Below are 127,411 nucleotides of genomic sequence, written 5' to 3'. Positions count from 1 at the left end.
GGGGGGGGGGGGGGGGGGGGGGGGGGCGCCGCGGTTGGGGTTGGGTCTTTGGCTAGAGTGAGCGAGCAGGGGATGGGCGGACTTGGGTTGGGCTGCCTTAGGGTAGGGTTAGAGCCAGGCCTTAAGGGGTCAACAAAGCAAAGCTTGAGTTTTTACTTGATTTGCTCACTTAAAAACTCTGGAGTTCAAAGTCCTTTTTCCAGAATCTTGTTTGCGTTGTGATCAGAGAAAAACTCCCTAAAGGCCCGATATACACGCGAAACCATATCAGATTTCTTTTTAGACATAGAAATCAGGGTTTGGTTCAAACCAAAAAGCTGATCTGTGGCCCATCGTGCCTGGATTGAACACCTGCTTTGTACACGAACAGCTTGAAGGAAAATCATTTTGTCTTTGAGACACCGACTAGTGCCCCTATCCCTGCACTCCTTGACAACGGAAGTCCTGATTCCCAACGGTGTGCTCATCTATAGTCTTCCGAGCTTTTACAAGATGCTAAAAGTACAGCCTGGTAAAACTTCATTCTCCAGAGCCCTTTCTTCCCTATGCAGGCACATTTCCTGGCAGATGTCCTAACCTGGGCTCAAATAAAACCCCCTTTCTTCTAAAGATTCTAAAGGTTTGTTCATTTTCCTCCCTCTCTCTCTCTCTCTCTCTCTCTCTCCCCCCCCCCCCCCCCCCACACACTCACGCACAGTTTTTTGGTCCACGCTCTCTCACCTGCTCCCCCCTCACCTGGAGCACCCCACCTTGGCTCTCACCTCCCCAGCTGCCCTCTTGCACACCCACCCACTGCTCCCTACACAGCTCCAACCATGCCTGCCTGTCCACTTGGATTTCCTCCAGCACATACTTGCTGAGCACACCCCTGCCAGGCCCTGGGCTGCTCGGGTCAGCCTCCTTCTCTAGTCAGTGGGAGTGAAGCTGCCATCAGGGTGGGGCAGTCACACTACAGGGTTGCAGCAGCTACACTGTCTGGTAGCCAGAGGCACGGTCTGAGTGAGAGGCCATACCTCCTCTGGGGCCCTGCTTGCTGAGCGTGCAATGACTCAGGTCGCAGGCTGTCCTGAAGGTGGTCCTCATGCAGACTCTAGCTCCTCACACGCCCTGCAGTGCCTGGGCCCTGAGGGCTGGGTCTCACCATGGTCAGTCCACTGACCCTGCAGGCACCTAACAGGCATTGTCGTACTTGACTTCCAGCAGCATGGGGCAGAATTCTTCATTTTGAAGTGTTTTAATAAAGCATTAGACCCAAGTGTCCAGCCAGGTACACACTCACAAATTAAAGAGTGGAATCTCCAATGATCTTTGGGAGCCCCTGCATCTTGCCCAGATCCCGATACCCTCTCATAGCACCTCTCCACCCCCCACCTCTAGCTCCGGAGCCACTGCCTTTCTCCATCCAGTCAGTCATCAGTAAGTTACATCTGCATACTGTAAACCCAGTAGCAACCACTGAAAAAAGAGTTATAATAAATAAGCCAAGAGAGGAGATAAATGGAATATGAAACAAGACATTCAGTCCAAAAGAGGGAGAAAAAAAGATACAAAGAAAAGATGAGATCAATAAATAGAAGACAAATGTAATTGGTCTAATGCTCCAATTAAAAGGCAAAGATTTTCAAACGGGGTTAAAAAAGCAAAAAGTGGGGGCACCTGGGGGGCTCAGTGGTTTAAGCCTTCAGCTCAGGTTATGATCCCAGGGTCCTGGAATCAAGCCCTGCATGGGGCTCCCTGCTCAGCAGGGAGCCTGCTTCTCCCTCTCCAGCCTGCTTCTCCCCCTGCTTGTGCTCTCTCTCTCTGTCAAAGAAATAAATCAGATCTTAAAAAAAAAAAAAAAGCAAAAAGTGATAATGTATCTAACTGACACATACTTTAAACATAAAGGTAGGTTAAAAGTAAACAAAATGAAAGAATGGAAAAAGATAGAAAATGCAAACACTAATTTCAAGAAAGTTGGAATGGGTAAATTAATATCAAAGTTAACTTCAATACAGGGAATATTACCAGGGATAAAAACGGACAATTCTTCGATAAAAGGATCAACTTGTCAAGAATGTCTAACAGTTCTGAATGTGTGTTACCTAATAAAAGAGTCAAAATATGTGATGTAAATTAATAGAACTAGCAAATAAAGAGAGAAATCTACAATGTTGGGTTATTTTGACCTATCTCTCAGTAACTGAGAGAAAACTGATAAGTGTATAGCTGACTTGGACAACATCTGTCAGCTTATCCAAGCTGGTACTTAGAGAATGGTATGCCCAACAACAGCAGATTATGTATTCTTTTCAAGTGCACATGTGAACATTCTCCAAAATAGGCCATATGCTAGGCCACAAAAAAGTCTCAATACAATTAAAAGGAATTAAATCATATAGAGTATATTCTCTAAATAAAACACAACTAAATTAGAAATAAATAACAAAAAGATACATAAGATATCTAAAGAGTTCCCAAATATTTGGAACTTAAACACATAATTATAACTAACTCAAAGGTCAAACAAGTAATCAAAGGAAAACAGAATTATTTTGAACTAAATGATAATGAAAACACAACTTATCAATATTTGCAAGATAAAGCTAATGAATGCAATGTTTTGAGGAAAATTTGTAGCTTTGAGTGCTTGTTTTAGAAGAGAAAAGTGTGTAAAGCCATTGATCTAAGATTCCACTTTGGGAATCTAAGAGAAATATAACAACAAATTAAACCCAAATAAGTAGAAGAAAGAAAATAAGAGAAAGTAGAAATTTAATATAGTACAAAAATAACCTATATAAAACCAATAAAATGAAAGTTGTTTTTTTTTTTTTAAAGATTAGTTACACTGATAAGCCTCTGGCTAGACTGACCAAGGTAAAAAACACCCCACAAATTACTAATATCAGAAATGAGAGAGAAGGCATCAAGATCATAGAGACATTAGAAGAACAATTAACATTAGTAACTTCATGCAAATATATTTGACAACTCAGTTGAAATGCACAAATTTCTTAAAAGTCACAACTTGCCAGAATTTATAGAAGAAATATAAAATGTCAATAGTCTTTATTTATTTTTGTAGTCCATATCTATTAAAGTTGTTGAATTCATAATGTAAAACCTTTCCACAAAGAGAACTCATGACCCAGATGTTGTCACTGGTGAATTCTATCAAACATTTAAGAATAAAATAATATCAACCCAAATACTTTCAGAAAATAAAGAAAACACTTATCAACTAATTTTCAAAGGCAAGCTTTAACCTCATTCCAAAACTGGACAAAGACATTACAAGAAAGGAAGAATAAAGATCAGATCATGCATGAACATGGATACAAAAAATCCTTAATAAAATATTAACCAACAGAATCCAGCAATATAAAAAATAAATAATACATCCCTAACAAGTATCCCAGGAATGTCAAGGTTTAACATTTCAATGTCAGCCAATATAATTGACATTAATTAATCAATCAAGTAATAAAATATTTATATAATCCTCTCAATAGATGCAAAAAAATCATTTGATAAAATTCAACATCTATTTATGATAGAAACTCTCAGCAAACTAGGAATAGAAGGAAATTGTCTGACAACTTGCCAGTGGTCTAACAAAGGGCATCTACAGAAAAAAAAAAAAAATCACACCTAATGGTAAAAGACTGAATGCTTTCCCACTGTGATCAGAAACAAGGAAAGGAACTCTTGCCAGTTTTATTCAAAATGGTATTAGAGGTCTTAACCAGCAGAAGAAATAAGGCAAGAAAAAAGGCATTCAGATAAGAAAGCAGCAGAACTTTCTGTTTTCACATATGACATAATTGTGTATGTAGAAGTTCCTAAGGAATTTACAAAAAAAAAAAAAAAAAAAAAAGCCCTAAAACCTCAAAACCAAAACTATGAATAAGTGAATTAGCAAAGTTATAGGACACAAAATTAACATACAAAAATGTATTCCTATATACTAGCAGCAAACAACTGGAAAAGTGAAACCCCAAATACAGTATCTTTTGCAAGTGTCAAAAAAACAAAAGTAGTTAAGAGAAAGTGTAAGGGGCACCTGGGTGGCTCAGTGGTTTAAAGTCTCTGCCTTCAGCTCAGGTCATGATCTCAGGGTCCTGGGATCAAGCCCCGAGTCAGGCTCTCTGCTCAGCGGGGAGAGCCTGCTTCCCTCTCTCTCTGCCTGCCTCTCTGCTTATTTGTGATCTTTCTGTCAAATAAAATAAAATAAAATAAAATAAGTGTAAAATGTATATGCTCAAAGCTACAAAATATTGCTGGGAGAAGTTAAAGAAGACCTCAAAAAATGGAGTGGTATACCATGCTCATGGATTGGAAGGGATCAGTTCTCCTCCTGTAGATCTATGTGATCGACTAATTAATGACACATCAAGCATCATTTCTACTGCTTTTGCCTCCTAACTATACCTCAACACTGACCTCTTCTCTCTGCCTCTACCACCTCTCATCTGTCCAGGACACCATCATCTCTCCCTTGATGTCTGCAACAGCCTTCTGCTTAGTCCCCTCCCTATCCAGAGACTTCAACCAGAGAGAAAGATGTCAAATATACACAAATCAGGCCCTGCTTAAAACTGTGCAGTGGCTCCCTACCACCCAAGACATAAGACCCAAGCTCCTTAAGTGGACCTCAAGACCCTTACCTACCTTTCCAGCCTCAGCTCCTGCCACATTTGCTGAGCCTACTCCCCACACTGTAGGCACAGAGAGCTTCTTTCCATTCCCTGAGGGAGCCCAGCTCCTCTGCCAGCCCTAGCCCTCCACTGCTGGCCCCAGACTGGTCAAAGATCACCCCCATGTGTCATCCCTCCCTCACCACCAGGATTATCTGCATGACTTGTGTGCAGTCCTCCTGAATGGATCGTGCATGCCTCAAGGGCAGGGGTGCTGGGCCTCTTGGCCACATCCCTAGCCCCCCACACATGCTCACAGAGGGGCTTCAAAATGAAGGCACGGGGGAGCAGGGTAGAGAGAGATATGTTGATGCCGATGGGTCTTCTCATTGGGGCTTGGCGGATGAGGGATGAGAGCACATCAATCAGATACAGACACATACACACATACGTACCAGTGCCCTGACATCACAGTTGTCCAGGCCCCAGGAACACACAGGGGGCCAGGATTGACATGACAGAGTCAGCCCAGCCCCAGCCAGGGCTGTCTCCACGTATATTTGCTTTTTCTCCTGGGTGATTTGCGAAGGGACAGGCAGCTGAGGGTGGGCACAGGCTGAGCCCTGGCCCTGTGTGTGGGGATAGGAGGGCGGGTGCTTTAGGCAACTGTGCACAAGCCTGGTGACTAACCCTCCATGCCCCGTGCTCCCCAGGACCCGAGTGAGCAGGCTCCCAAACCAGCTGTGCTGGTACAGCTGGCACCCACTGGGAATCAGAGGACTAGCCAGAGGGTCCTAACCAGAGGGTCCTAGCCAGAGCCCCGCAGCTCAGGTCTCCTGGCAGGGGCTGGGCCCGAACTGCAGAGCTGAGTACTCCAGGGGGCTAGAGGGCCCAGTCTGCCCCCTAAAGCCCCTAAAGCTCATCCTCAAGACCGGCGAAGGATATCTCCTGGATAGAGCAGCCATGTCTGAGGCCTTGTGCTCGGGTCCAAGCCCCAAAGTGTCCCCAGGAAAAAAGTGACTCTTGCGTTCATTTCAAAGGGCAGCAAATCTAGCTTCCATCTGTTAAATATTAGAGGAGAAAAAAAAATCTAGGAAGACCAAATGACGCAGACATGGGACTCTAAGCAAGAAAGAAATGATGACTAATGGAGAGAGAGACAGAGAGACAGAGAGGAAGGGGCCTGGAGCATCTGAGAACTTTGCCCCAGCCTGGCTGGCCCAGGGCCCACTCACCCAGCTCCATCCCGCCTCTCACCCGGGAAGCCCTGCCTAGCCAGGCACCCCTCTGTGACTACTTCGCTCAGGGAAGTGGCATCTTGATACTCACCTCAGAATGTCTGCCACCCCTAAGGCTGACCCAGGCCTGGGGGTGGGGGGTGGCAGGCGAGGCCGATGAGAGTAAGACCCAGGACTGGGCAGGACACGGCTCCCATGGGGAGGGCACAGCTCACCTGCCTGAAGCAGGAAGTGATAAGAAGGGAGCCTGAACAGGTGGTGTGGGGCAAAGTCTGCCAGGAGGGCTGAAAGGGTATTGTTCGGCTGCACACACCCAGACCTGCCCGTCTGTGTTGGTGGGGGCCACCAGATGCAGCTACACAGCCCCCACGGGCAGGCGCACAGGACCGGGACTCCACTGGGGCCTGGCTGCTGGACTCTCTTGGCATGGCTGACGACTGCTTCTGGGGTCCCTGGAGCTGCAGGCCAGGGCCACGGCGGGGCTCCAGTCCATACCGGTCAGCAGGGCCAAGTGGTGAGGCAGCCGTGGACCCACCCACATAGGGCTCTGTGGTCTGCAGCCTCAGCGCGGCCCGGTGCATCCTGTATGGGGCTTGGGAGTGGGGGGCAACGCCAGATTGCCAGATGTGAGAAGAGAGGCGGAGGCTGGAGGTTTCTGATGCATGGGAGGTCCCACCGTGCGGTGGAGGGGGCATGGGTCCAGATTTTGTTGCTCCCTTTCTCAGAAGGATGAGCTGAGCTGGTACCCATCCTGCAGGCCAAGGACTCAAGGGCAAAGCAGAGAGCCAGAGCCTGGACATGGGACACCCTGAGCATGGTCAGAGCCCAGGCTCAGCTTCCACAAAGACACTGAAGCCCAGAGAAAGCAAGCTACTTCCGGAGGTCATTGGGCCAGAAGGGGGCGCCAATGCAGGGAACCAGACAGCCACTGAGGATGCCCTGGGGGTCAAGATCAGGGGATGGAGCCACATGAAGGAGTAGGGCGCAGATTGGGGCTGCTGGGCAAGAGGGCACTCGTGCTGAGGCACTGTCTCCGCTGGCATCCTGCTGCCAGGGCCGGTCCCTAAGCCCAGCATAGCTGAGGGCTGGCTGCCTCCTCCAGGCTGCCTTTCCACCGGTGGATGCCCTCTGTCCTCACTTGACCCCAGAGAATGGGTCACAGCGCCACAGCAAGGGCCAGTTCCAATCCTGCCCCTATGCCACAGAGAGGCCAGCCCCCGCCTTCTGGAGGCATCCTGCCCATCTGTGGAGTGGGGTGGGGCAGTGAGCAGCACTTCTCTCTCAGGCCCTGTGCCCCGGCACCCTACCCTCCTTGGGAAGGGTGGCACATTAGCTGGCTGCCCAGGGTGATGGTGACCCCACAGTGCTGGGGAGTCAAAGAGATGGGAGGTGAGGGAGAGAGGTCTGGCTGAGATCATGGCCTGCTGCGACCAACTGGGTAGGGGCCTGGGGGCCTGCAGGGCCTCCTCCTCCCACAAAAGGCAGCTCCTCAGGGTCTCGCCAGGCAGCTGGGGATGGGACAGGGGAAGGGGGTAAGCCCAGCATGAACGGGGAGGAGGATGTGAGCCGTAAGCTGTGCCAATTCTCTTTCCCAGCCACCACCTCCTGCTCCTGTACCAGGGCACGTGCCCACCCCTACCAGCCCTCCAAACCTCTCAGCACCGCGGTCTGCCCCCCAAATCACCCATGCCAGCCTCACAGGCCAGCTAGGCCTGTCCCAGACGCGTGGTCACCGGCAGCACACAAGTGGCTGGGCGGAGGGCCCCCAGGGGACACAGCATCTAGTCTTCCCCTCCTCTGCAGGAAGAAGACGAGACTTGTCTGTAAACCACTCAGTACTCATGTTTATTTATAAAGTTATTTCCTAAAAAGGTTGCACATAAATAGTTATCAACAAGATCATCATACTCTGCTCTGGTCTGCTGTAAGGCCTCTCTCCAGAGCCAGGTGCAGGTACCATGAAGGGACATCGTGGAGGGTCAACGGCAAGCTCTGCGGCCTAAGCCATGAGGAACAGAGACGCCGTGTGTGTGGCTTCCCCTGCCCTCCCTGCGGCACCTGCTGCACCTCTGGCCCTGGGCCCCACAGGATGGGCTCTTCGCCTGGACCCGTTAGCACGTGCAGTCATCCAGCTCAGGCCTGGCCACTGCAGCATCAAGGCTGGGGCATCATGGGAGGGAGCCCCTTGGATACCCCAGTCGCTATAGCCGACACAGCGGGGGGAGAGGGGTGTCACTTGGTTAGGTTTTCATAACTGCCATGAAGGAGGCCTGCAGGAGGAAAGATGGCAAGGGCTGGGCAGCGGCTGCCCTGGATGGCAGCTGGGGCCTGCCCCCCTTGTGCACCGCCACAGCTACACTGCCACAGCTGTTACTGCAGCTCCCGCCCCTTGGCCCTCCTGCCAAGAGACAAGTGTGCCCGTGTCCCCAGCCCCACACCTACCTCCTGGAGGAGCTGCCCCAGCCTCTCCTGGCTGTGGATGGAGCGCCTGCGGGATAGAAGACACAGTAGCCTGGCTGGCCCCCAGCCCGAGGAGCAGCTGCGCTCACCTCCTGCCGCCCCCGCCTCCTGCCACCCCCTGCACGCTGACATGCCCTGCCTGCTGCTGCTCTGCTGGAACAGGTCGGAGCTGGGGTGGGTGGGCTAGAGGGGACGAAAGGGAGGGGCACACACACGCTGAGGAATCCCCCCCAGCCCTAGAGCCCCACCTGTCTATCCTGGTGGCAATGGTCACCGTGAAGGCCCCTTCCGTGTCTGGCAGGTAGGTGGAGGGCACGATCCTGTAGGTCCCTGCCGACAGGTGGCAGAGCCGGCTTACTTCCTGGGTGTAGCGATGCGGCACACAGCTCAGCAGAGGCTCCTGAAGTAGCAGGCCGGGTGAACTGCGGCTCCCCCCGTCCACCGGAACCTGGGGGACACACGGGCTCAGACAGGGGAGGCCTATCCACTGGGCCGCCGTGGCCAACAGGAACGGCTCTCCTTCCTCAGTTTGGCCTGTCTGAGGCTGGGCTGTGCGGGGTCAGGCAAGACAGGGGCACTCTGACTGGATCTGGATCTCCCACATCACACACCTGCCCTTTCCCAGTGGGGACACCCGCCCAGCCTGCCAAGCTGGGCCCACCGCTCACCAAGGCCCCATAACCCTTGTTAGGTGTGCAGCCCTGCCTGGGGGACTACCACCATCACACGGCCCAGGGCTCTGTCCCAAGACTCATCTGACCGGCTCCTGGTATTGGCACTTTTATCAAAGCTCCAGTTTTTATCGAAGCTCCCCCACAGATGCCCCAGGGGACAGCCTGGGGCAAGCAAGACTCCACAATGAGCCCCCCCCTGCTCTTGGGGAGCACAGTGGCTCTGTCCTCCCAAAGGTACACAAGCTTCTCAGAGACCTGCCCTATATCCACAGCCCAGGCTACGTGTGCCTCCCCCCACCACACCAGCCATCGTCCCAGCCTATGCCCTCCTCGGGCACCCGCTGGCTCATCAAGCCCATCTTGAGGGTTGTGAGCCACTTCATTGCCATGGCATCTGGGCCTGCAACCTTGGACCCTGACACTGTATCTGTCTCCCTTCCTCCAACCACAGGTCTGCTCAGCACAGCACAGCCAGAGCTGAGGTGCAGAAAGGAGATCTGGGGTAGCGTTTAAGATGTACAGGCCTGCCTGGGCCTCAACACCCGCTCCTCTTCACCGCATGACAGCTTTCTGACCCAAGAATTATCTAAGCCTTGCACTGGGTGGCATCTGTCCGCATGGGCCCCCCACTGTCTTTTGTGGCCCCCTCCCTCCCTTTCCTGCTCCACTAGGCGAGCCTGTGCTAGGGTCCCCTCCTGGTCCCCAGAGGACGCCCTCTCCCTGGAAGAGTGGCCCCAGAAGGTTGGGGCACAGGGAAGAGTGAGGCTACGTGGCTTTGGGGCAGCTCCTGGTGGGGCACACCCTTGGGTCTCCTGGGCAGGAGGCACAGCTCAGGGGAGCAGAACTGACCTCCTGACACTGCTGCTCTGAACTGGGGGAACAGACGGGGGGCTGTCTGAGCTGACCCAGGGCCCCAGTGAATTACAGACTTCAGGAAACTAGACATGGATCTTGCATGGGACCGGCCACCCGGCTGTGCCCACACAACCAAGTCCAGGCCACCTTCATGCCTGGCCACCCGTGGGGACACAGTCCCTCTGAGAGCCTCCCTGCCCCCCGGATCAGGAGGAGCTTGCCTGGAAGACGTGGAAGCCAATGGGATGGCACTGGGCGTCCTGGCAGTGCTGGCGCAGAGTGATGCGGATGCAGCGGGGGCCTGGGCCCTCGGGGACGGACAGGGGGAAGCAGGGGTTGCTAGGGTAGGAGGCAAAGTTCCTGCTGCCCCCTGCTGTCTGGCCGCTTCTCCAGGAGCCCCGCAGCTGTACTGTCTCCCACTCGCCCTCAGGCAGGGCCTCCCCAGGGGCAGGGCTCCCAGCCGATGGCTTGATGGCACTGCCCGGGAAAGACACACGGGAGGGCGGCTGGCAGCGAGCTCCGGACCGTGGACACACACACCCCTCCCATGAAGCTGCCCAGGCCATGCTGCCCTTTTCTCCTAGAGCTCCTCCATGACCCTCACCTGAGGGAGATTCTCCCGCTAGAGAAGACCCGCAGCAGAAACTGCCCTGGCACGTCCTTCAGGAAGGTGCTGGGCACAGCCAGGTAGTAGCCCGGTGTGAGTTCGCAGCGGAGGTGGACCTCCCGGTCGTAGGCATGGCACAAGGTGCCAGCCACGGGGGGTGTGGACAGGACCCTGGGCAGGCTGACCCGCCGCTTCTCCACCTGCACAGAGGAGGGCTGTGGGCCACCATCCTGAGACAGGCCCCGCCACCTTCGCCCACTGGAAGGGCCTCTCAAATGACTTCACGAAAGAGCACCTGGACCTGTGGGTCCTTCCCAGCATGGCGGGGGTGGGCCCAGAGTGCTCCCCAGGCCAGGTCTCTCACTCAACCCAGGGGTCAGAGTCCCCCTGCTCTGGGAGACCGCAGACCAATCTAGATGGGGCTGGGCCCCGTTCCCTCCTGCCAGTCAGCCAACAGCTGCTTCTGCTTCATCTCCCTTTGTCCGACAGACACGGGCCGGGCTGGGCAGAGCTGGGTCTGTGGGAGCCCCAGCAGATAGGCGACCCGGGAGGATGAGGCAGGTAAGGCTCCCGGCGCTCGCTCATGTCCCAGCACTCTCAGGCCCTGAGCAGGGAGCCAGGCCCAGGAGGAGTTACCTTCCAGATATGCAGGCCCACGGCCTGGTAGTCCTCGCTCAGGAAGCTGGCCGGGCTCCTCACGGCACACTCGCCCCTCGCCGGTGCCCGAGCCCGGCCTGCCCGGCCCGTGGCACGCACCCTGGGTCTCTGCAGGACGGCAACAAACACCTCGCTCGGTTCTGAGACCCGCAGCCAGTATTTGGGGTTGCTGGGAAAGCCGCTGTTGTTCCGACAGCCTCCTGCCGACTGCCCCTTGACCCACGCCCCAGGCAGTTCCTGAGTGTGGCACAGCGCCTTTTCTAGGGAAGAACCAGCAGGCAGCAGCCTCAGGAAAGGGCTCCCACTCGGGCTTCCCTGCCACTCTCACCAGCACCAGCTACAGCACCCTGGAGGCAGGAGCCCTGCAGTCTCCCACCACCTTAAGCCGCCTGGAATGGGAGGGGATGGAGCGCTCACTCCGCACACAGGGTGAGCAGAATAGGGCCCGGGGGCGAGGGCTGGGCTGGTGCTGCTCAGCCCTGACATCCGGAGGCAGGGAGGCTCAGAGAGCCTGTGCAGGTTGGCGTAGCCCTACAAGGGCCTGTCCCAGGTTAGGCCTCCCCTTTACCTGAGTAGAGGCTCTGCAGGTAGCCGGTCTCCGTGATCGGGAAGCCAACGGTGACTTCATCAAACTCCCGGAGGAACTCCTCCTCCTCCACCCAGAACTCTCCTTCCTGCAGCTGGGACAGCAACTCGGACTCATCGGCTGGGTCTACCTGGCTCCACCCTTCGCCCCTGGAAGGCAGCTTCTTTCAGCGGCGGCCCGTCACCCCTGAGCTGACAGCACTGACGGGAGCTCCGTGACCTGCCAGTTTCTTGCCGGCCCAGCTCAGATTGGCTCTGCCCTGGCCATACCCCCCTCCCTCTCTGAGGCTCCTACCTCTGGACCTGTCTGTCCAGAGCTGATCCCCTAAGCAGGCTTGTTAAGGCTGTGCCTGAGCTGCTGCTAGCCTCAAAACAGCTCTTCACTGCCGCTCGGGGCCCCAGACCCCTGCCTTCCCTGACAGCAGCACAGTCCCGGCCCTCAGCCACACTCACCCCTCTCTCCAGGGCCCCTGCCAGCACCGCCGGCCCCAGGGATTCTGAATACGCAGCAGCAGGAGGCTCTGGCCGGCCCGGCCCTGGAGCTCTCGCAGATCCGACACAATGAAGGCATGAAACTCCCCCAGCTCCCTGGCACCTGGGTGAGGAATGGCTGGGTTGTAGGCCGGAAGTCCCCAAACTGGGCACATGCACCGGTCTGTCTCCCTTCCCATGGGATACATTAGCCCACCCGACCGTGGCCATGGCAGCGCCTAGCTCCCAATGGACAGCTGGGGCTCCTTTCCTGACCACTGTGGACAAGTGAGCTTAGGAGTGGCCTGAGCCAGTGCAGAGCCCCAGCTGAGGACCTGGGTGTAGACTGTGGCTCGGCTGCCAAGGGCCCAGCTGGCCATTCCCTTCTTGGGGCCTCGGTCCCCGCTGGGATGGAGGAGCAAGGCTGGCCAGCTGACAAGGCAGTGCAAGGCGGGATCTCAAAGGTGCGGCTACAAGGGTTGTCAGCAACAGGTCTGGGACCTCCAAGAAGAGCAATCTCCTGGCCAGGCCAGCTAGCTGAGTGGGCAGGGGGGCACTGCGTGGCCAGAGATTGTGGGACCAAACACTGCTGGGGGGCAGACTGGAGACCCAGAAAGGAAACAACCCTATTTGCCCAGAGTCCCTTGGGTCATACCATATGGAAGTGTAGGAGCCAAATGGTGACTAGAGCCCCACCTGTGGAAGAGGGGTGGCAGTCCAGAAAGAAAAAGAAATTTCTAGAATGTCCTTAAAAAGCTTTCTTTAGGGGCACCTGGGTGGCTCCCTGGATTAAAGTCTCTGCCTTCGGCTCAGGTCATGATTGAGTCCTGGGATTGAGCCCTGCATCAGGTTCTTTGCTCAGCAGGGAGCATGCTTCCCCCTCTCTCTGTCTCTGCCTGCCTCTCTGCCTACTTGTGATCTGTCAAATAAATAAATAAAATCTTAAAAAAGAAAAGAAAAAGAAAAACCTTTCTTTAGAATGGTGCTGTAGGGGCGCCTGGGTGGCTCAGTGGATTAAGCCTCTGCCTTCGGCTCAGGTCATGATCTCAGTGTCCTGGGATCGAGCCCCGCATCGGGCTCTTTGCTCAGTGGGAGCCTGCTTCTCTCTCTCTCTGCCTGACTCTCCGCCTACTTGTGATTTCTCTCTCTGTCAAATAAATAAATAAAATCTTTAAAAAAAAAAAAGAAAGAATGGCGCTGTAGCCACCACTCTGAGTGTCTGCCCAAATCCCCAGCGCCGAGACACCTCTGCGGGATCCAGCTGAGCAACGGCAGCACCCCCTGCTTTGTCTGGAGGTTTCTGCAAAGCCTGGGGTGCTAAGAATGAGCCCTGCCCCAGCTTGGGGGCGGCTGATGCCAAGCCTCAGGGAGAGTTCTGACGCTGCACCCTGCACAGTCAGCATGGCACCTGTGGGCCTCCCCCTACCCCCTCACAGAGTGGTGGCAGCCTGACCTGTGCCCAGCCCAGTGGCATTCACTGTCCACACACACTGTTTATTTCAACGTCTGTGTCCTTGGGCCAAAAAACCCATTATGAGAATCATCCTAAACATGCAGGCTGTTAAATATGGAAACATTCAGTAATTCTGTCCCTAATGTGAGAGACTGGAAAGCCCTGAAACGGGTGATGTTAAGGGGCAGAGTAAGAGGACACAGCAGCCCGGCTGACAGAATGAGACACCTGCAGTCCACACAGCGCCAGAGAAAGCAGAAGGGAGCACGAGGTACAACACACAAGACTGTTTGTGGAAAAGCCCCGAGGGTCATGGAAAAGTCAAAACAGTTCTGTGTGCACGGTTTCTTCATTTTGAGAAACTTCCTTTAATGAGCACGGAAACCACTCAAACGAAAACCTGAGTCTGATTCTGCCAGGGTGCCATGGGCCAGAAATGCCGCCACCCCAGGTTCTGGAGTTTCTGGTGGCGGCCGCCCTGGCAGAGGTTCCATCCTCAACCTACTCCCGAAGTTGGGGAGAAAGAAAAAAATCAAGGGAAAAGGGGACCCTCCCTCTGGAGAAGGACAGGTGGCAGGGGAAGGTCACACACCAGACACCGGGTTTGAAAGACAAATGTCTTGTTTTCCACTCAGTCCTGACGGGGGCCCTGAGAACCAGCCCGTGTGCGGCTGTGGGGCACAGGGGCACAGGCCCATCCCACGGGCACCTGCCTGCTGCCTCACCTGCTCTGGGGCTGAGCACCGAGCAGCTTATCAGACACCGGTCCTTGAGGTTGAGCAACTGCCGACAAGTCCTGTGCTCTGAGCCGCCAGGCCTGTCCTGTTGGCCACTGGTTCTGACCAAGTCCTTCAGGCTCCACCTTTCTGCCAGGCCCCCAGTGAGGTCCACCAGGGCATCAGCCACCTGCCCTGCCCACAGGTGCTCGTAGGACCCGTAGACCCTGGGGAGACATAATCACAGGAAGTGAGCCTCTGGCACAGGGACACAGTGGCCTGCCTCTCTTCCATCTGCAACACCCTCAAATCACCTGACCCTCCACTTCAGTAGCTTCTCTTTACTCCTGCCTCATCCTCACCAAGCACAGACATCACTGGACTCTCAAAGGCCACACTGCACAGTGGGCCCAGCCCCACCCTATGGCCTCCAGCATGGACACAAGCGGGAGGCAGCATGAGGCGTGAGGCTGTGAACACGCACTGCTCCACTTCTCCAGATCGAACCCCACCGTGGTCCTGGGATGGAGGCACTCGCACCCACATCACTGCAGGCCTGCCTTACTCCCTTTGTGCAAAGGTCTGCTTATCACAGCAGCCTCTTCTGGCAGGCTGAGCAGTATATTCTAAGACGGCCATTTTCCCATTCAGACCTGGGGTGAGGGGCACGGCCTCAGGCAGGATCTCGATAAGCAAGCACAGAGACCTGGGTGGCTTTACTCCTCCCTGACTTTGAAGCGAGGACAGGGAAAGAGGGAGTGGGTAGCAGGGGTGGGGTTGTGGGGGGGGGCACAGAGATGGGCACTACAGGCCCTGTCTCAGAGTTTCTGTCTCTGGACAGGTCGGTCCCACCGCAGGCCTGGCTGCCAGGTTCTCGGGACTGAGGAGGGCACTCAGCCCAGGGAGAGCAGAAACGTGCTGCCTGGGAATGGCCTAAGGCAGCTGTGGCTCCCCAGCCCACCCCAGTCTGGCCCCTTCAGCCTTCGGCACGCGTACTTGGCATAGACCTTCTCCAATAGGGGAAGCCAGAACACATCCTCTCTCTGGCACCGGGAGAAGCAGAGTCTCCCTGCAAGACAAGGCAGACGGTCATCTATGGTCACCTCCAGCCAGTGTCCAAACTGCCAGATTCGACAAGTAAAGGAGCCACGGTACGTGTGGTCACGCCAGCTTGGCTGTCCTGGAGGGAAGACCTACCACGCACAGGGAAAGGCAAAAGGAGAGCATGAGAGACAAACCATGCACTGTTTCCCACGCACTGTCACAAGAGCTGCTCCACACTCCCCTGCTGCTCTGCCTGGGTCCTGACTTCGCTCCACAGCTGGATGTCCGTGTGGATGCAAAACCCAGTAGCCACATAGAAAACTAACAGACTTTCCAGTAAAACATCTTAGGACCACACTGCCGAGTGTCTCTAAAACCTTAAGGCCAACAATGATGTCTTACTGTCCCAAATAAGCTCTTGACCTAAATCCAAAACAAACATGACTTTTACAGGCAATTCTCAGCAGAGCTGGCTGCGGATGGCAGTCACAGTGACCCCCCAGCTGCAGGTGGGGCAGGGGTGGGGGTCTCAGCAATTCTGCCAGGGCCTGGACCCAGTGCGTTCACTGCAGGCTTTGGAGTTCTGATCCAGAATAAGACACAGGTGGGCTCTGCACCTACACAAGCTTGTCCGGTCCTGCTCTGTCACTTACTGACTATGAACATGTTATCAACGGTTTTAGCGTTGTTTGCAAATGAGGGTCAAAGCCAGACAGGCCCTAAGCACAAAGGCCAGCAACTATGGTGTGATTAGCAGGGCCTTGGGACATGAGAGTAGCTCCAAAGGGGTCACTACTGTCAGTGTTGCTGCTTTAATCAATAACGTCCAGGCAGGAGCCAAACAAAGCTGTGAGGCTCCTGAGAAGCACACTGAGCAGGCCTTTTATACCTGTGCTATCAGCCTAGCCTCTGTTTTAACCACCTTTTGCCAATTTATGTTCAAAACTGTTAAAAACAAAAAAATCAACTAGCTAGGGAAACATACTCCAAACCAAGGGCATAGGACCTGCCAGCCGAACCTTCCCTACTCTGGGTAGCTGTGCTCATCTTTGCATCCCAAGCGCACAGCCTGCATGAGAGCCGAGGGCTCAGAAGGGCAGAACAGAGGGGAAAGCCCACCCTGGGGACACCTCAGAGCCCCTGTGGCCTGAGCGCAGAGCTGTCTCTTCCATCAGCTACACCAGACAGCCACAGCAGAGCCCACAGAGCAGGAGCTTCAGCTGCCCTGCCTCCGCCTTCCTTCCTGCGCACAGCGGACAGGAAGACAGCGGAAGAGCAGCCCTGCCCGCCCCAGATACCTGGTTCAGGAGCTGCTGGCTCTTCTGCAGAGCGGCACAGGCACACAGGAGCCAGCAGTCTCCCAGCAGCCCTTGCTTCACCTGTCCGTCCAGTGGGTTATCTGCAAACAGCCGGGGCGTGGCACAAATTTCCTGAAATAAAGAATATCACCCAGTTACATCATGCCGGGAAGACTAGTCTCTAAAACTAAGAAGACAGGATCGAGGTGACAGGCCTGGGGAGGAGCTCTTCTGGTCACCCATATTGCGTAAGAGGGAAGGGGAAGCAGCTGGCCTCCCATAGCCCCTCCTGGCTTTAGATCACCCCATCCGGCTTAAGTCCTAGGGTCCTGTCTCTGTCTACCTTCCTAAAATGGCAAAACTGCAACTCTAGATGAGTCCTACCATCTCCCTTCTCGAAACAGCTAACTTGCCCTAGAAAGTGGTTTCACTTTAAGTTCGTAATGGCAAATCTCAGACAGATCCTCCATACTGCTAGAATCCTGCTTGATTTCCCCAAACCCAGACTACTTTATACCTTCCCCTTTCCCCTCCTAACACTTCCATGCCCTCACCCTTTCCCACGGCCCTCTGAGCTGATGACCTTGCCAGAAGCTTCCTCAGAAGCAACCCCCGCCTGATCCCCTCTCCTGCCTTCTTTAGAGCCAGTGTTCCTCCCATGACCCCCTCCCTCCTCCACCCCTGCAGGGAGAATTCCACCAGCATAAGGCAGAGAGAACCCCCATCTTCTGTAAGATACTGCCCCCCTCTGCATTATCTCCCCTTGGGTCTTCCCTTCTCTGACAGACTTCTTGTGAAAGAGCTGCCTTCCTTACTTCCTCCATCCTGCTCCCTAAGCATGGGCTCCTCCAGCCTCTAGGCTAGTCACCTCTGTGTTGTCAAATCCAAAGGGCTCACTCTGTTCTCGTCTTTCCTGACACTTGGCAGCATCACAGAACAGTGGCTGTCCCCTTGCACTCCCCCACAGTCCCCTCTTGGCTCCCATGGTTCCATGTTTTCCTGGCTGTCCTTTCACCTCACCGCCTGCTGGCTCTCCAAGCTACCTGTCAGGACTCCTGCTTGAACCCTCTAGGGAATGTTACGGGCCCTCAAGGCTCAGTTCCAAGCCCTCTCTTCTTCTTCAGACCCACTTTCTCCTGAAGTACTGTTTGGGGCCCTCAGCCCTGTTATGGGCCCCATTCCCAGATGTCTGGGTCCTCTAGCCCAGAACTTCCTGAGCACCTAACTCTCAAGCCCACCTGCCTGTGGACAGCTCTGCTCACACCTGTGCGAGCAAAATGGAACGCCAAAGTTCCATTCCTAGCTATTCCCCACATCCCAGTGTCTCCAGCACATCAAACAGGAGCACCATCTACCCAGGTGCCCAGGCTACAAATCTGGAAGTCGTTCTTGATCCTTGCTTCATCCTCACCCTCTACTTCCAATTGGTCACTAAGACTCATTAACCCCCTCCAAATTATTTCTCAAATCCATCCACTTCAAAGCCCCTGTCCTACAGGGTGCCATGCTACCCTGAGCCCCTGCACCTCTCTCTAGGACCACTGCATTCCTGCCCTGTCAGTCCACTTCCCAGCCAGCAGTAAAAGTGAGCTTCTTCAAACATAAACTCACTCAAATCCCTCCTCCACTAAAACCCTCTAAAGGCCTCCCTCTGTGCCTAAAATGCATTTTTAATCCCAATTCCACTGGCACTTTCGTGCTTCCTGAGCACCTCTGTGACCTGAGCCACGCTGCTGCGAGGGCTGGTGACAGACCATGCAGCGGTACTTGCCGGCAAGGGAGGGCTCTCCCCAGGTCTTACTTATCCCATGAACCATTTGTAAAGATGGTCTGCACTAGCGCACGCAGCACTAGGCAGGAGCGTCCCTCTCCATGGACAGCGTCAAGAGTTCCCATGCGGAAATGCCGGTGCGAACAGCCCTGCCTTCCAGAAGAGCAAGAGCACGGTCCATCCCGGCAAACGCGGGAAACAGAGCCGGGCGCCTGTGGCCGGGAGAGCCGTGCGGCCCAGAGGCTCGGCCGGCCGGACGCCCGTCAGAGAAGAGGGCCGGGCTGGCGTCTGCTGCACCGGACTTCTCGCCCTGCCCGAACGCCTTCGGAACCAAGATTCGCGCTGGCTCCCTCGCGGGGCACCCTCCCCCCACCCCGCTCCTAAGGGCCGCAGCGGCACCCCGCCTGAGGCAGCGCGCGGGGCCTGACCCAAGGTTCAAGGCTCGGCCCGAGGTTCGGGACCCAGCCCGAGGTTCGGGGCCCTGCGCGAGGTTTGAGACCCAGGTCGAGGTTCGGGGCGCGACTCGAGGTTCGGGGCCCGCGCCAGCCGCCCCACCTGCGGCCGCCTCCATGTGATGTCCTCGCGGAACTGGGCCAGCGGCGTGGAGAAGTTAGAGAAAAGCGAGGAGTCCGAAGCCGGGAAGTCGGCGTCCCGAAAGAGCTCCCTGGCTGGCGCCCGCATCCTGGGCGCCCCGAGTTCCCGGGGGCTGCCCGCGCCCCCGGCGCCGAGCGCGGCCCCGGAAGTAAAGCCAGTCCGCCGCACGCCCCGCGCGCTCCCGCTCAGTCGCCGCGGTTACCGCCGGACCACGTGACACCGCGGCCCAATCGCACTCAAACGGCGAAAGGGCCCTCCCCCCGGAGAGGCGTGGCTCCCGAGCTCTGCAGTCGCGGGTCGGTGTAGTAGCCCCGGCTGCAGTTCTCTTTCCGGGGTGGATTCTGGGGGGTTGACTCGGCCGCTACTGATCCCCCGCGGGCCGACGGGCACCGTGTGGTCGAGCCGGTGCAGCTCGTTCCGGGGCGTTGGGGCCGGTTGGGGTCGCGGGCTCTTGGGGCTGAAGGAACCTGAGAGACCTGTCTGCCGAGGTCGGGCCGCGGACTACAGGTCCCAGCATGCAGCACCGCCTCCCGGAATGCTCCTCTCCTGGCGGCGGCGGCGGCGGCTACGGGTCGGGCCGCCTGGTCAGGGAGGACTCCGTGAGAGGCTCACGGGGGAAGGCGGTGGCGAGCCGCTGCGGTGGCCAAGGGCTGGGCTCTCGGCTGCAGCTGGCCGGGGGGAGGGCCTGTCGGGCTTGGGACGCTGTCTTCTTAGCGGGGCAGACGACGAGGCGGCCGCAGATGGCAGGATATATGGCCCTATGGGCGGGACAGTGAGGGACCTGGACGTGCGGTTACGGCTGCGGGCAGGCAAGGACAGGGATCCCGGGCCCTGCCTCAGTATTTACACTCGCCGCGGGAACCGGCATTTCCCCATTCCTGGGAAGGATGGAAGGCAGGCCTCCGGAGGCTTGTCCGCCGGCCCCGCGAAGCCTGCTTCAGTGGCACCTGAGCCTTCCCAGAGGGCTGGGCAGGGGAGGAGGAAGCAACCTCAGCTCTTGTCGTGGCAGCTCTCCGCTGCTACTGGGGTTACTCAGATCTTGCGTTCCAGGCTGCCTTTACCCAACCTCCAGATAGGAAGGGTAGTCTAGTCTGAGGGGTTCTGCTGTGGAGCGGATAAGTCCCTGCTGCCAGGAGAGAGGCAACCAGGTTCCCGTGACAGTGGCAGCTCCTCCCTACGACTGTGTCACACTGTGGGAGCCCCACCCACCAGGCTATTTCAGAGGCCTGGAGGGCTCTGTTGAGGTTCTGGAAAACAACTAGGTATCTCAACTCCTGTCTCTGGAATGCTAGGACTTCATGACTGTCAACATTCCTATAGCAGTATCTCCTGCAGAAGATGCCGGTGACTCCTTGGGAGGCTGGTGGCTGCACTGGAGCCGAAGGGAATCTGGAAAGGCCTGGACTCGGCTTCATATTATGGTTCTGACGAAGTAAGTGACGTTTCCTACGTCACTGGTTGCTGGGTTGCTGGACTGTTCTCCCCTGGTAGCACACTGGGGAGAGTCCTAGAGGCCAGTCCGCCATCTGGAGAGCAGGCAGCTTCCTGCGGACATGTGCCACACACGTGACCATTTCCTTTCCCGAGCCTGTGGGTGTTAACAGGTTCTATGGAATCTGAGCCCTGCCTCCGCCCCTCCAGCCCCCCAGGTTATCACTACTCTGGAGTTTTTGTGTTCCGTGACTTTGCTCACACTTATGCCCAGATGACTCCCTGTTGTTTTTCAAGGGATAGTCTCTGACTTCACCACTTGGGGCTGGGGGTTGTCTCTTCTGAACCCCCACATCTCTTCCTTGTTCAGTGAGCAGTAACCAGGCCCTGTATTCTCATGGGGACACAGAGAGTAGAAACCTGATTTAGCTGCTGCAGCTGAAGTCGTCTGGGGAGTCCAGACCCCTCCCTAGCTCAGGGTCAGAAGTTTGAGAGAGGAGCATGTGCCCCAGCTCAGAGCAACAGGGCACAGGGAACAGTCCGGGGGGGGGTTCCCCCACAATCTGCCCAGGGCACTCAATGGCGCCTTCTTTTGTAGCCAGCTTTAGCTGCTGGCGTGTGGAGGGCTGGTGACAGAGACTGCTGCAGTCAGCTCGTGACCACAGGGGGACAACCCGGAAGACAAAGGCCTGACACGGAGACTCCAGAGCAGAAAGAGCCCGGTGATGTCCCCGAGCCCCTGATCTTGTTGGTTCTAGGATCGTCCACCTTGGGATTATGATTTCATAGATAATAAATACAGTTTTACAGTTTGAGTAAATTTTGAGTTGAGTCTTTTGTTTCAGCCCTGTATACCTTGTCCAGAGGCCTGTATGCATTGACTACCACTGTGAGTCAAGTTGCCCCAAAACTTAGAAACTTAGACATTTATTAGGTCAAAGTTTCTGTGGGTTAGGAAATGTGGCGGCAGGTGGCTGGTTCTGGCTGAGGGTCTCCGGGGATGGCAGTCACAGTGTCGGCCAGAAATGAGCCAGCTGGACTGGCTGGGGCCGGAGACCTCCACTCCTTGTCATGTGGACCTTTGTGAAGCTGCTTGAGTATTCTCACCACTCGGGGTTTCTCCCAGAGCAAGCGATCCCAGGGGAATGGAAAGCGGACGCTGCGGGGTGGTTTTAATTTTTTAAAGGTTTTGTGTATTTATGTGAGAGACAGTGCACAAGTGAGAGCTCACAGGCAGGGGGAGCAACAGAGGGAGAGAGAAGCAGGCTCCCCAGTAAGCAGGGAGCCTGATGTAGGACTCGATCCCAGGACCCTGGGATCATGACTGGGAGTGGAAGGCAGACACTTAACCGACTGAGCCACCAGGCGCCCCTCCAGGGTGTTTTATGACCCATCTCGGACGTCCTCCATTGTTTCCACCATGTTCCACCACGTTGAGTGCAGTCCACACTCAAGAGAGGGAGCATGAGAAGCTGTGCACATGCGTTAAGGCCCCTGTAGGCCCTAAGGGGTGGGCTGGGAGCGTGGTTTGTGCAGGAACCAGATGAGCTGTGTGGGAGCCTGGGAAGGGTGGGGGTGGCTGCCCAGGGCTTTTACTTCAAGGGATCACGTGTTGTGAGGTGGGCTCGGAAGGAGGTCTTTGAGGCCAGGATGGAAGAGTGAGCCCAGGGGCCCAGGTTTTGAACCAGCGAAGGAGAAAGAGATTTAGTTTCTTTGAAGGTGCTTGGTGACTAGTCACATGAGTCAGAGAGAGGGCGGGTGCTGCAGGATGGTGGTGCCAAGTGAGGCAGCCCTGGAGGCCCCGTGGACTTGGAAGAACGACTGGCTTTGTGCCCTGTCAGTTTAGGAAGCTCATGGGACTCCTCTTGAAAGAATGGTCTTTGTTCAGGGACATGCCTTGACGTGGATCAGGGCAGGCATGCTTTCTGTCACATGGCCAGGCCAGGTCTGAATCACAGGGCAGTTTCTGGCCCACAAAACCATATGGGCCCTGGGTCCCCCCCCTGCCCCTGCCTCCCAGCAGCCAGAGAGGGGCCCAGTGTCCTGGTCCTGTGGGCAACAGGGTACACTCCAGGCAAGGCCTTCTCTCTGGGAATCTCCAAATGAGGGAAGGGTACAGGTGTGAGGCCCCCCGGGCTTAGCCAGGCCCACAGCCCCTACCATGCCAACTCTGCTGTCAGACCACTGGGATGACCCTCCCAAGGGCGGAGCCAGGGCCACAGAGAGCCTGGGACCCAGCCCCTACTGGCAGGACTGGGTCCCTTGAAGGGTGCTGGATTGCTATGTGTGTGTTGGGGGGGTGCTGCTGGGCGCCTCTCATGTTCTCCCTTCTGCACTAGCGCAGGTCTGAATCACCTGCAGGACAGGTGACTGGCCCAGTTCACAAGTTTCTGGGTTGAGTGGGCCCCACTTAGCCTTGATGCACAGCCCTACATTCACGGAGACCACCGAGATGCCAGCTGTGGGCTGCACCATGACAGCAGGGAGACGGGGCTGTCTCCTTGGGGAGAGGGGGGAGGAGGGTCTAGAGTGCAGAAGAATCGATGGGATATTGGTGACCCGGCGGCTGGGTGTAGTGGTGCTGGGGTTCCTGGCCCACCATCTCCAGTCCTCCCATGTCCCAAAGCAGGGCTCTGGGCCTGGGCCTGGCCAGTGGCGCTACCCTATCAGGCTGAGCCCATGCGCTATCGTAAGCAGAGCCTGGGCTCAGCCTGTGGTCTCAGTGGCTGCCTTGCTCCCACAGCCCACTGCTTAGTCAGTCACCTGTTCTGGCAGACGCCTGAGTGGAGTCCCCGCCTTGTTCCCCCTCCTGGGCTGCATTTGTACCCGTACCTTCTGCTGCACCTGTGCAAGATGTCTGCGGCCCCTCGCACCTGGCCATCCAAGACCAAATTCACCCCCCGCCACGCACCTCTGCTTTCACTCCAGGTTGAAACCCTAGGCTACAGGGCAGGATCTGGGGCCCCTGAAGGCAGACTGAGGGGCGGTGGAGCACAAGGAAGACCTTTTGGTCCCCTCAGTCTTCCCCTGTCAGAAGACAGGCCATGCAAAGCCCCTGGCCCCGACTCCAGGGGAACCCAGTGCCCGCAGAAGATGAATCGGGTGAACAGGCTGGGAAGTTGTTTGCAGAGTGGAGGTTTAATGGGACAGTCATGGTGACCCTGTTGCAGAGGTCCCCCAGTAAGCCCAGCTTGGACTGCCAGGGCCCCCAGGCCTCTCCCAGCATGGTGGGCCTAAAGAAAGCACCAGCCCCACCTGCCCTCTTCCCTGTGGGGTGTTACAGCCACAAGACAGACTGTCCTGTCCCACTTCCCCTGGGGCCCAGGACCCCGTGTTCCCTGAGGGGCTAAGGCTTTCTGGGGACCCCTCCCCAGGGAGGTCCACCCTCTCCTCAGTGTCCCCTGACCCTATGCTAAGGGCATGTCTGTGTCCTTGTCCTCTACCAGGGGCCAACTGAGACTGCCGACCCTGGGGTGGGGTGCAGGGCTCCGCGGTGTGGAGGCCCACTATGGGGACAGGGCAGCCTGGACGTCGCGGCAGATGTAAGGCACAGTGTGGCAGTAGCCGTGGGGACTGTGGGGCTATCACCCCAAGGGCAGTGCCCGGCGGTCAGTGTCAAGACAGGGAGGCATGGTGTGTGCTGGCTGCTGCAGGCCTGCAGTGCAAGAGAGCTGGGGGGACCAGGTCCACGGGCAGTGCCAGCCATGAGGAGGTCCCTGGGAGAGTCCGCAGGAGGTGGCATGGGCCCCAGGGAGCTCCCAGCCAGAGCCGAGGCACAGTCACGGCATGCCCGGGCCACGGAAGGCACAATCGTGGTGTCTGGGAGGTCAGGGCTAGGCAGACACGTTGACGTCCCTGAGAGAAATGGCACTGCTGGGGGCCTCGTCGCCAAGCAGCAGGGCTGGCGTGTCTGCGTCCACCTCCGAGTCCGCTCCGGCACTGGCCTGCTCCACGCTAGGCTCGGCACTGGGGCCTAGGCCCTGGGACAGGATCTGCTGGATGGTCCTGCGCAGGTTGGGGTGCAGCCGGCCCTGTGTCTGGTAGAACACCTCCAGGGCAAAGGACTTGAGTGCGCCCGTGCAGAGGTCCTCATACAGCGGGATGGTGTACATGCGGGACATCTGGGGAGGTGGGCACACTGTCACCCTGGCCCTGCCCCAGCCCCGCCCCGCCCCCCACAGCCAGCCTGACAGCCAGCTCCTAGCCCCAGCCGCACCCCCAATACCAGCCAGGTTCCTGTCCCCCCCCACAGCCCCGCCCCACCGCCTGCCCAGACCTGCACTGCCCTCACTCATGCTGCCAAGGCGTCTCACCTCATACACCACTATGGGCCTTCTGCAGAGGCCTCACTTCCAGAGAGCTTGGACTCAGGGGCACTGATGGGGGACAACCCGTGTGGAACGGGGGTGGGGGTGTCTAGAGCCCCTGGAGGCCTGGGATCCTCAGACAGCCCTGGGACCAGGTCAAACATGGGACTGCCTACAGGCCTAGGGCCACGGAGGCCTAGATTTCCAGATTATTCTCCCAGCTCTCCCTCTAGAGGACTGATGGGGTCCAAGCTCCTCCCACCTGGTGTGCCACCGCCCCCCCATGGCAGCCCAGACACTGCATGTCCCCCACCCGGTTGTCCTGGATGCCCAGGCTGTGGTGGCAGTGTGTGGGGGGTGCTTGTGCAGGGGGCCCGCACCTGGCTCTCCAGGAACCGCCGGACCCGGTGCAGGTCGGGGTAGTAGTCGTTGCGGACCACGATCTGCAGCCAGCGGATGCGGATCTCAGCGTTCATCGAGTCCAGCAGGGACGAGTAGCACTTGGACAGGCTCATCACCACCTCTGCAGGGCCACAGGCAGGTCAGGGCTGGGCAGGCACACCCCACCCCACCCACCCTGGCAGCTGCAGGACCCACCCTGGGGCAGTGGGGACCCATCCAGGAGCCGGTCTAGGAATAGCGCTGTCTGGAAGGTCTTCCACTTGGAGATGTCGATGGCACTAGCTGAGGCGGCTGCCTGGTCCAGAGGCTCCGCGGTCCACAGCTGGAAGAGGGCCTCCACGGGCCGGGTCAGGCTGGATCCCTGAGACAGGTCCGGCTCGGCCAGTGGGGGGCCCGTGGCGTTGAGCCAGCGCTCGAACTCCAGCCCTACAGGGGAGAGAGCGTCCGGGGGTCCCCCTGGGTGTGAATGTCCCAAGGCCTGGGAGATAACATCCTGGGGTCCCCACCCATGCCAGGAGACCCCAGACGCCGAGGGTGTCCCTGGGTGTGGCTGTCCCAGGGCCTGGGAGCCCCAGGGAGAGGCAGCTAGGGCAGGCTGGGGTTAGCTCTGGCACCTGCCACATTGAGCCACAGGAGTGGCCTCTGTGAAGGAGCATGAGGGCGTGGTGCAGAAGAATCAGGTTGGTGAATATGGTACCCCTGTCCCTCCATGCCTCTCATGGATACCAAACAGTGAGGCACTTTAAACCCAACTTTGGCACCGGGGGTGTGGTGGGAGCAGTGATGGTAGGAGTCGGTGGGTATGGGGGGTGGTCTGCACCATACGGCGGGCTGGCCAGCAGCCAGCTGATAAACTGACAGTCTGCTCTAAAGCCCTGGGCCACTCTGGGGGCAGATGCGGTCCATCCCTCCCACCCCCAAAACTCTTGGTGTACTTATTAACCTTCCAGAGCAGAGCCACCTTGTCCAGACCACCAGCCACACCTCGTTGCTCTCCAGCAAATCTTGGCCTCTCCCTAGATGTCAGACCCCAGTCTCTGCTTTGGCCCCCAGCCCTTGGAGCCCCAGAGACATCTTTATGGGCATCACACAGGTGGGCCAGGCCTCAGACAGCTCCAACGCAAACCTCCCTCTACCCAAGCAACCGTATACCAAGCCCTTTGCACATACTGCCTAATTCAGTTTGCTTGACCTAAGAGGTGCCTCCTCAGGGAAGCCTCCTGGGCCCCAACAGGATAGGAAGCACAGGCTCCTCCATACCCATGGTGTCCCAGTGTGAGGCTCATACACCATCTGGCTGAAGGAGGGACAGCTGAACTGAAGGGGCCTTTCCCTAGGCAGAAGCGGCAGCCTGTGCAGTAAATCTCTCTGCCATCCTCTCTGCTCCCCCGGTGGGCTAAGGGCCAGCTGGCCACAGACAGAGGGCAGGCAGTGGGCCTCACCTGCCCGGCAGTCCACGCTTTGCTCCTTCAGCTCTGGAAAGAAGCTCAGGAAAGAGTCCAGCAGGTCCTGAGCTACCACGCTGGTGAACTTATACTTCTCCACGTAGGCCTACACAGGTGGAGCAGGGCTCAGCAGGCCTGGGGGCTGGGCACACCATCCCCCACTAGAGCAGGGTGGGCACAGAGGCACTGTGTGGCCGTATGGGCCTGGCCAAGTGGCTGAAATGGAGAGGGAGCTAGAGGGAGGAGGTGGTGTCCTGCCCTGCTGCACCCAGGACAGGAGGCAGGCCCGGGAGGTGGGGAGGGGCTTGGGGTGGGCGGAGGGCAGGACTGCTTACCCGGAGAAAGTCGTCGAAGCGCTGGGGGTCTCCACAAAGCTGGGACAAGTAGTACACGAAGCAGTAGCCCTTCTCATAAGTAAACAGGTTCATCAGGTGGCTGGGGTTCACCCCTGCAAGGGGAACACCCATGGGTCTGGGCAGTGTCCCTACCCCAAACAGGTCTCCCAGGATGGTGAGGGGGCCCTGGGGGGGGTCACATGCTGTGGAGCAGGAAGGGCTGAAGGCCCTCATGTACCTGGATGCCCAGGAGTGCAGTAAGGGGGCCTGCCCTGCCCTGCCCGGGAAGCCTTGGCAGAACCCGAGGGCCTACATGACATGATGGTCAGTGCTCAGAGCCCAGGAGAGAGGGTGGCAGGCTGAGGGAGCCTAAGGGAGGCCTTCCTAGGGCTGGGGACACCTGGCCTGGCCTTGGCAGGGATTCAGCCAGAGACACTCTGGCCAGAGGAAGCAAGGGGTGGCAGGGTAAAGCCCTACAGGGTGATGTCTGCAGGGCCTGAGGCGAGGCCTGGTGGGAGTGGGTACCTGGCTCCAGCTTGACCTGCAGCTTGCTCACTGGACTGTCCTCCCCAAGGAGTTTCATCTGCCTGTGCAGGGCATCCAGGCGGAAGGCCGTCTCCAGACAGGTGAAGGCAGCCCCTGGACGGGGGCAGGGCGACAGTGCAGGCAGCCTGAGCACCTGGGCAAGTCTGAGGCTACTTACCCCAGTGGCTCCCCACCCTGAGCCCCATGGAGCAGACCCAAGGCCACCCTGCTGGACACACACATGCTGGGGTACAGGCTGGACTCTCAGCCCCTTGGTGGCACCAGCCTCCTGCTACCGGCCCTCCCTGCCCCCCACCCCACTACTGAGGGCTGGTCACAGGCAGTACCGTAGGTCTCGGTGGTGATTCGGCGCTGGGCGTAGGTGGCCAAGCCCTCGCTCAACCACATCTCCTCCCACGTGGCATTGGTGACGGCATTGCCGAACCAGCTGTGGGCCACCTCGTGGATGACATCGATGACCAGGAACTCGTCACTCTCCAGGATGGAGGAGATGATGAATGTGAGGCAGGGGTTCTCCATAGCCACGATGGGGAAGGAGGGGGGCAGGAAGACAATGTCGTACCTGCTCGGGGTGGGAGGGTGGGCAGATGACCCAAGGCCGCTGTGGGCCTGGGTGGTGCGTGGCTCTTCCTCCCCAGTAGGCCCCCGTTCACCCCTTGGGAGGGCGGGACTTGCCCTCTGCCTCCCCGGGACATACCTGCCCCACAGGTACGGCCCGTACAGCCGCTCAGCTGCGCTCAGCCACTGCTCCACTGCACCCGACAGCTTGCTGGTGGCCGTGGGCAGGAGGCACGGCTCGGCCCATACCCGGCTCCTATCACAGGGCGGAGAGGGCAGGCAGAGGCTGACCGGCCCCCCAAACCAGCTCCCCGACCAGGTCTCCTCTCTCCTATGGGCCCAAATGCCCTGCCTCACTTGAGGGCTACCCGCCCCTCACAACCCTCCCCTCCCCCGCCCCCCGCAGGCCCTTCCCATGGCAATGGCCAAGACACATGCTGACTTGGGGGCTGGGATTCACCCATCACTGACTTGAAAAAACCCGCCTAGGCTGGAGGGTGCGTGGGGCTGTGGTGCGGCTCCAGCAGGGGGATAGGCCTGAGGGGGGCCCTGAGGAGGCTAAGAGCCCCCAGCTTCTGGATTGGGGATGGGCAGGTGCGAGGGGCCTGGCAGGGATGGGCTCTGGCTGAGGCAAGACAGGGTGGGGGGTGGGGCTGGTCCCCATGCTGCGGGTTCCCCCCAGGGCAGCCACAGATGCAGGCCCCGTGCCCCGCCCATGGCAGGACTTCCCCAGAGCCTGGGCTCCCCCGGCGGCAGCCACTGCAGGAAGCGAGCAGCAATGGCCCTACCTGGGCCCGATGTCTGCCGGCTGGAGGTCCCCGGCCACAAGGGCCACGAGGTAGGCGGGCACGGGGTGCTCCATGTGGAAGCGGTAGACGCCCTCCTCCTCCACGTAGGTGCTCTGCGTGGCGCTCATCAGCACCTGCACCCCCGACGGGGCCTGCGTGCGAGGAGCCCCCACCCATCAGGGCACCCTGCGTCCTGGATGGGGAACCCCACGCTCTGGTGGAAAGCCCTACAACCCAGGCCAGGGAACCCCAGGTCACGACTAGAAACCCCACATCCTCCAACAGGGCATGCCCTATCCAGGATGGGCAATCCCATGCACCCTGTCAGGGTGACCTATGGCAACTCCACACCCCAGGTCAGGAAACCCCATATTCATTGCAGGGAGCCCCACATCCCCAACAGCAAGCCCCGCGATCTGGGCTGGACAGCCACATCCCCGTCAGGGCATCTCTCATCACAAAGAGTCCCCACATTCTGCTGGCAACCCCTCTCTGACTGCCCCCTCCCACACTGGGCTCCTTCCTAGAGGGTGGTGAGGAGGCAGGCCAGGCCAGGGGATGCTGACCTTGACAACAGCCGAGTAGGTGCACTTGACTGCGGGTGTGTCGAAGCAGGGGAAGAAGGAGCGGTTGCACACAGAGTGGCCCTGGGTGAAGACGAAGGGCTTGGCGTTGCCATAGGTCAGCTCAGGGTCCAGCCACCAGATCTGCAGGCAGGCGGTGGGCAGGCCATCAGCCGGGGCCACCCTTCCCACCACAGTGAGGCACCAGGGCCCCTGTCTCACGGAAAGGGGATGGGGATGCCCCCCCTACCAACCATGCCTCACTCCAGGAAGCTGGGCAAGTTTCCAGGAAAGGGCAGGGCCTTATGAGTGGCCCCAAACCTGTGGTCCTGCTCAGGCTTCTTGGCCCAGAGCCTCTGGGGGCAGCAGATGGAGAGGAAGACAGCGAGGGCCCGGGAAGAGATGGCCTGCTTGGGCTCCTCCAGGGCCAACAGCCGCTCCTGGTCACCGTCACCTACCCAGCCCTTAGTGGACCTATAACGTGGCCAGCAGGAGGCTGGGCACCCAGGAGCCAGCCCAGGGGGTCTCCTGGCCCCAGCCCCTCGTCCAAGCTTCTGAAGGGAAACTGAAGCAGTGTCAAAGACACAAGTCCAAGTTCTTACAGGCCGGCAGCAAGGAAAGGGAGCCGAGAATGTGAACATGAGAGAAACTGGTGCTTCCTGATGACCCCACATACCGGAAGGGAGCTCCTGAGCCCAGGGCCACCCCCGAGCATGGGATCAGGCACTTGGAAAGGATGGGCTGGGCAGGCCAGGAGTGGCCACGGGAGGACTGCTGGGGCCTATGTGTGGCCCCCTGAACTCTGTTCTCCCCACATTCCCCTGTGCTGGCATGTGATCACTGGAGCAAACTAGATTGTTCCTTGTCTGCTCCAGTGACCAAGTACACAAGTCTCCACCCAGGAAGCACCCCCCACCCACCCTCTGCAAGTGATGAGCCCGTGGAATCCATGGCTGTGGGCCCCCCAACAGTGGTTCATGCTGAGATCGCAGAAGCGGTGGACCACCAGACCCAGGAGGGGCCGCTACCCCCTCCCCCGCACCACCACCACAGACCACGGCCCCAGGTGGATTTCCAGACGGGGCAAGGCTGCCTATTTGGTTCCGGCCAGACTCCTGGCCAATGTTCACCAGTTTCTTTTGGAAACTTCCTTTCGGCTGCTTCATCTCTGTCCCCTCACTTCGGGAAGCCGGCAGTTGTATGTTCTTTTCTGCTGATCCCTCATCTCCCACCTCAGGCTGCCCCATTTGTGCAGAAGGCCCGTCCGGGGAGCCTGTTCAAAACTGCAGAGTCCTGGCCCCTGCCCCAGAACTGCCAGGGGCCCGCACCTAGGAATCTGCGTTAAGGAGACTCTGCAGCAGATCCTGCTTCAGGTGGTCCTTGGCTCATGCTGGGGATAGGCGCCCACAGTCCCTCAGACCCCTCTCCCACCACAGCCTCCCCTCCCACTAACCCCTCCCTTCCTTGGGCTATCTGCAGGCTGCGCCCAGCTCAGGCTCTCTGTTCCCACCACCAGCATCCACTTCTCAGCCCAGCCAGAGGGCCCAGCTAGCACTGCTCTCTCCTTAGCCTAGCTGAGACCAACGGGGGCCACAGTCCTCCCTGGGAGTGGGGGGCTGGCACAGACCCCCAGGTAGGCAAGGCCCGGCCCCAGAGGTGAGCCGCCAAATTCTTTCAGGGTGCAGGGTCCAAGGGGCTGGTAAAGGGGGAGGCTGCTGACTCTGGACGCCGCAGGGCAGGAAGAAAGCTGTTCTTGCTGGGGTGGGGGCAGGGTATGGTGTTCAGGAATGGGATACAAGAGACAAACTGCCTCTGGAGGGGTGGGTCCCCACTCCCAGGAAGCTGCAGCCTCACCTGGCACTGGGACAGGTTTAGGGATCTAGGCCTGAGTCCTAGAACAAGCTAGGGAGAGGAAGAGCCTGAGCCCTGAGGTGTTCCTGCAGGATGGTGGGGGCCCGGGGTCAGAGGCCAGAGCCTCTGTCCTCTGCAAGTGACCCAGCTGGTGGGCCACACCCCTAGTCCCCATGCCCACAGCTGCACTATCTGTGGGGACCATGATGCCCCTCTCTGGTCCAGTCACCCAGGGATGACGGCTGCTCTCACTGGCCTGCCCCGATCTCCAGCGGCCTGGCATGAGTCCCAGCCCCACCGTTCTGCTGGTCATGGTCTTGAATGGACCAGATGCAAAGGCTGCAAGCTCCCAGATTTAGGTCAGGGAGAAGTATGTCTCTGTGTTCTCATTGCCATGCGGGAGACACATCTGCCACCCGTCAGAGCCCCAGATTACCTGCGCAGGCGGCAGGGGCCAACAAAGCAGACCAGCAAGCTGGCACACTCGGGGGAGCTCAGGGCAGGCACTGTGGTGGTGGGGCCTGCTGAGGGTTCCAGGGAATCACACAGGAAGCCCACAGGTGTGCATCTGGTCCAAGCTCTTCCCATCCGGATGTCACCTTGGTGGCTCCTGGCCAGATGCCACCACCCCACCTGTCCCTTTGCATGCTACAGGCAGTGACAGATGGAACCCCCAGGGCCTCCCAGAGCTGCGTGCACGCTGTATCCGTGGGGGGAGAGTGATGTCGCATGTGTGCTGTCCACATGGGAACCCAGGCAGACTCCATGCTGCAGGAGTGAAAGGGCCTGCTCTGTCTTAAGGGTCTCATTGCGGCAGACCCGAGCCACCCGGGCTTTCTGGCAGAGCCTCTGGGGTGGTGGGTGGTGGGCGCCCAAAGCCCTGCAGAGCCCCCGTGCCTATCTGCAGGGACACCCGGCTGCAGCCCCTGCCAGTCCTCACCCACAAGGCCCAAGGCACAGAGCCAAGCCGGACTCTGTGTGGCTCTGGCAGCTCAGTCTCTCACGCCACCTCCAGAGAGCAGATCAGCTGCCCCTGGGTGCTCTGAAGACCTATGTAACACGGAGGCCCTTGTACGTCTGACACCACCCACCGGCTGGCCCCTGGTGCCAGGCTCCAGCAGAGGTCTGGACTGGCTCGTACCCACTGGAAGCTGTCCTCATCCCAGGGCAGGGACAACCCCAGCACTAATGAAAGGAGAGGTCTCCCTGGGTGGCATGCTGTCCCTTGCCCCCCTCCATTAGGCCAGCACCAGGACTCTCACTGTTTCTAAGGTTCCTAAAAACTCCCCAGGCATCCGCTGGAAATCACTGTGGGCACCTGAACAGGACTCCAGGGCCAGGTGGAGGGTGCCAGGCCAGAGGCCGCAGGCTCCCTGGGGCCGGGCTGGCTCCGCCCTCTCTGCAGGTGCCCCAGGGGCAGACCGCCGGTTAGGGCCCCCTTGGCAGGCAGCGCGGGGAGAGGCCGCCTGGAGACCACCCTGAGCCCCGGCCCCGCGGACTCACGGCCGGGGCGTCGGTCGAGGTGTAGCGCAGGATGACCTGGAAGGGCTGGTGCGCTTGCAGCTCGGGCGGCAACGTGACAGTGAGCGAGGAGCCGTAGTCGGTGAACGGGTCCACCCTGAAGGCCAGCGGACAGCAGGCGGGCTCAGCGCCGGGCGCCCCGGGGAAGGCGGGCAGTGGCGGCGGCGGCGCGGGCCCGGGCCGGGCGGCCGCGAACGCGAAGGCGCAGGGGGGCTCGGCGGCGGCGGCGGCGGGGGCGCGGCGGAAGGCGGCCGAGTGCAGGCGCAAGGCCGGGTGCGCGTCGAGCACGAGCGCGCGGGGCGCGGGCCGCAGCGCGCACAGCTCGAGCACCAGGCAGCCGGCCAGCTCGCGCGCCTCGGGCCGCAGCTCCAGGCCCAGCTGCAGGTGGCGGAGGCGGAAGAGCTGCGCGCTGGAGGCCGAGGCCACGTCCAGGGCGGGCGGTGGCTCCGGCGGCGGGCGAGCGGGCGCGGCCTCGGCGCCGGGCGCCTTGCAGCAGCAGCACTGCGCCGCCATAGCCGACCGCGCTAGGTGAAATCCATGGGCAGCGGCCGCGCCGGGCCGCGGACAGCGGGCAAGGGGCGCCGGGCGGTGGCGGTGGCGGCGGCGGGGCGCGGGCACAACAGGAAGTCGCGCCGGGAGCCGCCCGGCCCTGCCCCGTTTCGTGCGCCGCCCCGCTCGGGCTCCGCTCGCCCGCCGCCGGGGGCGCTGTGCGCCGGGCCGGGCCGGGGGAGCCGGGGACGCCGAGCGCACGGGAGCGGGGCGGGGGCGGGGGCGGGGGCGGGGGCGGGCGGGGGAGTCGTGCTCGGGGGACCCGAAGTCAGGGGCGCTCTGCTTGGGGGCAGGCGGGGGAGTGGGGAGCGGGAGGCGCCGTGCGTGGGAAACCTGGGAGCGGGGGATGGCATGTGCCGGTGCGCGGGCCATGTTGGGGGGTTCGCTGGGCTGGGAGCCGGGGGAGCTGTGTGCGGGGCACCAGGGGCAAAGTGCGAGGGGTGGGCCAGCAGACCGGGGGTCCTGGGCGCGGGTTCCGGTGTGTTGTGTTCTGGAGGACCAGGGCGCACGGGGGCCTGGGGGCACCAGCTGCCCAAGCGGCCTCCCAAGCCCTGTGCTCTTCTGCTGGGACTCCTCAGGGTTGCTGTGGGTGGGTTCCTGGGGGCAAGGGCTGCCTAGTGCAGTCTTTGCTTCTTCAAAGCCAGGAGGTGCATACACGCCCCCCCCACCCCCCCATGAGACCAGTGGTCTGTGTTGTGGCCCATGCTGGAGCTTGGGGGCCTTAGGGCTGTGCTGTCTGATAAGGTGGTTCTAGCCACGTGTGGCTGTTTAGATTGAAATGAAATACAATTATTTTAGTTCCTCCCTGGCATAGCTGTGTTTCAAGGTCTCTATGCGTGTGTAGGGTACTGGCCAGTGGCAACTGTGTTGGTCCCAGTGGATAGTCCATCTTCACAGAAAATGCTGCAGGGCCCTGGAGGCCTCCCCCTGTGGAGCAGGTGAGTGCTGGGGCCTTAGCGGGATCCACCCTGCTCCCCACTCCATGTTGCAGGGTCCTGTCCAGAGACCAGGGCCCAAAGGAGAGGGCTACACACTAGGGAGGCCTCCACCAGAAGCCATGGAACGAGAGGGGCCACCAAGATGGTGCTGTTACCATGATGAAAGAATTCAGATTTTCGGGGAAAAGGGGCTCTGGGCCCTGGAAGGGCATCCAGGAGCCTCACACACCGCTCTCCTCTGCTCATCCCAGAGTAGCATTTAATCCTTCTGGACTCTGTCTCTGCCTATAACCCATGCAGTGGCGCCTGCCTTCCTCCCTGGGAGCAGGGGAGCGGTGGGAGCCATGGTTGGTGGGATGCAGGACCATGTCCACCGGTGTGGAGTACTTGCACTGAAGCATTGCTTTAATTTTCCCATGCATACTCTTAGCTGGGTAACACAACCCCAAAACCCCCCAGGATCCCCAGGGCTCCTGTAGTCACCTGGAAGAGGAAATCAATTCTATGTCTAAGACTCAAAAGAGGAGAGAGCAGGGGTCTGATTGGTCCTAAGTTCACATGGCCAGCGCCTGCCCACATGGCATGGTCCTGAGGTGCTGGGCAGAGTTTTAGATTGTACTCCCAGATTTAGGAGCTTCTCTGAGCCCCTTCCCCAGGCCAGTTGGCTGGGGCTGGAGGAGCATCAGGACTACATCAGGACCACAGGTAGGTACCCAGATGAGCCTGCCCGCGTCCTCTCAGTCAGGTTGACCAACAACCGGTGCCCTCAGAAGCCATTAGGGGCTTCCTGTCTTCCCAGTTCCCTGAACTTGGAGAAGCAGGGGTTACCTCTCATCCCTTCTCTGCTGGAGGGCCCTGCCTATCTCCCTAAGGTCAACTCTGCACACAGGACGGGTGGAGTGGGGCAGCCTAGCTGGTCCACAGCTGTTACGCCCCCCTTCTCCTGGGGGGGGGTGCCTGCTACCCATTTATGAAAGGAACCAAAACAAGCCAGTTTTAGAGCAAACAAAGCTGTTTTGTGGGACCAAAGTCAGCCCACTGAGGCACCTTGTGAACTGTGAGGCCCACAGGTGGAGGGGTGTGGTTGTCCTCAGTCTCCACCCTGTCTCCGTCCTGCAGGGGACAGTGTCTTCAACACAGCCCTTTCCCTGTAGCCAGTCTGTTCCCCTGCAGCAGGAGGCAGCATTGCACTCCAGCCTTCTGGAAAGCCACTGTCTAAGGGAGGGAGGTTGGGAGCAGCTGCAATGCACTTCTCCCCTCTCCCCACCCCGACCTGACCCAGGGAGACGAAGGCGGAATCAGGGCTATCAGACGATGGGGCTTCTCCCATGGAAACTGTCTGCTGATGATCAAATCCTGGCTGGCTTGGGTGGGCTGAAGCAGTAGACACTGCCTATGCCCAGCCTTCCCCTAATGCTCATGGAGTGGCACCCCCCTCCAGGGGCACGTGCCTGGGAGGGGACAGGTCCCTGGCCTTACCTGCTGGGAGGCGGACGTGGAGGCAGGCAGAGGTCCTTGGGAGAATGGGGCCTCTGGTGAGAGCGTCTCAAACAGAAACAGTGGGTAAAACACTGATGCAGCCCACAGATGTCTTTCAACCCGGCCCAGCACTGTTGCCCTAGCACCTTCGTCACCCAGAGCCACATCAGCCAGCCAGCAGTGGGAGGGTGTCCCAGCAAAGATGCTGTGAACGTGCTGGGTTAAAAACTTGGACTCAGGTCCTGGAAACTGCTCGGCTCACCTCTAAGCCACTGTAGCCTTGCCTGCCGAGTGGAGACAGTGATGGCAGCTTCCTTATGGAAGGGGTTGGCGGCAACGTGATGTGAGCACTGAGGGGCCTGGAGAGAGGCAGCTGGCAAGTCCTGTAGAAGGTGGTAGAAGGTGGCTGGGCTGAGGTGAGCTGCAAAGGGGTCATGACAGGAGTAGCATTCGGGGGCGGGAGCTGGTGACTGGTGACACTGCAAGGGGCTGGATGTTGGCCTACAATGTGTGGTATATGCTTGCAGCCAGGGACCGTCAGAGGGTGTCATTCCTGCCAGTCAGGACCCAGGTGCAGGTCTAACAGTGGGGAGAAGGGGCCCCTTTCACAGCCATCCCAGTGTCTTACGAGCTGTGAGCCTCCCATCCCCATGACTCCGGGCTCTGCTGGGTCTGAGGTTTTGTTCCCAGCTACGATGCTTCTCCCCAGTGACACAGATGTCCCCCAAGATGGCAGGCTGAGACACCACCTGACCATTCCAGGCTCTTCAGGCCACGGAGGCAACATGCACATCAGGGGCTGCTGGACTGGGTGCAGTGACTGGTCCTGATTTGAAGGAGCAAGAGGGCTGGGGCCAGGAGGAGTGTGCGGAGCTTGGGATGTTCTCCCGATGCCTCCCGTCCTCCTGGCTGAGGACATGAGGGAAGCCACAGCCCCAGGCAGGGCCACCCAGGGCCCTTTGGAATGGAGCCTCAAGTCACCTCACCAGGAAAGACCAGGACCAGGTGCAGGCTGAGAAGAACATGAGTAGTGGGGATGGGAAACAATAAACACTAATTACGATATTTTATTAATTACCTTGATGTGTATAGGGAGGCATATATTAACCAGGGGTTGTATTATCTGTAATTCATATTGTAACCCGGTTTCCGTCCCCCCCCAATCTTATTTAATTAAGGGTGTCGATGGTGATTACTTCTCTAGGACAGCCTGTAGATCCCAGGATGCAGGTGAGATGTGTCTGAAGCCACAGGCTCAGATGCACAGGTGGTGAGTGCAACTGTGACATGAGGCCAGGGCTTGGTGCTGTTATGGAAGCTGTGAGGTCAGTACCGCTGGAGGCAGGCATAGGTGCTGGGTTGTCGCCATGCAGCCTCACATCCTGGCCTCTGTTGCAGCATTTCCAGGCCTGGGTCCAATGCTGGATTCTGATGGGACCAGGTGAGATTTGGGGCAAGCCCTATGGCTCCAACAGGTGGCAAGCACAGGCTTTGCCAGCAGAGCTGGTGTCCTCCTCCACATCAGAGTGACAGGCAACCAGGACTGGGGAGAGGAAAGGGGTCTCCCTGACTCCTGTACTTTCCTACCTTCTGACCTTGGCTCCCTGGCCTTGCTCTGTGTATTAAATACCTTTCTGCCTAAAATTCCTCACATGGTTTTGATTTTCTTGACCGAAGCCCTGTCTGGTAAAACTGCTGACTGAGGAAGGGACGCTTCCAGTCCCCTCTTCAGAGGACACAATCCCACAGTACTGTCAAACGGGCTTGAGCGGCATTTCAGGAAGAAGCAGAAAATGAAAATTCTGTGCCACAGGAAGGAGGACAAAGACCCCCTCTGGTCGGCGCTTCAACTACCTCCAATTCCATGCGCCCCGCACTCGGGGCTGGCTCCTCTCCAGGGACTGAAGGGCTAGGGCTCATTCTGGAGCTCATCTCCCGTTCCAGAGCACGGTCCCGCGGGCTCCATAGACAGGCGGGGCAAGGACTGCAGAGCCTCCTCGTACTTCTGCAGCTGAGTCCAGAAACCCGGATTGGGCTCGGCCACTGGGCGGGCGCTCTTCACCGTCTGGGTACGAGAGGCAGAGGTTGAACGCAGCGCCCCAAGGTCGTCTGCGCCCCTCCCCCCCCCCCCCCAACCTGGGAGGCCAGCCCCATATGGGAGGCCGGTTCCACCTGGACGGCCGGCCCCACCTGGGAGGCCAGCCCCACCTGGAAGGCCCGTCCCACCTGGACCGCCCGCCCCACCTGGAAGGCCCCCGCCAGGCTGAGGCCGCGGTGCCGCATGAGGTAAGCGGTGCAGACTGCGGCCGAGCGGCTGCGGCCGTTCTTGCAGTAGACCAGGCAGGCGCCGCCGGCGCGCACCGCGGCCTCCATGGCGGCGCAGGTGGGCTCCAGGTGAGCCAGCAGGTCCTCGGCCGGATCGTCGAACACGGGCACGCGCAGCTCGGCCACGCCGGGCGCGCACGGGCCGGGCTGCTGGCGCGAAACATTGACGCACAGGGTGACTCCCGCGCGTGCCAGCAGCTCCGGCGCGGCCGCGGCGCGTGCAGTCCCGAGGAACAGCGAGGGGGCGACGCGCACGAACGGCGGCGGCGCGGGCGAGGCCACCTCGGGGACCTCGCGGCGGTCGGCTGGTCGCGGGTCCATGACCCGCGCCCGGGTCGCGGCACGAGTTTAGGCGTTCGGGCGGCCCGTGGGGCACCCCCGGGGTCCTAAAGGTCTCTGAGGGTTCCACCCGCAGGGCCCTGGCCGCCTCCGCATTGGCCGGGCAGGGCGGGCTCGTCTTCTGATTGGATGCGGGTGGGGGTGGTGGCCATTGGCTGGGCTCGTGGGCGGGTGGGCGAGTGGGATTGGCTGCAGCGTGGCGGGCGGGGCCGGAACGTGGGGATGAATGGACGGTTCCTGGGGGACGCGGAGGCCCGGGAGCTGTAGTCCCGCGTGGGAGCGCGGCGTTCTCTCCGGCTTGCTGGGCTGGGCAGTCCGCGACCTGGGCGGACCTGCGGGGCTGGGCTTCTAGAGCTGCAGTGCCTGACCCTGCTCCCGTGGTTGGGCGTTGGTCGTTGGGGGTAGGGGGTGGCTCACAGACGTGGGCACCTGTCCCGGAGCGGTCCGGCCGTGGAGGGGGCGGGCAGCAGGGCCCCGGCGGGGCTCGGGGAGGTGGGCTTCTCCTCCAGCTACCGTGCGGAGCACAGGGGGTTCTGTCTGGTATCTTCCGTATCGTTTGGTTGGTAGGCTGCCTGGCTTCGCTTCCTCTTAGGAACTAATAATTGTAATGCCGGCCGAGGTGCCTTTTAGTACAGCTTTGTTTGTTCCCTTTTCTCTGCTTCCTAATTGCCCTTTGTAATTTCTGCATTTTATTTTCCCTTTTACTGTAAAACACGGTTCATATGAAATGAAACTGTTTGCTGTTAAATTTTCATCATTTCTTCAAATACCAGGGTTTTTATTTTTCTTAATTTTTAGTTCATCACTCTTTTAAAAACTAACATCATTTAGGGGCTCCTGGGTGGCTCAGTGGTTTGTCGTCTGCCTTCAGCTCAGGTCAGGATCTTCCTGGAGTAGAGCACCGAATTGGTTTCCTGTTCTACCAGGAGTCTCCTTCCTCTCCCTCTGCCAGACACCACCGCCCCCTGCTGCTTGTGCGTGGTCTCTCAAATTAAAAGAAAAGAAAAGAAAAGAAAACACATCATTTAGGGGCGCCTGGCTGGCTCAGTGGGTTAAGGCCTCTGCCTTCGGCTCAGGTTGTGATCTCAAGGTGCTGGGATCGAGCCCTGCATCGGGCTCCCTGCTGGGTGGGGAGCCTGCTTCCTCCTCTCTCTGCCTGCCTCTCTGCCTACTTGTGATCTGTCTGTCAAATAAATAAATAAAATCTTTTAAAAATATATATTAAAAAAAAACCCACATCATTTAATGTTGACATGAGTAAGAAGACTTATTCAGGTTTTTCTGATGGCCGGTGTCATTCAGGGATGTCTTTCCTGGATTGGTTTCAGTGAAAATAGCTGTCTTGCAACCCTGTATACAATGATACTGCACTTTGTTTTATTCTAATAGTAAACTTTTTTTGTATTCATTTGTAACAGAGCATCACAAACTCAGTAGCTTAAAACAACAGAAGTTTATTTTTCCCTTTTTGTTTGGGTTTTCCAAATCTCCCTCTTCTTATCAGGACACTTAGTCATTTACTTCAAGACACATCCTAATCCAGTATGACCTCCTGGATTATTTTCAAATACTGTTTCCATATATGGTCATTCACAGGTACCAGGGTTTAGGATTTAAGCTTAATGTTTTGGGGGATGCCATTCAACCTGCAACAGGTGGTATGGTTTACCAAGTTTGTAGGACTTTACCATCTCTCTTTCTTGCTTAGATTTTGTTTATTTGACAGAGACAGCGAGAGAGGGAAAACAAGCTGGGGGAGTGGGAGAGGGAGAAACAGGCTTCCCACTGAGCAGGGAGCCTGAAGTGGGGCTTGATTCCAGGACCGCTTAACAGACTGCGCCGCACAGGTGTCCCTCTTTCTCTTTTCATAGCAAGGGAATTTTATTTTTAAAGATTTTATTTATTTTAGAGAGAAAGAGCAGGAATGGGGAGAGGAGTAGAGGAAGAAGCAGGCTCTGGGCTGAACAGAGCCCCATGTGGGGGACTCTCGATTCTACCATCCTGAGATCCTGACCTGAGCAGAAATCAAGAATCAAAGTCACCTAACCCACTGAGCCATCTAGGCACCCCCCACAAAGGAATTTTAAAGACAGTCTTTGTGCTTTAAATTCCCAAACCCGCATTTGGAGGGAGTGTGGCAGGGAGATGGGACCTCAGGGGGAAAGATAAGAGATAGAGAGGGGATCCAGGAACCAAGGTGGGTATGAAAGAAGAGGTAAATTGGGAGGTAGAGGGCTGGAGGAAGCACCCCAGAACCCTAGACAGAATCTAGCCACTGGGAAAGGACTGGGCATGGGCTTTGAGTATCCCTTTCCCCTTGCAGCCTGGGGCGAGGATTCCAGGCCCCGCGCCTGAAGAGAGCCCCACCCCTCTCAAAGCCTCCAGTGGCTTCAGTGGCAGAAAGCCCTTGAGCTGTTTCCCCCTGCTGCGCCTCCGCTTCCTAACCCGATTCCCTGCACTACCCTCTCTCTGGAGAGCTCCCGCGCCGCCTCTGAGACCCTATCCAGGACTCGTCCCTCCGCAGTCTTCCCCAGTGACGCTTCGGTCCACACAGCGAATCCTTGTCTCCGTGACCTGGAGCCCCTCGGTCGCCCTGTCGCAGCAGCGGACAGCTCCCGCTCCGTGTCTGCTACAGACTTGCACGGAACCGACGAAAATCGGCTTTGGAGTCCGGCAGAGCTCCATCAGAACTTGGCTCTGCGGCGTGCGGGCACGCGGCGCTGGGCGAGCGAATCTCCTTGTGCCTCGGTTTCCTCCGGTGTCCCACACGCACAGTCCCCGTGCTCCGTTCCCGGAGGCGTTGGAGCTTTTAGCGCTAAGCCCCGGGGAGGCCCTGTCCCACAGCTTGCTCCCCGTGCTCTGCTGGAAGTGGATGTTGGGGTTCGCGGTGGAGACTTGGCCGGCAGGTTCGCCGCGCCTCTTGCGGGGCTTAGAAGGAAGCCCAGCACGCGCGGGAGCTTGGGGGGGCTCGGCGGGGGAGGGCGCTCGGGGCCCGGTGAGGTCACAGAGGGACGCCCCTGGGCGGGGCCTGGGCGGGCCGGGCGCGGGGATTGGCGGAGGCCGAGAAGCGGTCTCCAGGGAAACCCGACGCTCTGGGCTGCGGGGCGTAGCGCGGGGCTGCTCTGAGCTGGCGGTTCTGGGCGGACCGGAACGCTGGGTGCCAGCTCTCCGAGCCTCGGTGCGGCCCCGCGGCAGGGGTGCGGTCGGGATCCCGGCGGGAGCGCGGGGAGCTCCGTGTCCTGGAGCTCGTGGGGGGCGGCGGCGGAGGCCCGTGCCTGGCACCCGACGTCCCCTGGGACTGGCCCTCTGACTCCCGGCCCGGGGCCGGCAGGCTATTTGGGACCCGGCAGGCTTGAGAGGCTGTGAGTGTGAGGTCCGGCGAGGGCCGCGTCCCTGCACTTGTCGGCCCATCCTCGCGGGCTGGCTCCAGAGGCCTGTGGGAGAGGGGGCGCCCGCTGTTTGTGGCCCCTCTGGGGCCATTAGCAGGCATAATACTGAGCCCAACACAGGACCCTAAGAGGTCGTGGGAGGGTGGCTCCAACCGTCCTTAATGTGGTTCCCACCGCCCGGGAGGGACCAGGAGCCCCTAGGGGCGCTGGCGAAGGTTTCTCCCGGAGTTTCCAATAGGATGGGGCATCTAGGTTAGGGGGAGGGGGCTTTGTTTCTCTGAGGTGGATGGGGGCTGTGGGCCAGTCCCTGGACGTCGCCAGGAGCCCCGAGGGCAAATGTGGGTCCGTGGCTTTGCTTCCAGGTTCGAAGACGAGAGGCATGGAGAATAGTTATTCCTCAGCCTTCTATTTCGAAATCCCAGATGTTAACATCTATGAAAATCAGCTGGTGGGGAGGGGCATCATGCCTGCTGCCACCAAGGACCAGGGAACCCTGGAGAGGTCCAGGACAATGGAGATGCTCTTTACCAAAAGGTGAGGGGTGGGGTGGGGGCTCCCACAGGGTGGTTTCTGCCTGACCCTGGGGGCCACTTAGCTGGGATCCAGCATTGGGGAAGGTGTTAAAAACCACTAAAAGTTATTTTGCTCCTCAAAACTCCTCTCTGGAGAGATAGGAAAACCTTAACGTTGTATCAGCAACCCCTGAGGAAAATTACAACAGTTGATAAGGAGCCCCCTGCCTGATGTCCGCATACTCCTCCTAGCTCTCCCACTCTGCCTTTCTGTGTCACTTCCTCATGGCCTTAGGAACATCGGCTTTATACTGTGGCCTTCCCAAGTTGGCACAGCTTCTTCACAGTACGGTAACTGTGAGAAGGTCTACTTTGGGCCAGACACCACCCTCAGAGCCTTATCTTGGCCTTCTGTGAAACCCACCCTGTAATCCTATTGTATTTGTCCCCGGTACAGACTGTGTCTCCCTGGCTCTTCCCGGCACCAGAATCCATGTTAAAGGCCTCATCCCCAATGTCATGGTGACTTGCATTTGTGAACAGAAGCCCAGCACACCCTCCCATGGATCAGCTGTCCTCCATGCCCCCCACCCAGCCCTGGAGATGGAGGGAGTAGATTTAGATGAGGTCGTGGGGCCCCATGGTACGATTACTACCCTCATAAGAAAAGGAAGAAGCTAAAGCTTTCCCTCTTGGCCTCACCAGGACACAGTGAGCAGGTGCCGTCTGTGAGCTAGGAAGCTGGCCTTCACCGGGAATGGAGTCTGCAGGCACCCCCAGCCTCAGGGCCCCTTCCAGACTGAGAAACAAATGTGTGTGGTCCAAGGCCCCCAGTCTGTGGGGCTTTGCAATAGTCTGAGCGGACTGACAAGAGCCCCCCTTTTGCAGAGGAGGCAAATTGCTGAGTCACAAGAGGGGAAGGGACCAGTCTGGTGGCAGAACTGGGGGGCCAAGCCCTTGTGCTTGCCAGCTGGCCGTCTCTGGGGACCCTGCTCCAGGCCTTGGAGCTGACTGGTTGTGTTAATGATGTTCCTGATTGATCTTAAAATCATCTCCATTTGTTTTTTAAAAGAACATTTCCCTTGGTTCCTATTTGTTGAATTAAGCAACTAGGGTATCCAAGTGGGAGGAGAAGTGGTGTAGGAGTTTGCTGGGGCTGCGACAGGCTGCCACAGGCTGGGCATCCTGAATACAGGAGACTTATTGTCTTTCAGTGTGGAAGCTGCAAGTCCAGGGTCAAGGTGCAGGCAGGGTTGTTTCTGTTGAGAGTGAGAGGGAGACTGTGCTCCAGGCCACTCTCCTTGGCTTGTAAGTGGCTGTCTTCTTCGTGTGTCTACATATCACCCTCTCTCTCTTCATGTGCTTCTTTATGTCCACACTTCCCCTTGGCTGAAGGACAGTAGTCACACTGGCCCAGGCCCATCCTAGACTGTCCACCTGACAGTGGCAGAGGTCCATAGACCAGAGACACCAAGATGCAGCATCTCCAGAGAGCCCTTTCGACTTGAGAGGGAGGCAGAGAGGGAGGCCATGTGTGTGTGATGGTGGGTAGGAGTAGGTCCTCTTTTAAGTCAGGATTTGTACTTTTAGATAGCAAGAGCAAAAAAGAAGCAACCTCACCTTGGTGCCCATTCTCGGCCCCATCCCTGTTGCCATCCATCTGTCTGTCCTACCGGTCAGCTTGCTGCTCCTCTCCTTTGTTAGGCCATTCACGGGCCCATGCAAGTCTGCCAAGCATCCACCTCCTGCCCACTGTGCACCAGCTGCCGGCTCCTGAGAGAAGCCCCTGCCGGGAGCACTCTGGGCTGGTGGAGGGCACAAGGCTTGCCCTGAAAACAGGTGGAGCAGGGCGACTGTCAGCCTCCAGGTAGCAGAGCTGGGTGTGCCTCCAGGAAACTGGCAGCCATTTAGGCATGTGGAACAGACACAGGGTTGTGCACTTCCCGTGTGACCTGGGGTCATCACTGTACCCCCCCCGTACCTCAGTTTCCCTTTCCGCAGAATGAGGGTAGCAATAGCATCTGCCCTGGGGGGGTGGTTGGGAGGAAGAACTGAGATGGCCTGGGGTTCTCGGCACCGTCATTCATCAGGCCTGTGTCATTGTGTCCCTCCCCTGCTCTTCACCTCCCTAGAGACATCCCAGAGGCCCCGGAGGAGGAGGAGGAGGAGGAGTCTGAGGGTCCCTCTGGGAAGCAGGACCTGAAGGAGACCTACATCCAGCTGGTCCAAGGCGTGCAGGAGTGGCAGGACGGCTGTGTGTACAGAGGGGACTTCGGGCTGGACATGAAGCTGGGGCATGGTGAATTCTCTTGGCCCACGGGTGAGGTAACCGGCTCCCACTGCTGCTTCCCTCCTGGCCAGGCTCAGCCAGCCACTGCTGTCTCGCTTCTCCTTTCTTTCTCTTTCTTTCTTTCTTTTTTTAAGAGAGGGAGAGAGGGAGCAGGGTGGAGGGGCAAAGGGAGAGAGAGAATCTTAAGTAGACTCCATGCTTAGTGCAGAGCCAGACATGGGGTTGATCTCACAACCCTGAGAGCATGACCTGAGCTGAGAACAAGAGTCAGATGCTCAACTGACCAAGCCACGCAGGTGCCCCTGGTCTCTTCTCTTCTAAGAGGAACGTGAGGTGAACTTGCAGACCACTGGCAGGAAGGGTGCTAGGCTAACCTCTTTCTCACTGGAAAAGTGTCTAGAGAGAAACCTTATAGACTTTCAGGGTCCCTCTGGGGCTTTCTCCCAGGGAGTGGACAGAAATCCCACCCTGTGCACACACACCCAAGTGACCAGAGGGCTAAATGCCTGCCCCTTGCAGTTCTACACAAAGAGTATGCAAGTTAAGATTTTTTTTTTTTAAAGTTGGGTGGACTCTGATTTCCTCTTACAGAACCATGCAAATTAGATGGGTGCTGGTGGGAGAGGGACTGCCCCAGTCCTGTGCCTCTCTACACGGCAAGTGTCCTTGGGCTGGACGGGCTCCCCAGGAACCATTACTGAGCTCACATTCAACCCCCGGGGAGACTAAAAAGGGCCTCTGTTGGATATTGGAACTGAAAAGTCCATCCCTGGGGGTCATGTTGCCCTAGGCTTGGCTGGATCCACGGATTCCAATGACCCTGTTGGGCCACCTCTCCCCATCTTCATGTGGGAGGGTCCAGAGTGACCCTCCACCATCTGGTAAGCCCACAGGAGCTGCATCACACACTCCTGGGAGAGAGGAAAGGCCCACTCAAGGCACTGATCTGGCTGGGGTGTGGGTCCTGTGGCCAAAACCAAGTAAGGGCTCGGGTCAAAGGCTGGAGTCCTCAGGCTGGCCAGGCTTGGTACCATGTGCCTGGGGGCTGGGGTCAGTCCACCACCAACCGCATGGGTAGTCCTCTCCATGACCAGAGGAAAGAGAAGGGACAGCAAGCTGGCAACAGTTGCCACCGCGTTCCTCCAGAGTGGTCTGTGAGCACTGTTGGACCCAGCCCACTCCTGCTGCGGACAGAGGCTGTCAGCCATGCACCAGCAGCAGTCTGGGGGTTGGAAAGGGCTCAGAATGGGCATCACATTCTTTTTTTCCTCCCAAGACCCCTGTAAAGGGGTCTTGGCTCAGACAGACCCGCCCCTGACATCTGTGGGGCTCGGCACAGAACAGATAGAGGCCTGCACCCATGGCTCAGGATGGAGGCCTTTAAAAGCAAAGCCACTCCAGGGTTCCCAGCCAGGGTTCATAGCCTGCCCCTGGGGCCACACAGGGGAGCCCGAGGCTGGTGGCCTCCCCACTGCCTGGGCCAGCCTGCTGCCTGGGAGCCCAGGAGGATGGAGCTGAGTCTGGGTCAGAGCTCCTGCGTGCAGCCGGCTCCCACCCAAACCCTGTCCTGGCTACAGCCACACCTGTGCACATTCCCTGGCCTGGGCCAGGGTGGGAGGGAGGGAGCAATCGTGGCCACCAGGGCACCCACCCCCGAGCACCTGCTCTACACAGGTAAGGGACCACCTATAATGGACACTGTGCTCCCCGACTTGGAGGGAGCCTGTGGCTGGCGTGGCTAGCACCACCCCTGGGGGCCACTCTGCCGCCAGCCTGGAGGGCTTCCTGAAGGGTCCTGGGGGGTAGCAAGGAGTGGCCTCTCAGGCCTGCCAGTTCAGGGGCTCTCCACAGACTTACCGCGGGCAGTGTTATCGTGACCACCGCCATGGGCTGGGCACCTACCTGTGGCCCGACGGCTCCAGTTTCACCGGCATGTTTTACCTGAGCTACCGAGAAGGCTATGGCACCATGTTCCAGAAGACCAGGCTCTTCCAGGTGAGGGGCGGGCTGCCCTTTGTGCAGGGGAGGGTCGGGATGCCCTGTATTGGAGGAGGTGGCGAGGCTGCTCCATGTGCAGGGGAGGGGCAGGGTTACCCTTTGTGTGGGGGAGGGTTGGGGTCCTCCAGGCCCCTGGATCAAGGAATATTTAGGTTCTGGGGAATTTTATTTGTTTACCAAGTGGTAGCTTTGTTATTTGTGAAGATTAAAACAGTGCCAGGTGGGGGCGCCTGGGTGGCTCAGTGGGTTAAAGCCTCTGCCTTTGGCTCAGGTCATGATCCCAGAGTTCTGGGATGGAGCCCCACGTCAGGCTCTCTGCTCGGCAGGGAGCCTGCTTCCTCCTCTCTCTCTGCCTGCCTCTCTCCCTACCTGTGATCTCTGTCTGTCAAATAAATAAATAAATAAATAAACCAAAAAAACAGTACCAGGAATAAGATACAATAATAGGGCTCATGAGAAGAAGACGAACCCAGCAAGAAGACAGGCCTCTCCCGGGTCCCGTTTTCCAGAGCAGGGCTGGATATCAGTCTCTGTGTGTCCTTTAGAGTCAACTGTAAATGCACCGTAAATGTTTAGTTTTTATACATAAACCAGATCATCTCACATACGGTGTCTTGAAACTTGTCAATGACATAACTTTCCTCCTCTTGCGTTCTCCCAGGAAAACCCATCCACGTTGGTTTACCCCTTCTCAGGTGTAGAGCCCTGTGACTAGGACTGCCGTCAACACACAGGAAACTTCCATCCCCTGACATGACCCGTGCCCCTTTGGGACAGTCCCTCCTCCCGCCCGGCCCTCAGCCAGTCCTCTTGCTTCTGAAAGAATGTCCTGTTAACAAAATACAATATGTAGACCTTTCACTTAGCAAAGGGCATCAGAGATCCATCTGCGTGGCCGTGAGTCCAAAACTCGGTCCCCAGCGCTGAGTGCTCTGGCAGCGCCTGGCTCGGCCACCGTTGTTCCCCCAGCTGATGGGTGCTGGGCTGGTTTCCAGCTCTGAGCAGTTGTGAATCAACCTTCTACACACATTTATGTACGGTGTCTTGTGGTTGTGTGTAGCCCCGCCCTCTAGTCCCCCATGACCCTGAGATTCAGACATATTTGCATATGTCACAATTCCTTTCTTTTACTAGGAAGCAGTATTCCATGGTGTGCATATGACATAGTCTTCATTGCTTCATGGAGAGCCGCATGTTTGAGTTCTTTCCAGTCTTTGGTTCTTATGAATGAAGCTGCTAAGAACTGGATTACAAGTCCTCCTGTGCCTGTCTTTTTTTGCATTTGCATAAATACCTGGGCGGGGATTGCTAGCCACTTGTTAGGTGTGTGGCGCATTTTACAGGACACCCCCCAGTGGTTTTCCAACGTGGCTGTGCCACATTCTGTTTCAGCCCATCAGATGCTAATGTTGTCCTTGCTCCACGTTCTGTCAACCCTCGGTGTCATCTGCTGGTTTCATTTCAGCCACTCGTAGGCTTATCAAATTTTCTTTCCTAGTTCTTGCTTTTTTTTATATCCTAGTTATAGAATCTTAGCTTAACCCAAGGTGACCAAGACTTTTTGTCCGTGTTCTCGCCTCCATGTTATGGTCTGGGTGCTGACATTCAGGTCTGTGATCCATTTTGAGGTAACTTTTGCATTTCACGTGATACGGGGATTGGTTCTCCTCCCCTCCCCTGCCCCCATGTGCTGGTGTCCAGTTGTTCCTGGGCCGTCGGTTGAGAAGACTGTCCTTTTTCCACTGCTGGCCTTCGTGTCTTTGTCAGAAACCCGATGCGGGACACAGGTCTGGTTGTCTTTCTTCATGCAGTGTCAGGATTGGCCGGTGGGGGATGGGGTCTGCAGTCCCATCGCCTCCCTTTGTGTGATTTTGGAGAATATCAATGACCATTATTTCATGAGAGGCTGCATGACAGCGACATTCTAAATCTACAATTCCTCCTCCTTTTATTAACCAGAATTCCTTGATTTATGATACCTTTCATCAGCTGTTTGGTTACTTGGAAGTAGTTTAATGGGAAAAGCAAAATGACCCCTGACCCTTTCCCTTTCTTTGCTGGTTGTCAGAGTTGTAAGGTGATTGCTCTCTAACATTCTTCAGTGGTGATCCGTGGAGCTTAGGGAATGGGTTTCGTGTCTTTATAAACTCATGGATTTTAACAGATCTGGTTTCTCTCCATACATCGCAGTCGCTAAGCTCTTGGAGACCCGGTTGGTGCTCTTCGGCTCACGGGAGCCCCTGGAGTTTGGCTCTTGCACTTGACACAACTCCAGCTGGCTTTGGTGGTTTTTTTGCATTTTGCTATGAGGAGTCCCCGGCTTTTTCCTCTGGTTTTTTACTCAACAGCCACGGTATTGTATTTGCATATCTTTCCTCTCGGTCTTAAAAATCTTCATTTCTAACCATTATCATTTCTTACCTGTTTTACATCATAAAATACATATGACAGTTTCAGAATAATAACATAGCATTGTGACCCCCACTATGACTCCTGAAAGCAACTCAATGCTCGTTTGCCTTCCTTTTGTCCCCACAGCTGACCCCTCAGCAATGTGGAACACAGTCATGGAACAGAATTCCTCTCTGCTCAGTTAATCCAACACCTGGATGTAGAGCTGCACTCACTTGTTTTGCTTTCATTTTTTAGGATCTGATTTTTAAAACCTTGCTTTAATCTTGTTTTGTACTTATGTTAAAAAACCTGATTTTTTTTTTCTGAAGGCAAACCCAGCAAGTGTGGCCCACCCAGAGGAGCTGGGCATCCATCCCTTCTCTTCTCTCTGGTGTCCGCTCTTGTCATTGGTGATTGTTTCTACTGCTTTATTTTTGCATGTGCACACACGGGCCCGGGCGAGGTCCTCCCACTTAGGCGGTGGGACATGTGCTCTGCGAGCTTTCCACGGTTGCCTGCCGTTTCCCGTCATCCGGGCATCTTGTGTCCTTATAGCTGGTTGGGAAGGATTGACCAAAATGGGAGCTTTTCTCCCGTCTTTGTTGTGCCAAAGGGCCCAGCGGTGAAGGTCTCACTCATTAATCATTCTGTGCTTTTGTTGGTGATCTTTTGGATACATTCATTCCTAGAAGGGCATTTTTTGATTGCAAATAAATGTGTATCAAAGACAGATTTTTAAGCCTGTGTTGTGTTGCATCCTGTAGACATGACTATTATTAGGATTATATTTTGTTAGCATTGTAGCTGTTAGTATTATTATGGTCTGCTGCTCTACAACCGTCGTGAATGTATGTGACCATAGCTTAGAGGACATTGGGATTATTTCCTTTTGATAGATTCCTAGAAGGGGAGCTCTTGGGTCAGCTCTTGGGGTATGAGCCTCTGGACTCCTCATAGATCTGCAGCAGCTGCTTTTCCAACTGTCTGCCTCCCTGAGCCTCTTGCCTTGCCCTGTCCCCAGTCTTAACCTGCCCATCCCATCTTGTGGCTCATGCCTCTTCAGTGACCCGGAGCTTCTAGGTTGCATGTGCACTGCCCCCACCCAAGCCACTTTCACAGACTGTGGTGACACTTCCTGCCCTCTGGCTGCCCCGCAGATTCTTCCAGAAGTCCTCTGCCTTCCTCCTCCCCTGTGTTGAAGTCATCCTCAACACATTTTGCTCATTCTTTTCTCATTTCTTTGGCCTGTTCTAGACTGCAAGCTCTTGTGGGCAGGGCCTTGTGTCACAGAGCGTTATATGCCACGTGCCCAGCCCTGGGGCTTGCAGTCGGAGAGCTCTGACACAGGTTTCACAGATGAGCGCACAGATCCTGGGAGGGACACAGATGCCCCGACTGGGTCAGGCCCCTGCAGCTTTGCCCAGGCTATTTCCTTGGTCCTCCCAGTGACCTCCACTGTCCTTCAGTGTCAGCACAGGGGGCACACAGCTCTCTGGGAAGGGGGGCTTCTCTCTGAGCTCCCTGTGCTGGAGCGCTTCTCCCAGTTTCCTTCTTGGGGGGGGGTGGTTGGCATTGTCTTTCATTCAAGACCCTCCTGGCCGTTCCCACTCCATATATCCCCCGCGCAGCACAGACAACATCCCGCCCAGTGGGAGCACCCAGGGAGGTCCAGGAATCACTGTGCTCCGCTGGGTTTGCTGAAAGGGAGGGTTAGCTTTCCCCTCCTCCCCTTCCTGCCCCCTTCTTCCTCTCCCTCCTCCCCCTCCTCCTCCTGCCTTCTCAGTTCATGCCCTCTGATGTCTCTCTGACCCAGTGCCCAGCAGCTCTGCCCCCCATGCTGCTGGGGTGCCTGGGCTGGGCCCCCCGGTGCAGCAAGGGGTTCCCTGAGATGAGCCCACACGTGATATTCCCCACATGTTTCTGTGTGGAGACCCCCGGGGGGTATCCCCACTTTCCCAGTGAGGCTGCCCCTGACCACCCCTGGCCCACAGCACCTTTCTCCACCAACATGTTCTGTGTTTACACATTTGCTTTTGGCCCCTGGGCCTGGTGCCTGCTAAGCCTCCACAAATATTTGTTGAATGAAAGCATACAATTCTTAGGATGGTTGAGTTTTTTGATTTGAAGAAGGCAGTTGCAGAGCAGACAGCCCCGCTGAGCTGTCTCTTTGGCGCCGGTGAACCCGGCTTGCAGGGGCTGTACAAAGCAGACCAGCGGTTCGGGCCGGGCATTGAGACCTATCCCGACGGCAGCCAGGACGTCGGGCTATGGTTTCGGGGGCAGCTCATCAAGCTCTGCACGGAGGTCCCCGGCAGCTTCTCCATACACAACTACCCCGAGTACTCGGGCTTCCTCACGCACGCTCCTGCTAGAATCAGCCTTTCAGGCGAGGAGAAGACGGAGTGGGGCCTGCTTGAGGAGCACGACCCCTTTTTCTATGACTATAAGCGACTTCTTCTGAATGACAACCTAACCCTGCCTCCAGAAATGTACATCTACTCGACTGACAATAGCCACCTGCCTATGACCACCTCTTTCCGCAAAGAATTAGATGCCCAGATCTTCCTTAACGATATCCCTCCGTTTGTTGAGGATGGAGAGCCCTGGTTTATAAAAAATGAGACCCCCTTGATGGTCAAAATCCAGAAGCAAGCTTACAAGTACAGGTAAGTCCTCACACCGATCCTCCTCACTAGGCGCCCAGAAGACCAGCTCCTCCCCTCCTCTGACAGGCCTGTGCTCGGCACCGGGACCCCTGGGGGGGGGGGGTCCCTGGGGCCTGGCTGAGTAATTTGCAGGGCCATCTGTCCGGTTAAAGCAAATGTGCTTCTTCTGTTTGATGCAAGCAACCCAGTGATGGAGGGGGAGGGAACGCCACGCTGGGCCTGAGTGCTGGGACATGCTGGGTTTCGAGGAGAGGGCTGGGGCAGGCAGGTGCTGGGGCCATCAATGGTGGCACAGCAGACTGGTACTCGGGCTCCTGCTCACCAGCAATTGGCGGAAGGAGCTGTCAGGAAGTTGCTTGATGAGCACGGAGCCAGGGCGGGCCCTAGAATGTAGAGCCTGGCAAGGCGCCGTGGAAGAGGGTCAGCTCCTGAGCTTGTGGGGCTGAGTTCAAATCTGGGTTCTGGGACCCTATACATGTTTCCTCTGTGCCTGTTGGAACCAGCACACCAGCCTCTGCAGGTTGTGTGTGTGACCAGGTGTCCCATACTTTGGAATCTGCATGAAGTCCACGCAAAGAGAGGGGACTGCTGTCACCCTGAAGGATGAGTATGGCTCTGACCCGAGAGCCAAGGTCGGGGACCAGGGCAGCAGTAGTCGGGGGGCTGGCCGAGCCTCGGGCTTCTTCAGAATGGCCGAGAAGGATGGCGCTGCTCTGTGTTGATCCCCAAAGATCCTCTTCCTCTCCTTCCCGGCCCTGGAAGTTAGCAGCTACCTGATGGAAACTGACCTTTCTAAGTTAAAATTGTCAAGAGTATTTTCATTTGTTTACTTAACTTTGTCCTCTGATGTCACTAAACCATTTTAAAACTCATGTTTTGTGAGCACAAGTGGCTGGCTACTTCGGGATTCACGCACCCCCCCATCCCTTCCGCCGTCCTCCCTCCCCCATCCATCTCTTCGCCCACCCACCGCTCCATCCACCTGTCCATCCGTCCCTCCATCATGCAGACATCAGCTGAGCCAGTAATTGTTGGTAACTGGGCACAGAAGCTGCCATAAACCCATAGATTCTTGACTGTGGAGGAGGTTCTGTGCACACAGGAGGCTTCAGTGTGTGCCGGTGAACAGGCCATGGGACTTGCATGTTACCTACTCAAACAGAAAAGCAATTGAGGGGCGCCTGGGCAGCTCAGAGGTCAAGTATCTGCCTTCAGCTCAGGTCATGATCCCAGGGCCCTGGGATCAAGCTCCGCGTTTGGCTCCCTGCTCGGCGGGAAGCCTACTTTTCCCTCTCCCTCACTCCCCTGCCCGTGTTCCTTCTCTCACTGTCTCTCTCTCTGTCAAGTAAATAAATTTTCTTTTTAAAAAAGAAAAGAAAAGAAAAGAGAATGAGCAGAGGTGGGATGTGAGGGCTTGGTGCTGGGCGCCAGACCCATGTGTGTGCCCAGCCTCCTTCCCGCCTGGGGCTGATCCTGGGAGAGCCCCCTTCACACACACATGAAGTGGCCGATGACTCGGGGATGTACAGGGCCCATGATAAGCTTGAGCATCGCATCTGGGGGCCGCGGGTCACACTGCAGTGCCGCGTCTGCACTAACTGTGACTGCCCAGTGGGGTAACCCCCAAGGTGCATGGGGCCTGAGGAGTGGCCTGGAAGGGGAAGAAGAGGGCTTGGGGTTGAGCAGGGTGAGGAAGGAAGAGGAGGGGTATGGAAGGGAGGGCCCAGAGTGGGCGTCCAGAGCTGGGCCCTCACCACTGAAGCCCGTTGTTTTGCCAGGAACAAGAAGGCTCACACCAGCTGGAACATGGGTGCCATCTTGGAGGGGGACCGGAGAAGCTTTGCGCGTCGTGGGCCCAGGGAGAGGCTTGCCGAGGGCATGATCCTTAGGGCCAGGGAAGGGAACTATGACTGGATCTACGGGATCCTCAGGGATGGCCTTGCCAGCGCTGACGTGGCCGATGCCAAGGGCTACACCGTCCTCGCCGCAGCCGCCGTGAGTCTCCATGCGGGGTGTCCCCGGGACTGTGGACCAGTGGCAATCTGAGATCCTCTCCCTTCTGCGGGGCTACTGTCCTTCCAGCCCATAAGTGGGATGTACAGGGTCAGAGGACAGAAGGCTAGGGACCTTGTTAGTGCGGGCCTCACTCACCTGCTGTCCTCGTGAGGCTGGCTTCCTCCCTCTAGGTTCACTGTCACAACAACATCGTCAGCCTTCTGCTGGACAACGGGGCCGACGTGAACAAGTACACAGACGAGGGCCTCACGGCACTCAGCATGTGCTTCCTTCTCTACTACCCATCCCAGTGCTTCAAGCCCAACATTGCTGAGAGGACAGAGCCCAAGCCCCAGGTCAGCTCCTCGGCCTGGCCCCAGGTCTGCAGCACCCATCCCCCAATCTCTGTCCCCCATCCTCCATCCACTTGTCCTACTTTCCTGGCAGTGGTCCCCAGCCTCCCCATCTTTGTGCAGATCGGCTTCAGGTGGGGTGAAGGGACACTAAGGCCCAAGGGCAGGGAGCAGGAGGCAGGGACGGAGCCAGCACACCTGCTCGGGTGTCCCGAGCTCTTGTTGCAACACCAAGGGATCTGTGTCCCATCCCGGCCACATGCACAGTGGTCAGCTGGAGACCCTCCTGTAGGCCCAGGGAAGGGAGGGAAGGCTGGTAATTTGAGAGGGAAGTCCCCCTTTGCTGGGTGTGAAGAGTGCTGCCCAGAAGTCCCCCGTCAAGTGTTGGCGTGAACTCCTGCTTCATATTGTTTGGGAAGCACCCCCAGCCATGGGACCATGGGGTTCCATGGTGGTCCTGCGTTTCATCTGTCCGGGAGCCCCACCATTGCCACAGGGGCGCTCTGTACGCCTCTGTTCCAGCACGGGTTCCCAGCAGGGTGGTGTCCGAGGGCCTGCTCTCCGCAAGGCAGGGCAACCCCCAGGGCCGGTCTCCTGAGTGCTGGCTATGGGACCGCATCTCCACACCCCTCAGGAAGCCCTGGACCCTGAGGGTCAGCCCTGTGAGGCCAGCAGGCCTGGGACTGACCTCTGCCCAGCAAGCCTTCCGTGGGGGCTGTAGCTTTCTCTCCTTGTGGTCAGGGCCCCTTCTGGGTGGGTGAGGGAACGGCACTAGAAAAGGTCCCTGGGTGGGGACCCTTCTCTCACCTCATCCCTGTCTCCTGAATTTCTTCCTTGAGAAGAGGCTTCTACTGAGCAGTAGCCTATGCCCTGCGGTAGGCAGAGTGTCTCAGTTACCAGACCATGGCCCCTGCCCCTGCTTCTACTGGACAGGCCTTGGCTCCTGCCTTTAGTTCTCTGGGGGGGACCACACCAGGTCCTGAGGATTTTAGGGTGCGGGGTAGGTGGGGGGAGCAGGTGCATGTGCGAGGCCAGAGCCCTCGGGTCCCGCTGCTCTGGGTGGGGAGGGGGAGCAGGTGTGGTGGAGGTGAGGAGGCCAGGTCCCACAGGGTCTTGTTGGCCTGGGTGAGGAGGAGGAGCAGGTTGCATGGGGTTGGTTGGGGAGAGAAGGGAAGACCCCACAGGGTCCCGCTGGCCTGGGTGGGTCCTCTGTGCAGGCAGCCAGGAGAGGTCTCCCAGGGAGGTGGGAGCTGAGGAGCCCGCAGGAAGTCGAAGGTGGAGGGTTTGAGAACGAGCTGTAGGGTCCCTTTGCTTTTATGACACCATTCACTTGTATCTGGTTTGTGAGTACTCTCTCCTTCTTGGCCAGAGGTGGTTAATGTACAGGAATGACAACTTTGAAGTTTCAAGGTGACCGTGTGAACGGGGGTGGAGATCACTTTGGCCCCTGTGCGGTCACCCCTTCATTGGGAGTACTGTCCCCACAGCGTCTCAGGGGGACGCTGGCTGTGGGGAAGCCTCATCCATTATTGGGGAGGCAGCAAGAGCCTCAGAAAGCATTTATTCATGCACTTAAAATACTCGTAAAAATCACTCCTCTACTTTTTTTTTGAATTTCTTACTCTGAAACACATGACATGTACACAACATAAGAGAAGGAATACATGTGCGAGCGTGTGGGGACGTCCCCGACTAGGCAGCTGCCAGCAGGTGGCCCCCCCACTGCGTCCCCAGCCTGCCACGCCCCCCCTTCCCTGCTGCGCGCAGTTCAGAGAGAATTCCATCCACATCAGCGGATTTCAGCTGTCCCCTAAAGACACATTCTTAGCCCACCACAGAACCCCTCATCTCACCTGAAAAGTTAAACAGCAAGTTTTGAGTCCTCTGGGATTCCCTGGCACTCCCCCGCCCCCAGCGTTTCTGCCTCAGGGGTCTGGGGTTAGACCAAGAATCTGCATTCTTGGCTGTGCTGATGGGCCCTGGGACCATGCTTAGAGAGCAGAGACTGTGAACTGGGCATGCAGGAGAGCATCTGCGGGCAGGAAGGTCACACAATCCCCATTGCCAGTCCTGTCATCTAAATGTCTCTAGGACTGGGGCGCCTGGGTGGCTCAGTCCCTTGAGTTTCTGCCTTAGGCTCAGGTCATGATCTTGGTATCCTGGGATCGAGCCCTGAATTGGACTCCCTTGCTCAGCCAGGGGCCTGCTTCTCCCTCTGCCCCTCTCCTTGTTCATGTTCTCTCTCTCTCTCTCAAATGAATAAAATCTTAAAAAAAAAAATGTCACTAGGAGTGACATTAAAAAGAGGTAAAACAGGTGGAATTAATTTTAGTCATCTATTTTATTTAACCATGTGTATCCACAATTGATTCTCTCTGTGTGTAAAATCAGTATCAGGACAGGGCGACGTTCTGCTTTGTCTGCTCATGCGCACCCCGGATCTGGACGGGCTCCAGGTTGAGAGCTCCATTGCCACATGTGGCTGGTAGCTGCTGTATAGCTTGGGTCTCTTTGTGATGCCCCCAGATGTTTGCATCTATCCTTGGGTTTCTGCAAAGCATTTTAGTGTTGTCGGCCGAGACGCCTGGAAGAACGCCGTCCGCCGTGAGCGTCGGTCCTTGCTCAAGAAGTTGGCTTGCTGGGATGGGCCCTCCGACTTCATTCTGCACTTGATTTTTTTTTTTCTCTTTTTGTACTTTCCAAAGGAAGCTTCAAATATGCCAGGAACTCCCAACCATGTCTTCCCATTCCCTGAAGTGGCCAAGGAATCCATATATTTAGAGGAATTGGTGCCCAGCCTGGGCAGCCAGGAGCAGAAGTCCACTGTGTCGGGCAGTGAGGAGGACCGCCTGTCTGCGGGCACCCAGCTCTCTCAGGAATCCCCTGAGCTGGGGAGCAACCCTCAGAAGTGGGACCCTCTGTCACCACGGGACAGCATCAGCGACCTGGAGAAGGAGGTGGACGGTGTGGTCAGGAGTCTGGACGGGCACACGCAGGGCAGCCAGGAGACGAACTTCGAGTCCAGCATCTGTGTGCGCAACTACTCCATCATGCTGTCCCAGGACCTCCTGCAGAAGAGTGCCCGGGCCCACAGCATGCTGAAGACCTCCTCCTTCAGTGCCCCTGGCTCCACAAATGGTACCATGAGGAAGATGGCACAGGTCATGACCGAGTAGGTTTCTGGAGTACGGGCATCAGGGCCAAGGGTCCCTTTCAGGGGTGGGTCACAGGCTCGTGGGCCAGCATCACTTCCCCAGCTCATACCCGATCCTGCAGGGATGCCGTGGGGCCTGTTCTGCGCACGGCCTCCAAGGTGTCTGTGTGGTTCCGGGCAGGGGGCCTGGCTAGGAACTCGGGGACAGTGGCAGTGAGAATCCAGGGAGTGTGCTCTGGCTGCGGCGGGGCGGGGAGCACCGTGTAGGGCCCACACACATGCACTGGTGCACACCCACAGACATGCTCACATATTTTTGCCTGCACACACTCACTCCCCCCTACACTGTGTGACACATTCACGTGTGCACTCACACACCCGCTTACACAACTCATCACACACTTGACCCCATCACACACTTGTCCCCATACACACACGCTCGAATGCCCTTGCCCTGCCCTTTCAAAGTGTGTCCCCAGGTGTCCCAGACCCTGTCAGAGAGTCTGTGGGTGGAGGTGATGTCCTGATGTCCCAGACTCACACAGGGTTGGGAGCCCTCCAAGTGCCGGATTCTGATGCAGCCAGCACACATTTTTCATAAAAACAGATTGTTTTGTTAATATGCAATGGGTTTATTGTTACTTTTAAAATGTATTAGTATTTAAATTTTTTTCTCAATTATACTACCGTAGATGTGGGCAGATAGAACCTGCATAAACAGAGCTCTCTGGGGTCCTCCGAAGGTGTTAGGGGTAGAGAGGGGTCCCACAAGCAGCACATTTGCGAGCGACTGCTCTAGACTCACCCTGCCTCTCCACTGCCTTCTTGTTTGCCCCAGCTGTGCCGTGCGGGAGGTGGGGTCAGCAGGATGGGCCAGACCCTCCATCTGCCTGCTCACTTGGCCATTCTTAATGCCTATGTGGCTCCTCATCACCTTGACCTTCCTGCCCAGTGGGGCTGCCGTCCTGGCCGGCGAGGTCCCGGCCAGGCTTCCCCACTGATGCTGGCTCTTTGCCCCTCGTCAGAGCTGTGTGTGTGTCAGTGTGTATCTGCACACCTATGGACATGTGTGGGGTGTGTTTGTAGTGTGGCCATGTGTGTGCATGCGTGCATGTCTGGGTACGATGTCATGCCCTATGTGTACAAGGTGCTCTATGTTGTCCGCTCCTGGCCACCCGGGAGAGAGGGCTGGTCCCCACCACACGCCCTGGCTCACAGATGACCCCAGCAAGGCTGGGCGGGCACCCAAGGCTGGAGCAGGGCAGGGCTACAGCTGGACTGGAGCTGGGCTGGCCAGCTCAGGGGGCGTTGGCAGTGGGGGGCTGTCCTGGCACCAGGCAGGGGCTGGAGGTCTTGGAAAGAACATTGAGGGGCTGTGAATGCTGGGGCTCCTGAGCTGCCTCTTCCAGGAAGTGCCGCTGCTGCCCCGGGGTGCCGTCCTGTGCCTGTCCCCTGGCCTTGACCCTCACACTAATCCTTGCAGACACAGGAACAGATGGCAGACCATCAAGCTTCTGCTGCACCGGGGCGCGGACCCCAACCTGTGCTGCGTGCCCATGCAGGCCCTGTTCTTTGCTGTCAAGGCAGGGGATGTGCCCGGGGTGAAGCTGCTGCTGGAGAACAGGGCCAGGACAGACATCCAGCTCCCTGTTGAGGTAGGACCGCCCCCCCCCCCCCCCGCCCACCGCGGGGGTTGGAGGGGTTCTGCGAGGCCGAGGGGATGGGCTGACGGGAGCTTATTAGTGGCAAGAAGTTAGAGCACTTGGTTTCGAAATGTCCTCACGGTACCGTTTCTTCTCTGGTGATGAGAACACAGAGGTGCTGGGGGGCGGGCCCTGGGGCAGAGTGGAACAGGGGGTGGGGGAGTTGTGGTGGGGTCCTGCAGGGTGGTGTGCCTGGGGGCAGGGGGTGTGCATGGGGCTGGTCGCAGTGGGCAGTGAGGCTGACAGATTTGTCTGGCTTCAGCTGCTGCTTGGTGTCCTGGCTCGGCCGCAGGTGGGTCTCTCCTCACCAGCCCCACTCCCCCGGCCCCCGGACAGGCTGTGCACCCCTTCTCTTCTCTGTATGGAGGTGTCCTGAGTGCAGGACAGTAGCATGTCTGCGGGAGACCAGGGATAATTTCAGGATAGCCCTCTAGGCTTATGGATGGGTCCCCACCGGTGAAGCTAAGGTTGCAGCCTATGAACGCCAGACAGATGTCGTTCGTGTGCTCATCCATCCCACTTCCTGCTCAGGCATCTGACACTCCCGCGGTCCTCTCTGCAGGCACGGTTCCATGCTATTCTAAGCTTCGGGTGGACACTGAGCAGGCCAGAGAACACCTGTGTGCGGTGGGCTGCTGTCCTCCCAACCTTTTTCCACGGGCACCAGCTGTTACCCTGAGACCCTGCTTTGGGGGTTCTGCCTGTGGGGAGCAGACAGCCCTCCACTTCGCCCCTGGTCTGTTGCGCGCTCCTGGCGGGATGCTCACACCTCCACGGGGCCGGCCCAGAATGAGCAGAACCCGGAGATGGAGATGGTCCTCCCGCCAGTGTCTTAGCACGTGGCCAGGGGCTCTGTAGGTGGAGAAGGGGCAGGCCTGGGCAGGGTCTGGAGTCAGGAGCTGCTTGGCTATCCATGCCGAGGGCCCGGCAGGAAGGGCAGTGACTCTTCTCAGAGGAAGGTAGGGACAGTTGGTCTAAAGTGAAGATGGGGCTGCTGGCTGGCTGCAGGCCCGGCAAACAGGAACACCTTGTCACATTCCCACATATCACCACGAGGCAGTGCTGTGGGGCCCTGGGGGTGCCGCTCACCTGGGAGCCGGCCCTCACCCTACCCATGTTGCCTCTGCAGCTGAGGGCCCTCACCCCCCTGCACATCGCAGTTGCCCTTCCTGGGGAGGAGGGTGTCAAGATAACGGAGCTGCTGCTCCACGCTGTCACAGATGTGGACGCCATGGCTGCCGACCAGGACGACACGTACAAGCCTGGCAAGGTGTGCATCCTGTCCCACGGGGTGAGGGGGTGATGTGGGCCCCAGGGCCTCTCCCCATGCCCAATGCTGACTGCTCTATTCAGAACGTCACTTCTGTGTCACGGTCCCTGAGGAGGGCGATTACTGCTCTGTGGGCCCCTAGCCCACCCAGTCTGCCTCTCTGTTAGCATTCATGTGCTCACTGTGTGCAGAACCACAGTGGGGCGGGGGCCCTGCTCTTACCCTCCCTGGGGCCCGTGGGTGCTGGTGGGCTGGCCAGAGGGTTCCACGGGACAGTGCTCAGACCCGCTGTCGGTGAGCAGGGTCGCTGGCTTGTGCTCCTCTGTGAGAACCTGTCTGCGTGGGAGGTCGCACCTGCAGGTCTCCAGGCTCAGCCTAGCGCTTGTGGGAGAGGCTTAGGGGCCAGCACATGCCCCCCCTCTGTTTGTACACAGCTAGATCTGTTGCCTTCAAGCCTGAAGCTCAGCAACGAACCAGGCCCGGCCAGCATCTACCACAGCAAGCCCGTGGCCCCGCCAGTCGAGGCGGGCAGGACGGCTCTGCACGTAGCCTGTGAGCGTGAAGACAACGACAAGGTGAGCTGGGCAGAGAGCATGTGTGCACGTGCCTCTGTACACGTGTGCAAGTGACTTGGGTATGCCCAGGCAAGTGCATGCACACGAATGTGTATGTGTGTGTTCTGTGTGTGTGTACCTGTGTGCATGCACACGTGTCTCTGCAAATTATACTTGCAGGCCAGAGCACACCTGTCTGTGGGTACATATGTGTACAAGCTCTGTGTGTGTGCATGGGGATATGTGTGCACCTGTGTGTCTGTGTGTGAGGGGAGCGCTGCCAGTCCCCATCTTGGCCTCGGGACCCTGGGGTGGCCTTGTTCCATAGAGCCCTGGGCCATGCCTCCTGTCCACCTTGGGGATTAACCGTCAACAAGGTGGGTGCAGGAACGTGTCACAGGAGGCCGAGTGGCTGTGGAGGGTGTGGATGCAGCTGGGAACTAAGCCTTGGCTTTGTGTTATAGGCCAGTGCAGCCTGGGTCAATAAGCCTCGGAGCACATAGTAAACTGGGCCTCAGTTCACCCACCCACAGAGTGAAAATCATAGCTGGCCTCTCGGGCCTGTGGCATGGGTGGTCTGCTGCCACACAGGGTTGCAATCGGGCACACCTGTCCTGTTGTGAGGGTGTGACGACCTGCATTAGGGTGGATGTGGGGTGGTGCTGCGGGGGCAGGTGGAGGCATCAACATGCCTCCCTTCCCCACAGTAGCCCTGGTCAAAGCCTTGTTGAACTCAGACCACCACTCTGAGCCATCATGTGTGTGTTCTGGCAGGGAGGAAAGCAGGGGGACACTTTCCCAGAAGCCCCTCAGCAGACTTGGCCTGGCTGGGGGTGGGCCCAAACCCGCTCACTGGGTCTGCACAACTGCAGGGGGAACTGGAGCCTGGAAGAGTCCTTGTGGGGGGAATCAAAGCTGCAAGGGCTTCCAGAGCATGGATGGATCATTCACTCAAATGCCATAAAACCAAGTTTGTCTTCTGGGAGAAAAGGCAGGAGAGAAGGGGAAGCTGCGGGGTCCCTAGGGAGAAGGACAGGGAGAGCAAGGATGGGCCCTTCCAGCTTGGAATGCACCCCTGTTGCCGAGGCCGGGCTTCTCCTGTGCTCTGGTGTCCTATATGGTCCCTGGGCCCTGGGGAAGGGCATGCTCCTCCGGCCATAGCTACCATGGGCCAGCCTGGCTCCGGGAGTCACACAGTCCCGACGCTCCCCTCCACTTTGCAAACAAGCCTTCAAGCAATTTGTGCATCCTGTGTCCTTCCTGTTTTGTGTTGGAAATGATGTATGTTGAGCAAACATTTTCCTGTTCAAGGATCTACCCAATCCCCCACCTGTCTGTGCATCCATCCAAAATTTAGAACTGTCTCCGTGTGCCATGCCAGGAGCCGGTGTGTGGGAAATACCAATTCAGCGACGAACTTGGTTTTATGGCATTTGAGTTAGTGATCCATCCCAGGTGCTCTTGGGAGTCAGGGCACCTCTTTAACCTGTGGCCCCGCCTTTCTCCCCCCACAGTGTGCCAGAGACATAGTCCGGCTACTCCTCTCCCACAAGGCAAACCCCAACGTGCTGTGGAGTGGCCACTCCCCGCTCTCCCTGTCCATTGCCAGCGGAAATGACCTGGTGAGGTGTCCTACACCCACGGCTGGGGCCCCTGCAGGGTTCCTGCCTCAACGTGACCGCCTCCCTAGTCAGGCTTTTGCATTTGCTGTTGGTGGGGGTAGCATGAAGACAGCACAGGGTAAGGGGCGTGGTGGTTCCCCTCCCTGGTGGATGGAGCACCTCAGAGAGAGAGGAGAATAGAAGGGAAGGTGGGTGGTGGGGATGACGGTTCAGCTGGGTGGACGCTCCCTCAGGGTAGGCGGATGACAACTGCTGCTTATCCCGGGCACTGACCCCTCAGGACACTGGGAGAGTAACCTTGGCCAGTTCCCGTCTTCTGCTGCCGCCAAGGATTATGTGTTCACCATCCGTGCATCCGCTTGTCCATCCATCCATTCCCTTGCCCGCCCCTCCCCATCTATCCATACATCTATCCATTTGCCTACCTACCCACCCACCCATCCATCCGTTCACCTACCTACCCACACCTACCAATCAATACATTCTTCTAGCCTTCCACCCAGCCATCCAAACACACATCCACCCAACCCACCGTTCCATCCATCCATCCACCCAACCAGCCAATGACACATCCATCCACCCATCCAACCACACAGCCATCCACTCACCACATCCACCCACCCATCCATCCTTCCAACCACACGTCCATGCAGTCCATCTTTCCATCCATCCATACAGTCAACAACACATCCATCTAAACCATCCATCCATCCTTCTATCCATCCTCCCATCCAATCCATCTAATCTGTCCATATGTCCATCCATACATCCATCCTTCCTTCCATCTGTTCTCCCATCCGTCCATCCATCCTTTCACCATCCGTCCATCCATTTGTCTTTCCATCCTTCCATTCATCCATCCATCCATCCATTCTTCCACCATTCCTTCTTCATCCATCATCCTTCCTTCTTTCCTTCCTCCTTCCAGCAATCTATAATACACACACCCATTCATCCTTTCCTTTAACTGTTGTTTTTTTGAGTATCCACTTGGGCCAGGCAGACACCATTCTAGGCATTAAGTGTTAAATAAAATAAGGTCTGTGCGCTCAAGGATCCTACATTCTTCTGTGGGAGACAGACCATAATCCAGAGTGCCACACAATTTTAGGTAGTGATAAGTGCTCTGAAGATAGTAATAGCTGGATAAAGAGTAGAGAATGATGGAGGGTGCACCATTGTAGCAGGTGACCAGGGGCCGCTCTGGCCTGTGGTGAGGTGACATATCAGCACTGATGAAAAGGGAGGCACTGTGAGGAGGGTTGTGGGGGCTTCTGTGGTCCTTCTCTCCATCCTCCCTTCACGTGTACCTTGAGTCATATACTGAGCAAGTTAAGAGGGGCACCTGCTCTGTGTCTGGTCATGTAGGTGGGTGAGGCAGGGTAGGGAGCTGCCTTCTGGGGGACAGAAGCTCTTGAGGGAGCCTCACACCTGTGTGTCTCCTGCCCAGCCAAGATGCTGTCACTCCTGGCTTCCTGCTGGTACTTGGGCTAGTGGCTGGGGACACAGCAGGGAGCAAGTGAGATGTGTCCCACTCTGCATCTGGTCAGGTGACCACAGTGACTCAGGTGCCTGGGAGCAAAGGCAGACTGGTCCCAGGGAGGAGGGACTGATGGGACACACACCAGGCAGTGTGCTGGCCCCTGGGGCTGGAAAACAAGATGTGAGCCGGGAGCAATTTAGAGCAAACGGACAGTGTGCAGAGAAAGTGCGAGCCCCATCCATCTGGGGTGGGTGTCGCAGCCATCTGTGGGGAGCCACCGTGTGCCCTCTCCCTGCCCCAGCCTCGTCCCCTGAGCTGGGACAGCAATGGTACCTGCGGTGGGAGGGGATAGGAAGTGACCAGATATGGCTGCCACTGTGCTCAGGACGGCAAAAACCTCTGGCTACTTCCTCCACGTACAAGGAGAGGGGGGTGGAAGGGGTGCTGACGGGCTTCTCTGTGTCCAGATTGTGAAGGAGCTTCTGTCCCATGGAGCTGACCCCAACCTGCTGCTGACCAAAGGCTTAGGCAGTGCCCTGTGTGTTGCCTGTGACGTCACCTACGAGCACCAGAGGAGCATGGATAGCAAGCTGGCCCTGGTGAGGAGCGAGGCTGGGGTAGGGGGTGGTGTGCAGGGCAGGGGGCCCTAGCATGTAGGGGTCTGGGCATGTATATAGGAACTCTTAGGCTTCATTCCTGGCAGGTAGGGTTTCAAGTAATCTTGCTCGGTACTTAAGAAAGAACACAGAATTTCTGCCTTTTATGTTATAAGGGCCTGAACATGTGACGTACAAACCCACTCAACAGGCCAAAGTCCTCTGGTTCATCTTAAGGAAGACGTAGGCCATCACTTTGGTTGGGTGGCAGGACCATGGATTTTCTGAGTAGAGTGGGCATTGGCGAGGGATCCCGGTCAAGGACGTGCTGGAACGGCATTGGTTCTGCCCTGCGTAGGGGCCTGGAGGGGTGCCGGGCCCCGGGGCACCATGTCCTGGCTGTGGACACGGCTTGCTGGTAGCCTTGCTGTTTCTTCCGGGTGGGCTCAGTGTGACCAGGAGGGCACTCTGCTTTGTAGGTTCTGCATGCTGTGCTGTTGCCTCAGAGTCTCCGTCTGTCCTCACAGTTGCTCTGGCCCCGCCAGGCCCCCAACATGGCCCCTTGTGCGTCTTCCCCCTCCTCACTCCCATGCTGGGGCCTGGGGTCTCCCACGGCAGTGCGGTGTGGGCAGACCCTCCCTGTGCTGTGCACTCGCCCCTTCCCGCACCCATCGGGGGGCAGCTTTATGTGGGCTGCTCGCTATCCCGGCTCCTTGAGGGCCATGGTCTGGTTCCCCGAGAGCTGGAGGCACCAGACGGGGGTTGAGAGCCTGGATTTCTGGAGGCTGTCACACTTGACAGTTCCACTTTAGGGAAAAAGAAGTAACCCTTTTCCTTGAGATCATGTTTCTGGATCTCATTTTAAGGATCCTCCCTTGATCCTGGTCTCCTGTCCTCTAAGCACCCAGAAGTGCCCCCACATGTGCTTCTGGGGCCTCTCAGTGGTTCTGGATCTGTGGGTGGGTAGGTCAGCTTTGCCCCAACCATGCCATCTGCCTCCATAATTATCTGCGAAGTGGAAGGACTCTCTTGACCGTTAAATCATCTTGTCTTTGACCTTAGGAGCCTTTCCCTGGGTCCCCTCAGCCTCTGATGCCTGCCTTGCTTTCTGGTTCATCAAGGGGACCCTCACACACCTGTGGGTTCCTGCCCCTGCCCCTGAATCACCCACCAGTTGGCTTTTCAGTGATTTAATTACATACAACTTACTCATTTACTACTATTTATCACGACAAAGGCATAAAAGTTCGGCAAACAGCATAGGAATGCCATATCTCCCCTCTCTTAGATGCACAGGTTCTTCACACCTTAGCCGCCCACCTCTCTACCTTCTGGGCTCCCTGACACTCCCCTGTGTCTGCCACCCAGCACTGTGCCAGCCCCAGCTGGGGTTGGCCTTCGTGCTGTCATACCAAGGAAGTCCACATTTATTGGACGTGCAATAGGGATGTGGGACACCGGGTCTCCCCTGCCATTGGCAGCCCCCCACTCTCCTGACGTGGCTCATGGTCCGATAGCGTCCTTCAACCCCTCCAACTCTGACGTGAGCCTGGAGCTTGTCCTGCCAGCTGGCCTCTTGCTCTTGGGATGGTGGTTGTGTCTCTGAGGCCCAGATGATGACAGAGACTGTGCAAGAGATGACTTCCTGTCTGTGCTTCCCCCAGGAAAATGCACCCCACCCCCAGGCCCAGCAACCACAGCTAAATGCCCTGCCCGCGTGGGCTGTGGGGTACCCAGAGGTCTCCAACAAGAGAGGCATTTAGCCCCTCCGTTCTGGCTGCAAGCAGAGTCCACACATCTGGGGACAGGCTTGGGACTGCCCACTCATGGGCACTGTGCTCCGCCGGCTGTTGGGGGACTGCTGAGCACCCCCCAGTGACAGCCCACTGGCACGTGGCCGGGAGGTAGGCCACATGCGGTGCGGGCGGCCTTGGCGGGTGACAGCCTGGTTTTTGTCTGCTCGGACGAAAGCACTGAGCCCCGTGGTTCTGAAGTTGGGCTAAGATTCAAGCTGAGACTGTAAGACCCTGGAGCCTCTTACGGACCCTGCCCCCTCCCTCCTCAGGGTGGAGGTGGGTCCCTCTCTCGGGTGCTGTTTGCTGTGAATGAGCTCAGTGGGAAGAAGCCCGAAGTTGCTTGTGCTCGCCGACCAACGCACTTTGTCCCCGCGTGCGCGCACAGGCACCCGCAGTCCCTGAGCTCCCCGGACGTTGGGGGGTGGTCGGAAGTGCTTGGTGGTTGCTGTCCTCTCGATTTTGGTCTGGGGACTGGGACGATAACCAGCCTCAAGTTACAGACCCACGGCAAGTCCCTGGTGTGGTGGGGGGTGGAAGGGGACTCCCTGAGGAGTGGCCCAGCCTCGACCTACATTATGCTCCACCCTAACTTGTCATCTGTGGGGTCAGCACATCTATCCTGTCGTCCGTCTGTCTGTCTGCCGACTCTCCTTACACCTGAGAGGGTGGCTTCCCTGCCTTCCCAGTGAGGGCAATGACAGCGCTTGCTGGCTGCACCTGCTCTCTGGCGGGGGGTCCTATCATCGGGCTGTCCCCTGCCACCGCTGCGGTGCAAAGATTGGGAAGACACAGGTGATGTGGGCCACAATGTTGGGCACCCTGGTTCTGAATCCTGCCTTCTGGTGGCCCAGGCGTCTGCACACATGTGACTCAGGCTCTGCTCTAACACAGATTGATCGGCTCATTCATCATGGGGCTGACATCCTGAACCCCGTGACGCTCACACAGGGGGACAGGGTGGCTGTGGGCACGGCTGTTGACTACGGGTATTTCAAATTCTACCAGGTATGGCTCTGAGTGTCCCACTGGCGATGGGCGGAGAGGGGTGGGGCCCTGAGAGTCCCTTGAGCAAGGCTGGGCCACGGGCCCTTCCTGCCTCGGAGCGAAACCCAGCCTGGGCAGTACCCCCAGCACACCCTGCCACCGGGGCACCTGTTTCCAGCTTTCCGAGCACCGCTCCGTACTGTACTCACCCTGGGGAGGTGGGCTTCCCCTGTGCTGGTCCGGATCTGTGTCCCTCCCGTGCTGGGTGGCCAGGTGGTGGGCTGGAGCCGTGCGGTCCCTGGTGGTGACGGGATGCTCTGCCACAGGACCGGAAGATCGCCCACTGCCCCTTCCACATGCTGATGCCCGCCGAAAGGGAGCTGTTCCTGGCCCGCAAGAGGCTCCTGGAATATATGGGCTTCCAGCTGCGCCGCGCTGTATTTGCCAAGGAGAGTCAGTGGGATCCGAAGCTGCTGACCCTGAGCAAGAAAGGTAGGGGTCACAGACTGTGACATCTGTCCTCATAGGCCATGGCACAGGCCTGACGTCCGAGACACAGAGAGTTTCTGGCTGAGCTGGTTAAGACTGCCACACCACCCTCCAGTGGGAAGCAGCAGGGACTTTGCTCCATGACAGCCCAGTGGCTCCAGGACCCTGCTTTGCTCTCTTGTGGGTGGGGTCATGGGGGCAGGCCCCACTGCTCCATGCGATGCCAGCAGTTGAGGGTAACCTCAGGACACACTCGGCCTGGGGCAGCAGGCTCCCGATATGGGCTGATCAGCTCTGGAGCAGGAAGAAGAGGGACCCTCTATGCCCTCTGCTTGGAGAGCCACCTTCCGGGGGCTGAAATGGGGACCGTGCCCCTGCCTGGTGTTGCCTGGTTTGGGGGGGTGCGGCCCTGAGTCCAGAGGCCCCAAGTGGGCTGGCCAAGGGGCAACACACAGCAGAGCCAGCCCGAGGCAGTGGAGTTTCGAGTGAGAGAGTGGAAGGAGGGGCTGCAAAGTCATTAGACTTGGAAGGCAGGCTTATTTTTTTTTTTAAAGATTTTATTTATTTATTTGACAGAGATCACAAGTAGGCAGAGAGGCAGGCAGAGAGAGAGGGGGATGCAGGCTCCCTGCTGAGCAGAGAGCCCGATGTGGGGCTCGATCCCATGACCTGAGCTGAAGGCAGAGGCTTTAACCCACTGAGCCACCCAGGTGCCCTGGAAGACAGGTTTATGGATCCCCAGAATGATCTGGAAAAAAGTTAAGTGCATGCAGGGAATTTGCTTCTTAGATGTAGTAATGACAATTCTAACAAGAGCCGGACTCCTGGTACAAAGCCATCTGCTGAGAGCTGATCACACTTCCTTGGAGAGCAGGACATTATGCGAGACCAGCCCCTTAGCATGCTGGTCAGCCATCTGTGTCCCCTCTCTACAGTGGGGTATCCCCAGGAAGTATAGAGTCACATACCCAGTACAGTGGTTTTTGCACTGACGTCACCAAGGGGGCTGGGGTTGTGTCTGCCAGGAATCACACTGGTCACTGCTCTGGCCATGGTTGCATAGGACAGGCTCTCCCTCTGGATGGTGGCTGCTGCTTCTACCTAGCTCTGCCTCAGCTGCCAGACCCCTGTACCCCAACACAGCTTGACTCCTGCACCCTGGCTGTTCCACCTCTGAGCTCTGTCCCCTCTGCTCCCTGGTTGCTTGCAGCCAGACCTTGGAATTCAAGAATGGTTTAACAAGAGCAAAATCAGTGTAATACACCACATTTTTAGACTGAAGAAGAAAACCACATGATCATTTCAACTGATGTAGAAAAAGCATTTGACAAAATCCAACACCCTTTCATGATAACATACAACAAACAAGGAAGAGAGGGGCACTCGCTTAACCTGATTAGGGGTCCTACACTGCTGTGATGTACCCACAGCATACATCAGACCCCACAGTGGGGGACAGGATGCTTTGCCCTACGATCAGGAAGAAGACTGGAATGTGTCCTCTCACCATTTCTGTTTGATGTTGTGCTGGAGTTGTTAGCCTTCGTAACTAGGCAAGAAAAAGAAAGTCATTCAGATTGGAAAGGAAAGACTTAGTGTCTCTCTTTGCAGAAATTATCCTGAAGATTGAAAATCCTGGGAATCCACTTTTTAAACTGCAACTAATATTCAACTAAACATATAAATATTAAAATACAAAATATAAAATGATTACACTATTAAAACTAACAAATGCATTAAGCTAAGGTTGCAGGATATGAGATCAATATGCAAGCAAATAAAAAATGAGATGTAAAAAACTTTCATTTACAATAGCATCAATAAAAATAGAATACTTGGAAATACATTTAACAAAAGCCATGTGAAACTTGCACTCTTAAAACTAAAATATGTTGCTGAAGTTAAAGGAGGCCTCAGTAAATGGGAAGACATCTCCTTATCCGAATCCCACTGTCTCCTTTGTACAAATGGAGAAGCTGATTTTCACATTCATATGGAATCACAAAGGTCCCAGAATAACTGTAGCGATCTTGAAAGAAAAGAGCGAAGTGGAAAGACTCACACTTCCTAAATCGAGACTTACTGCGAAATGACAATAAAAAGAGTGTGGCACTGGCAAGAAGGCAGACATATGGACTGATGGACTGGAATGCAGGTCCCAGAAATAAATACATGTGCATGTCAGCTGATTTTCAACAAGGATGCCCACACTTTGAAACGAGGGCAAGAACAGACTTTTCAACAGATGGGACTGGGACAGTGGTTATCCAGACACCATAGAATGAAGTTTGACCCTACCTCACACCACATACAAAACTGAATTCAATTTGCATTGAAGACCTAACTGCAAGAGCTTCAACTATAGGTCTCTTCAGAGAGAATATAGGGACAAATCTTCAAATCCTCTGAGTTGGCAATGAATTCCTAGCTATGGCACTGAGCACGAGTGATGAAAGAAAAAAAATGGATAAATTGGATTTCATCAAAATTTAAAAACTTTCAGGCTTCAGAGGACCCTATCGAGAAAATGAAAAGGTAATCCATGGTGTGGGAAGATATATCGAAAATCATATATCTCATAAGGGACTTGTATGTATGATAAATTTAAAAACTTTACAACTCCATAATAAAGACAAACAACTGAATTTAAAAATAGACAAGGACTATGGATAGAAATTTCTCTGAAGAAATATCTACAAATGGTGAACAGCTCATGAGAGGATGCTATCATCAGTTTCCAGTCCCGTACACACCAAACTGCCCTGAGCTGTAACTCCACATCCACGAAGATGGCAATAATTGGGAAGTCAGTAACGGGTGCTGGCGAGGATGTGGGGAAAGCAGAGCGCTCCCACCCGCAGGTGGGAGCAGAAAATGGTGCAGCCTCTTTGGAAAGCAGTCTGGCCATTCCTTAAATGTTCATCATAGAGTTATGATATGACCCAGCAATTCCGCTCCTAGGTATATGCTCTAGAGAAATGGGAACATATGTCCACATAAAACTCATGCTCACACGTTTGTAGCAACATTGAGAAAAGGCAAAGAATGGAAACAACACAAGTATTTATCAAAGGATTATGGATAAGCAAATTGTGGCATATCCCTGCAATGGGATATGATTCATCCAGAAAAAGGAATGGACTGCCAGTGCATGCTAGGATATGGATAAACCTAAAAAAACATTGTTTTAAGCAAAAGAATCTAGTCACCAAAGACCCCACACATACCATTCCATTCACAGGAATTGTCCAGAATAGGCCGATCCGTAGAGACAAAGTTGGTCAGTGGTTGCCTAGGACCACGGGGACGGCAGTTGTCAGGGGCCAGGCTCCCATCGGACGGATGGGCAGGCACCTTGTAAAGTTGAGGACGGTGATGTCTGCACACTGCAAATGTGCGACCCGCTGATCTGTGCACTTCACGTGTGTGGACGGGATGGAATGCGAGTGCTAGGTCATCAGAGCTGCAAGAGTCCCACTGCCTTAACACAAGGAGGTGCTTTCCTTTCACCCTGCCCATGTCCTTCAAAAGAACTGACTGCAGAGCTGCCGCCCCTTCAGCCCCACTTCCGGTTCTGCGTGACCATCACCTCTCCTGGTAGCTTAGCTCTGGGGCCACGGGGTCCTCACAACAAGGGCTTTGACTCGGGGTGCAGTGTTGCAGAGCAGGCCCCTGGGCCCATGCTTGAGCCCCTGGGAGCAGCTGCAGTGTGGCCCCAGGTGCTGGTGGGCACAGGGAGGATGGGGGAGGAAGGAGCAGCTCCCGCCATCTCTCTTCTTGGGGCCAGCAGGTTTTTGGGAGGTTTCTGCCACATTAGAGGTTAGGTGGCCTTCCTGGGGGGGCTGACATGCTGTTTGAGGAGAGGAAGGTGGCGGATGGAGCAGAACCCATGACTGTCATTGCGGGGGCCTCATTGGCCTTTGGTCCCCAGCCCATGTGTTTCCTGCTGCCAACTGCCTGACAGCCAGCCAGGAGTCATCACTCTGGAGAGCATTGTGAGCTAGTCAAGGCCAAAGCCTGGCCTCTTAACTGAGCCGGCCGATGGCAGAGACAGATGCAGAAGCAGAGGGAAGCCCCCTCCCCAGAGGAGGACGCCCCAGTGCCCCAGCCCCTGTTCTGTGTCTTCCGACTTGCTTTGGGCTGTAGAAGGCGTGGGGTCCCCCCTGGTTCTCTGCAGTGCTGGGAGTGAACCCACCACAGGAGAGAGGTTGAGGCGGGAGGCTCGGGGTTCCTACTGCCCGCGGGCATTTAGGCATGGCTAGGGAGACCCACGGAGCCCCCCGTGGTTCTCTGTCGCTGCAGTGGAGCTGACCCCCTACCAGAAGCTGAAGCGGAAAAGCACCAGCCCATCCAAGTCACTGCGTGCTGAGGAGCAGGAGCTGTAAGTGGCTAGTGGGGCTGTGGGATGGGCTGCGTGGCCTAGCTGGACCGCCCCTGCCCAGGACAGCTGTGGGCGCGGGCCAAGATGAGGGTGGCAGATGGGGTCGCAGGGCCCTTGTGGAATGGCCCAGGGGGGTTTGAGCACTGGCTCTGCTTCTTGAAGGCACTTCTGCTGTCACAGCAGCTGGGCTGCCCTGGGGCCCTGCAGCTCTCCCAGCCCCTTCCCCACTGGCCCCTCCCTGGGATCACAGCTCTGTTATTCAGTCTGCTATTCCAGAACAGTCTTTCTAAATAAATGGGCACCTCACTATCCCCGTGAGCATCATGGAAGTTGCCTGCGCAGGAAACCCTGGTGGGTGAGGTGGGGGTGCTGAGCGGGGACAGGCCAGGGGGTGGTGTCCACACTGGGGGCTCACCTTCCTCCTGATGCAGAGCATGTGGGAGGGCCTGTAGGGTCAGCTCCACCTGCACTGTGGCCCAAAAGGGTCCCCAACACTGCGGCATTGTGTTGTTCTGACCACGGTGTTGTTTCCGGTTTGAAAGAGCTGGACATCCCTGGACAGGGATTTCAGGTCCCCGTCCGCATGCGAGTGGCCACCCAGCGAGTAGGATGGTGGGCCTGGCATCAGCACCCATCTGTGGGGGACGGCAGGGCCCAGAGGGCGGGCCCCCCCCCACCGACTGCCCCTGTGGCTTCTGTGGCTCCCATGCAGGATTCCTTTCTTCAAGTTCTGCTCCCAGTGCGGCCGCTCCGTGGGCGTGCGCCTGGTTCCTTGCACCCGCTGCTACGGGATCCTGACCTGCAGCAAGTCCTGCAAGACCAGGGCCTGGGGTAACTTCCACAAGCGGGACTGCGGCTCCCTGTCGGTCATCGGTGAGTCTGCACGCCCAGCCATGGGGGCTCCCGTGGGGGCTGCTGTGTCCCATGGGCCTGTGGAGTGGGGAGGGGGGGTGAGGTCTGTATTATTCCCCAAAACCTCTTGGATTCCAGCTGCTTTCCAGAACTTTCAGGTGGGCCCGCTGTGCAGAGAGGGAAGGGCTGAGCACCCTCTCCCCTCCCGACCTCTAGGGGTCATGAGCCCCTGGCTCCCTGGACATGGACGTGGCCAACGCCTTGCAGAACCGTGGCACCATCCCCAGGGCTCCTCTGTACACGTGGGGGCCCTGGTGGGCACCAGTTTCCTTGGGACAGCGCCCTTGGCATTGGTACTGGTTCTGGAAGCTTCTTCCTAGCCCACCCTCCCAGTGTACCCTCCTTTGGACGATCTGGGGAGGAGCTGTGGGCACATGCATGGTGACTCAGGACCAGGGCTCCACTGCTCTGAAGGCAGCTGATGGGGAGCAAAGCTGTGTGCACAGCTGCCCCCTGGGACTTGACCAGGTAGGGAGAGGGGCAGGTGTTGCTTCACTCTTTCTCCGAGCCTGTCCTTGGTATGGACGAACAGAAAGGCTGGGCTGACTGCTGCCCTTGGGCCTGTGCCACTGGAACCCTTCCTCTCTGAGCTCTGACACTCCGTCGTCTCCAGGCCCATTCTGTGAATTGGGGCTTCTGTGGGGTGCACGTGAGCCTGGACAAGGCTCCCTTGGTCTGGAGAGCCTAATCTGGGAGTCCCCCTGCTTTGAAGAGACTGAGTCATCACCATGCATGCCACACAAGTGCAAGCACAATGCCAAGCAGGGCTCGGGCGGGGCTCTTGTCTCTCTGAATGTAGTGGGGAGCCCGGGACTCGCAGAGCTGGGGGGACGCCCCAAAATGTGGCAAGCTGGCAGGGCCCCCAGGGGGCGTGAGGCTCCTCTGCACTCCTGCAGGGGCCTCTGCCTCCCCAGGGACAGCCCAGGCCCCTCACCTTCCTCCTCCTTGCCAGTTCCTCCTCCAGGGCCCCACCTGGAGGACTTGCACCAGAGGGAGGAAGAAACTCAATAATGGAGCGAGCAGCCCTGGATGCCTGAGGCCAGGGAGGGCCCAGCACAGGCCAGGTGGCCCTGATCCCCACCTGTGGGCACCCACAACCCAGGGTCGCCTCCAGGCTGCTGGCCCTGGGTTCTTCTGGCCTCATGCAGGCTGTCTGCACCTGCATGGCGAGGACCCCTCCTGATCTCAGAATAAAATGGTCCCTTGGGGTGTGTTTTTAACCCTCTGTGCCTTGCTCTGCCCGTCCCTGCCACGCCAAGCCCGGAGTTTCCGAGGGTCTTCCTGACTAATTGGTGCCTGGCATCTGTCAGTTGACGGGAAGCCTGGGTGGATGAGGTTCCAGACTGGAGCTCTAGAGATGACTATCAGAAGGTCACTCCTGCATCCTTGAGGAATGTTTGGGGACTTCCCAGGGGGTGTCCCTCTGTATTCCTGCTGGAAGGCTCCAGGCCCCCTGCTGGTGCCTAGAAGAGTTGCGGGGGGCGGGAACGCGTCCATTTCTTCTGGGTACATTTATGGAGTGTCTGTGTGTGTCAGGCAGGCTGGGGCTGAGACGGTGGGTAGGAGAAGTGATTGGGACTGAGGGGGTGTGGGTGTGACTGTGAGGAGCGCGCTGCACATCGGTGGTGGTGGTGGTGGGTCTGCTTTCACAGAAAGGGTGGCAGGGAGGACTGAAGACTGGGGTGCCAGGCCGCAGAGCAAGAAGGTGGTGGGCATGGCCAGGGAGGAGGAGGGGGGCGGGGTGGGGCAAGTGGGAGAGGAAGTTGGGAAAGGGAAGGGGCTGAGCTGGGGCAGGGACCCCAACTAGGCCAGCTTTTTGCCGGTCAAGGCAGTCCCACCGGCAGCCATGGATTTGCTTGATTTCCTGGTACTCTCATGAAAGATGGGGCTCCTTTTGTGGGAAGCTTCCTGGGGGGCTCCCAGGCAAAGGGCTAAGGAGGGCACCTGAGCACAAGGAGAAAGGAGCCTGGGTATAGCTCTGCAGGTGTGTGTTGGCCAGTCCTGGCCCAGGCTGTGGCTGTTGGGGGGCCTTCCCAGGGAGGGGCCGGGGCCTGGGTGGGGGGAAGCCCATGGAGAGGTGTGGGGGGCTCCCACCTCCAGAGCGCTCCTAATGAGCACCTCCTAATTTTGAACTTCTTGTTAATTATGACATTTAGAGATATGTATCCACACAAAAGCAAGAAAAAATTGGATGCCAATTATCCCCAAACCCGGAAGTTTCCATTGCCAATACTTTGGTGTGTGTGCTGCCAATCCCATCTGTGTCTGTGTATACACACCACATACATCACACACGCTGTCCGTCACACCCTCCCACACCACCCGCCACACCACAGACACGCGCCACACAGCACATACCACGCGCGCGATGTGGGAGTGTGATTGTTCTATTCTAAACTCAACCACCCATCTTTCTATGCTAGGATATATTTTTCTGCAACGTAATTTTCCCCAAATGAAAATAGTATTTTTATTCTGATGATGCATGCAATCTACACCCATTGTTTAAAAAAAAAAAAAAAAAGACACAATAAAATAAATGAAAACTGAAAATCCTCATCATACTGCTCAGGAATGGATCCCCTGACCAGATTAAATTGTAATCTGTGCTCAGGTGCACACCAAGTACATCACATGCCCCCATTCACATGCACACATGTGTTTTCATGTGTCCATTTGTTTTTAATTAAACGGCTCCTCCTGTGACTTCAACCTGCCTTCCTGGGGCACTGTGTGTGTCTTACCATTTTCCTGGAGGAATGGAGGCACCGGCCCACCACCTGCCTCACTGGACATCTACTGTCTCAGGGCTCACTCGTGGATGGGGGCCGCATGCATACACACACACACACACACAACCTCCCACCTAGTTTTCCTTTGGGCAGAATTCAGAGAGGTTGCATTTTCAGGTTTTAGGAACGTTCCCATAATCATCTTAGCCTGCTTGCTGGTGAGGCCAGTGATCGTGGCACCCCCGGGACACCCAGTACGTAGGGAGCATTGCCAGGAGCTTCCACTTTCCGTCTTCTGGGGACTCACACAGGAGCTGAAGGTCCTCTCCACACGCGGATGCAGGAATGTGGCATTGAGGTATTTCCTCGGGTCCCTTACTGGAGACGCCTGCTCTTCCAGCCTCCGGAGAGCTCTCTCCAGACCTTGCGGCCCTCCCTGCAGCCTGTTGCGGGGAGGACCTTCTCTCCCTCTGAACTAGGCTACGTGGAGTTGTTCACACTGTTGTCAAATCCGTCTGTCCTGTCCGTCAGGGTCTGGTTTGATGGCAGATTTAGGAACCAGTCCCCAGACTAAGATTATACAAGGTTCGATCAGATTTTAATCTTTATGCATTATTGTTTTACTTATAATTTTATAGTCAGCCCGGAATTACTGTGTAAGATCTGAGAGCCAGCTGGCAAGAACTCCCCACGGGGCTAATGGTGACTGAATCCCACTGCGGGGCAAGTCTCCTAGGGATGCTCCAGGCTGTGGCTCCTGCAGCCTCTAAATGCCCTGTCCCCACCATGGGACAGTCTCGCCAGGGCTCTGTGTCCCTGAGGAAGATGCTAGCTGTTACTCTGTGCTTCTTCAGATGACTTGATTTGGCCTGTTGGGTTCAGAAATGTCTTGTTGACACTTTGTAACTATTCTAATTGTTTAGTGTGATTGGGAGACATGTGGCATCTTCAGTGGCTTGAGGCTTCCAGGCAAGTCTGTGCTGTCCCTGTCCGGTCCAGTCTGACAGTTTCCTAAGCAGAGGTGTCCCCACTGGCTGCTCTCCCTGTCTCTCTTCATACCATCCCTGGGGGAAGTCTGCTCAGCTCTCCCCAACTGGGCCACTTCCAGAACCTCCTGTCCCTACCACCATGGCCCTCGTCTCTGTCCCTGGAGCCAGCAGAGGCCAGGCCATGCTGCTCCTGCACTCATTTGTGTCCCATCCAAGTCCTCTGCATGGCTGCTCCCCTGTACCCATAGCTCACTGTCCCCCTTAGGACTGCTCCAGCCCCCCCTCAGCCCCCAACTGGCCCTTGCCCCCCATCCCTGTGGCCCCTCCCCTCCTGTTCCCAGAAGGCCACTGCGGAGTCCTCTCCAGCTTCTGGGTCACAGGAGCATTGGGTTGTTACCTCTGACTGCCATGCTCTCAGCTCCTGAATATCATAGACAAGATAACTGGATCCCTACCATGCGGGAGTCTGCATTCTAGAAGGGAGAGCCATCCTGTGGGACAAATGCCTCCTTGCCAGACTCCAGCAGGACAGGAATGGTGCTTCCAGCAGTCTCTCCTGGGCTGCGAGGATGCCAGCTTGTGCAGGGCCCCTTGGGGCCAGAGAGGAGTGGCCCCACCAGGAGGGCACAGGCCCACCTCCCTGCAGGCATGCAGGTGGCAGGTGGGGAAGGGCACAGGCCCCACCTCCCCTGTGCCCCTGGGGGTACACAGGCCCCATCTTCCCTCCTCCCTGTGGGCCTGGGGTTTCCCTGGCGTCCACGGCACCAAACCTGGTCCCGATTCTCTGGGTTGGAGCCTGTGGCTCTTTCTTCAGCAGGAAGAAGCCTGTGGCAGGCTTGTGTCTACGCAGGATGCTTCTAGCCGGTTTCTTGAAAGGATACAGGCGCTACATTTTCGGGATTGTACACCAAAGTTAATCATCCCGGCTTAAATCTTTTCCTTTGGACTTCCCTTAACTTACTGGTCTGGGTGCCTTTGTGTGTTTTCCCTTCCGTGTGAAGTGCCCCCACCTGCCCACCCACACCCATGGCCCCTCTGTCATCCAGAATATTCTGTTCCTCAGGAATCCCACCGCTTGTATCTTGGGAATGCCCAGACTCAGGCGCCTCTCCCCTGGGCCTTACAGGGTGCTGGGGCATTGGGGCAGGAGGGGGGGTGGTGTGCGCCTCATCACCCTGCTCTGTGCCAAGCTCTGTCAGGGGTGGGGGGAGGGCTGTAGGGAGGCTGGCCCAACAGGACAGTTGTGTCCTGCCTGAGGTCCGACTCCCCCATGGTGGTCCACGGAGACCCCAGCCAGAGCAGGGCGCAGCCAGCCTTTCGCAAGAGCAGTGGGCGCCTGGTCTGGTCTTCAGAATCTCCGTGACCACATTGTCTTTACTCCTCTTGGAGCCAAGGCCCAGTCCTGCCAGTGTGTGGACCAAGGGGTGCCTGTCTGGCCACCCGTCCTGGAGAAAGCTGCAGCACACAGCACTCTCCTAGAAGGTTCTGTGATGCTGAGCCCCTCTCTCCCTGCTTCTGCTCTACGAGCATGAGGTGTCCCTGAGGCTCTGGGGGGACCCGTCTTCCTTCTCCTCTGACCATAGTATGTGCAGCCTGTTGGCTCCCTGCGAACTTGGAGTTGAGGTCACTTGGGCCCTGTTGCAGAGTTGGGGTCCCACCGTGCCCAGGTCAGGCCCCATGCCAAGCCACCCCCTGTCCCCATGCCTCTGCTATGTGGCTCCACTGTCATGGGAGCTGGCCTCCCTGGGACTTGCGGGTGTGGGAGAACAGCAGTGGGGGTATGCACTCAAAGGGGATAGGGCACAGGGCCTGGTGACTTGTGAGGGCCTAGTCACCTTGGATTGGGAACGCCTCAGCAGGCCTGGCACAGAGGTCCATCTGGGTGCTCCCCTGAGCCTCGGGACCGTGAGGGTAGGAGTGTAGGCCAGCCAGGCAGTGGTGTGGGAAGGATGGGTGCTCCAGGAAGAGCCTGCTGGGGCAGGAGCAGAGCGCAGCATGGAAACACCCAGCATGGGGGGGATACCTGTGGAGGATGGGCTGCAGAGAATGTGCCCTGTGTCTCCGGAGCTGTGGGAGAGCCCTCAGGGTGGTCGTGGTCAGTGATGGAAGTTGTATTGGGGGTGGGGTGTGATCTCACAGCTGGTCCTGCTCTGGGGAATGCTTGTGGGAGGAGGGGGTGGCCTACAGAACAGGGAGCGGAGTGAGAAACTTCCTCCTGCTCTGCTGGACTGTGGAGGGGATGTGTGTGCGTATGCATGTGTGTGCATGTGTCTGTGTGCATGTGTGTGCACACGTACACGTGTCTCTGTGTGCATGTGCCTGTGCAAGTATGTGGGCGTATGTCTGAGTGTGGATGTGTCTGTGTGTGCGTGTGTGACCGCACGTATGTCTGTGTGTGCATGTGCGTGTTCATGTGTGTCTCTGTGTGCATGTTTGTGTGTGCAGGTATATCTTTGTGTCTGTACATGTGTCTGTGTGTATGTGCGCAGGTACCTGCATATGTGTCTCTGTGTGTGTATGTCTGTGCATGTGTGTGCATATGTCTGTGTGTCTGCGTATGTGCCTCTGTGTGCTTGTCTCTGTGTGCATGTGTGTGTCTCTGTGTGTGCATGTGTATGTGCATGTGTGTCTCTGTGTGTGCATGTGTGTCTAGAGGGTAGTGCTGAGCAGGTGGAGTGCTGGGTTAACAGGGGGCTCACCCAGGCAGCTCCTGAGGCTAGGTTTGTTGAGGCTGGTCTGGGACTAGCCCACCCACCTCCTCTCTCCCTGCCACTCCCCCCTTCCTCTGGCTTGGGAGTGTGCCCAGACAACCCCGTTGCTCACCCATCCCCTGACCCTTGCTCCTGACTTCCTGAACCTCTGGGCTCTACTTGGCCACTCACCTGAGCTCTTGGCACCCTCTCTCTGGTGGGGAAAGGCATGCTCTGCTCCCTTCCCCGGTGCTAGGAGGCCACTGCCGGGTGCAGGTGAGCTGGGGCAGGTGGGGAGCAGGACGGCAGATGTGTGTGGGGTGCCCTCGGTGACCAGATGTGTGGCTTCACAGCTTGGAAGTGCCCACGGCTCCAGGGGACCTGGCCTACAATAGAGCCCAGCTCAGTGGGGGAACAGTGGGTCAGGAGGGCACTGGAGAGAGAGGGCCTGTCAGTGGGTGGGTGAGGGATGCTCTGGCTGGGGAGCCAGCGTGCAGGGCCATGGCCACGCGGCATCTGTGGTGGTGTGCTCCGGAGAGGGTGAGGCCCAGGAGGGGGAGCGAGGGCTTGATGGGCTCCACTTGGATCAGGGGAGCCCACAGGGCCGGGCAAGGATGAGGCATTTGAGAGGAAGCCCCATCCTCGGGGTGTGAGCGGAGGGCCAGGGCTGGGAGATGGAGGGGCTGGGCTGGTTGCTATGACCTCTCCCTGGGCCCTTGGGAGAGTGGGCGGCACCCTGAGGGGTGGCCAGGTGAGGTCAAGGAAGCCTTGGGAGGAGATGCCCAGGTAGCCAGGAACAGAAGTGATCCAGGGCGTCTAAGAGAGGAGCAGCCCGAGATGAGCTCAGGATGGAGAGGAACGGTCCATCTGGAATGTTAGTGATGGACTCCAAGGGATTGGAACCCACAGTTGTCAGGGTTCCACCCAGAATCCAGTATTCTGTGACCATCGGAGAGACAGACAGTGGGGTGGCCTGGTGGGTCACAGGAAGGACACAGACAACACAGGGCCAGGAGCTGTGGGTTCCCTTCCTGCCACGGACTGGAGGCACCCCCCACCCTGTCGTTGGGAGGCAGGCACTGCCCTGTCCCCTTCCTTGGGCCCCGGCTGCAGACTGACCACAAGCCAGTGTGTCTGGCTTAGTTTTGTTTGTGGTTTGGGTTCTTTTATTTTGAAGAACCCACCTCTCCTCACACTTGAAAAGCTTCACAGCCCCACAAAACCTGTATCTGAGCTGGTTTCACCTTGAACATCTTAAAAAATCCACAAAACAATACAAGGATCCCTGACCTACCACCACTTGGGTGGGACACCTGTCCACCCTGAGCTGTGCTCATCCCATGCCTGGTTTTTAAAGAACCGGAATGAGAGGCAGCCAGCCCTCCACTCCTGTCCCTTTAGATGGTTTCACTTTTCCTTCCTGTGTCCCTAAAAGGCACGTGGACTGCTTTCTATTGTAAGATTTTACACTGCATAGTGCTTTGGAAAATCTCTTTCTGCATTCTGGTGACAAGGAAAATTGAGCACTTTTTCATATGTAACTAATGATTATTTATCCTATTTATTATTTAAAGATTTATTTGAGAGAGAGAGAGCATGGAAGTGCGCACACACAAGCGGGAGGAGGGACAGAAGGAGAGAGAGAATCCCTGACTCGGGGCTCCTTCTCGATTGCATGATCCTGAGACCACGCCCTGAGCCGAAGTCAAGAGTCAGATGCTCAACTGACTGGGCTTCCGTGGCCGCCCCGCCATCCTCTTTATTATTTCTCCGGCATTTGGAGTCCCACATCAGGGATTGGGCTCCATGGGAGTGGGATTGCGGTGCATGTTCTCGCCGGGATGGCTCTGTTCTCGACGGTGGGAGCCTCTCATGTGTGCCATGGCCGGTGCTTTCATGTCTGGTCCGTCTTGTGCAGGACAGAACATTGGAGTGGCCACGGATGCCCATGGCGTCCTTGCGGCTAGCGCCTCTTTGTCTCCGGGGACGCTTGCTGTGCCCTCGGGTCATAATGTCCCCTTGTCTTCTCTGTGCTTGAAGCGTGGCTTTCCACAGTTTGCTTCTTAGTCTGTCCCCAGTTCACATGTTGCTGGGGTGAGGTAGGGGACTGCTTGAGCTTCGCCATGTAGCTAGTTGAGGGTCCCCCACGGGTTATTTTATGTGCCCTTCTCGCCTACCCTCTGGCAAGCCCTTCATCTGCTCCCCTCCTCAGACTTGCCTTTTCCAGTATTTCCTCCAGAGGGACTCAGATAGGCCTGGTCTCTGTAGCCTGGGGGCTTCACTCAGGCTGCCAGCCTGTGCGTGAGGTGCAGGGGGTGTTTCAGAGGTGTTTCTCTGAAACAACCAGCTCACTGGGCCCCTGACCTGCCTCCCCGCCACAGCTAGCCAAAGGCATGGAGCTCCTGCCAACCTGCCTCTTGTGCGGGCCCCACCTCCTGTGGGGTCCTCATTTTCTGTGGGAAGGGCCCTTGCTTTCTGTGGGGGGTCTCTACCTCTTGTGTGGTTCCTGCCTCCTGTGGGGTCCCCATGTCTGTGGGGTCCCTGTCTCCTTTGGGGGGGTCCCCATCTCAGCTCTGGCTGATGCTTTTCCCAGTCTGCTGTTTTCTTTTAAACAATGGGCTTGTTCTAACCTGAGGGCATCCGTCTCTCTGACACCACACAAACTTCTGTAGACCGTTTGCCCGCCAACCTGATGCTCTCCAGCTCTGGCTCTCAGTGGTGGGTGTCTTTGGGGCATGCTGTAATTTTTAATTTAAGTTCCCATCGCGGGTGATACGGGACTCCCTCTCCCAAGGGCTTACTCTGCCTGGGTCGGGGAGTCTTGCCTGATACCGGCTGAGGACCCGCGGGACTCCCGCTCTGGGGAGATGGTTTTTGGGCAGAGCCCCTCCCGACAGCAGCACGACCCCATACTCCGGAGCCCTGTGATGGCTACTGGCTTTGCGGTGTTCCTTGCCTTGTGCAGTGTGCAGCGCGCAGAGCTGTCTGCTGAGCGGGCTCATCGCTGTGAGCATCAAAACCAGACATTTCCTGGTGTATCCTCCCAGGGCTCATGCTTGATTGGGACAGTCTGTCTGGTTCCCACTGCTGCTGCTGTGTGGTTTGAGGCTCCTGAGAGGTTCCTGGCTGCCTTGCTTCTTTGCCTTCCGGGGTCGGGCCCGGAAATGGGTTTCTGCTAGAAACCCTGCAGAGTCCTGCTCGAAATTTCAGGCCCCGCAAAGGAAGGAGGGAAGCATTTCCTTTCACCAAGGTTGCCCGTCACTGGGTCCTGTCCATCCGTGCCCCGTCACCAGCCCTACACCCACCCCCACCTTTGACAGATTGGACCTATGACTTGCCACCTATCTTGTTTCCCGCAGGAGCACGGGCCCCCAGTTCCAATCCTTCCTCATTCACTAGGAGATCTGTTGTCTACCCTGAACTAGAGCTAGCCCTTTGATTATACGTGCAATTTCTGGCCGGAGGGCTTGTCTCCAGGTAAAGGAGCGCTGGTCTCCTGGAGGGAAGGAGGACATGGCTTCCCACGTGTGTGTGCATGTGGAGCCCCGCGCCGAATGCCCACTGGAGAGGCTGGCTGCTCTCGGCCGCCAGCAGAGGCTGGTCCTCGTGTCTGCGGCTTCCTGGCTGTCTCCAGGGGAATGAATTGGGACCCAGAGCCAGGGATAGGCCTCTCCCTGACCTGGTCCCCACCTGCCCCTGGCTGGTGCTGGAAGCCCTTCTCATTTTGTCCTTCCCCCACAGGGAAAACAGAATTAGCTGTGTTCGCAAAGAACTTTCAGAAGTCCTCAAAACACCTGGGCAAGAAGGCAAGCCAGAAGCCTGAGCCCCCAAAGCCACCAGGCCGGCCGAAAAACTACTCCACATACAACCAGGAATGAGTGTCTGGTGATCCATGTGCTCTGTGAACTCTGGAGGCTGTGTCCCAGCCCGCCCAGGGAGGGAGGCTGTCCCCCCACCCCCACCCACTGGGAGGAGTTGGACCACCCTGCCATCCCCTGGCTCTAGGGTGGGCAGGCTGGTGAGCCCCTGGTCGCTGCTGGGCCACAAGGAGCCGCAAGCCCTGGAAAAGCCTCAGTTTTCCCTCCCAGGGCACGCCACCCCCAACCCCTGCACAGGCGAGCGGGGTCCTGGCCATAGACTCCTCGGCACATAGGCCCAGGGAGGAGAGGCTGTGCAGGGCGTTTCCAGGCAGACTAGCATGGCCGCAGTTCCCAAATAAAGTGACCTTGCGGCAGCTCTTGCTTCTGGGCAGAGGGGCACCCTAGGGGGTAGGGTGGGGCTGGCAGCTTTGCCCTGGGTGCGGGCCCTGGGGACAGACTGGACCATCAGGATGTCCAGACAGGCCTGGCATCAGAACCAAGCGGTCCCCACGCTCTGGCCTCCTGGGTGTCTCGGAGGCTACTTGGAGGAACTGGAAGCTTCCCAGGGCCGGTGAAAGGATGGGAGTCCAGAGCAGAGAAGTAGACAGCAGGTGGGCTCTGGCCTCCTCCTTCTCCCAGACACCGTGTGGGCCCAGGGTGGGACGGGGAGACCCAGACCAGGGGTGCTGTCTGGGCGCAAGAACCCCTTCCACATGTCCTTAGTCATGTCCTGCTGTGTGAGGCCCGGGGGCACGCACCCGCCCAAGCTGTGCAGGAGGGGTCCGCAGCAGCCACACAAGCTCTCCAACCTTTTATTCGTACAAGGACTCAAGAGCATAGGACGCCAGTTGACACCGTGCAGCAGGACACAGCAGGCCTGGCTACCGCCTGGCTGGGGACTGTGCTGGGCCGCCCCAGCAGGGCGACATACAGTGTAGGCCCCCGACGGGACGGCCATGTGCAGCCACATGCTGCCATCCAGGCACGCAGGCAGCTACCACCCCAGAGACCCTGAGAGTCCAGCTGGCCCTCACCTACAGGGAAGGAGACCCCAGGCCCTGCCCCCCAGCCTGGCATGAGCAGGGTTACTGTGGGGTGGAAGTTCCTGTGGGAGTGTGCTGCCCGGTGGGGCACAGGCTGGGGGCCCTGGCCAGCGTGGGAGGTGAGGCAAAGCAGCGCTAAGTGGCCTTGTCGGGCCCTGGTGCTGGTTAGGACTGCTGTCCCTGGCCACAGTGGCTCAGCATCCCACAGACCCTCGAGGGTCCTCTTGCCTGAGCCCTTATCTGGCGGGGTCCAGCCCCCTCCCCAGGGCCCAGGGCAGCTAGGGCCAGGAAGGGAGGGGGGTCGGTCCTGAGCCTGGGGAGGGCCTGGACAGCCCGAGTGAGCAGGGGTGGCCCCCAGGTCCGGGAACCCCCAGCCCTTCCAAGCTCCGGGAGGAGGAGCTGAAAAGCAGCTCTGAGTGAACAGATGGAAAGCGTCTGTGAATGTCTGTACGTTTGGAAAAGCCCTTAACTATCAAAGCCCCCCAGGGCCCTACAGCTGGCGGATCAGGAGGGACCCAGGTGGCCCACTGGCTCGCAGGGTCAGACCCCCTGGCCGAGCTGAAGTTTCACCGGCCACCCAGATCCTCTGGCCAGGTGTAGCCTCCAGCACTGCCTGCATCACCCCAAGCATGGGGCCCTGGGTTGGTGGTGATGAGGCAGAAGCAAGGGCAGGCAGGCCCTCTGCACAGTCATGGGGCCCTGTGTTCAAGGGGGTGCCCATGTCTGCGGAGGGCCTAGCCTGCTCTCCTGGGGAGGCCAGGATCAGCACCCCCAGCCCTGCACGCAGGTCTCCCAATGCCCAGAGTGGGTGAGGCTGTGCCCATGGCGGCCCCTGTGCACCCCAGGCCTTTGCAGCTAGTCCTTGGAGAGAATGAGGTCCGCATGGACAGTCAGCAAGGGTTCCAGCCCAGGTAGAACTCTCCTGGAGGCTGAGGGGCTCGGCAGATGTGTGTGTGTGTATGTGAGATCACGGGGGCCTGGCAGAGTCGGAAGGTTCATGCATAATCTCAGAGGTCCGCTTGCCCCTAAATGGCAGACACCCTGCTGCCCTCCCGGGGATCCTGAGGCGCCCAGGGCTGGACCTCGGTTTCTGACACCTGGAGCCCAAAGTTCTCCGTGGGAAGAGGCAGGAGAGGAAGGCACAGGCTCGCTCTCTCCAGCGGGATGCTGCTCAGGGAGCTGGGGGGAGAGGCGCAGGTGGGCAGGCGGGAGGTGGCCACCGGCATCCCCCAGGTCCCTGAAATACATGGCTTTTGGGGACATTGTTCCTGGCTGACCTGAGGGCCTCCTACAAAACTAAAAGCCAGGGTGGCCAGTGGAGCCAGGAGGGAGGGCCAGCGCCCTTGCCCCCCACCCCCCCTCCAGTGCAGTCACAGAGCCGGGGTCCCTCACTTTCCCTCCCTGTCCTGCCCTGGGGCCTCTAGGCCGTGGAGAATTAAATATCATCTGTTCTGCGTTTTGGCAAAGTCAGTTCTTGGCCTCGGTCCCTGGGGCCTGGGGCAGTTACCGCCACGTGGGGCTGGCAGCTGAGAGGACCAGGGTGAGGAGCAGCAGCAGCAGGGACACGCAGGGCTGGGGGCAGCTTGCAGCCGCCGTCTTCTGGCCCTCCCGTTCTGACAGGCCGGGGAGGGCATGAGTCAGGGTCGTCCGTGAGTTGGAGCTCTTCTTGCTGACCCTCCGGTCACAGAGGTCGTCTGGGCAGCTATCACCACTGCCCGAGCCACTGCTGTCGTCACCTGGGGAGGAGAGGATGCTCCAGTAGGCCCGCCCTGCCATGGACCCTGAGCACCGGGGACCCAGAGCCCAGCCTCCCGACATGGGGGCCTCCCGTGTTCCACCTGGACCTGTCAAGGCCAGATGGACATCCTGGCCAGGCAGCTGTGCTTGGGGATATGGGTGTCTGTGTGTGTGTGTGGGGTGCCTGGTGTCCATGCCCAGGGAGCAGCAGCAACCAGAGCCACCATGTGGGCCCAGGGGCTGGGAGGGTCCCTGCTCTGTGCCCTTCCCACACACCACCCTGTGGCTCCCAGTTCCTGGGGCCCTGCCCTCACTGGCGTCCTGGAAGTCCACGTCGTTGCCACTGTAGGCGCCGCGAAGCCGATTGGTCATGACCTTCAGCTGCATGATCTGTTGGCGGACGGTCATGTCGGGTTTGGTGATGTCCACCTCCACCTCGGGGTTGTTGATCTGATTGGCCAGGCCATCGCCCATCACTTCTGGGAGGTACCTGGAACGGCCGAGGACAGGCCCTGGGTCACTGCCTGCTCCCTGCAATGGGGTGCTACTCCAGCATGCCCTCCCACTTCCTCTCCTCCTGTCCAGGTGCTGGCAAGCTTGAGACCCCCCACAGCCTGTCAGGGGCTGCCAGGAGCCCACAGAGTGTGGTGTGGATGCACCGAGTGGGGCGCACACCACCGGGGGCTGGCCCAGGCCCTTGTCTAGGCTTCCCGTGTCCCACTGCGTGCCCGGCATCAGGCATGGCCCTGTGCACATAGCACTTGGTGACATAGGCCAGATGAGGGGCCTGGGTGAGGCTTCTGAGGCCAGCTGGCCTATGGGCAGCTGGGCAGCACCCACCTGCCTTTGGCCATGCCGTTCCAGCAGCGGTCATCACTGGCACTGCTCATGGCCAACTTCTCGCTGCACAACACACCAGGGAGGCTGATCCAGAAGTCTTGGGCATCCCGGAGCTGCACCTTGGCCTCCGAGACCTGCAGGGCAGCGGCCAGGCCATGGGGCACCCTGCTCAGCCTGCCCTCCCGTCCCCTGCCCACCCCAGGCCTGACCGGCTGAGGGCTGCTCACCAGCTTCTCCAGTGCACCAGTGGGAGGCTTCTCCTGTAATACCAGCTTGCCCGGGTGCCGCTTCTCCTCAGGCCCAGAGCCCTGGGGGTTCACCTTGGGGTTCCCACAGCCCTGGATGACCTGGGGGAAGACCATGGGGGTCCTGGAGGGGCACAAGGCCAACTCTGGGCTGCCCCGCCATGCCCGCTACACCTGCCTGCTCACACCTTGGCCGTGAGTATGTCCTTGTTGTCCTGGAGGGCGTTGATGGCTTCTGCCAGCCACAAATGCACGTTGCCGATGACACTCTCTGCTCCCGAGGGGCCCCAGAACTTGTCGGTGATGAGCACCATGGAATCTGGCCCAAGTGTGAACACACGCACAGAGAGCGTTTTGTAAATATGCACGCTAGCTACCTCACGTCAACATGCTAGCTCATGCACGTGCTGACACACACGCATGCTGGCCCACAGGTGTCCGCTCACGAACATGTTAGCTCTTATGTGTGCTGGCAGGTGCACACAACATGTATATGGAACCTCACATGTGTGCTGGCACGAACTGCACTGGCCCACCATGTGCCCATGCCAGCTGATATGTGCTCAGACCACATCCTAACACGCACATGTGAGCATACGTCAGCACACATGTGTGGGTTAGCCACGCCAGCACACGTTAGGGCGTACACCGGCTGGCATCTGGGTCTGCTGGTGCACCTCCCGTCAGCCATGTCTGCGCACACATGTAAATGTGCACGAGTGTCAGCCCACTAGGTGTGCCACACGTGCATGTTAGTTCAGGCATGGGTGCCCTGCCCTAGGTCACAGGTGTGTTGTATGTGTGCACAGCGGGGCACTTGCTCCGGGGGGGGGGGGGGGGCGGATGGGGAGCCATGACCCCAGAGGGCTGCATGCCAGGTAGCAGTTGGAGTCATGCTCTGTTCCGAATGGCCTCCCTATCCCATGACTCTGGGCCCCTCCCCCTCCCAGGGCCATGGCCCACGCTCCAGAGGGCGGGCTGGCTGTGTCCCTGCACCTGCAGACCCCTTCTCTGGCGCGTGGCGGTGGGGACGGCTCACCCAGAAGGTTCCTCCATTCGGCATCGAGGTCGGCCTGGTTGGCCAGGCAACCCTTGAGCACGTTGCGGCAGTAGTCAGGGCAGGGCCGGGCGCCAGGGACCCCCAGACAAGGTGCGCAGTATGCCAGCTTCATGACGGCCCTCGTGCACTCCGGGCCCAGAGGCACCTGGGGAGGCAAGGCCGTCTGAGCCCCGCCTGACAGCTGGCCATGTCCAGCCCTCCAAGGAGCCCCAGGGTGGAGGGCTCGGGACAGAAGTCAGGAGGCTGCAGCTCAGCCCCAACCTGTCTTGGAAACGCTGTCTCATCTCAGAGGGTCAAGCAGGCTCCCAGGGGTCGGGCCATCCTCCTCACTGCAGCCATCCCAGCGTGCGAGTCCCTGGAACAGCGCTGTTCCCGAGCCTCCCCTCCATGCTGATGAGGGGACAGGGGCTCGGCTGGGAAGGGGACTCGCTAAGGACTCCAGCTTGAGAGGGAGGTGGCTCACGCCCGGGGCTTTGTGGGTCTGACTCGGGCTGCCTCTTGGTCCTGGCCCTCAAGGCCTCAGGCCCAGCCTGTTCTGGTGTCCCGACGTTGCCCAGCCCACTTCCCCGCTCCCATCCACCCGACCCCTGCGGTTGGCTCAGCATCCAGCTCCCTGTTTTTCTCCCCGCCACCCCATCCTGCTTGGGACCCAGCCCAACAGAGGGACTGCTGCCTACATCAGAGCTCTGTGCCCGGATGGCATGCGGGATGGAACTACTGCCTGCAAGCCTAGGGCAGAGGGATTGGGGGTGGGGCTGGGAGGCGGGGCCGCTGTGCGCACCTGGGCCACCTTCCGTACCACGTCACCGGCCACGCCCAGGCCCTGCACGAAGGCTCGAGCAGCCACGAAGGCTCGGGTGGCGCGCAGGCGCAGTTCGCGAGGGGCTTCCCCGAAGGGCCGCAGCGCGTCGGCCTGCTTGCCCAGGCAGTCCAGGTAGTCGTCGGGGAGGAGCAGCTGTGGGTGCAGCTGCCGGAAGAGGCGCTCCAGCAGGCGGGCCCAGAACTCTGCCAGCGTGTCCTCCAGGTGCAGGTTGGCGCCGCGGTAGTAGAGGCGCAACTCGGCGTACAGGTCCCGGAAGGCCCTGGAGCTCTGCGCGTACAGCTCGCCCAAGGTGCCAGGGAAGGCATCCTGCAGCGCCCGCTCCGACTCGTTCAGCAGGTGCTGGAAGTGATCTGGGCCCGGGGAAGTGGGTGTGAGGCCTCCCAGGGTCTCCTGGCCCCCTGCCCACTCCCCAAGACTTGGCGGAGCCGGATTCCTGGGGGCGGGGGGGGGGGGGGGCTCTGCCCAGCATCCCCAATACTCTGGGAGAATCAGAGCCCAGGCTGTGGAGGCCGGAAGGGCCCTGGGTGCCCCAGGACTCTCAGACCTCCCCCCTCCTCAATGGCCTGGGGTGCAAAAGCCTGCCTGGGGGTCCCTCCTGGGCCTCAGGGCCTCCAAGTGGGACTCCAGTTGACATTTTGAGGCTGGACACAGACACCGGGTGCTTCAGTGACCTACTGGGATCACCTGTAAGGTGGGTCCTGAGCTGGGAGTGGTATCCACCTCCATTCTGCCGGCTGCCCCCTGCACTGCCTCCAACCCCCATGTGTCTGGCTGTCCTCCTCTTTCTCTTAGATGCTCTCCCTTGGGTTCTATAAACCTCAGCTCTTGTCCTGCCCCCAGAAGCTGGCCTGCCTGATGGCCCAGGGAGGGTCTCCTGCCACCTTTGGGATTTGCTCAGGACCTGGAAAGGTGTGCTGAAGCCCTCTGGGGGAGAGCAAGGCATAAGCCTGTGCAGCAGACCTCCATGGTTTTGGGGAAATGCCCCTGCACCCTAAGTGTCCCGAATGGGACCCCCAAGAGCTCCCACCTCTGGCAGGGATAAGCAGAGTCTGTAACCACACAGACCCTCCACTCAGACTTGTCTCTGAGAGTTATGGCCACCCTCCCCGCACAGGCCCTGGGACCCTGGGCAGGCTCCCCTACATCTACCCCCGTCCTCCAAGGCCTTGGGCTGTTGGGCTAGCTGGGGCAAGAGATCCTCCATAGCACCACAGGTGGGAGTGGGCGGCTCCTGGCCAGGCTGTGGAAGGGTGAGCAGGGGTTCAGGGACTGAGATCATGGACCTCAATGCCTCTTGGGACTGCCTGGTGACTACAGACACAAACTCTCTCTCTTCTGTCCGCTCAGGCTCTGCCAGAGCACCTTCCCACTCCAGTTAGACTTTAGATTACTTCCTGGGGGCCCCACCCCAGCTCCCACCTCGTTCCCCTGAGGTGACCACTGTGAGCATTGTCATACCAGCCAGCTCCATGTTGTCTCGGGCACTTGCTCTCTGCCTGGACCTGGTGTGAGACCTGGTGAGAGTCTCTCAACCACCCAGCCGCTGCCCTGGAGACAGGAAGGCCACACCCAGCGCCCCAACCACCTCTTGCTCCCATAGCAGGGCAGCCCCAGCCTCAGTCCCCTGTCCCGGCTCTGCACCACCAGTGGCCGGGGCAAGGCCTGTCCCTGTCTGCTGGTGACAAGGAAGCACTTCTAGAGCAAGAAGGTCCCCACTGAGGGGCTGGGCCTGGTCTCCCCAAATGGATACGTGTACTGCTGTGCATACCACAGGATGCACGAGGAGGCTTGCACACAGCCTTCTGCTCCTGCCTCGCCCGGAAAGCTGCCCTCGTGCCCAGGTCCCCCCAAGCCCAGGGGCCTGCTCACCATCGAAGCTCTGCAGCTGGGTGGCAAACGTGGTCTGCAGGGCGCGTCCGCTGTCCAGGAGGGCGGCCTCTAGCTCAGCACGGCTGCGGTTGGCCAGCTTCTCCTCCATCTCGCTGGTACAGCAGGTGTAGCCCTGGGGGCAGACCCTCAGGTGCTCTCCTGTGGGGAGGGGCTGCTGTGAGGGAGAGGAGGGACCCCAGAGGCTGGGCAGACCCTGGAATGGGACATAGCTCCAGCGGGGGCCTGGGTTGATCATGCAGTCCGCAGCACAGGACACAGGAGTGGGGCTACCCTCTGTGTATGGCCTCCAGGCCCTTGGGGGCAAAGCCAGCAGGGGTGGCATAAAGCAGGGGTGCAGGAGGCTGAGCCCTAGGGCTGGAATGTCCACTGTCCTCCCAGCCCCTGAATGCCCCCCGCTGCCACACACAGGTGAGGCAGACCATCCCGGGGGGCCTGGCACAGCTCAGGACATGTGTGCCCTAGCACAGAACGGCCTCTGGGCCCTGGGTCTGTGCAGAGGGGTGGACTGCCAGACTGCGGGCTCCCCAGGGCAAGCTTCCAGGCCTGCAGGGTGCCCTTGGCCTGGGCTGAGGATGGGGGGGAAGGGCTCCCCCCACCACGAAGGGCAGGGCAGGACCATGAGAGCCTCCTCCTACCCCCAGTCCAGAGGTGCACAGTCCCAGTGAGGGCTGCAGGCCTGAGTGGGGCTACTGACTGGGGGGGGGTGGGGTACCTGGTGAGGAGTGGTCCTGCACGTGAGGGGCCTGGACATACCTGGGTCCCCATCATGTGTGCGCCTCTTCCTCTGTCACCAAAGCCCTCCTCAACCCTTAATCTCCCAGCAGTGCACCACCCACGCTCTTTCCTGGGGGCAGGGCCAGAGGCTCAGTGCACACAGCCCTGCGGACACACCCACTGTGGAGCTGTGCAGAGAGGTGTGTGGGCCACACAGCAGGAGCCTTTGAAAATGTGGCAGGGCCAGTGTTAACAACCACGGTGATCCTGAGGCGGGTGCTGGGACCCCATCTTACAGACCAGGAAACAGGCTGGTGGAGACTCGGGTTTCCTGTCCAGTCCATGCTATGCCGTGAGGAGCCAAGTAGCTCCGTCAGGCTGCCTGCTGTCAGGCCCCCAGACCCCTCCACTCCCCTCCCCACCTTATTGGCGTGGTTCTGGCCCCAAGGCTGTGGAGGAGGCTGGGCCCCGAGTGGAGGCAGCAGTTTAACCTGAACAGGGTCTGTGGAAGGCTCACCCTGTGCACTGTTGTGGGGGGCTGGATCAGCCTGGGCAGAGCCCTGGGGGTCCCAAGGCTGACCCGAGGGCTGGGGGGCTCCCAGGTGACCCCTGGAGGAGGGTGAGCAGCCCCAGCAGGAGGCCTGGAGGGCACAGGCAGCTTCCAGCAGAAGCTTGGCGGGGGGGGGGGGGGGGTAGACAAAGGTAATTATCCTGAGGCTGATATATCCTAAAGAGTCAGTGGGAACCACCAGGTCAGACTGGGCAGGAGTGTCTTGGTCTCCCACGCTCACTCACACAAGCCTGGGCTGGGTAAGCAGCGAACAAAACAGAGCGGCCGTGTACACGCCCTGTGCCGACCGTGTGCCCTGTGATGCTGCGCGGGCTGAAGGCCCCTGCACACTGGGTGGAACTGGAGGGAGGATGTCAGAGGTGCCTGGAGGAGACCACTCAGATACAGCGGGGGAGGGGAGGTTTGGGGGTGTGGAGGTGGAGGAAGAAGGCCAGTCTCTCCTTCTTCCCCTTCCCACATGGGCCCTGAGCAGTCCCACTCCCCAGGCCCCAGGTGCCCTCAGCTCTCAAACACCTGCACCCTGCAGTGGCTGCCCGTCTGGGGAACCACCACCCTTGCTCCCAGGGCCTGGAAGTGATGCTAGCGTGTGTATCTGAGGGGGGCTCTGGCCCCCACCTTGGGATAGGGCTGAGGGGGTGTGACAGTTGGGGGTCTGAGACCTGACCCCCGGGGTGAATTAGGGCTTTCAGGGCCACCTGGGGTCAAGGGTCGGAGCCTGGCTCCCCAGGGCCTGAGAGCAAGGAGGCACCCACCCACATTCCTGCACCCCTTATGAGGGCTGGGTGGGCAGATGCCTCCAGGCAGGAAGGGCTGGATCCAAGAACGCCTCCCATCCCTCTGTCTTGGGGCCTTTGCTGACTCGTGGTGTGGCCCTGGACCCTTGTCAGCAGGTGGCAGGACGCTGGGCAGGATGAGGGTCCTCTTTATGGGGCTCCCCGTGCACGAAATGGCAGAAAGCTGAGCTCCTGTCACAGCATCCTCTCTCAGGATCCTCTGCATACCAAGGTCTAGGCGGGCTGGGGGGTGAACTGGGGGCGTGCCCTGGGACGGGGGCAGGTGCCAGCCTGGGCTCTGCTGCACTGGGCACTCGGGCTGGCTGGGTGGGCACAGGCTGCCAAAGCGAGAAAGCACTGGAAGGCCATAGGGATGGACAACATCCATGACTGGCTGCTCTCCAGTACCCTGGGGCAACCGACCAGCTCCCTGAACCTGTTAGCATATGTGGACAGCAGAGAGACGGGGCTGCAGAGGAAACCTGGGGAGACACAGGGATCACCCCCCCACACCCTGTGGGCAGACTCTGAGTGGGCCCCTGGGCACTGCCAGCATAGCTACCACTCTCACCCCAGCAACCTCAACTGAGCCTCCCCAGCCCTGCCTGGCCACCTCGTCCAGCCGCCCGGTGGCCCGCGCCGTTCCGGCTGCCCCAGCACAGCCCCCGTCCCTCCCTCCCTCCTCGGACACACGGGAGTGAAGACACGGAGCCAGAGCCCGGGCGCCGGCCTGAGGCCCCGGGCGGGCTGGGCCGAGGCGGCCCCCAAGCCGGCTGCAGGGCGGATGCAGAGGCTGGTGCAACAGTGACAGTCAGGATGCAGAGTTCTGTGCTTCCCTCCTGCCCACTCTCGCCCAGCTCGGCCTAGTGTGCATATCACTGATAACCCTGGACGTCAGCCAGATGGACGTGGGTTCTGCAGGGCACCCCCTGCACCCCCCCCCCCCCCCCCCAGAAAAAGCAAGCCTGCGCCTCCTGGTCTCCTGGTCAGAGCCAACTTTTGCCGGGGTGGTGGGCCGCCAGGAGCGAAAATGAGCTCCCTGCCCCTGGCAGTGTGCAAATCCCACTGGTGGCATTCTGTACTCTGTCATTCCAGACCCTCTGCTCCCAAACCCCCACCTCTCCTCTCTGCTCAATACCTGCAGAGGAAGGAAGGCTTGCCCAGGAGGGAGGGAATGCTCCCCCCCGCCCTGGGAGGCATCGGCGGGTCCACTCTTCCCACTGACCCCTCCCCCAGCTGGCCAGCGGCCATCCCTCCTTTCTCCCTCAGTTGCTTTGCTGTTTTTGCAAAAGCTAGCCACAGCCTTCCCTAGTTTGTGGGACATTTCCTCCCATGGGTGATCTAATTTTGGGGGGAGAAAGGGGGGAGGGCGGTTCATTCCTCACGTGATTCCCTGTGGCACTGCTCCTCCAGGCCCTGCCCCTGAATTCCAAGATGCCCTCTGATCCTGCTCCTCAGGGTTAAGATCTTACACCTACTTCCCTAACCCCATCAGCAATGGCTTCTCTTCCTCAGCAGCAGACCACCCATGTCCATCTTCTCCCCTCCAGACCCAGACTTGCTTGGGTCACCCCAGATCCTTGACTTCTCTTCACTAAGCCCCTACCAGTCTGGGGCTCCAAACATCTTTAGGGCCCACACCCTCCTGCCACCTGCTGAGCCCCACTGTCCTGTCTTAGCAGCCTCCCAAGAGCATCCCCACCCAGCAGCCACCCTTGCCAGCACTGTCACCCCAACGCTTTAGCCCAAGACCCTCACCCCAACAGTGCACATTCTGTCCAGTGCTGGACACAGACCTCATGTGTCCAGGCCACGCCTGGCAGCCACCTGTGGCTGGTGGCACTAGAGCCCTCCCAAGGAGACTGCAGAGGGAAGGTGGCGCCATGCCAAGCCCATCTCTCCAGAAGCTTCTAAGGCTCACACAAGAGTATGCAGCCTGCTGCTCAACCTGTCTTTAAAGCGACATCCCAAAGACTGCACCAACCGACCCAGCCATCACTAGAACACTGATTCCCTGTCGACAGTTTGCCTGCACTGGCCGCACTGGGGCTGAGACACGGTTGTATGGACAGCCCCAGGTACCAGGACACACCATGTGAGAGGCCCAGGTCTGGAAGAGCAGGAAGGGCACTGCTTCCCCACCCCTCCTCTTTCCTTAGTTCTGGACCCTCCATCGGGCCTTGCTGGCAGGCCAGGGGTAGCCAGGTAGAGAAGGCTTTCCCAAGCAGTACTCTTTTTGGACCACTGCCCCCTGCCCACTCCTGTTCCCGGCTGCCATCCAGCCCCGGTGGCCACGGGGTCCCCCTGGCATGGCCACCAGCCTGCTGGGGGTGGAAGGCACTGAGCACACAGAGGAAGGTTCCTTGGTCATTGTCCACACAGGAGCTCCAGGCCTTCCTCTCTCACCCTTCCGTCCAGAAGCTTCTGCCCCTGACTGGTTCCTGAAAGAGGGCCACACTTATCATCCGGGAAGGGTGGCCTCGGACCCCCCTTGCAGAGGACATTTCAACCTCAACCTCCCTCCCTCCTAACACATCAACAGCAGCTGTAACCCCTCCTGCCTTCTCTGACCCAGCCTGCTTCTCTACCCCTCACCCACCACCCAAAGCCCCCCCCCCCCAGGCAAACGACAGCGTCACCAAGGAGCCCTCTGTCACTTCCACCACGCACTAGGACCCAAAGCCGAGGGGGCATCGCTGCCAACACTTCCTCCCTTGGTGGGTGGGAGGGGTCTGCCCCCAGGCCTGCAAGGGGCTGCTTCGCAGGTGGTGGAACAAAGGCTGGGCGCCTGGGTGCCCTGGACAGTTGCCGCTGGCCCCTGCAGAGTCCTGCGCCGTGGGGCAAGAGCCACAGCTAGCGGGCAGTGTGGAGATGCGCAGGCACCCGGCAGCACCACGGGGACTGGGCGCTGGTGCAGTGGGCGCCGCGGGCCCAGGGGGTGCGGGGGCTGCAGCAGGCAGGCAGGGAGACAGAGAGCAGTAGGGGGGCCACGCGGGGGAGGGGAGGGCTGCGGCAGGCGGGGCAGGGTGGGGGTGGGGGAGGAGGGCAAGCGATTGGCGGGGAAGGGGCTTGCCGCAGAGGGCGCGGCAGCAGAGGGGACTCCTGGGGGCTGAGGCAAGGGAAGGGGAGGGGGATGGGTTTGACAGAAGAGGAAGGGGGGCTTGCTGCAGGAAGGGGGCTGCGGCAGGCGCTGGGAAGCACAGGAAGGGATGGGGGTGGGGAGGGGTGTTAGGATGCTGCAGGGCAACGGGCTGAGAGGGACCTGGGGAAGGGGAGGTGGGGAACTGGAGGGGAGAAGAGGTGGGGTGGTGCTGGGTGCGGTGGTGGTGATGGGGTGGGCATGGAGACTGGCAATGGGGCTCCTGATGGGAAGAGGTGGAGAAGGGGATGGGACGTGGAGAAGGGCCCCCATGCGCTTGCGGTGGGGATGAGGGTAGGCGCAGGATGGACAGAAAATGCGGCCAAGGCGGTGGTGATGGGGGACAGGGGTGGGGATGAGGATGTCGAGGTGGAGGGAGGGAAGGGAAGGGTGGCAAGCCTGAGGAGGGGGCAGCGGGGGGGGGGGGGGGGAGATGGAGATGGCTTGGGGCAGACGGCTGGCTGGAGACCCAGCCTGGATCCCAGCCCCGCAGACGCCACCCGCGCTGTGGCCCGAGAGCCCTGCGTGGCGGTGGCGGCGGCTCCAGCGGCGGCGTCCCAGGCTGCGGTGGCGGTGACGCTCCGGGCGGTGCGCGACTCCGGGTGCGGGCGCGTGGGGGCCTGGGGACCCGGCCGGGGGAAGGAGCAGGAGCAGACCGGGCCGGAGGGTTCGGAGGAGGCGCGGGCGGACGGGAGCCGGGGAGGAGCTGCGGCCACCGCGGCCCCGGCAGCCCCGCCACCGCACTGGCGCGCACGGCGAGGGCGGTGGCTCCAGGCGCGGGGACGCGCCTCCTCCCGCAGCCCCCGCCCCGCCGCACTGGGCACCGCCCCGTCTCCCAGGAACCCGCGGGCCGCCTGCCCGCGCCCCCTGCGTCCCGCAGCCCCCTCGCTCCCTGCGGCGCGGCCCCTCCCGGAGAGGGATCCCCAGCTCCAGCCGGGAAGACGGAATCGGCCCTTGCAGCACAGCCAGCGCAGGCCTGGGGCTCGTGGCTCAGGGGCCAGCGCCCACACCAGGAGGCTGACGGGGGTCTTGTTGGGGCGGGGTGTCAGGTTTTTCCCTGGGGATGGAGAATGACAGCTGACCACCTGGGAACCCCTCTCCTGCCGACAGTGGCCAGATCCCCAATGCTGCCTGGGTACTCAAAGCCACCATCAGTTACCCCACATCCCCTTACCTAACCCTCTCCAGTCCCCCAGTCTCTCACCTGGGTGACCTCAGCCACCATCCCCACTGCTGATGTCCTTCCCCTAGGAAACAGTAAACCCGGCCTGGGTACACAGTCCACCGGCCCAGCCCCTACCTTCTCCCTGGGTGCTGTCCCACACTGGTGCCTCTCCCTTCCTCCCAGAACACCAGGATACCTCTCACCAGTATCCTCTACTCCCTGGAGCCCTGCCCTGGTCCTGCTTGCCCCTGGCCACCACTCCCCCAGGAGAACACCACCCTTGCACCCACCCATGCCGGGCTCCTCTCAGCAGCGTGGCTGTGCCCCTGTCAGCCAGCCAGCCCGTGGGGACATGTGCCTGGCAAGCAACTCTTGATCCAAGTCCTCTCTCTAAGGCCTCGGCATCTCCGAGCCCCAGAAGCAGGGGGGGTTCAGAGGTAACTCGCAAGCCTGCTCTCTGTGCTGCCTGCTTCCTGCTCGAGGACCTCCTGGGCAGGCCACCCTGCCAGTGGCCACCAGGCCTGGGGGTACCTTGGCAAGGCAGTGGGCCTCAATCACGTAGTCACAGCTCTGGGTGAGAGGACGGGCCCCCTCCAAGTAGCCTCCCCAGAATTTAGCTTCAAGGTTCCCAGCTCATGCTATGGCCTCAGAACAAATCAGGATGAAGGTGACCCTGGCTTTGTGCTACCTAGGACCCTAGGTCTTGGCTGCAGGGCAGGGGATGCTTAGGGCCCAGGGTTGAGTGTCCCCGGAACCTCTCCCTTCAGGCCAAAGTTAGCCCTGCTTTCTCATCCTGGGCCCAAGTTGGGCTGCAGAGAGCATTCTGGTGGGTATGTGCACATGCCAGTCCCTGCTGGGGCTGGGCAGTGGTGGGACTCTGCCTACCCTCCCTTGGGGCCTGGGCCAGCCGAGGGGCCCCTATGACAAGTCCATAGGGAACAACCTGGAACAGCAGGAGGGAACAGAGCAGCTCAGAGACCCTCTCAGCTGTGCTCCTTGCGAAGACACAGCACAGGCCCATCCATCCACTCAGTGAGTAGCCCAACATTCAGAGGTGGCAGACTCTCAGCTGCGCCAGAACCCTGAGCACACCCTCCAACTGAGGGAGCTGGTGGGGGCACACTGTGACCTGGGTCCGCTCTCAGCTCAGGCCCCATAAATACTGGGGGCTAGAAAGACAGCTGGGAAGGGACAGAAGGCTCCGCTGGTCCCCTCTGACCCAACCACTTTCCACAAAGCTTGGTAGCCATGTCCAAAATCACAGCCAAGCTCGGCCTGGCATCCCAGCCCGTTGCCCCTACCTAGCTCATGACCTGCCACTTCCACTAACTCCAGTTCTCGGTGCCCTTCCCTCTGGCTCAGCCCTTTTCCCATGCCCACTCAGCTTGGCCTCCGGGAAGCCTTCCCCACTCCCTCGGGGCCACTGCACCTGCTCAGGCCGGCAGCCACCCTGGAGCCTTCCTTGGGTCCCAGCTGGCTGCCCTCCCAGGCAGCCGGAGTGCCACACTGCTTGCTGCTGGGAGCCTCCACTTCCCTTCTCTTGTCTCCCCGCCCAGCAACCAGGCAAGACCTGGGTCAATAAACAACTGGGCACGAGAGCCGTACAGAAGGACTCTTTGTCCAGTGCTGCCATTCAAGGCTTAACCCCAGCCAGGCCCCAGAGTGGCAGTCTCAGACTTCCCTGACCCGACCCCTCCCCAGGGGCCGCGGGACAGCCAGCGGGGTGTTTGCTCCCCACAAGGGCTCCCTTGTTCTGACGGAGACCCGGCCACCTTGGCGGGAGATGGAGGATGGGCCTCCCTTGCCCCCATGCGCTGTAAGACCGCCCCTGATTCCAGTCCCAGGGGGATCCCGGAGCGGGAGGGTAGAGGTGGACGTGGGAGCAGGCATGCTCCACCAGCCCGGCCCGCCTTTCCCTGGGGACCCCAGGCCCGTCCCTTGGCTGCTGGGTGGCTTCCTACAGCCTGGGAAGCACCTCTGCCGGCCCTACCCTGGCTGCCCCAGCGAGGGGCTGGAGACAGAGACCAGGACACAGATAAACAGCAATTTTAGATAACCTGCATTATTTTTTAGTATAAAAGAATCTGGCCCCGAAGAACTGAGAGCAAGGACGGGAAGGGAATCTTGCACACCCTGTTCAGAGTTGCCTTACTCCTAACAGTCAAAAGGTGGAAACAAGCTGAGTATCCACGGAGGGAGGGAGGGATACGTAAAAAAGTGTGGCCGGTCCACACAACGGGATATTCCAGGACCAAGTAGGACACCTGCTATGATGTGGATGAACCTCGACCCCGAAAACGTGCTGAGGGAGAGAAGCCAGACTCGAAACAACAAATCCGGTCTGACTCCACTGAGTCCCCTGCAGTGGTCAGACCCACAGTGACACAGAGCAGAAGCATGGGCGCCAGGGGTCGGGGCGGCGGGGAGTCCGTACTTCATGGGGACAGAGTTCTAGATGGGGAAGATGAGAACATTCTGGAGACAGAGGCTGGTGACGGGGCCAGGACAGTGCGAATGCAAGTAATGACCCTCAACTGTACACAAAATCAGCGAAAATGCAAGTAATGACCCTCAACTGTACACAAAATCAGCGAAAATGATATATTTTTTATGCACATTTTATCATCAAAAAAGCAAGCCCCCCCCATATGTGTAACACATTTACACTAAATATGTGGGGCACACTCACTAAAATCTTATTTGTTGTTTACTTCAAATTAAAATATTCAGGACAAACCTCCGCTGTAGGGTTACTCACTATCCCAAACACCAATTTAACTGGATAGTCGGTAGCTCTACCTGCTAAATCTGTCAGCCCTGGGGCACCTGGGTGGCTCAGTGGGTTAAGCCACTGCCTTCGGCTTGGATCATGATCTCGGGGTCCTGGGATTGAGCCCCACATCAGGCTCTCCGCTCAGCAGGGAGCCTGTTTCTCCCTGTCTCTCTGCCTACTTGTGATCTCTGTCAAATAAATAAATAAAATCTTAAAAAAAAAAATAATCTGTCAGCCCTTCCGGGGATGTGGGGAGAGGCCTCACAGAAGCCACACTGATTCCCTCCCTGCAACGATGGGTCACATGTCCCCCACTGGGGTCCTCAGACCCATAGCCCCAGCCTCCTCAGAGAATACTGGACCTATCCCAATGAACAAGATACCATTCTATCCATCTTACAGATGGGAAAACTGAGGCTGGGAGAGGTTTTGTGACTTGCTCAATGTTTCAGACCTGCTGCCTAATGCCACTGGCCCATAGGCCTCCCTGCCTTCATCGAGGTGGGGAAAACAGGAGCCCTGGTGCCCACCGGTGGCCTGAGAGTCCCAGGTATGGACATGAGGCCTCTCCTGGAACATGAGGGCCCAAGGGGCCTTGCTGAAGCAGGCCTGCCCATTTCTGTTGGGGGAGGGACACCTGGCTGGGTGCTCCTGCCAGCAGCACAGACCCACCACTACAGACAGTCCCCATCAGGCCCTGCTGAGCACACGGAGGGCTCCCAGACCGGGGTCAGTCCAATGGCCTCCCCAGAGGTGGAGCCCTGACTTCTCGTGGGTCCTGGGAGCGGGTGGGAATGTTGGGGGCCATCCCATTCCTTGGCTTTTCCTGCTCAGTTTCTCAGGGGCCAGTCAAGCTGTAAGCATGTCAGAGGAGGGTCAGGGCCTTCAGAAAGGGGGGAATTCAGGTCCCCCAGGCATCCAGCATCTTGGCCCTGCCCTGTCCAGCCCTGAGCAGCAGGCACAAGGGCACACAAAGAGGCACACATTTCTGGACAGAGGTGGGATGGTCCTGTCCAGGGCAATCCTGGAGCGGATGACCAAGGGACAGAACGAACTCCATCTCTAGACAGTGGCCACAGGGATGCTGAGAAGGCCCCACACCCTCTGGTGAGGAGTGGCCCCCTAATGCAGGCCGCCAGACTCCAGGCCTGGCTCCAGGCCAACCATGGGTGCAGGTCCTGCCAGCACCATCTCCTATCTCCCTCCAATCTCACCCAGGGCCTGCACTGATTTCTGGTGCCTCCACCCACAGTTCTCTTCTGAAAACTGGCTGCCATCCTCCAAGGCCACCCACAGTCCCTCGTCATGGGCTACCCTCCAGGATGGGGCTGGCCAGCTCTCCCCACGGTGTTCAATTACCAGTGAGCAGGGCAGGCCAGGTGGGAGGCTGGGTGGGGGAAGGAAGCAGCAGTGGGTAACTGAGTGAGGGCAGAACACTCCCCTCGAGCCTAGACCTCTGCCGCTGGCTGGGGGTCCTCCGCTTCCCCACCATAGGCACCTCCCCTTCTGTGCTGCTAGAAGGCTGAACTTGGGGACAGAAGGCCTGTCTCCCTAGGGCCCTGCAGCACGGGCTCAGGCTGGGCACAAGAGGGCACTGATTCTTACAACTGCCCCGTGTGGCAGGCACTGCTATCAGCCCTCTCTTACAGAAGAGCACTGCGGGGCTCAGAGAGGTTCAGGGGTTGGCTCAAGGTCACACAGTAAGTGAATGTGGAGCTGGCACTTGAACCCCAGCAGACCTGGTTTTGGGTTCCTCTAGAGACCTGCCTCTTTCCTAACACGGTAGCCACTGGGAATGGTCACTGGATTCGAGGGACAGTGGCTCTGGGACCATGCTTGTTAGGCTAGCATGCCATCTCCCTCAGAGCCGGGCCCTCTGCCTCTTGTGTGGCATTGCTGACTTTCTGCAAAGAACCCGCTCCTCCCTTCCTCTTCTAGCTGTGGGCAGGGTGCTCTAGGACCTCCAACTGCAAGCTCTCAGCATCAGAGAAAGTGGGACCAGCGAACAGCCCAAGGCAGGGGTCCTGGAAGGGCAGCCCAGGAGGCTGGGCCCTGGGGTGTCCCATGGGGAGGGGTCTTTGCTCTACAGCCCCAGGTTGGGGGTGTGACTGTAACCCCCCTGCATCTGTCTGAATTCACTTGTTCGTTGTCTTAACTTCTGACTTATAAAGGAACACCTGTCATTGTGGCTGTGGACCTATGGCTCACGGGAGACCCCCGATTCCTGTCTGGACCTTGAGCCTGTTGCACGGTCTGTGGCTAGGTTCGGCAGGTAGAACAGCCCCAGTGCGCAGGAGGAGCTCAGGGAGCACTTGCTCAGGGATGCAGAAAGACTCAGGTTTGAATGTCCCCATCACCCGCTCCGTCCTTGCCCCCGAAGCCTTTCCCAGGTGCAGTCTCTTCTCTGTGCCCTGAGCCTCTGAGACTATGTGCAGAAGCCTGCAGACCCCTCTACAGGTGTCTAGGAAGCAGAGGATTCTGCAGCAGATCACAAAGGCGAAGTGCCGCAGCGATCAGAGGATGAGAAAACCAAGGTGTGGTGGCGCGCGTTGCAGGCCTTCCTGAGATGCGCACAACTGGGCAGCATGTCCAAGATCTGCTGGGATTGCCAAGTGGCACGGAGCTCCCCATAGCAAATGGAAAGGGCTGCAAACGCATTGGCAGCTTCTCCTGGCAACCATGTCCCAGATTCCGGGGCCCTGCCGTTGCCGTAAACACTGCATTTCGGTTAGAGGTGAGCACAGACACTCTGTCACTTTCTCAGCCATGTTCACCAACTCCTTGACTTCTTCCCCTGGGCCTCTCCATGCACACCAGTTACGAACCCTCACCTCCAATGACCTGCCTCCACACCTGTGTTCATCCACCCCACCTCGCCCTCCTTCTACAGCCGACCCCACCACCCACCCTTCAGCGCTGTCCCGCCCTGGGCAAAGACGGTTGCCCTCGCCCCTGTGCTCCACAGGTCACTCCCTCCACCTTGCTCTGAGCTTTGCTTGAAGTGCTTCTCAGGAGGGGCTGCTAGGATTTCTGGAAGCCAACTCCTAGCTGTTCAAGAGTGTCCGGCACTTCTCAGGGTCCCTGGCCACCCCAGCCCCACCCCCTAAGACTCTGGGACAACCAAAAATGCCACCTAGTAACTGCTCCTGGTCAGAAACACCACCTCGTCCTAGGCCTGGGGCTTTAGGGCTGTGTGTCTGGCCCATAGCGGCCCTCATGCCCCCCAGCACCCTCAGATGCACAGCGACAGGGAGGTGCCAGTCCCTGGGTCACTTGGAGGGAGGATGCCGAGACAGCTGCAGTTATCGGGCCTGTGGCGTGGGCAGCCCGTGGCAAGCCGGGGGAGGTCAGGGAGGGTGGAGCTGAATGACAGCCTCATCCTTTTAAAATAACTCTGTTAGTCCAGTGTGTCCCATGCTCCATGACAACCGGGGGTGCGAGCGATCATCTGAGCCAAGCCTGGCAGTGGGTGGCATCATCTCTCCCCAGGGCCTGGAGGGGCCCACAGGTGGGCAGGATGGATTCCCTTGGCCCCCAGAGCCAAGGATGGGCACTCAGGGCCCCGATGCCTGAGGACACACTCAGATGTCACACACACAGCTCCCTATGGTGGCCCAAATGGCTCCACATGGCATCAGGCACCAAGGACACGCTCAGACACAGGGATGGGCCTGGATGGCTACTTGCAGGTTGGGAAGTGGGTCCTCAGGGTTGGCCTGAAGGTAGGCACTGGCCACTGAACCCCAGATTCTCTGCTGATGGGGAGGGAGCCTGGGAAGGCACCCTAGTCAGGGCCCAGCTGCCCACCAGGGAGGGAGTTGTGCTGGCCTGTCCCTCCAGGTGTTGGCAGCACTGGGGACTGACCAGCTGGGGTACAGATGAGGCTCAGATCTGGCCAGGGTCTGCAGGCTCTGGACTGCTGAGTTTGGGATGGTCTGAAGGCCCCAACTGAGTTTCTCACTAGCTTTTCATCTTCTGGGAGGCAGAGCCCATGGCTTTTCATCATGTGTTCCAGAGACCAACAGAGGGTGAGCATACATGGATGAATGGATGGCGGAGTGGGGGTCCTTGTCCCCCCACCCCACCTGGCCAGCCTCCCTTGTCCCTCACAGCAGGGCAGGGCAGGGCAGGGGGGTTCAGGCACTTGGTGCTCATCAGCACGACCAGCTCTGACCTCAGGAGGCCCTCCTGTAATCCCAGTGGTCACAAGGGCATTGACTGGGCCTCATGTGGGCCTGCAGGTTTCCTGGCCCCTTTCTCTACGAGGCCTTCCCCAGGCCTCCCTCCCTCCCCCTACCATGAAAACCAGGGCCCATCTCTCTTTGCACCTGCGGGTGCTCTGGGGCCTAAACCCCCAGCTCTCTGCACTCTGGCTGACCTCATCCTTGTACTTGGGACCACCTACCCAGCACCCATGGGACAGGGCCACACAGTGTCCCCTAGTGCCCCACTGAGGCGGGTGGGCATGGCCTCCTCCACTGTTTCCCCCACCGCCCCACTCCTCTCCTGAGGGGATCCCTCTCAGGTACCCACCCATCACTCAGTACCCACACCAGATGCCACTTGAGGGGCAGGACTCTGAGCTCTGGGGACTCCTTTCTGGGACCCAGTTTCCTCATCCACAAACTAAATGACTGGACCAGATGGTCCTCAGCCTGCCCTGCAGACACTGTGGGAGAGACCACCCAGCAACAGACTAGAGGAGGCCAGGGTGAGGTTGAAGGAAGCAGGGTCTTGGCACCTCAGTAGGTGGGATGGAGAGGCACAGAGCTGAGGCTCCTGTAGGGCCCCCCTTACCTGCCAGTTCCAGCCCACTTCCTCTATTCTGGTCCTTGGGTCCCCTGTAGGGCCCCAGGGGGAGCTCACAGCACAGTACCCCTTCCCCCTGCTGAGGGTCCCCTGCAAGGCCCCGGGGGAGCTCACAGCACAGCACCCCTTCCCTCTGCTGAGGGTCCCCTGCAAGCCCCTCTCCCCCACTCTGTGCTTAGGGAAGCTCTCCTCAGGGCTGTTAGCTGACCCTCCCCTAGCACCAATGCCCAGCGCTGTGTCTGGTTTTCTGTCTTCCCACCCTTAGCCCCTACCTGGTGGGTCCCCAGACAGCCTGGTCTTCCCTGTGAGATACAGTGGGGATGGCAGGCAGGGCCCTGGGCCTCTTGGGGGCTGAGGTCAGGGCAGATGGCAAGGGAGCAGGATTGATGGAGCCCCTCGGGGCTGCCCTGTCACCCAGCCAAGCCTCCAGAACCCAGGGAGCACTTAATGCAAATGAGCAGCGCGCCTGGGCTGCCTTACCAGGAGGTGGCTGCGTGCAACTGGCTGCCCTCCACCTCCCTGCGGCTCCAAGCCCTGCTTGGCCTCCTGGCCCCTCGGCCCCACTTCCTCCCTCTGGCATTCCACCTGGGGGCTCACCTGCCCTGAATGCTCTGTCCCCTGCTTGGGGGGCCCTCCCGCATGCAGGTGGGGACCCCGAGCCTGCCCAAGGAACACTGGTGTCACTGGGTAACAACCATGTCATCCAGGTGCCCCCAACCCCACGAAGGTGGAAAGGCTGGCCCCCTTTGTTGCCTGCCCTGGTTCTGGGCCATGACACAAAGGCCACATGCTGGGAACTCATTCTGGCACTGAGTGTCAGAATGCGAGCCCCCCCCCACCCCCCCAACCGGCCCTGACTGGGATAGAGAAGTTGAGGGTACAGGGCCAGGAGACGAGCCACAGACCTGGTGGCAGTCAGGGCCCAGACCCATGGTCTCTAAGCGCTCCCATACCAGGGATGTGCCCCAAGAAGCTTGTGGGCAGGCAGGGGTACAGATCAGTCCAGGAGTTGGCCTGACACATTGCCGGGTCACCAGGGCCCCTGAACCTGTGGCAGACATGGGTACGTGGGAGGCATGGCCCTCTTCTGAGGGGCCATGGTCACAACACACTCAGGGCCCAGGATCACCTAAGAGCATGGAGCAGATGTGTGGGGCCACCAGCAGCCATGGGCCACACCGTGGCCCCTGATACCCCTAACCCGCACGATATGGGATGGTGCCCACATCTGAGTATGCAGTCTTTGCAGAGATCACTGCTTAAGACAAGATACCATGGGAGTCGGTGGGCCCCTAAGCTGACTGCTGTCTTCACTTCTGTAGGGTGAAGTCTGGAGGCCGCACAAGGAGAAGGCCTGCAAAGAGGAAGCCAGATACCTACTGGCGGAGAAACCAATGCCAAGGATGGTCTGCCTACCCCCAGAGAAGACCGGAGAGCTCGGAGCAGACTCTGCCTCTTGGCAGTGGGAGGAGGCAGCCCTGCTGCACCTGGATCCTGCGCTTCCAGCCTCCGAGCTGCCAGAAGAGAACCTTCTGCAGTGTAAGCTGCCGGTGGGTCTTCGCATGGCCCTGGGAAGCCTGTGCGCTCCCAGACCCCCGGCACCCAGCCCAGGCCTGGCACACGGGAGGTGCCTGTAATCATTTCCTGCTGAGACCTGCCCAGACTTGGGGAGCACCGCAGGGAGAGCCCCAGAATGTGGGTGGCTGGGGGATGCCCAGGGAAGTGGAGTGGCAGGGCCAAAACCCCCGGAGAGGACGGAACCGGCCATGTGCCATGGGTGAGCACCAGGAGGACCCACTTGGTGGGAGGGTGTGTGCCAGGAAGGTGAGCCAGCCAGGAGCTCTTGGGAGGTGACCCCAAGGCCGCGGGCAGATAAGGGGATAGGATGAGGCTGACCTGGCCGCCTCAGGGGCTCCTAGACCCACCTAGGACTCTAGGATTCTTGCTGGGAGAGCACATGTGCACTCTCCCACCTAGAGCTTCCTGGCATCCACCCTCTGAAGACAGTGGAGGAGGCTGGTGGCCTGGACCCTGCCCTACAGTGCAGAGGACACAGATGGGAGGCCAGGCCTGGCCTCACCTCACACCTGGCTACTGTGTGGGAAGTAGTACTACCTGCGAAGACGGGATAAGGCCTGGGGTGGGAGGAAACATCCCCCAATCTGTGCGCCCCACCCCCCCACAGGAGACTTCCTGCAGCTCAGGGCACTTGCCCAGGCCTGTCTTAGACAAACAGCAGCAAGAAAGGCGGCCAGCCACTGTGTCAGTGAGAAGGCAGGCTCCAGGGTGGGTGGCCTCGGGCTGGAGCCCTCCCGCTGCTGGGCCCGTTTCTTCTCCTAGATGTGGGCAGTGAGCTGACCCCACAGGGCTGTGCGGACAGCTGCACGTGATCAGGGATGGCGCCAGTGTCCAGTCCCTCTAGGCCCTGACACAGGCTGGAAACTCATGTCTTGCTGTGAAACTATACTGCACCAAAGCAGGTCTTGGGAAGAAGCCTCTCGCTGCCCAGGCATGTCCAGGCCTGAGAGTGGTGGATGCTGGTCCCATGCCTGACCTGATTCCTGGTGGCCAGGGGTGAGCCCCTCTCCTGGCCTGTCTCCTGTCCAGGGCCGGCTAGACAGACACCTGTGCCTGTGGGTGTGGATATCCCAGCTCGGGCCTGGACACGCCCATACCAGCCAACTGGGCTCTCCTCCTGGCTCTGACGCCCGGCCTGCTGCCAGGCCAGTATGTCCCCAGTCCCTCTCCCAGGAGGCCTCTGTGGCCCCAAAGGCCTTCCAGTTCAGGCTTACACTGTTCCTTCATTACTGCCTGCATGGAACCAGACCAACATCTCCCATCTCCTAGGCTCATTTGCCCCTGGATCAGGCATTTGTCTGTGACTCCTGGGGGACCCGGCCTAGTGTGGTGCGGGGGACATACTGGCTGCTCCTTGCACTGGCCAGTAAGACACAGTCGGGCCACACTGTGTCCGCCCAGGGGTCACCTGATTCACGCCCTGGTGCCTAGGAACAGCCCTCGTTATCGGGGCAGGAGCAGCACACCACGAGGCCCACTGAAGAGCTGGCCTTCAGCAGACAGGCACGGAGGACCAGGCGGAGGACAAAGCTCAGTTACATGGAAGGCTGATTCACCCACAGCCCTGTCCTGATGGAGACAGGGAGGCCAGACCAAAGGCTCAGGAGGCCAGACCAAAGGCTCAGGGGGAGTTCAGCTCACACAGGTTCTTAGCCGGCCTCAGAAATGGAGCCAGGCCCCAGAGAGGCATCAGGAAAAGGCAGCTGATGATCGGCTGTGGCCTGGCCTGGGATTTCTATTCCTGGCCTCTGGACTGGAAGGGCTTGAGACCTCCAGAAAACTCAGGAACCCAGGACTGGGCAGCAGTGAATGCCACAGGCTTTGGGGTCAACAGACTGGGTTGCCATCCCTAGTGGCCTGTCTCAAGTGGCCTACGTGCGCTTAGCAAAGTTACGTGGCTTCCCTGGGCCTTGTTTTACTCATCTGTAAGTCAGGTCTAAGAACACCTGTCCTCATCTGATACATCAGGGAGACAGAAGCAGGAAGAGACGTGCACTGAGTCTTGGTCCTAAAAAGGGCTCTCAAGCACTGGACGCCGCTGACTGAGGGGGTCTGCCTGGGCCTGCAGAGATTTCGGGGCAGGGGTGAGGGGCAGAACATGCACCAGGGCCAGCAGGCAGTGCATGGGGCCAGCGTCCCTCCTGGGGACCTTCAGGGGGCTTGTGACTGTTACTCTGTCATGCATGAAGATGCAGAGGCAGAGAGGCCAAGTGGGGCAGGAAGCTGGCGCAACAGGACTGCCTTCTGAACCCAGGCCCGGGGAGGATATCCCTCCTCTCGCAGGAGCACGGCAGCATGTCCGGCAAGGTGCTCAGACCATTGCATCATGCGGGTGGCCCTTGCGAATCCTGGCTCCCTTGGGCCTCCCCACCACGTGCCTCCCCCCCGTCTCAAAGCTGGGGATGATGAAACCACAGGTCCTCGAACAGTGGAGGGCCAGAATGGCGGCACAACTGGGGGCCGAGGACGGTCTGGAGACTCAGGCCATGAGCCAGGTGGCTTGGGAGAGCCCCCAGCCCCCAGCTCAGGGACAGATGCTAGGTGGGTTCTCTTGGGCCCAGCCAGGAAGGCCCTCCCTGCGGTGTGGGGGGCAGGGCTGGGGCTTCTGAGGGCTCTCCCCTAGAATCCCTTGCCACCCCCGCAGTCAAAGCCGGTACACAGAAGCCATGGTTTCTGTGGATGGGCCCAAGTGTGGTCCCTGCTGTGGCCTCCTGTAGCAGGCCTCCCTTGCTGGCAGGAGGGCAGAGGGGTAGCTAACTGGTTCTCATTGCATGGACAGGCCCCTCTGGCCTCCAACCTCCAGTCCTGGATCCCTAGACTCCTCCCGCTTTGCCAAGGCCCTTGGTCAGCCCCAGCCCACCCTGCATGGCTCCACAGAGAGCAGGACACAGGTGGGTCCCCAGACTGAGAACCTCCCCAGTGCCGGGAACTGGGCCAGGTTTTGTGGCTATGGCAGAGAAGTGTACAGACAGAGGTGGTCCCTGTCCCCAGCAGCCCAGGAAGGGTCAGAGCCATGCAAAGGACATCACTCGAGTGTCGGGAGGCCAGAGTGGTGCTGAGAGATGTCCAGGAGCCAGGAGCAAGCTGGGAACCAGGAGCAAGCTGGTCAGCACTGGTGGGCCTATATGCCTGTGCGAGCCAGCATGGGGCTCGGCGTTTGCCCCACACCCGCAGAGGGGCCCTGGGCAGGCTTGGACTAGTGGCCCTCACTGGCTCTGAAGCACACTGGCCAGAGGGAGGGTTCCCCTGTGGCCTTACCGGGCTGCGAAACCCCCAGGACCACTTCTTCCCCTGTAAAACGACGACAGCTGTCATCACCGAATGCCAGGCCCAGCCGCCCAAAAACATCACAGGAAGTCCCACACGGGAGCCCTGGGAAACCCGGGAGCCCCGACATTCCCCACTCTCACAAGCTCACTGACATTTCTGGTCCCCCAACGGAGGCTGGAAACACAGCCCGAAGACCTAGGGCCCTCTCCTTGCCTCCCTGCCTCCCCACCCTCCCCCCCACCATCAGCGCCTGCTGAATCAGGGTGGGTTTTCACCAGGTGGCGACCCCAGGGCAGGGAGCTGGTGGCCTGGCGCCTGGGAGAGGAGACCAAGGCCAGGGCTCCCAGAGAGGCCGTGTGGTTCAGGCCACCAGAGGGCGCCTGGCCCACAGAGGCCAGGCCCAGTCGCAACAGGAGGGGACACAGGGCTTGCTGCTGCCCCGGGAGGTCACCCTGTATCCTTTGCTCCACGTGGCGCTGGCACTCATCTCAGTGCCTGGCCCTGTAGGGCCCTCTGGAGTTGCAGTGCTCTTGGGAGCTTTAGCTGCAGGGGGTCAGGGAGAGGAGCTCCTCTGAAGCCCTTGGCCCTAGGATGGAGAAGGCTTGGGATGCCGGGAGAAAGGGGCCCTGGCAGGGAGGGCGGTGACCCTGCCCGGACCGCAGTCCCCAGTGTTCCAGGCCCAAGGGAGGGCAGCACTCGAGCCCTGACCAGCACGATGCTAAGACAGCTGCTGAGTAGCCATCCTCCTCCAGCTGGACAGACAGACAGCACCCCATGTGCACCCATCACACTCACAGACTGAGATGCACTTTGATTGCCCCGAGTCCCTACTCCACTGCGTCCAACTGAAGGGGAACAAAACCCAGCTCCCAGCCCCAGCCCAGCCCCACCTCTGCATCCCGTTTGCCCCACTGTCTCCCAGCCGTTGGCAGCTGCCCAGACTGACACTCTGTCTCTCGGCCTAACCAGGACAGAGGCCTGTGGATTCGAGTAAGTTTAGGATGGTCCCTAAGGACACAATGGCCAAGTGGCAGTGGATACAAGAAAGAGAGGCACAGGGGAAGGCTTCCATCCAAGATCTGGGGCTTGGTGGGAGCAGTGGCTCAGTGGACCTTGAGACCCAGGCATGGGGCAGGATCCAGCGGAAAGGCCAGGGACACCCAGGCAAAAGTTCCTGTTTGTGCGGGAGGAGGGGCAGTGGTGGGCAGAGGGCCCCGAGCTGGCCCCAGGCACCCAGGCATGTCCACCTGTCCCACCAGAGAGGCAGTCCTGATAGTAAAAGGAACTCTCAGCGAGGGAGACACAAGAAGGCCTGCTTTGGGGTCCCTGTGAGGGGGGAGGGGCTCTCCAGAACACTGGAGGATGGGCAGATATGTCAAAGGACCTCTCAAGGCAGCTCTCTCTGTGTCCGACCTTCTGGGGGTCAGGGGGCCAGAGCCCGGCTGCCTTTCTCCCACTCCCCAGAGAGGCAGGGCCATGGGCCTCACAATGTTCCACACCTCTGTCATTCAGAATTTCTGCAGCCGTGGTCATTCCTCGTCCCCCCAGGGTCACCATTTGAGCAGAGTTCTTACTTGAACATGCCTGCCCCTAGTTTGGGAGAAATCCCTCCCTGGAGGAATGCTGGTCTGCTCTGCTGCTGCTCCCTGGTTCCAGGCACACCGCACAGGACCCAAGTGCGCTTCCCCACACGTTTGCAGTTTGAGGAGCCCGGGGGGTCGGGGTGGTCCTTTGGACACTGTACTCCACCCCCCACCCTCACATACCCTGGCTCCAAAGCTCCTCAAAGGCTCACAGGGAGAGGGTGAGCAGGACTGAGGGCAGCTGCAAGCCTGAGGATGCCTGGGAGGGTCGATGTTCTTACAAAGAAAAGACATGGCCCCTGGGCGGGATCCAAGGCGCCGACCACCTGCAGCTCGACTCCCCGCCAGAGGCAGCCCAGAGTGCCCCGCCAGCCAGCGGGCCAGCGAGCACAAGTTCCCCAGGCAGGAATCCGGGTTTACAGGCATTCCCGCTCCAGGTGGCAGAGGTCGTGCCTCACCCCCCACCCCAGGCACCGGGCTGGCACTCCACCTCTCAGGGGCCCCACTCCCGCCAGGAATGGGGGACCTCTAATTGAACCCAGCTAGGCTGCCGCTGCTGGGGATCCCACAGGAATCCTCAGGCCCCACTGGAGGCGGCTCCCGAAGAGGCCCTAACAGCCAACTGGGAGTCCCCAGCCCGAGACCGCCGTCAGCTGCGCCCGGACAGCCAGCCCCGCAGCCAGCCCAGTGCGCCCGGGGGCTCCGACTCTCGCCCCGCCACCGCGCAGGGCCGAGCCAATGGCCGAAGACGCCCAGCTCTAGCTGTGGCCCTGGAGGACGCTCCCCGCCGGGGACTGCCCGACCCACAGCCCCACGAGGACAGCTCAGCGGGGGAAGGGGCCGGTGTGCGTGCTGGGGGCTGGAGGGCGGCCGAACGGAGCGCAGGAGACCCGGGCGGCACTTGGAGGCGAGGGCCCGAGGGGTGCAGACAAGGCGGCGCGATCTGGGCGCAGGGCAGACCAAGGGAGAGCAGGAGTGCGCAGGAGAATCCCCAGACACGCCGGGGTCCGGGGCCCCCCGGGCCGCGCCCTCACTTACCCGAGATCTCCGCCTGGGGCACGTCGCTTAGGCTGAAGCCCTTGGCGCCGTAGATCTGGCGGACTTCGCTGCAGCTCCGGCTCTTGCTGGCAGGGTCCCCGCGGGCGCAGGCGGCCAGCGCGGCGGCCGCGCAAAGCAGCCACCAACCTCGGGCCCGCAGCTCCATGGCGGGGCCGGGGCGCCCCGGCCGCACGCCCGCCCGCGCCTCTCTCGGATCCCGCCCGGGGCCGCGCAGCCCCCGCCGGCGAAGGGCAGAGCCAAGGTCCCGGCGCGTGCGGCTCGCGGTCCGCAGGAGGCGGCGGCCGAGAAGGCGGCTACAACAAAAGCCGGCGGCGCAGGGCGCGCGGGGCGCGAGGTCCGGCCGCTCGGTGGGGCGGCACAGAGAGCGGCGGGCGAGCGCGCAGTCCCGGCTCGGCGCCTCCCCTGCGGGCGGCCCGGCCCCTCGGCAGCCGGGGAGGGGGCGGGGTGGGGCGGGGAGAGCGGGGGCGGGGCGGGTAGGGGCGGGGCGCGCGGGGCGGGGAGCTGCGCGGCCGGGCGCGGCGCGGGGCGCGACGAGGGGTCCGCCAGGCGCTCTTCCAGCTCCGCGGGCCTTGGGCCCCGCCGGCTCGCGGGAAGCTGCGGACGGCCGGAGAGAGGCGGGGCCGCCGGGGAGAGCGCGGGCCGTGGCGGGGTCCCCGGGGGCGGGTCCCCCCAGTCCAGCGCCCGGGGCGGTGGCACCCCCAACTCTGAGGGCGGGGGCGGGGGCGCTGAGGCAGGGCTTCCCCCGCCGGACATGACGTCACGCCTCCCGCACGCCTATCAGAGGCTTCCCCGCCCCCGGCCGAATTGGGCCTCCCTCCGGTCTCCTCCCTCGCTCTCGCCCTGCCTCCGTGCGCCCTGGCTGCGCGTCCCGCTCATCCCCTCCCGCCGCGCCTCCTTCTTCTTTGCGCGCCGCCCCCTCCTCGCCTGCTCCCCTTTACCAGCCCCTCGCCCCCTACGTCCACTGCAGTCGCCCCCCGCCACCGCTCCAGCTCGCACCTGAGGTTTTTGTGGGGGCGGATGGGGGGCTGTGCCCTGGAAACTAGCTGGGAGGCCAGACCCCACCCTTCCCAGCCCTTCAGACAGGCGGCCGAGGACTTAGTTATTGGAGACTGTCAGCGGGCTTTTGGTCCCTCCGCGTGGGTCCCAGAGAAACAAATGTGACCGAGGCAGAACGTCCCTATTGGCTTGGGGCGTTGGGCGGTGGCAGGTAGCCTCTCCGGCCAACAACAGGTCAGGTAGCCTGGGCGATGAGGAGAGCGTGCAGGTCAGAGGGCTTGACGGGGAGCTCCCGGGGCTGGTGGGGTTGACAGGCCCGGTGCAGGCTGGTGCAGTGAGTGGGCAGCGCCCCTAGCTGCAGAGGGAACCTGGCATGCGGGGGTTGGGTGGGGGGAATCTGTGAAGAGGGAGGTAAGAAGACCAGGGCGCTGGTGTCTGGAGGGCTTCTCTGTTTCTTTCTTCCCGGGCTGCTGGGCCTCTCCCCTGGCCTCCTGCTTTCCCCACTGCCATGTAGGGCAAAGGCCTCAGAGACCACCAGGCCATGAACCTGGATGCCTAACTGGCAGAAATGGGAGGAAAGCAAATAATCCGGCACTCCTGGTGGTACCCCTGAGGAGGACCCTGAGATGACCAGCAGCATGGCCCTGAGTGCCTGGACTTGGACCTCCCTGCTGGGAGCAGGCCCCTGGGGTGCCACCCACACCTCCCTGCCTGGCCTGCAGGCCATCAGCCGGGTGGGCTGTGAGCAGGGTCGGTGGACCGCCATCCCTCCCCTGCCTCCCTGAGGGACTGACTCAGCTGCCCCAGAAGGGACCTGGGGTCTCCTGCCCCACATCCCAGAGAAGGCTGCTCCCTTCACCCAGAGACACTGAGTCATTGTATGGAGGGAGGCTGTGCGGACCCAACCCAAGTATACAGACCTCCTGCCCTCCCCACGCACCTGCTGCCTCATCATGTTGGTGACTCATAGAGCCCCCACCCCCCCTACAGCGCGCACATACACACAGGCTTACTCCTTGCCCACGCCTGGCACAGCCGCCTGGACACCTCTCCCTGCCACACCACATGCCTGCCTGGCGGAGGCCACCCGTGGGAGGGTTAGGAGCACTGGCCCAGGGCCTGTCTATAGGAGCTCACCTCTGGCCATGGCCATATGCTTCCAGGTCTGGCGGGAGCCAGGACTGAGGCTTCAGCCTCCTGGAGGGTCTTCCTGTCTTGTTTTGGTGATCACTGTTGCCACCTCTTAATCCAGCCAGACCGGGAAATTCCTCAGGGTGGGGTTGGTGTCCAGGGTTTTGCTGGGTCTTCAGACAGCAGGGTAGCCAGAAGGTCCACGGGCTATGCTTCTGTGGCAGGTTTCCAGGATGGCCCAGCTGGGGCACCTCCAAGGTGTGGAACAGCTCCATCCCCTCGAGAAGGGCTTCCGGCTCCCTGAATCGCTGCAGTTAGCCCAGGGGCAAGGAGAGGAGCTGTGACGGGGCCTTTCTGTGGGGATGGCACGTGGCCAGGAGGTCCTTAGGTGGGGTGGTCCTCCTGGCTCTGATGGGGCCGCACTTGCTGGAGAGCATTGATGACAAGGAACAGGGAAGCCGAGCACAGGGGGCAGCCGGCAAGTTGGTTGTAGACATGTGGCTGCTAGGCGGTCACTGCTGGAGGTGGCTCTCCTGAAGGCTGCCGATGTGGGGACAGGGGCTGCGGGGGCATGTTGCGGGGGAGGTCCTGGCTGCACCCCGGAATCCCTTGCCATCTTTCTGTCCGGTTGTCTGGCCCACAGAGCCTTGCTTGCCTCCCTCCCCCCACCAAGGGGCATACTTGGGTTTTACAGACCTGAGCTCCATCCCGGGTCATCTGCTCGGAGCAGCTGCCTCACGTGCCGGCCAAGAGCTCCTGTTCCCAAGACCCAGGCTGCCTCAGTGGACCATCCTTCCTGCCAGATGAGGGACGCCCATCAGCCAGGCCTGGGCACAGCTTCGCACAAGCAGCTGGGGGCATGGGGACCAGGTCCGGGTCACTGGGGAGGGACCACCTGAGCCTACCAGGTCCATGTCACCCTGTTCGCCAGCACCCCCATGCCGTTACCACGGCCTCTGTTGGCCGGGCAGGAGCTGCAGTGGGGATTAGGGGGGTGTGCCAGGGGATCCCTGGGGATGAGGGTGAGGGCTGACAGAGCTGTGTGTGTCCCTTGGCCCAGCCACGGGGATGGGGCCACCCCTTCCTGCTTGGGGTGTTGGCCTATCCGCCGTGTGGGTGCACACGTATGGCAGCAAGGTGGAAGGTTCGAGTGGGCCATTTGTTTGCCCACTCATAAAAACGAAAATTGCCTGGGTCCTTGAGTTAGTGGCATGGGACAGACACTGGATTGGCCCTGCTGCCAAGCGAGGAGCTGGGAAGAAAGGGGCCATTTAGGGTCATCTCAGTGGGGCGCCTGTGGGCTCCCCAACATTTCCTCTTCTGGAGGAGCGGCCTGAGTCCTGGAGGGCACGTGTTGCAGCTCAGGGTCCCTCTGCCCTCCGCTTCCTGCCTCTGCCCAGGAGGATCTGGGTACGTGGGGCCCCCGATTTCGACCTAGGGGTATGAGCCCGTTGGTGGTGCTACTGAGAAGCAACAGAGTTTTTTCTCTGTTGAGCCTCATGATGACTTTTGGTAACCCAAAAGCAAGTTTCCAAGTAGACCCAACAGTCAAAAGTTGCTTCTATCCACATGTGCCTGCTCAGAATGTTACTGCTACCTGTGTACCCTGACAAGGGCCGAGTCCTGCTGGCGATAAGATGTGTGAGGTCAGAGGGCACAGGGCAGGGGTGACTGGGCTGGAGCACCCCTATCAATGGGGGCCCTGGGAGGTGGTGTGATGTCCTGGGCCAGAGCAGAGGACACAGGGTCCTGTAGCTCTGCAGGACGCTAGGGACCCTACTGGGGGAGGGACAGCCTGCTGGAAGCAGTGGGCACCTCAGGGTGTGGCTGATGGATAGGTGTGACCCTGGGCCTGGGTGAGGCTTGGCCGGGCAGGGCTTTCTGCAGCAGCACTCGGAGTCCCTGATGGACAGAAGCTCAGGCTAGCAGGCTCTGAGTGGCTCTGTAGGACCCTGGAGACAGGAGGCGAGCTGCTCTCTGGCCTCTGCTGCCCCGTCTCAGGATGGTGGCATTTGGGAAAAATGCTTTGCTCATTGAACTGTTCTCTTGTCCTTAGGAAGGACCTGGGCCCAAGACTCCCAGGGATGGCTTCAGTGTGCAGTCTCTGAAATGTGGCTTTGGTCTGGCCCTGCTGGACAATCAGTGGGACTCTAGAAGCCCTATCCCATCTACCCCCTCCTCTCCACCCCCCGCCACTAAGCCTAGGCCTGGTATGTACTCCAGAGAAGCTCAACTCTGAGTCTTAGCTGCACAGCACCCTTGCTTCCCAAGTTTGGCAGGCGGCCCTTTGGGGCAGCACCTGGGGGAAGTTTGCAGGATGCAGAAAATCTGGGTGCCATTATTCTGCAAAGGTGGTCCTACCCTTACCGAGCCCCGCCTCTCTCCAAACCCCAGCTGGGGCAGTGGACTTCAAGGCAAGGCTCCCTGGCAGCCTGCTGGGCCCAGCAAGCCCTTTGATCTGCCAGAAGTCTGGGCATGCCTCTCTTATCCACGGCCAGGGAAGGGAAAGCCGATGGAGGAGCAAGGCTCGGTCATCCACATGGGGCGGCGGCTGGCCGCACCTGAAGGAGGAGCTGCTGGGGGCGGTTTCTCAGGTCTGAGCACACACCCAGCTGGAGGACAAGGCCCACACACTCAGCTCTGGCCTGGGGCTGGTTGCGGTCTTCCCTGGGCTGCCTTCCCCTCCCTGGCTCCTAGAGGAAGGGGGAAGCCCAGTCCCGGGGTGCCCAGGCGCAGGCTGACATGTTGGGACACAGCACCCATTTGCCTGGCGCAGACATGTATGCCTGGCCCCCTTGGGCGCCTGGGCCTCAGAAGCTCGCTGCTTTCCTGCTGGGCTGCCAGTGCTTCCCTCCACACACCTCCGCTGTCCTGGGCTCTGTGGCTTCTCAGTGTGCCAGCCAGACCAGTTCCAATCACAGCCCGCCTGCAGAGCAAAGCTGGGGAGCTTGGTATGGCTCTGCATCAGGTCTGGCCCGCTCCCGGCCTCATGGCTGGCCCGACCGTCCATTAAACCAAACCAAATTCTTCGTCATTCTCCAGACATGTGTGGATTACCCCCAGAACCTTCTCTCAATCTCAGGGCAGGCCTGAGAGGTGGCCTCCAGCTGCAGAGGTTGGGAGCTGAGGGGCTGTGTGTCCTGCAGATGTGGCTTCTGAAAACTGGGGGCGGGAGGGGGGTCACTCTTTGCTGGGTGAGGCCACCCACTGTCCTTTTATCACCCTTCCCAGGGCATGCGCGGTGTCCAGGTGCCCTCTGAAAGCCCAGGGAAGGACTTCCCTCTGGATGAGCTGGCTGAACACAGGGCGGCCCAGGCACCGGGCCCGGTCCTGCCCATACTGTGGCAGCCAGGGGTCCACCTCGAGGCCGGAGGAGGGCCTGGTTTCCGCTTGTCATTTTTAAAAAGGAACAAATCAGCATCTAAAACAAGCTACTAACTTGTTCTTCGGGAGTCGTACCATTGTTTAAAACTGGGTGAGCTGGGTCTGGCCAGATGCTCCCCGGTGCTGGGTGTGTGACAGATCTCAATGGCAGCTGTGTACCCCCTGCTGTTGGCCTCAGGGATGTCCAGCAGCATCTGGGTCTGGCAGGAAGTCCGGTGCCTCGGCAGAGTGTCCCACCGCTCTCCATGGTGTCCAAGGACATGACCTCATGTGGTCAGCCCCAAGTGCTTTCTGAGATCCTGTAGGTGTGGGACCTGTGGTCACCTCGTGGGCCTAGATGCCGAAACACGAGAGACTTGGTGACTCCACGAGGCCATGTGGCCACTGAGCTGTGCTCAAGGAACCGACCTCCCTTCCTGACCTTTGCTGCTCCTGATGAAGGGGCCCTGGGATACGGGGCTGTTGTCCCAGGGTCTTCCCCAGGGAGGCTGCCAGAGAGCGTGAGGGAGTCGAGGTGGGAGTCAGCCAGTCCTGGAGGAGCAGATAGCAGAAAGGTCCTGTCTCCATCCCCCACAAAGGGCCAGGAGCCACAGGGGCGGGCGGGGAGGAGGAGATGGCTGTGGCTCCCAGGGCCTTGCTGGCAATTCCTGAGCAGGGGCAGGGAGGAGGACCTGAGGAGGACCCAGGCCCATCTTGGGCCCCACGAGGCTCAGAATAGCCTGCACTGTAGGAGGCTGGCTGGCACAGGGCAGGGCTGGGGTGTGGGGAGGAAATCTGGGGGCTCACAGCGAAGGTGTGAGCCCTTAGCCTCCCCAGAGCCCACCCCATCACTACCTCCAGCATGTGGGCACCTTCTTTGGAGAGGGGCCCTGCCAGACGAGGAAGATCTTGCCACCTTGGCACAGGTGAGGCCAAGTCCTGAGATGGACCCTGGGGTGAGACACTGACAAGTGGAGCTGAGAGAAGGTTCCAGCCCCCTGTGGCAGGTTGAGGGGAAGTGCTGGGTCTGCCTGTGTGTGTATCTGTACAGCAGTAAAATCCTGCTGGTGGGAGGGGGCATCTGATGCTGACCTGCCAGCCCACCCCAGGGACACAGGGCTGAAGCGGGGAAGTGGGACCCCTGAGGCCTGTGGGATGGGGTGGTCTTTTCAAGATAGGGCCAGGCTACTGGCCTCAGAGGCAGGGGAGAGGGTGGGGATGGTCTGGCCAAGTGGTTGAGGGAAATTGGGAGCCCCCAAGGACAGCAGGGATGTCTCCATGGATAAAGGAGTCAGGGAGCCAGAACCAGACACAGCTGAGGAGCTAGGGAAGAGGCCGGTGAGCACAGCCTGCCGCCGGAAAGTGGACCGTGGGGTCAGCTCAACCCACGTCCCCAGTCCCTGGTCAGTTCTGGTCCACTTTTGCTGGGTAGGAGCAGGTGCTGGGGGGAGGGTGGCCCTTCCCCAGAGGCAGCCCATGGCAGTGACTCTTGACGCTTACCTTTCAGTGAGGGTCTGGCAAAGCTGTTCCAGAGAAGGGGACAGACAGGGCAGCTCAGCCTTCCTGAGGGCCCTTGATCAAAGGGCTCCCCAGGGCTGATTTGAGGACTGAGGCTGGTCTGGCTAGGGAGGGACAGGAACTGGAGGAGGGAGCTGGGGTGCTGCCCCGCACCCCCCCTGTGCCCTCAGCCTTGGCCCAGGAACCTCTCAGGGTGCTGGCCTTGCAGGGAGATTAGGGGGCTCTCTGGCAGGTGGGGGCTTTCTGAGGAGGCATGCTGCGGGGTGGGGGGGGGGGGTTCAGCCAGGGGAGGGTGGAGCCGGGGTAGGGGCAAGGCCTCCAGAAGCCCCTGACCCTGAAGACACAGCCCTTAGCCTCCCCAGAGCCCACCCCATCACTACCTCCAGCATGTGGGCACCTGGCTGAGCCACCCGGGCACCACATGTGGTCTCCTGCTGCCTCTGTCTTCATGTTTTTATAGGAAAAATGGGCACAAAAATGGTCAGTTGTTCCCTGATTGGCCAAAAAAACCCCAACAAAACCAAGGGGCTGACACTTCCCAATTTAAAAACTTACTGCATCGCTACGAAGCAAGTTGAAACAGCCTGATACCTGTCTAGAGGGAAATCTCTAGACCAAGGGACGAGAATGGAAAGTCGGAAACAAGGCCTGATACACTGATGGTCAACTGCTTTTCGACAAGGGGGCCAAGACCATCCAACGAGAGGAAGACTCGTTCCTTCAATGGATGGTGAGGGGTCCCTACCTCACACCACACACAAAAATGAGCTCGAGATGGATCAGAGGGACCTGCACGGAAGAGCCAAAATTATAAAAACTCCCAGAAGAAAACCCTGGGGGAATCTTTGCGGCCTTGGACTTGGCAACAGTTTCTTAGCTACAACACCAGAGCCCAGGCAGCCAAGAAAAGGCTAGATACACTGGACTGTCAGCGTTAAAAATTTCCGGGCAGGGAGAGAATGCAAAGACAGTCCACACGCGGGAGAAAATGTTTGCAGATCACAACCCTGAGAAAGATTTCATATTCAGGATCTAGAATGGACTCTTCTGGCTTTGCAACAGAAGGTCAAACAACCCTCTGAAAAATGGGCAGAGGACTAGAGCAGACATTTTTCCAAAGAAAATACGTAAATGGCCAAAACGCATGAAAAGAGGCTCCACGTCATCAGTCACCAGGGAAATGCAACTCCAGGCCCCAGTGAGATGCCCATCATCCCCACTAGGATGGCTGGGATCAGGTAGAAAATAGTGTTGGCCAGGGTGGGGGGGGGGTCTGGCACCCTTGTGCCCTGCTGACGGGAATGGGAAATGGGGCAGCTGCCGTGCGAAACAGTTTGGCAGTTCCTCGAAAAGGAAAGCATAGACTGATCATTGGATCTAGCCATTCTGCTCCTGCGTGTCTAAATGAAAGAATGGAAACCAGGTACTCAGACAAAAACTGGTGCACGAATGTTCACAGCAGCCTTAGTCACAGTAGTCAAAACTGGAAACAAGCACATGCCCATTGACTAATGAAAAGATAAGCAAAGTGTGACCCACCCACACAACAGAGTATTATTCAGCCACAAAAAAGGGCTAAGGTTCTGACACACACAGCAGCATGAACGAATCCTGAAATCGTTAGGCTCCGTGAAGGAAACCAGACACAAAAGCCACGTCGTGCGTTCCACTTATAGGAAAGGTCCGGAGCGAGGCAGCCCACAGACACAGGAAGCAGCTGAGCGAGGCCCCGAGCTAGGGGGACAGGGAGGCAAGAAGTAACCCCAAATAGGTAAGGGGCTTCTTTCTTGGGGGATGAAAATGTTTTTGTTTTTGTTTTCTCTTTTTAAATTTACTGGAGAGAGAGACAGCATGGGCAGGGAGAAGAGGGAGAGGCAGTCTCCTTGCTGAGCAGGAGCCCAATTCGGGGATTGATCCCAGGACCCTGAGATCATGACCTGAGCCTAAGGTAGACATGTAATGATGGAGGCCCCCAGGCAACCCCGGGGGTGATCATACAACACTTCGAATGAGCTCAGTGCATGAACATTTTCAAATGGTTAATTTCACATTATGTGGATTTTACTTCAATAACAAAACAAAGCAGAACAAAGCTGGGCTGTCCTGAGTGTAAATTGAAGTCTTGAAGCCGGGTGGGACACCCACATTCTTGCCGAGGTCCCAACGTGTGCGTTCCAGAACGCGGACAGCCTGGGACTCGGAGCAGCCTGTCAGGGTTCCCCACTGCAGCTTCAGGCCCTGGTCGAATTGCACTTGTCACTGGGACGCTGGAGTCTGTCCCAGGAAGCCTGGGGTTGCAGGGATAGCAGGAGCCTCTGGTGGGCATGGTTGGGATGGGGGGAGAGGAAGTTCCCTGGGAAGAGCTGAGCTTCTCAAACTCAGTTGAGGGCCAGGGGTTCTGGGCTCTGCTTTTGGTTTCCCATCCACGTCCAATGGATTGCTACCTTTGCAATGTACAAGATCCACGCCCTCCCAGTGTCAAATTGCCACAGAGGCTTCCCCATGAGCACCCATCCCATTTCTCACCAGCTCAGAGAGGTCGTGGGCCACATACAGCAGACCAGGAATGTGGAGAGGAACTGGCCTAGGCGTCAATTACTCTGTTCACCTCCCCTGCAAGCCAGCTGCCCAGCCCAGGCGGGGCCATGGGGGAGTGTGGCTGCACCCACCAAGCCCCTTCCCGGTCCCCACCTCTGGCTCCTGAGCTCCGAACTCCCAGTAGGGCCTGGGGCAAGGGGACAGTCCCTTTTGCCCAGGCTGGCAGCAACCAAGGGCAGCATCCCTACCTGGATATTTGCCCCATGCCCTGTCCAGACCCAACAGCCCGGCCCCAGGATTTGTGTCTACCAGGAAGACTGCCAGTGACTGGCCCCCCAGAGCCTCTCTCTTAAGTGGGTGAGACACACCCTCAAGGCCGGGTTCAGAATGAGGCTCGAGTGGGAAGCGCAGACGTGTCCAGCTTCTAACAGAGAAGTGGGTCACCCGACGGTGTGCTTTCTGCTACTCTCATTGCCTCAGGAAGACCCCCAGCCCCAGGCCCACTTCCTCTGGCCTGAAGTTCCTTCCTACCTTGTCTGCAGATTTTCCAGAAGGAGCTATTCTCGACAAGTGTCTGATTCTCCAGCTGCACCCTCAGGCCATCTGGAATTGGGCACTGTAAGGTAATCATGAGATGCGAAGCACACAGAGGCCTCACCTGCTGGCCATGCCCCCCTGTAGTGCTCAGAAACACCCAGAGCGACCCTGGGGGCCTGCAGTGATGCCACATGTACTGATTAGCAGGACCCGTAGTGGGGCTGTCCCATCAGCTGGGACAGGGACCACTGGCAGCAGCCCTGATTGGAGAGGGGGCGGCGCTCGAGGAGGAGGAGGTGAAAGTGGCCGAAGATGGCTGCTCTCAGCCACATCTGGTTTGTGTGACCAACACACCAGCATTTAAAGTTTTCTAAAAACCTGAAAAAAGCCCCAACAAAACTCCAAACTCTAGTAGTGCATGACTATGTGATTGTTCAAACAAAATTCCGAATTCAGAAATATATGAACAATAAAGACAGAAAGTCCCTGTTATGCTTTCAATTCATAGCCTCCCTCCAGTGTGATTGAGGTTAACACAGCAGATGTGACCTTCTAGAACTTTCTCTGGGTTTTTACGTGGGCACATCTGTTTGGGCTGAGCAGGCATACTGTTGGACTGTTGGGCAGCTTTCTTTTTTTTTTTTTAACTACACCCAAAGTCCTTGTGATCCTTCAGCATTTGTACCTGTGGATCACCTTGGTATTTGCAATGCATTGCTTACATTCTGCAAAATGGCTGCATTCTCCCTTGGTGAATCCACCCCTCTGCTCTAGAGTGTTGTTATTTTGAAAAAATGACATTAAAGCGGCACCGGGGGCTTTCTGTGAGCACACGTCGCTCTTTCTACAGGACAGATGCTCCGAAACATGTCCGCTGAGCTATGGGATGTGGGATAGTACTCTCAGCAGATACTGAGGATGGAGGAGTAGAGCGCGTCTCCTTCAGCCCATGGCCTGTCTGTGCAAGCATGCTGCCATTCCCCCCTTCATCGTTGGTCTTTGTCTTATTGATCCGGAGGAGCTCTCTGTGGATTAAAGATCGAGCTCTTGCCTGCAATCCATGCTGCAGACCTCCCTCCTCCCCACTCCTCCACGGGTGATAAGCCAGTAAATAGCTCCCAACATACACAGATCTATTTCTGGGCTCTTATCCTTGGATTTCTCTGTATATTTCTCTCTGGGCAGAGGCCATGCTGACTTGAACATGGTAGTTTTACAGGACGTATATTTCTTAGCTTTGAAAATTTCTTGCCTATTCATTCAAATATTGTCCTCCACAAGAACTTTGGCTTCAACACATCAAATCCCATGAATAACAGATGGTAATTGCCCTGAATTGGTAGATAAGTGCTTAGGAGAACCGATTTTTCCCCCCTCAAAATTGAGAATTCAATGTATTTCAAATTTCCCTTTTTATTCACTTTTTTATTGCTTTTCAGTAAAGTTTTATACTTTTCCTCATCTAGACTTAAATTTTTGGATTTATTTTTAGACGTTTTTGACTGTTAGGAACAGTATTTTTGACAACGTATTTCCATGGGTCATTGCTGTGTTCAAGACAGGTGGTGACTGTGGAACACTGATCTTCCAATCTGACTCACAATCTGACTAGAACACCCAACTAATTCAGTTCTTTTCTGTGTTTTAAGTTGGCTCCATGCCCACCATGGGGCTCGAACTCACGGCCCCAAGATCAGGAGACCCTCACTCTGTGGACTTAGCCAGCTGGGCGTCCCAATTATCTGACTAGTTTTAATAGGAATTCAGTTGACTGTCTTCTGATTTCTTGGTAGTGCCTACAATTAGCCGGAACTTGACCTTTTAATTTCCAAATATTTCTCTTTTCTTTCTTTTTTTTAAACATATTATGATCTCGCCTGAAATCTCCAGTAAAATATTGGTGGATGATGCAATGTTTTAAAATACTGACAATCATGAAGACACTTGTTTTTTTCTTACTGACTTCTTTTTAAAGTTTTACCACTCATCATGATGTTGGCTGAAGGTTTCTAGAAAAAATCTTTATCAAGTTAGAGAAATTCACTTCTACACTTTCCTTGCTAAGATGTTTGTTTTTAAAATTTTAGTGGGGAAGGACATGGAGTTTTTCCACTTCTGCTTTGATGATTGTATTTCTCTTTTCTCCTCTCACTGTCATGGATTGTATTCCTAGAGCTGCTGACGCTGAACCATCCCGCGCTCCAGGGTTAAGCCCGACTTGAAATGGAAACATCTTTAACAGCATCCTTGTTGTGGTTTGCTACGGTCAGCCTCCAAGCCCTTCAGTTCTGACCGTCTGGCTGACTTCTGCTTGGGGGGCTTCCATGTCCTTGGTCTGTGGGGCCAGTGCCCATGTCCCTATTATGGCCGGCTGTCGGGGCTGTATGTCCACCGTCTGGCAAGTTCTCTGTGGAGCCGGCGGCGTCCCATCCTCCCTCTAGGCTTCCCATGGCCTCTTAGACTCCTTCAGCATCATACATGTTCTGACAGCACCGTCTTGCCGCAGGGAACCTGGTGGCCTGGGCTTTCCCAGGGTGACCTGGAAATGGGTTGGGGGGGGTCTCCATGTAGGCTTCCACACCCTCCACCTGCTGAGGAGGAGGGCTCCTTCCCCGGGGCCTGCCGTCCCTCCTCCCTCATCTTTAGACAGTGGGTCACTGTGTAAGGCTGGATGACAGAGATGGCCCCTTGGGAGGCCGGGGTGCCCCTCTGGGCACAGTTTTGGGGCCTCTCTGTGCCTGACAGGCTTCTGCTCCCTGGGTAGATCTGCACGATGGGGCACGTGGAGGGTATGAGCAAGCTCACCCCCTAGTCTGAGCAGGAATCACTGCTCAACATTGTGGACGCTTGGCTCCTGGGCCCGTAAATAGGCTTGGTGGCTGGTCGTGACACGAGGATGTGGGGCCCATCTGCAGATGGCACGGGGCCCTGCAAGGACCAGTCCCATCCTCCACTGAAGGCCACAGAAAACACGCTAATGCAGGATGTGGGGCCTCAGGGAGGAGTTCTGTAAGCTCCTGGCCATGTGTCTTGGGGCTCCTGCTGCCTGTCCTGGGAGCCCAGCCAGGGTTCTTGGTCCCTCTGGAGCTCCAATGCTTGGTATGTGCCCATGGAGGAGACCATCCTTTATCCTTCAACCCTCAGTACATTTTCCAGGGGACTTCTTACGAGGCAGGACTCAGTCCGGCATTGGCTGTGACCCCAAGCCTTCTTCATGCTCCCTCCTTGGCCCACACAGCAGTCGGTAGCCCTCTCTATGTGCCCCCAAAATACTGAACAGAGCCTGCCTGGGCCTTTTGGATGTGTGGGGGGCATTGGCTGGTCTGTGTCTGTCCTGCACACTGGGCAGCGGGGGGCGGTGGGGTGGTTCAGGCAATTGGCTGTCGGATTCCTGATCTCTGCCATGGACAGCAGGGTAGAGGGCAGGCCTCAGAGCCTAGGATCCCTGCACAGGCTGGGGTGTGTGGCCCGGCATCCTGGTCACCTGCCCTGGGGAGGGGTTCTTGGCAAGCCCCACCTGGCCACCTGTGGCCTGGGCTGGCTTCTCACTCCCTGCAGGGGTAGCACCTCGTTGACAGACAAAAGTAAGATAAATAGGAAGTCACCAACCTGGGGAGGAGGCCCCGGGAGTCTGCCAGACATGGAGCAGATTCTTTAAGCCGTGATTGCGATGGCTGTGGCAGGATCGATGGCTGTGGCAGGATCGGTGGCGCACAGGCCGTTTCCCTTGAAATGTACAGTGGTTTTGTTTTTTGTTTTTTTTTTTCTTCTTTAAATTATAGGAGGAAGGAGCGCTTGGCACACTACAGCTTGGGACTTGCCAAGCCCAAACTATTTGAAAAAAAAAAATCACGAGATTTTTTTTACCCAAACTCTAAAAACCCTTTGATTCTGTGCAGATGGCCCTGAAGCTGAGCCCGGCCACTGGGCGGAGGTGGAGCCGCAGGCCAGCCCCCAAAGGTGACCGCAGTGTGGCCCTGGGAGGTGGGTGAGGTAGGGTTCCACCCCAGCGCCTGCCCCAGAGGCTCTCCAGCGAGGGAAACCAGAGGGCAGTGGCCAGTGCTCAGTGGGTTGCTCCCAGACGCCCTCACCCTCCTTCCCCATCCTGAGAGCACAGTCGTTTACATTCAGAGGAGGGCGTGGGTGGTCCCAGGCCCCCACACGTCTAGGGCTCTCCAACATGGGTGTCTAGGGGGACAAGGCCCAGGGCTCCTCAGGTATAGGTTGGAGGGAACCGTCCACCCAAGACGCCCTCACTCTGACACCAGTGGCAAGTCTGTGGTCCCCAAGACCACCCTCAAGTCCTATTAGTCACCTGAACGATGCTCAGAACTCGCACTCAGGGAAAGGAGCAGCTGGGGGAGGGGTGCAGCGTAGAGCTCAGGACACACCGCACAAGATGCTTCCCTGTCCACGCGTGGAGTCAGCACAGTGTGCCCTCCAGGCATCAACGTGAGGTCAGCACGTACGGAGCACGTTGACGGGGCGCTCCTGTCCTGAGTCTTTACTGGGACTCCATGGCCCCATCACAGAGCGTGATTCTCGGATTGATTGACTGTGCAAGCAGCTGACCTCAGTCTCCAGCCCTTTTTGGAGTCAACTGATACTGACCTGAAGACCCCCACCCAGAAGTGCATGGTCACTGCCTGGTGTGCTCGAGGCCCCGGGGGAAACAAAGGCACTCCTACTGGGCTGGATATCCCGAGGGCTCGGAGAGCACCTCCCAGAAGCTGAGGGCGGACCTCGGTTGGGGCAAGGCAGAATTCTCCACTCCTTAGACCTGCCCTGGTAGACCAGCCTAGCTGCTTCTGCTGTCCCCAGACTGTGCTGTTCCCTGGCTCAAGCCCAGTGACCCAAGCCAGCTCTGAGGGCCGCCCTCCACTGGATTCCATGGAAGAGAGGGCGGAACCCACAGGGTGTGCGTGCTAGGGGCTCCCGAGGGCCTGGGTTCTCTGGTGCGGGGTTGACCTGTCTTCTAGCCCAGCTCCACCTCACTGCAGAAGGCAGGCAGCATCCCCCAAGTCC

General features: G+C 58.7%; 5 protein-coding genes across 15 annotated transcripts; 1 reads left to right on the top strand and 4 right to left on the bottom strand.

Moving 5' to 3' along the window:
- Nucleotides 1-7,674: 7,674 nt before the first annotated feature.
- On the bottom strand, nucleotides 7,675-19,226 carry CAPN10 (calpain 10). Of its 2 annotated transcripts, none has more exons than XM_059393856.1 (12): nucleotides 19,004-19,226; nucleotides 16,678-16,809; nucleotides 15,332-15,528; nucleotides 14,345-14,562; nucleotides 12,149-12,290; nucleotides 11,679-11,845; nucleotides 11,090-11,370; nucleotides 10,451-10,653; nucleotides 10,068-10,323; nucleotides 8,566-8,765; nucleotides 8,300-8,345; nucleotides 7,675-8,127 (listed from the first exon to the last, which is right to left on the bottom strand). In XM_059393856.1, exons 1-12 carry the CDS (start codon nucleotides 19,127-19,129, stop codon nucleotides 8,098-8,100), a joined length of 1,998 nt encoding a protein of 665 aa, XP_059249839.1. In that variant the 5' UTR covers nucleotides 19,130-19,226; the 3' UTR covers nucleotides 7,675-8,097. The 2 variants fall into 2 exon arrangements, with proteins under 2 accessions (XP_059249839.1, XP_059249840.1); XM_059393857.1 differs by having other exon boundaries at nucleotides 11,090-11,218; nucleotides 11,679-11,790.
- A 4,366-nt stretch (nucleotides 19,227-23,592) lies between these two features.
- On the bottom strand, nucleotides 23,593-33,481 carry RNPEPL1 (arginyl aminopeptidase like 1). 2 transcript variants are annotated; one of them, XM_059393854.1, is made up of 11 exons: nucleotides 32,772-33,481; nucleotides 29,421-29,561; nucleotides 28,855-29,006; nucleotides 28,206-28,397; nucleotides 27,835-28,070; nucleotides 27,488-27,601; nucleotides 26,963-27,075; nucleotides 26,625-26,733; nucleotides 25,378-25,608; nucleotides 25,161-25,303; nucleotides 23,593-24,594 (listed from the first exon to the last, which is right to left on the bottom strand). In XM_059393854.1, the coding sequence occupies exons 1-11, from the start codon at nucleotides 33,300-33,302 to the stop codon at nucleotides 24,307-24,309; spliced, it is 2,250 nt and encodes a 749-aa protein (XP_059249837.1). In that variant the 5' UTR covers nucleotides 33,303-33,481; the 3' UTR covers nucleotides 23,593-24,306. The 2 variants fall into 2 exon arrangements, with proteins under 2 accessions (XP_059249837.1, XP_059249838.1); XM_059393855.1 differs by having other exon boundaries at nucleotides 28,206-28,322; nucleotides 32,772-33,479.
- Nucleotides 33,482-35,212: 1,731 nt separating this feature from the next.
- On the bottom strand, nucleotides 35,213-38,500 carry DUSP28 (dual specificity phosphatase 28). Of its 3 annotated transcripts, XR_009403087.1 has the most exons (3): nucleotides 37,982-38,500; nucleotides 37,610-37,820; nucleotides 35,213-36,138 (listed from the first exon to the last, which is right to left on the bottom strand). XR_009403087.1 is itself a non-coding variant. In XM_059393852.1 (2 exons), exons 1-2 carry the CDS (start codon nucleotides 38,399-38,401, stop codon nucleotides 37,665-37,667), a joined length of 576 nt encoding a protein of 191 aa, XP_059249835.1. In that variant the 5' UTR covers nucleotides 38,402-38,499; the 3' UTR covers nucleotides 36,793-37,664. The 3 variants fall into 3 exon arrangements, 2 of the variants coding, with proteins under 2 accessions (XP_059249835.1, XP_059249836.1); XM_059393852.1 differs by lacking the exon at nucleotides 35,213-36,138 and having other exon boundaries at nucleotides 36,793-37,820; nucleotides 37,982-38,499; XM_059393853.1 differs by lacking the exon at nucleotides 35,213-36,138 and having other exon boundaries at nucleotides 36,793-37,820; nucleotides 38,000-38,495.
- A 2,976-nt stretch (nucleotides 38,501-41,476) lies between these two features.
- Nucleotides 41,477-85,576, top strand: ANKMY1 (ankyrin repeat and MYND domain containing 1). 7 transcript variants are annotated; one of them, XM_059393844.1, is made up of 18 exons: nucleotides 41,477-41,597; nucleotides 42,171-42,342; nucleotides 44,453-44,645; nucleotides 46,462-46,605; nucleotides 51,196-51,668; nucleotides 53,447-53,663; nucleotides 53,855-54,043; nucleotides 56,722-57,188; nucleotides 58,654-58,825; nucleotides 60,003-60,143; nucleotides 60,578-60,718; nucleotides 62,212-62,319; nucleotides 64,270-64,401; nucleotides 67,086-67,199; nucleotides 67,505-67,670; nucleotides 71,970-72,048; nucleotides 72,761-72,921; nucleotides 83,113-85,576. In XM_059393844.1, the coding sequence occupies exons 2-18, from the start codon at nucleotides 42,188-42,190 to the stop codon at nucleotides 83,247-83,249; spliced, it is 3,189 nt and encodes a 1,062-aa protein (XP_059249827.1). In that variant the 5' UTR covers nucleotides 41,477-41,597; nucleotides 42,171-42,187; the 3' UTR covers nucleotides 83,250-85,576. The 7 variants fall into 7 exon arrangements, with proteins under 7 accessions (XP_059249827.1, XP_059249826.1, XP_059249829.1 ...); XM_059393843.1 differs by having other exon boundaries at nucleotides 41,477-41,781; XM_059393846.1 differs by lacking the exon at nucleotides 83,113-85,576 and adding an exon at nucleotides 73,913-74,162 and having other exon boundaries at nucleotides 41,477-41,781.
- On the bottom strand, nucleotides 84,028-112,702 carry GPC1 (glypican 1). Its single transcript, XM_059393851.1, has 9 exons — nucleotides 112,283-112,702; nucleotides 90,849-91,007; nucleotides 88,938-89,329; nucleotides 88,136-88,301; nucleotides 87,285-87,415; nucleotides 87,079-87,198; nucleotides 86,852-86,985; nucleotides 86,326-86,501; nucleotides 84,028-86,010 (listed from the first exon to the last, which is right to left on the bottom strand). The coding sequence occupies exons 1-9, from the start codon at nucleotides 112,446-112,448 to the stop codon at nucleotides 85,778-85,780; spliced, it is 1,677 nt and encodes a 558-aa protein (XP_059249834.1). The 5' UTR covers nucleotides 112,449-112,702; the 3' UTR covers nucleotides 84,028-85,777.
- Between the last annotated feature and the right edge of the window lie 14,709 nt (nucleotides 112,703-127,411).

This window comes from Mustela nigripes, chromosome 3, assembly GCF_022355385.1.
Source record: "Mustela nigripes isolate SB6536 chromosome 3, MUSNIG.SB6536, whole genome shotgun sequence".
Taxonomy (NCBI): domain Eukaryota; kingdom Metazoa; phylum Chordata; class Mammalia; order Carnivora; family Mustelidae; genus Mustela; species Mustela nigripes.
This window is presented reverse-complemented; position numbering and strand designations above follow the sequence as displayed.

Excerpts from the sequence above, each read along its gene's own strand:
- RNPEPL1 (XM_059393854.1), bottom strand. The coding sequence starts at position 33,302 with ATGGCGGCGCAGTGCTGCTGCTGCAAGGCGCCCGGCGCCGAGGCCGCG. Across the intron at positions 28,398-28,854 it reads CCGGCAGACATCGGGCCCAG|GAGAGAGGAGACCTGGTCGG; the intron begins GTAGGGCCATTG and ends TTGGGCCCATAG. Across the intron at positions 27,602-27,834 it reads AATCACCACCGAGACCTACG|GGGCTGCCTTCACCTGTCTG; the intron begins GTACTGCCTGTG and ends GCCCCCGTCCAG.
- ANKMY1 (XM_059393844.1), top strand. The coding sequence starts at position 42,188 with ATGGAGAATAGTTATTCCTCAGCCTTCTATTTCGAAATCCCAGATGTT. Across the intron at positions 46,606-51,195 it reads AGAAGACCAGGCTCTTCCAG|GGGCTGTACAAAGCAGACCA; the intron begins GTGAGGGGCGGG and ends CCCGGCTTGCAG. Across the intron at positions 72,049-72,760 it reads CGTGCTGAGGAGCAGGAGCT|GATTCCTTTCTTCAAGTTCT; the intron begins GTAAGTGGCTAG and ends GCTCCCATGCAG.
- GPC1 (XM_059393851.1), bottom strand. The coding sequence starts at position 112,448 with ATGGAGCTGCGGGCCCGAGGTTGGTGGCTGCTTTGCGCGGCCGCCGCG. Across the intron at positions 87,199-87,284 it reads AGGACATACTCACGGCCAAG|GTCATCCAGGGCTGTGGGAA; the intron begins GTGTGAGCAGGC and ends GTCTTCCCCCAG. Across the intron at positions 86,011-86,325 it reads CGTGGACTTCCAGGACGCCA|GTGACGACAGCAGTGGCTCG; the intron begins GTGAGGGCAGGG and ends TCTCCTCCCCAG.
- DUSP28 (XM_059393852.1), bottom strand. The coding sequence starts at position 38,401 with ATGGACCCGCGACCAGCCGACCGCCGCGAGGTCCCCGAGGTGGCCTCG. Across the intron at positions 37,821-37,981 it reads AGGTGGGGCGGGCGGTCCAG|ACGGTGAAGAGCGCCCGCCC; the intron begins GTGGGACGGGCC and ends TCTCGTACCCAG.
- CAPN10 (XM_059393856.1), bottom strand. The coding sequence starts at position 19,129 with ATGCGGGCGCCAGCCAGGGAGCTCTTTCGGGACGCCGACTTCCCGGCT. Across the intron at positions 16,810-19,003 it reads TCACATGGAGGCGGCCGCAG|GAAATTTGTGCCACGCCCCG; the intron begins GTGGGGCGGCTG and ends TCTTTATTTCAG. Across the intron at positions 10,654-11,089 it reads TGGGCCTGCATATCTGGAAG|GTGGAGAAGCGGCGGGTCAG; the intron begins GTAACTCCTCCT and ends TCCTCTGTGCAG.